Source organism: Salvelinus alpinus, chromosome 38, assembly GCF_045679555.1.
Source record: "Salvelinus alpinus chromosome 38, SLU_Salpinus.1, whole genome shotgun sequence".
In the NCBI taxonomy this organism is placed as follows: Eukaryota; Metazoa; Chordata; class Actinopteri; order Salmoniformes; family Salmonidae; genus Salvelinus; species Salvelinus alpinus.
Window position 1 is genome coordinate 5890124 of NC_092123.1, and position 121896 is coordinate 6012019.

At 43.8% G+C, this 121896-nt stretch overlaps 4 protein-coding genes across 8 annotated transcripts; all 4 read right to left on the reverse strand.

Moving 5' to 3' along the window:
- Positions 1–40949: 40949 nt before the first annotated feature.
- On the reverse strand, positions 40950–48022 carry LOC139566435 (augurin-A-like). 2 transcript variants are annotated; one of them, XM_071387604.1, is made up of 4 exons: positions 47788–48022; positions 44147–44194; positions 42852–42999; positions 40950–41387 (listed from the first exon to the last, which is right to left on the reverse strand). In XM_071387604.1, the coding sequence occupies exons 1-4, from the start codon at positions 48020–48022 to the stop codon at positions 41180–41182; spliced, it is 639 nt and encodes a 212-aa protein (XP_071243705.1). In that variant the 3' UTR covers positions 40950–41179. The 2 variants fall into 2 exon arrangements, with proteins under 2 accessions (XP_071243705.1, XP_071243707.1); XM_071387606.1 differs by having other exon boundaries at positions 42839–42999.
- An 8276-nt stretch (positions 48023–56298) lies between these two features.
- otos2 (otospiralin 2) lies at positions 56299–61114 on the reverse strand. Of its 3 annotated transcripts, none has more exons than XM_071387532.1 (4): positions 60946–61114; positions 60569–60641; positions 58736–58768; positions 56299–57062 (listed from the first exon to the last, which is right to left on the reverse strand). In XM_071387532.1, exons 2-4 carry the CDS (start codon positions 60630–60632, stop codon positions 56869–56871), a joined length of 291 nt encoding a protein of 96 aa, XP_071243633.1. In that variant the 5' UTR covers positions 60633–60641; positions 60946–61114; the 3' UTR covers positions 56299–56868. The 3 variants fall into 3 exon arrangements, with proteins under 3 accessions (XP_071243633.1, XP_071243634.1, XP_071243632.1); XM_071387533.1 differs by having other exon boundaries at positions 56299–57059; positions 60960–61113; XM_071387531.1 differs by having other exon boundaries at positions 60960–61110.
- Positions 61115–62951: 1837 nt separating this feature from the next.
- LOC139566276 (cytoplasmic protein NCK2-like) lies at positions 62952–118277 on the reverse strand. 2 transcript variants are annotated; one of them, XM_071387342.1, is made up of 4 exons: positions 117748–118277; positions 74074–74312; positions 64617–65371; positions 62952–64336 (listed from the first exon to the last, which is right to left on the reverse strand). In XM_071387342.1, the coding sequence occupies exons 2-4, from the start codon at positions 74297–74299 to the stop codon at positions 64142–64144; spliced, it is 1176 nt and encodes a 391-aa protein (XP_071243443.1). In that variant the 5' UTR covers positions 74300–74312; positions 117748–118277; the 3' UTR covers positions 62952–64141. The 2 variants fall into 2 exon arrangements, with proteins under 2 accessions (XP_071243443.1, XP_071243442.1); XM_071387341.1 differs by having other exon boundaries at positions 74074–74315.
- A 1075-nt stretch (positions 118278–119352) lies between these two features.
- On the reverse strand, positions 119353–120326 carry LOC139566383 (diphthamide biosynthesis protein 3-like). Its single transcript, XM_071387508.1, has 3 exons — positions 120028–120326; positions 119869–119943; positions 119353–119672 (listed from the first exon to the last, which is right to left on the reverse strand). Exons 1-3 carry the CDS (start codon positions 120133–120135, stop codon positions 119598–119600), a joined length of 258 nt encoding a protein of 85 aa, XP_071243609.1. The 5' UTR covers positions 120136–120326; the 3' UTR covers positions 119353–119597.
- Positions 120327–121896: the final 1570 nt, after the last annotated feature.

The window sequence follows — 121896 nt, forward strand, 5'->3', positions numbered from 1 at the left end:
AATCCTAAACCAATTTACTAAGGTTCAGGCAGTACATTATTGCATATGTGCGTGTAAATCTAATCCTAAACCAATTTAATAAGGTAAAGACAGTACAGTATCCGACGAGCATCAGAGCCGGTGTAGTAGGATTCAATCTTAGTCCTTTGCCTGTTTGATCCTTCGTCTGAGGGCATAGATTGCTTATAAGCGTCCGGATTAGTGTCCTGCTCCTTGAAAGCGGAAGCTCTAGCGCTTAGCTCGGTGCGGATGTTGCCTGTAATCCATGGCTTCTGGTTGGGAAATGTACGTACGGTCACTGTGAGAACGATGTCGTCAATGCACTTATTGATGAAGCCGGTGACTGAGGTGATATACTCCTCAATGCCATTGGATGAATCATAGAACATATTCCAGTCTTTGCTAGCAAAACAGTCCTATAGCGTAGCATCCGCGTCATCTGACCACTTCTGTATTGAGCGAGTCACTGGGGCTTCCTGCTTTAGTTTTTGCTTGTAAGCAGGAATCAGTAGAATAGAATTATGGTAAGATTTGCCAAATGGAGGGGGAGGGAGAGCCGCAAGAGTTCCGGAACACTGTGGAACACTGTAAAGTAGACGGATCGGAAGCTGTTTGAGGTAACATGAGTATTCCAGCTATCTGACAAGCCCATCCTCAGATAACAGCATGAATCAGCAGAGATACGTCACATTTTGTCTGAGATGAACTATTCAGGGCTGTCTGAACCAGCGTACGCTTGTGGTGCAGATTGCCTATGAAGGGGAAACAGTGATTTGGTTTACGTTGACACATTCTGCATGATCATATCCTGGATCATTTTCTGTCTACATTTCTGAAAACACATTAGTCAAATTAACTGATAACTTGTCGGATGTGGAATGCTATTATATATGCAGATGGAGCATTCTGAGAAAAGAACAACCAATATTGCCAGTTGCCTTGCCCAAGGCTGCATACATTACCTTGTAGTGTTGTATTGGACTTTAATGACCCTTGTGACTATTGCTTTATAGTAAAAACAGAACATGTCCTTAACCTTTCATGACAACGGAAATTACATCTTCTATTTCTCCCCATCCCCTGAGACAAAACCAGTTCAGTCCAGTTCCCAGTCCAGAAAATATCCAAACAAATACAATCAATTTCCCTCAAAGTAGCAGTGGATCTCACATGCCATACAAGCCTATCGAGAGCACCAAATGTTCTATTTCTTAATCACTGCAGTGGCTCTGAGACCTGAGACTGAGACTTTGGACAGCCGGTGGAGATCACAGAGGGAAATTAAGACAAAGACCTTGAATGGATCAAATTCTGCATTCTATGTCATTATACTATTTTGCCCCCAGGTCCCGAAACAGAATTTGTATTATTTCAGTGTGTGCTGTACATACACAATGAGGGTGTGCACTTCATTCCCAATCTATGTTAATGTTGCTGCTGCTGGAAATACATTCGTGTGCCGATATCCAAGTCCACTTTTTAGACCTATTCAGTCTATACTCCAATATCCTCCAGTCTACTGGACAAGGCCAAACAGGTCTGCGAATACAGGCTTCTTTAATGATCTCATATCAGTGCCTCTTCTATGAGGGAAATCATTATATTCAATGGTATTTAGAGTGACTTTGTAGAGTACAAAATTAGCAAGTATTTCATAAATCTTAATATATGCAATTGAACTAGTACACATTCACAGTTTATGCTCAAAGTGCAGGGTTAGGTCTAAAAGGGATTATGGCTGTCAGTCATTTATAATCATGCTCTTCATATCAAATTTATGAACTAAGAAATGACTCATAGGAAAGTGATGAGGCATATTTCCTTTTACTTCTGTTTATTATTTGTACACTTTTCAAGGCTATAACACGGGCTTCGATTTACTTCAAATCGAATCAACAGAGAAGGTAATATTCCTGAAATCCTCACAAGATTGGAGATAGATATGTATGTTGTAAATCTGGAATTCCGGAGGTATTAATCATTGGATTGTTCCTGAAAGCATCTGGTAGAAAGGTGTTAGCATGGTGCTTGTTAAATGGACCCAAAAACATCTGGCACAATGGGAGCACGCTCAATTATTTCCTCGTTATGCAGCCTTAGTGTTTGGCATATGATGTAATTATGATTCAGACAGCCTTCCAACCTCCCAATCGTAATTAGTTTTACTACAAATTAAAATAAAAATATACACTAAACAAAAGTATAAAAGCAAACAAGTAAAGTGTTGGTGCCATGTTTCATGAGCTGAAATAAAAGATCCCAGAAATGTTTCATAGGCACAAAAAGCGTATTTCTCTCAAATTTTGTGCACAACTTTTCAGGTGCTTCTACACCTGCATTGCTTGCTGTTTGGGGTTTTAGGCTGGGTTTCTGTACAGCACTTTGTGACATCAGCTGATGTAAGAAGGGCTTTATAAATACATTTGATTGATTTAAAATTCCTTATATTAAGCAAACCAGACAGCATGATTTTATTTTATTTTTTTATTGACGGATAGCCAGGGGACACTTCAACACTCACATGCTGACTACACAGCTGCGTCGCGTGCGCGAGCGTTGCAAAATAAATTTAGAAATCTATACTATTCAATTATTGCACCCACTCTGCTCACGTGCGCCAACGAGCATCTGCGTTGCCAAGTGCTAAAATAGAAATCAGTTCTATTTCTGACGCAGATCGCGCTGCAAGTCCTGCCTCTCCTGTCTCCTCATTGATTTATAGACGCAGGTGCCCACGTGCCATCTCCTCATTGGTTATACCCACGTGGGTGACTGAAAGATGAACAAGGTCAGTGGCGGTAATGCACCTAATTTATGAAAGTTCCCAATCGCAATATAAAGTCAAGAGAAGAAAAAGCCTGGAAGGAAGAGAGATGACTAGAAACGATTCGGTTGACTGTTTTATGTGTGGATTAATTGGCAGAGTAGAGGACCTTGTGCATTTCAGGTAAAATAACAACTCAATGTTTATATCCCAGGACAAATGATCTAGCAACAGCAAGCTAGCTAAATAGGACAAATTAGCTAGCAAGTGCAAGCTAACTAGCTAAATTGCCATAAATGTTTAATGCTTTTCGACCTGTCCCCAAATTAATATAATTGGTTGAGAGATTGTTTTGATATTTTAACCTGCGTGTCGTGATCGCGTTTGGTGTGGGGGGACAAAAAACATTTATGCACGATGGGTTCCGTGTTAGACATAATTTACAGTACAAACAAAGCATTTGTGTTTAGTGAGTCTGCCAGATCAGAGTCAGTAGGTATGACCAGGGAGGTTCTGTTTAAATGTGTGAATTAGACAATTTTGCTGCTAAGCATTCAAAATGTAAATAGTACTTTTAGGTGTCAGGGAATGTAAGGAGTAAAAAGTACATTATTTTCTTTAGGAATGTAGCGGTCTAAGGCACTGCATCTCAGTGCTAGAGGCGTCATTACAGACCGTGGTTCGATTCCAGGCTGTATCACAACCAGCCGTGATTGGGAGTCCCATAGGGCGGCACACAATTGGCCCAGCGTCGTCCGGGTTAGTGTTTGGCCAGGGTAGGCAGTCATTGTAAATAAGAATTTGTTCTTAACTGACTTGCCTAGTTAAATAAACAAATAAATAGTAAAGTACAGATATCCCCAAAAAACGACTTAAGCTAGCTAATGTTAGTAGTTATACATCAAACTTGCCAGTATATTAACTATAGGCTATCTATCTACCCAACGTTTATTGACTTGATTAATCCCGTCATTCTTAGCTTAGCTAAATGGTATAGTCGTTGTGCTTTCTCAATGGACATTGGGGTGCTTTCGTAAATTCGCTCTGGCTTTCTATAGGCTGGACAATAGAACGAGTCAAAATTCACCCAAGGCTGAAAAACAGCTGGACTGGAGTGATGCTTAGAATTCCATTTCGCCTAAATGGCACAAAACAATTATCCCTTTTTATTTTACTACTACAATCTGTTTGTCGGACGAAACTGGGGAAAAAAACACCTTGTGTAGAAAATAAACATCCGCACTTCGATGGTGTCAACTGTGCTTATGTCTGCGCAATGAGAAAGTAGGGAACAATATTTAGCTTCTGACTATTTCTGGTCTAGCGATTGATGACAGACGAGCTCGCTGCCCAGACTTACATAATTACAAAGAGGAGATTCTCCTGATTTAAAATGGTGCCCGGCTTGAACAAAACATACACTGAGATATTTGGCGAAATAGACCGGCATGCCTCTCCATAGGAAAACAATGGGGGGAGCTCAGCGTTCCAAGGGAGAAAAGTATTTGGGGGCTAGCATTTGATGACAAGCGAGCTAGCTGCCCAGGCTTATAATTAGAAAGAAGAGATTCTCATGATTAAAATGGTGTCCGACTTGAAAAAAATCTAAATATACACATTTGAATATATTTGGCGAAATAGACAGACATGCCTATATTTCCCCATAGGAAACAATGGGAAGACCACAGTTCAATGTAATTTTTGTTGTTGTTTACATTTTAACTATAAAACAACGTGAGCAGGTCTCATTGCCAACAAAAGCGAAGCAGGCATTGTGACGTTGAACAATAAACTGGGAATAGAACGTTCTGAAGGCGAGTTGGTGCCACGGTGCTCAATAGAACTAATAGGAGCTGGCAGGGTGAAAAATGCACTAAAATAAGGCCTGTTTTTTCGTGATTACTTCAGAACGACGGCAAGCAGCTGGGACATATGGGCATATTATGAAACTGGGCTCCATGGCGGATGCAATGAACTAGTTATCAGAAAAGAACGTTGTTAAAAATTTCATGTGTCAAATCAAATCAAAGTTTATTTGTCACGTGCGCCAAATACAACAGGTGTTGTACAGTGAAATGCTTACTTACGTCCAGCCTACTATCTACACGGACTTCAGAGCACTCTCGTCTGAGTGTACCAGAGCGCAGAATAATAATTTTACGAGTGCTCAACACCCGTTGAATATGGCCGGTGTCAGTAAACATCGGAAAAAAGTGTAATTAAATTGTTTCCAGCAGCACATTTACAGTCACCAACGCTCTGGTTAACACAAAAACTGCCTTAACAGCTCTGCTAGGGTGAGTAAAATGGTAAATTTGTGTCTGGAAGTATCTAGCAAGCTAGCCAACGTTAGCTTGGGTGCTTGACTGCCAATGTAAGGCCAGAATGCTCAAATCAACCCTACTCCTCGGCCCAAACGTCCAATGTGCGCTCCGAGAGCGAAACTGTCAGTTTGTAAATTCAGACCATCTGACAACGCTCTGAATTTATGAGCGTCACGTTGTACAGCTCCATATTTTCTGTTCCATCCTGACGGAAACCCAGTTTTTCATGGAATAGAAACACCATAATATTAATCAAATGAATTAAGCAAGTACCAATCAAAAGTTTGGACACAGCTACTCATTCCATGATTTTTCTTTATTTTTACTATTTTCTACATTGTAGAATAATAGTGAAGACATCACAACTATGAAATAACCTTGCATGTGCCCTGCATTCTGTAGTACAGACATGGCCTGCTCTCCCTTAAGGAATTAGTCACTTTCCCATGTTTACTACAGTATGTATTGTAGACTGCACAGTAGCCTAATAAACAAATAAAAACTTTTCGTTAATAAAATAATGATAAAAAAATACTCTTTCAAAATACAGATGTTGATTTAGTTATGGATCCATAATGAATTACTATGGGAATAAATATCACTGATTTTACAGAAATATTGGAACAAAGTTGTCAAATGAAGGCAAACAATTTAGAATCCTCCAATCCTGTAGCCTACTCCCGACCATCACGTTGTACAGCGCCATATTTTCCATTCCATCCTAATGGAAACCCTGAGGGTTTCATTTTTCGTTTTTCTCGGAATAGAAACACCATAATATTAATCTAATTAATTAAGCCAAATTTCTTAAAATCAATCCCATATACTATGTTATTACAAAAAAGGTTTTAAATTCTCTGGTAATGCCAATACGGAATACTATCAAATGCTTCTCAAAGATGCCCTCTGGTGGTCAAACTAGCAATAACTTGCAGTAACAGAAGAAATGGCTGACAAATAGATAACGTGCCACAGAATGCTGCAGCAGCACGCAAGGTGTGCCGCAGTATGACGCAACTTTTAAAGAAGGAACCCCTAAGTACTTTACACCACTGCTCAGTGATGTGTTGTGTTGGATTTGCCCCAAACATAATGGTTTGTATTCACATAAAGTTAATTTCTTTGCCAAATTTTGTGGAGATTTACTTTAGTGCCTTATTGCAATCAGGATGCATGTTTTGGAATTACTTTATTTTGTACAGGCTTCCTTCTTTTCACTCTGAGTTAGGTTAGTATTGTGGAGTAACTACAATGTTGTTGATCCATCCTCAGTTTTGTCCTATCACAGCCATTAAACTCTGTAACTGTTTTAAAGTCACCATTGGCCTCATGGTGAAATCCCTGAGGGGTTTCCTTCATCTCCGGCAACTGAGCAACAACGTGCAATTAATAACTTCACCATGCTCAAAGGGATATTCAATGTCTGCTTTGTTTATTTTCACCATCTACCAATAGGTGCCCTTCTTTGCGAGGTGTTCCAATGCCTCGCTGGTTTTTGTGGTTGAATCTGTGTTTGAAATTCCCTGCTCGACTGAGGGACTTTACAGATAATTGTATGTGTGGGGTACAGAGATTAGGTCATTCCAAAATCATGTTAAACACTATTATTGCACACAGAGTTTGTCCTCGCAGCTGATTATTGTCACGGATCCCCCGGTACTGTCTTGTCTCATTACACATACCTGGTTCCCATTCCCCCTGATTAGTATGTTATACATGTGGCCTCTGTTCCCCATTGTCCTTGTTGGTTATTATTACCATATGGGGTGGTCCTGTGAGTACCTGTGCTGTTGTATCGGCTTCCATGCAAAGTGTTATTATGTACTTGTTTTACGGGTCTCATCCCATGTATTATTTAGAGGTTTACGCCTCGCTCTTTTGTTTGGCTGGAGAAAATAAAACCCCCTATCAGGTATTTCTGCACGTGCCTCCTATCATTTTACAGCGTGACAATTATGTGGCTTGTTAAAGAAATGTTTACTCCCTTCAGAGGGGCGCTGATTCAATGGGCCCTGTCACATAAATAATGCAAATAAAGTGCTTCGTGAGCCACCAATTTACATAATGTCATTTTTGATGTTGGGTGCTCTTGAGATGCTCTTTCTAATGGTCTGGTGAGTGGTACACCTACTAGCTTGCTAATTGCCTTATATTGCCTTATATTATTGAAAGAAAATTGCCTTATATTATTGAAAGAAAACAGTTAATGCACTCAAGCGTGTAAACTCCTTCCCTGCCTATGTAGTTGCCAGACTCTGGCATTATTACGGAGGAAAATTGGATAAGTGGGGCTTTCAATAAGCACTTTAGCTCGGCCTGCTTTTTATTTCAAATGAAGTGTTTTAATTTACCCTGGTCAGTCGTCTGCTCTTCCCTCTCCAGTTGGCTCGATGGAAGATCAGTCAACTTCCAGTGAATCTTTGTTTTGCGGTATTTTTTTTATTTTTTTTATTTCACCTTTATTTAACCAGGTAGGCTAGTTGAGAACAAGTTCTCATTTGCAACTGCGACCTGGCCAAGATAAAGCATAGCAGTGTGAACAGACAACACAGAGTTACACATGGAGTAAACAATAAACAAGTCAATAACATGGTAGAAAAAAAGAGAATCTATATATATACAATGTGTGCAAAAGGCATGAGGTAGGCAATAAATCGAATAATTACAATTTAGCAGATTAACACTGGAGTGATAAATCATCAGATGATCATGTGCAAGAAGAGATACTGGTGTGCAAAAGAGCAGAAAAGTAAATAAATAAAAGCAGTATGGGGGGTGAGGTAGGTAAATTGGGTGGGTAGTTTACAGATGGACTATGTACAGCTGCAGCGATCGGTTAGCTGCTCGGATAGCAGATTTTTAAAGTTGTTGAGGGAGATAAAAGTCTCCAACTTCAGAGATTTTTGCAATTCGTTCCAGTCGCAGGCAGCAGAGAACTGGAAGGAAAGGCGTCCAAATGAGGTTTTAGCTTTAGGGATGATCAGTGAGATACACCTGCTGGAGCGCGTGCTGCGGGTGGGTGTAGCCATCGTGACCAGTGAACTGAGATAAGGCGGCACTTTACCTAGCATAGCCTTGTAGATGACCTGGAGCCAGTGGGTCTGACGACGAACATGTAGCGAGGGCCAGCCGACTAGGGCATACAGGTCGCAGTGGTGGGTCGTATAAGGTGCTTTAGTAACAAAACGAATGGCACTGTGATAAACTGCATCCAGTTTGCTGAGTAGAGTGTTGGAAGCTATTTTGTAGATGACATCGCCGAAGTCGAGGATCGGTAGGATAGTCAGTTTTACTAGGGTAAGTTTGGCGGCGTGAGTGAAGGAGGCTTTGTTGCGGAATAGAAAGCCGATTCTTGATTTGATTTTGGATTGGAGATGTTTGATATGAGTCTGGAAGGAGAGTTTGCAGTCTAGCCAGACACCTAGGTACTTATAGATGTCCACATATTCTAGGTCGGAACCGTCCAGGGTGGTGATGCTAGTCGGGCGTGCGGGTGCAGGCAGCGAACGGTTGAAAAGCATGCATTTGGTTTTACTAGCGTTTAAGAGCAGTTGGAGGCCACGGAAGGAGTGTTGTATGGCATTGAAGCTCGTTTGGAGGTTAGATAGCACAGTGTCCAAGGAAGGGCCGGAAGTATATAGAATGGTGTCGTCTGCGTAGAGGTGGATCAGGGAATCGCCCGCAGCAAGAGCAACATCATTGATGTATACAGAGAAAAGAGTCGGCCCGAGAATTGAACCCTGTGGTACCCCCATAGAGACTGCCAGAGGACCGGACAACATGCCCTCCGATTTGACACACTGAACTCTGTCTGCAAAGTAGTTGGTGAACCAGGCAAGGCAGTCATTAGAAAAACCGAGGCTACTGAGTCTGCCGATAAGAATATGGTGATTGACAGAGTCGAAAGCCTTGGCCAGGTCGATGAAGACGGCTGCACAGTAATGTCTTTTATCGATGGCGGTTATGATGTCGTTTAGTACCTTGAGCGTGGCTGAGGTGCACCCGTGACCGGCTCGGAAACCGGATTGCACAGCGGAGAAGGTACGGTGGGATTCGAGATGGTCAGTGATCTGTTTGTTGACTTGGCTTTCGAAGACCTTAGATAGGCAGGGCAGGATGGATATAGGTCTGTAACAGTTTGGGTCCAGGGTGTCTCCCCCTTTGAAGAGGGGGATGACCGCGGCAGCTTTCCAATCCTTGGGGATCTCAGATGATACGAAGGAGAGGTTGAACAGGCTGGTAATAGGGGGTGCGACAATGGCGGCGGACAGTTTCAGAAATAGGGGGTCCAGATTGTCAAGCCCAGCTGATTTGTATGGGTCCAGGTTTTCCAGCTCTTTCAGAACATCTGCTATCTGGATTTGGGTAAAGGAGAAGCTGGGGAGGCTTGGGCGAGTAGCAGCGGGGGGGGGCGGGGCTGTTGGCCAAGGTTGGAGTCGCCAGGAGGAAGGCATGGCCAGCCATTGAGAAATGCTTGTTGAAGTCTTCGATTATCACGGATTTATCGGTGGTGACCGTGTTACCTAGCCTCAGTGCAGTGGGCAGCTGGGAGGAGGTGCTCTTGTTCTCCATGGACTTTACAGTATCCCAGAACTTTTTGGAGTTAGAGCTACAGGATGCGAATTTCTGCTTGAAAAAGCTGGCCTTTGCTTTCCTGACTGACTGCGTGTATTGGTTCCTGACTTCCCTGAACAGTTGCATATCGCGGGGGCTCTTCGATGCTATTGCAGTTCGCCACAGGATGTTTTTGTGCTGGTCGAGGGCAGTCAGGTCTGGAGTGAACCAAGGGCTATATCTGTTCTTGGTTCTGCATTTTTTGAACGGAGCATGCTTGTCTAATATGGTGAGGAAGTAACATTTAAAGAATGACCAGGCATCCTCAACTGACGGGATGAGGTCAATATCCTTCCAGGGTACCCGGGCCAGGTCGATTAGAAAGGCCTGCTCGCAGAAGTGTTTTAGGGAGCGTTTGACAGTGATGAGGGGTGGTTGTTTGACCGCGGACCCGTGGCGGATACAGGCAATGAGGCAGTGATCGCTGAGATCTTGATTGAAGACAGCAGAGGTGTATTTGGAGGGCAGGTTGGTCAGGATAATGTCTATTAGGGTGCCCATGTTTACGGATTTAGGGTTGTACCTGGTGTGTTCCTTGATGATTTGTGTGAGATTGAGGGCATCAAGCTTGGATTGTAGGACTGCCGGGGTGTTAAGCATATCCCAGTTTAGGTCACCTAACAGAACAAACTCTGAAGCTAGATGGGGAGCGATCAATTCACAGATGGTGTCCAGGGCACAGCTGGGAGCTGAGGGGGGTCGGTAGCAGGCGGCAACAGTGAGAGACTTATTTCTGGAGAGATTAATTTTTAAAATTAGAAGTTCGAACTGTTTGGGCATAGACCTGGAAAGTATGACAGAACTTTGCAGGCTATCTCTGCAGTAGATTGCAACTCCTCCCCCTTTGGCAGTTCTATCTTGACGGAAAGTGTTATAGTTGGGTATGGAAATCTCAGAATTTTTGGTGGCCTTCCTAAGCCAGGATTCGGACACGGCAAGGACATCAGGATTTGCAGAGTGTGCTAAAGCGGTGAGTAAGGCAAACTTAGGGAGGAGGCTTCTGATGTTGACATGCATGAGGCCAAGGCTTTTTCGATCGCAGAAGTCAACAAATGAGGGTGACTGGGGACATGCAGGGCCTGGGTTTACCTCCACATCACCCGAGGAACAGAGGAGTAGTAGGATGAGGGTGCGGCTAAAGGCTATCAAAACTGGTCGCCTAGAGCGTTGGGGACAAAGAATAAAAGGAGCAGATTTATGGGCGTGGTAGAATAGATTCTGGGCATAATGTGCAGACAGGGGTATGGAGGGGCGCGGGTACAGCGGAGGCAAGCCCAGGCACTGGGTGATGATAAGAGAGGTTGTATCTCTGGACATGCTGGTCTCAATGGGTGAGGTCACCGCATGTGTGGGGGGTGGGACAAAGGGGGTATCAGAGGTACGGAGAGTGGAACTACAGGGTCCATTGCAAACCAAAACAATGATAATGAAAACTAGCCTGAACAACAGTATGCAAGGCATATTGATATTTGAGAGAGACATACAATAAGGCATAAAGTGATTGCAGGTCTTGATTGGGAGAGCTAGCTAAAACAACAGGTAAGATAACAGCAGCAATAACAGGGTGCTAGTCTAACACAGCAACAACAGGTAAAAATGGCGACGACTAGGCAGAGAGGGTCGGATTAACTACACACAGATCCTGAGTTAAAGCACAGAGCCGACAGATAAAACACAAATAAACAGAATGGAGTACCGTGAATTAATGGACAGTCAAGCATGCATCAGCTATGTAGCCAAGTGATCATAGTGTCCAGGGGGCAGCCGTAGATGGAGCAGGGAGGCCTCCACTAAGCTAGCACGCGGCGTTTAAAGTTAGTAGCCCGGGGGGTGGTCTGCTCAGACGGAGGGGGTCTGCTCAGACGTGGTCGTGTCGACAGAGAATCCAAGCCAGATGGCGATGGCGAAAGAGAGGTTGTGAATTGTAGAATTGTGTTTGCTAACTGGTGCTAGCTTCGTGGCAGTGGCGCTAGCTGCGCTAGCCGCAAGCTAGCTGTGAGGATCAGAAGCAGTGGCTCAGGGATTACGGCAGGAATCCGGCGTTGTTGTCGAGAGACAGTCCGATGCTGGTAAATTGGTGAGTAATATCCAGGCTAATAACAGGGCTGGTGTCTGTGCAGAAGGTAAAAGCTACTAGCAGCGGCAAAAAAAATGGCTAAATTAGCTTGTAGCTGGTATTGTAGCCCAAGAATTCGCTGGTAGACCTCTTTAGCTAGCCGGCAGATGGGCCTAGCTCGAGGCTAGCTCAAGGCTAACTGGTGCTTGCTTCGGGACAGAGGTGTTAGCCAGTAGTAGCCACTCGGTTGCAGCTAGCTAGCTGTGATGATACGGTGTAATTGTCCAGAGCTTGCGTCAGGAATCCGGTGATGTGGTAGAGAAAAAGCAGTCCTATATGCTCTGGGTTGATATCGCGCTTGCAGACTGGCAGGTATTGGCCCGGTATTGAAGCTGGCTGTGTCCGAGTTGAGGGTGAAGACCGCAGCAGTGGCTAACTGACTACTAGCTAGTTATCTGGCTAGCTTCTGATTGGGGTTACGGTTCTAAAGTATAAAAAAAATAGCAGGTCCGTACCACATTGGGTGAGGCGGAATGTAGGAATGTATATTCAGTTCCTAGATGGAAAGTGAAATTAAAATATATACGAAATGTATACGAAAAATACGAAGACTATTTACTATTTACTATTTACACGCGACAGGACAATACAAACACACGTCCGACTGCTACGCCATCTTGGGCCATCTGTATGCTAGATGCCTTGAGATTGCTGTAAAAAAAATAGATATCCTTTCTTGCTGCAGCTTTCTGCTCCCCTGAGTGTCACTCATGGTGTGATTGAAACAACGTACAAAAACTGAAGACCCTTTGCTCTCCTGGTCTGGAATACCTCACCATCAAATGCCGACTCGACTACCTCCCAAGAGAATTCACATCGGTTATTGTCATGGCCGTTAATCCTTTAGGATTAATAACATTGGATGCTTCATTTAGTGTGCCAGGACAGTAGGGAAATCGAGCTTAAAATATCACCTATTCAACACGGTCTTTCTCCATCTGATTGCAGCGTAAAAAACATTTTGTAAGCTACTGACTGAGTAGTAGTTGTACATAACTACAGTCTTGACTGTGTTAAGAGAACAAGTAAAACCTGTAGAATTACAGAAAGGATCAATATTAGTAGCTCGGTATCAGTGAAGCTACAATTCTCTTTGACTGAAAACAGTGTTGCTGTCCTCTGTTACGCTTCTGCTGCTACACACAGAGTTGCTGCAATCCCACACATACAACATCCTCATGGGAAGACATAAAGAATCAGGTAGAAGGAATTACAAGTAGTGAAAATCAGTGGTCTCAAAATGGTATGTCATCTTTAATTGTAGTTAAGAGACTGGCAACACACATTCCTTTTCTTTACGTCCTCCATGCACAAATCTGTTTAGCATAGACTCTTTTCAATATAGCCCATTATACACTGCCAAGTTGTTGAGCCAATATTGCCATGCAATTTTGCAGGCTACAGGGTAGGAGACACTGGCACAATGCTGGGCAACAGGCAACATGGAGACACAATGTAGTAAGAAGCAAAGGCTCAGATCTCATTCTACCAAGACGGCAACGGTATGTTTCATGCGCTTCTATTTGTTTGTTATTGTTTTTTGTTAGAATCATTCCAAATACTCTGTAATGGTAATGTATGTGTGTCTACGTCTATATTGTGTTTATGGTGTGTATGTCTGTTATATGTCTAATATCTGCTGTCTTGTTTGGACCAGGTCTCTCTTGAAAAATAGATTTCTGCTCAATAAAACTAACCTGGATAAATAAATGTTAAATAAAAATATAAATTAAAAAAACTTGCACATGTATTCATCTCATATAGATTATTATCTGTTGACTGCCACATCTGTACTGAAATTGACCATCTAAAAATAGGACTCTGTTATGTTCTGCAAGTACACAAACTTCTGGCAGGCTAACCAACAACGGCAATGCAGACACAACAGCACAACTGGCTTAATTCTATAGCAGTGGAGGCTATCGAATGCCATTACCACGAGCCCATCCTCCCCAATTAAGGTGCCACCAACCTCCTGTGTTCTATAGCTAGAGGACTCCTGATATCTCCAGGAGTGATAAGTATATATATTTTTTTTCATCTGTTTTCTAGTACTGTCTTTTTGCTAGCTAGGGCCTTCTACTTTAAGTGCTGCCTGTGTTCCCAGTAGCTTACCTGGTGTGTGAACTGCTGACTGCTCATAACTTGCAGAAGGTTGTTAACACATCAACCAGGACTAAGGGGCAGGGCAATTTGTGACTGTTGTTTTTGTAATCAGTGGAGGGGGAGTGGTTTCTCCTCTCCCAGGCAATCAGCAATTACTTTCCCGGGAGGTAGGCTCTTCAACTCTGCAAGGCAATTAGTATTAGTTCTTCAGTCTCCCCTGTTTTCTCAGTGGTGTCTGTGTCAGCAGCGGTCTTGTCGGACAGTTCTGTTGAGTTGTTCTGCCGAGTTAATAGAGTAAGGAAAGAGAGGAAGGCCCCACACCACTCTCTCACTTCAGTATCTTACCTAGTTATTTTCAGATCGATTTATCTCTTTTGTAGCTTTGGCAACTATGTATGTGTGTTTTCTATAAATATTTTCTCCATCTCTGTAGGCCTCAGAGACACTCCCACCCCTTGGATGCAGCAACCCTTCTAATTTAGTATACCCTGCGCGCACAACCCATATGGAATTGCTGGTTTCTGGCAGCCTATGCTGCCCTTCAGTCCCTTCAGTCTGGTCGTCGCAGTGGTGACACAGGGCTACTCATTTCTTCTAAGTGGAGATTTTATATTTTCTCCCTCATTCGCCTGTCCATCGCCATCTCCTCATTTGAATTCCAAGCTGTCACTGTCATTTTTCCACTCAAGCGTAACATTGTTGTCATCTATCACCCACCAGGTTCCCTTAGAGTTCCTCAATGAGCTTGACACCTTGATAAGATCATTTCCTGACGATGGCTCACTCCTCTTCATACTTCGACTTAAACTTCCCGACGTCTGTCTTTGATTAATTTCTTTCCAACTATTTTTTTTCACTCCCTCCTTGCCTCTTTTGACCTCACCCTTTCCCAATCCTCTTCCACTCACAAGGAAGGCAATACGCTTGACCTCATCTTTACTAGAGGCTGTTCGTCTACTAATCAAACTGTAACCCCCCCTCCCTCCAGGTCTCTGATCACTATTTTCTTTATTTTTCTGTCTTCCTCTCCTCCAACCCTCGCTACTCCTCCTCCAACCCTAGCTAAACCCTTCTCCAACCACCTGATTCTGCCTCGTCGACCCTACTCTCCTCTACCTTCCTCTGTATCCGCTGCTAAAGCCACTTTCTATCACTATCAAGATTTCAAGTTTCTGACCCTAGTAAACAATTTCCTCCCTCTCTGTGGACAACTTTGTTAACCACTTAGAAAAGAAGGTTGACGACATCAGCTCCTCATTCACTCAGCCTATTGAGTCCACTGGTCCCACTCACACAGAACTAGCCTACATTTGACCTCTTTCTCCCCTCTCCTCCAGATTAAATCCTGAAACTAGTGAGGTCCGGCTGCCCGATAACCTGTCCACTCGACCCAATCCCCTCCTCCCTTCTCCAGACCATCTCTGTGGATCTTCTCCCATTCCTCACTTCCCTCATTGTAGTGCCTGACCACTGGCTGTGTTCCCTCTTACTTCAAAATGGCCCGTGTCACTCCCCTCCTCAAGAAACCAACACTAGACTCCTCTGCCATCAAACTACCTACCAGTATCCCTTCTTTCGTTTCTTTCCAAAACACTTGAGCATGCTGTCTCTGACCAACTCTCTGGCTATCTCTCTGAGAGCAATCTTATTGACCTTAAATAGTCAGGCTTCAAGCCGGGTCACTCAACCGAGACTGCTTTTCTTATGGAGGCCCTCCACACTGCCAAAGCTGACTCAATCTCTCTCTCCTCTCCACCTAGCCTTCAACACCGTGAACCATCAGATCCTCCTCTTCACCCTCTCAGGGCTGGGTGTCTCAGGCTCTGCACATTCTTGTAATGCATCCTAGCTGGCAGGCTGGTCCTACAGTACCAGGTGACGTGGAGAGGATAGGTCTCTGCCCACTCCACTACCTTTCCATCACGGTTGACAACTCCACGGTGTCCCCCTCCCACTTGTTGTTGGCTGGGCTCCCCGCTTGTGCCATCAAACCCCTGCAACTTATCCAGAATGCTGCAGCCCGCCTGGTGTTCAACATTCCCAAGTTCTCCCATGTCATGCAGCTACACTGGCTTCCAGTCGAAGCTCGCATCCACTACAAGACCATGGTACTTGCCTACGGAGCAGCAAGAGGAACAGGCTATGCTCAAACCCTACACCTCTGGTCTCTTGGCCCTCCCACCCCGCTCAGCCCTGTCCAAGCTCTTCTCTGTACTGGCACCCCAATGGTGGAACCAGCTTCCCCCTGGAGCTACCCCCAAAAAAAGTATTTGTGAACTAACACTCACACTTAACTTTTTTCCCCTGTACTAGGTCTGACTTTGCACATAACTACTTTATTGAGGAAAAATGTACTTACTGATATGTGGTTGTTCCACATAGCTATCTTAAGAATGTAAATGTAATCTACATTTAGCAAACTTTCAACTTATTACCTGGTACTTACAGTGCATTCAGAAAGTATTCAGACCCCTTGACTTTTTCCACATTTTGTTACGTTACAGCCATATTCTAAAATTGATTAAATTAATGTTTTTCCTCATCAATCTACACACAATACCCCATAATGAATGAGCGAAAACAGGTTTTTGGATGTTGCCAAATGTATTAAAAACAGAAATACCTTAATTAATTCAGACCTTTTGCTATGAGACTCTAAATTGAGCTCAGGTGCATCTTGTTTCTATTGATCATCCTTGAGATGTTTCTGCAACTTGATTGGAGTCCACCTGTGGTAAATTCAATTGATTGGACATGATTTGGAAAGGCACACACCTGGAATAGACAAAAGGTGGAAATTATAGGCAAGCTATAATTAGCTACCACTAGAGTGAAAGCACCGCCAGCATTCAAAAGTGACCAAAACATCAGCCAGGAAGCATAGGAACTGAGAAGTGGTCTGTGGTCACCACCTGCAGAACCACTCCTTTATTGGGGGTGTCTTGCTAATTACCTATAATTTCCACCTTTTGTCTATTCCATTTGCACAACAGCATGTAAAATGTATTGTCAATCAGTGTTGCTTCCTAAGTGGACAGTTTGATTTCACAGAAATGTGATTGACTTGGAGTTACATTGTGTTGTTTAAGTGTTCCCTTTATTTTTTTGAGCAGTGTATATACAGTATATGCGTTTAATGCAGAGTGAAATAATTCATAATTCTGTTAATTGGTGGATGAAGAGTATGGATGGACGGACACATCAAGGTTAAAGGTGATTCATCTTTATTTTTAAAAGTGAATCCAACAGCATTTTAGCAACATGAAATCTTATTAAAATCTGTTCATATACAACCCCAGGGAGAATATGACACCTACATTTTCTGACAAGCGAGCACTTAAGATATGGTTGTTTTCATCAATTCATAGAATGTTTGAGAATGACATATAGTAAGGCATTTGTTAAAATTCTATAGCAATATAGAGTGGGTAGGCGCCCGTGCATTTGGACAATTAATAGACACTGCAGTAAATAAAACCTAAAAAAAACATATTGTCCAGGACCGGAGTCTAGTCAATCAGAGCTACAGTAGGCCAATATATGCAAATAAGCCATTTGCCACATGGGCCTGCCATCATTCAGTTTGAACTGGACTGTGTGTTTACAGGCAGTAGCAACAGCACGACTTTAGATCACCTAAATGTATTTGCAAAGAGCCACAAAATACACCTGAATGGATTTCTGCAAATATGCAAATACCACTGGAGTCCTCTTACATTTGAGAACTTTACTGATCAAACAACCATGAAACGGTAGGCTCTCTCTCACTCAGGTGTTTATGCACATCAACAACAAGATCAACAACTAATGCTAGCCAGAGCAAGATCAGCTAAAATCTAACAAGGGAACGTTAGATACACCCTCTCAAACTTTTTCAGCTAGTAGGCCTTCTGCAGCTTGTCTCCCAATACATGCTTGTCCCAACCCGCATTTTTCAACTGAATGGAAACTTGCCAGCCTCCCCGCCCATTTGATCAATGACAAATACATTTGATTGTCAACTAAGAGATATGTTAATTGTGGATAACAGTCATTCAAGTTCAGCATAGCTAGCTGGCCAGCAAAGTGATTCACATTTCTTGCTAGCTAACCAAATGACACCTGCACCTCCAGCTGTAGCCACCGAAAAATGATGAGGGTAAAAAGTCAGTCACTCGCCCACTCCTCCAATGACATGACAGGCTCCAAGTGTTTAGCTTGCTAAACAAATAGCAAGCTACATAAATAGATACGCTAGTTCAGGAGTGTCAAACTCAATCAGTGCACGGGCCATATTGAAAAAACTATGAATTCGCGGGCCAGACATAGCCTATTTGATTTTACAAAAAAAAACTTGCAACTGCGACCCAAACTGGCCATTGTTTTATTTGAAAATGTCCCTTTATAATGTCTACTTCTGTACACAGGTTGCTGTATATAGCATTTTGACATATTGAAACAAAAGAAGAGATAAATAATGTGTTCAGCTTTTGCTGCTTGCAGATGGACATAATATGCTGCGACCCTAAACAAAAAGTATTTAATAACTCTAAATTACAAAAAAGTTGCTATTGGTTGCTGTAGCATTTATACATGTTTACATTTTTTTTGCAGGATCACTGGTGCGGTTGAATGCAGCATCGCTGTATGGTGCACTCAAAATGTATTGTAGTTGAGTAGCCAGCCTAGGCTACTGCTCAAATGTTGCTGTAACAGGCCTACATGTTTCTCCTTTGCATGATGGTTTGTTGCAGGTTTTGTTTTTTGGTTATTGATGTCAAGCTTTAAAAGCCCAAGCCAGACTGCAACATTTTAGTAGCCTAGCTAGGACGGTGGCATGTGTCTGTCTGTATACACTCTATCCGCCGCACGCTGTAAACGGGACACACAAAAGCAGCGCAATTGAAGTTAAATTAATTGATGCGAGTGCGTCAGGCTGTACTTTCATGAAGTAGATGACCCATCTGTTGACTTATTTGTACTCGCTTGTGTGTCCTATTTGGATCGATGGCCTTGTTTAACACATGTGCGCTAGCCTATTAGCCACGTTATGACTGACTTGTGATCATTGCCCTTGCTAGTTTGAGTGTATAGGCATTCCTAGCCTTAGTTGTATGTACCAGTGTACCAGGCCAGCTGTGACTTACAACCCGATATACATTTTTTGGGGGACTATCAAGAAATGCATTGATGAATTATATTACTCATGCATTCATCTATTCTGCCAACAATGCCTTACTGTATGTCATTGAATTTTGAATCAAATATAACCTTTTTTTAAAACCTCTTATAAAGTGTGTTTTAAATCAAACTGTGAATTTGATATTTTTGACTGATATTATGATTGACTGTTTGTTTCATATCTGCAAAGTAGTTAAAATGCTGTCATTTCCACTTTAATGACTTGTGTGGTGTCCACATTACATTATTCATCTCAGCACCCACAATTAAATCTCGGTCACAAAAGACTGGGGGATATGTCCCAAATGGCACCCTATACCCTTATATTGCACTACTTTCCCATAGGGCTCTGGTCAAAAGTAGTGCACTACATACAGTGGGGAGAACAAGTATTTGATACACTGCCGATTTTGAAGGTTTTCCTACTTACAAAGCATGTAGAGGTCTGTAATTTTTATCATAGGTACACTTCAACTGTGAGAGACGGAATCTAAAACAAAAATCCAGAAAATCACATTGTATGATTTTTAAGTAATTAATTTGCATTTTATTGCATGACATAAGTATTTGATCACCTACCAACCAGTAAGAATTCCGGCTCTCACAGACCTGTTAGTTTTTCTTTAAGAAGCCCTCCTGTTCTCCACTCATTACCTGTATTAACTGCACCTGTTTGAACTCGTTACCTGTATAAAAGACACCTGTCCACACACTCAATCAAACAGACTCCAACCTCTCCACAATGGCCAAGACCAGAGAGCTGTATAAGGACATCAGGGATAAAATTGTAGACATGCAAAAGGCTGGGATGGGCTACAGGACAATAGGCAAGCAGCTTGGTGAGAAGGCAACAACTGTTGGCGCAATTATTAGAAAATGGAAGAAGTTCAAGATGACAGTCAATCACCCTCGGTCTGGGGCTCCATGCAAGATCTCACCTCGTGGGGCATCAATGATCATGAGGAAGGTGAGGGATCAGCCCAGAACTACACGGCAGGACCTGGTCAATGACCTGAAGAGAGCTGGGACCACAGTCTCAAAGAAAACCATTAGTAACACACTACGCCGTCATGGATTAAAATCCTGCAGCGCACGCAAGGTCCCCCTGCTCAAGCCAGCGCATGTCCAGGCCCGTCTGAAGTTTGCCAATGACCATCTGGATGATCCAGAGGAGGAATGGGAGAAGGTCATGTGGTCTGATGAAACAAAAATAGAGCTTTTTGGTCTAAACTCCACTCGCCGTGTTTGGAGGAAGAAGAAGGATGAGTACAACCCCAAGAACACCATCCCAACCGTGAAGCATGGAGGTGGAAACATCATTCTTTGGGGATGCTTTTCTGCAAAGGGGACAGGATGACTGCACCGTATTGAGGGGAGGATGGATGGGGCCATGTATCGCGAGATCTTGGCCAACAACCTCCTTCCCTCAGTAAGAGCATTGAAGATGGGTCGTGGCTGGATCTTCCAGCATGACAACGACCTGAAACACACAGCCAGGGCAACTAAGGAGTGGCGCCGTAAGAAGCATCTCAAGGTCCTGGAGTGGCCTAGCCAGTCTCCAGACCTGAACCCAATAGAAAATCTTTGGAGGGAGCTGAAAATCCGTATTGCCCAGCGACAGCCCCGAAACCTGAAGGATCTGGAGAAGATCTGTATGGAGGAGTGGGCCAAAATCCCTGCTGCAGTGTGTGCAAACCTGGTCAAGAACTACAGGAAACGTATGATCTCTGTAATTGCAAACAAAGGTTTCTGTACCAAATATTAAGATCTGCTTTTCTGATGTATCAAATACTTATGTCATGCAATAAAATGCAATTTAATTACTTAAAAATCATACAATGTGATTTTCTGGATTTTTGTTTTAGATTCCGTCTCTCACAGTTGAAGTGTACCTATGATAAAAATTACAGACCTCTACATGCTTTGTAAGTAGGAAAACCTTCAAAATCGGCAGTGTATCAAATACTTGTTCTCCCCACTGTATATAGAGAGAATAGTGTGCAATTTTGGACTTTGCCGATAACATTATACATTGTGGGAAAATGTGATTAAACGCTCCTGCTAAACGCAGTCTTTTAGTTTCATCTCAAAAAGTCCTAATTCATATCCACATGGTAAATGCTAACTAAAAGTGTTGACTGTAGTTTCTCACCACGTCACTGTGCCAATTTCACGGTGAGAAAAGATAGAACTAAAGCTGTGTTTCTATCCATTCAGACAAAGGGATGGAAGTAGAAAGCACAGTAGGAAAGAGAGGGAGACTGTTCATCATCTTCAGAAGAAGATTGAGAACATCAGATCTCCGATACATACAGAAGGTAGCTGAAGGAGATGCTGTGCTTTTGGGAATCAATCTGTTTTCATATTTTTGATGTTTTCATATAATCATTTTCAATTCAACCACTTTTATTTTGCTTTAGGTATTCTACAAATAGATGCAGTATTTTGTATTCGTTCTTCTCCCCAGAATGACTGGAGTTATATTTCAAATGAATATTTCTCACACTCTTAATACAAATAAAAATAAAGCCAGAAATCATTTATTATAATCTATTTATTCCAATATAATGAGGTCAGGGCTCACTAGATTTCACAAACAGAGATACAGTATCAATCTCAAAGTGTCTTCCCTCTCTAAATAAACTATAAAAGCAATAAATAAACGAAGGGAAGGATGGCAACACACCGTTGGGAGAATAACTGAATGGCCACTGGTTCGAATCACTGAGCCGACTAGGTGAAACATCTTCCGATGTGCCATTGAGCAAGGCACTTAACCCTAATTGCTCCTGTAAACCACTCTGGATAAGAGCATCTGCTAAATAAATGACAAATGTAAATGTGAATGAATCACTGGACTCTGTTAAGGATGCATGACAGGAGGAAAAGATAACTGTTAATTATTGTTTAATCTTTCAGCAAACAATTCAGAGATAATGAACATAATACTGTTTTTGGTGCAAGGGGGAGGAAATATTTCTGAATTTGTCATTTCTGTCCATTCTGTGTCAACTTCATTGATTTTGATTGTTGACAACTGTCTGGTAACCACTACAATTGCATTCAAGCCTTCCCAATACGCCTTCCCAATAAGCTGAATGTTTTCTCAGAAGTGGGATCCTGTTGAATATCAGTTGGCATATCAAGATAAAATAATGTGTATTCAACACAAGGGTAACACTGATTTCCGTGGGAACGACCACTCAGAGCCTTATATGACACCTGATTGCAGGGGTTCACATTTAAAGGTAATTTCCGATTGAGCCGACATATGCAGCGTTTACCGTGAATGCAGTCTCTGCGACCCCAGGAACATTGCCTTTAATTGTCAGTCGCACTATAAAGTGGATTAAACTGAGTCTGAGGTCAATCGGACTTTCACTGTCATGAGACGTCTTGTAATCCGGCATCAATAATACCTGAAAATGAGATCAATTCATCATGCCCTCTCAACTAGCTCTACAAAACCTTGAGTCCCCTCTGAAAAGCTCCTTCTGAGTTCTACACATTTAGTCACACTGTTGCTGTAGGGCAAGGCAGATGCGGTTACTCCCCTCTCTCCACTTCTTCCAAATCCCCCTCATATCGCTATGTGACTATAGGTGCATATTCTCACAGCAGAAGAGGGGATAGTTTAGAGATTCAGATTGTAAGTGGATTGGCTGTTAGTCAATTTAACAAGCCACTGTTCTTCCAGCAATAACACGTTGTCCAAATTGTGTTTCTAACTGTTGTTGGCTTGGCTATGTCATTTGTTTTTTTTCCATGGGTTTGTGCTGCATAGAGTTTATGACGTTGTTATGTTACCTTAGCCTCTTTGTTTTCGCTTATAATTGTGAGTGTAACGAATGTGCTGAGTCGGGAAGCAAGTACAGGGAGAGAGTGTTTAATAAATTAACGGAACAGAAAACAAGGAACACGAACAAGACACTGACATAGAACTGAGTCAATAACACCTGAGGAAAGAACCAAGGGGAGTGACAGATATAGGAAAGGTAATCAAGGAGGTGATAGAGTCCAGGTGAGAGTCATGAAGCGCTGGTGCGCGTGATGGTGACAGGTGTGCGAAATGATCAGCAGCCTGGTGACCTAGAGGCCGGAGAGGGATTATACATGACAGCACCCCCTCCCTGATGCGCGGCTCCAGCCACAGGACGCTGACAAAAGAGATGATCCCGGGGATCAGGAGCAGACCGGTCACCTCTGCTGAAGCGCGGGAACCTGTCAAGCCGGCTGGGGCGCAGGAGCATGGCGACCTAGAGTGCCGAAGGACCAGACGAAACAGTACCCCCACTCCGACGTGCAACTCCAGCCGCAGGACGCCGACCAAAGAGACGATCCCGAGGATCAGGAGCAGACCAGTCGCCTCCACCGAGGTACAGGAACCTGACGAGCAGCCTGGAAAGCCGGAGCCTGTTGAGCCAGCTGTGGCATGGAAGCCTACCGAGCCCACCGAATCTTGAGAAACTGACGAGCTAGCTAAGGCATGAAAGCCTGACAAGCTAACTGAGGCATCCTCAGTAACAGACGCTTGACCCGCCAACCGAGTCTTGACACCCCGAGGTACTGGCTGAGGCATGAAAGCCTGATGAGTCGGCTGAGGAATCCTCGGTTGCTCCGGCAGCAGAACCCAGACCCGACGTCACCTCCAACACAAGAACAAAAATCCCTCCCTGATGCTTCCCTTTGGTGAGGTGTTGATCTGTAACGAATGCGCTGAGTCGGGATGCAAGTACAGGTAGTGAGTGTTTAATAAATAAACAGACCAGAAAACAAGCAACACGAACAACACACTGACATGAAAACAGAGTCAATAACACCTGAGGAAAGAACCAAGGGGAGTGACAGATATAGGGAAGGTAATCAAGGAGGTGATGGAGTGCAGGTGAGAGTCATGAAGTGTTGGCGGACATGACGATGGTGACAGGTGTGCGAAATAATCAGCAGCCTGGTGACCTAGAGGCCGGAGAGGGAGTATACGTGACAGTGAGACTCTCCCATCATCTCTGTCTGCTATTTCCTGTATTCCTTTGGTAATCCCCTCACATTTTGTAACACTGCCGACATCATGGAATTCCTATTTGATTTTTTTTATATATCGAGGCATTGTTGAGAATGTAAGGGTTATTAGTGAAGGGCCATGACCTTTTCATGCTGTACCAGTGGAGATAAACCCCTGGTGGGTACATGTGGAGCATTGGGGAATCGTGTAACATAATACAACATACGGTATACCTGTACACCTCATTTGTCATGGAAAGAAAATGCCACGTCATGCCATAAGTTCAACATTCTAAATATGTCTGAACAGCACATAAGTTTGAGCTGGTACACCTGGTGTTTGACTGAGAGCGTTCCTCTCTTTATTTCCTATAGGGACAGCTTTTTTCCTATAGACACAGCTCTGCTCGAACACATTCTATCTCATGTTGCTCTACACCTCTCCACAGATTGGTTATTACCCCTCACACACACACACACACACACACACACACACACACACACACACACACACACACACACACACACACACACACACACACACACACACACACACACACACACACACACACACACACACACACACACACACACACACACACACACACACACACACACACACACTGTGGAACCCTATCATGACTATCTCCATGGAACATCATGAGAGTGCTGGGCGTAACCTTGACTGACACGTAGGCAGAGCTTCAGGGCACGCATTATCACATGAACACGTGGAGACCTGGTGAAGAGTAAGAAGACACAGATTGCCAAGCTATGAACGCATACACATCCTTGCCGCTGCAGCGATGCTAACCTAACCTCTCCAGAGCTGATTATATGAGAGCAAATCAAATCAAAGTTGATTTGTCACGCGCGCCGAATTCACCTTACAGTGAAATGCTTACTTACAGGCTCTAACCAATAGTGCGAAAAAAGGTGTGTGTGTGTGTGTGTGTGTGTGTGTGTGTGTGTGTGTGTGTGTGTGTGTGTGTGTGTGTGTGTGTGTGTGTGTGTGTGTGTGTGTGTGTGTGTGTGTGTGTGTGTGTGTGTGTGTGTGTGTGTGTGTGTGTGTGTGTGTGTGTAAAGTAAAGCGATAAAACAACAGTAAAAATACATTTGAAAATAAGAGTAGCAAGGCTATATACAGACACTGGTTAGTCAGGCTTATTGAGGTAGTATCTACATGTAGGTCTCGTTAAAGTGACTATGCATATATGATGAACAGAGAGTAGCAGTAGCGTAAAAGGAGGGGTTGGCGGGAGGTGGGACACAATGCAGATAGCCCGGTTAGCCAATGTGCGGGAGCACTGGTTGGTCGTGCCAATTGAGGTAGTATGTACATGGATGTATGGTTAAAGTGACTCTGCATATAAGATAAACAGAGAGTAGCAGCAGCGTAAAAGAGAGGTTGGGGGGGGGACCTGAAACATTAATCTCTGATTTCTTCTGGGTTTTGGAACAGCTTTAGAGGCCAAGCGGTATTAGCAGCATGTGGTTGAACACATGAAGACTGACAGTCTCGCATTAAGACTCGTTGGTCCAGCAGCAGGGAAAGAGGAACAAAGGCTGAGGAGTTGTGTGGGTCTTATTACCATCAGAGGGAAAGCTAGTCCATGTCTTGTCTGCCAATTATCTGTAATAAAGCTGAAGGAGCCTTGTCCAATGTGCGGTGGTGCCACTGAGGAGAGAGGAAGAAGAGGGTCAGTCTCATAACACAGGTCATTCGGAAAGTATTCAGACCCCTTCACATTTTCTACGTTTTGTTACGTTACAGCCATATTCTAAAATGGAGCAAATTAATGTTTTCCTCATCAATCTAAACACAATACACCATAATGACAAAGCGAAAACAGGTTTGTAGAAATGTTGGCAAATACCTTATTTACACAAATATTCAGACCCTTTGCTGTGAGACTCGAAATTGAGCTCAGGCACATCCTGTTTTCATTGATCATCCATGAGATGTTTCTCAAATCAAATCAACAACTTTTATTGGTCACATGCACATATTTAGCAGATGTTATTGTGGGTGTAGCGAAATGCTTGTGTTCCTAGCTCCAACAGTGCAGTAGTATCTAACAATTCACAGCAATACACACAAATCTAAAAGTAAAATAATGGAATTAAGAAATATATAAATACTAGGACGAGCAATGTCGGAGTGGCATTGACTAAAATACAGTAGAATAGAATGCAGTATATACATATGAGATAAGTAAAGCAGTATGTAAAAACTATTAAAGTGACTAGTGTTCCATTTTTTAAGTGGCAAGTGATTACATGTCTATGTATATAGAGCAGCAGCTTCTAAGGTGCAGGGTTGAGTAACCGGGAGTGAACAGGCCATGGCTCGGGTGGTTGATGTCCTTGATGATCTTTTTGATGATCTTTTTGGCCTTCCTGTGACATCAGGTGCTGTAGGTATCCTGGAGGGCAGGCAGTGTGCCCCTGGTGATGCGTTGGGCAGACCCCACCACCCTCTGGTGACACCTGCAGTTGCAGACAGTGCAGTTGCAGGTGGTGTACAGCCCAACAGGATGCTCTCAATTGTGCATCATTAAAAGTTTGTGAGGGTCTTAGGGGCCAAGCCGAATTTCTTCAGCCTCCTGAGGTTGAAGAGGTGCTGTTGCTCCTTCTTCACCACACTGTCTGTGTGGGTGGACCATTTCAGATTGTCAGTGAGGAGCTTGAAGATTTTTCACCTTCTCTACTGTGGTCCTGTCGATGTGGATAGGGGCGTGCTCCCTCTGCTTTCCTGAAGTCCACAATCAGCTCCATCGTTTTGTTGACATGGAGGGAGAGGTTATTTTCCTGGCACCACTCCGCCAGGGCTCTCACCTCCTCCCTGTAGGCTGTCTCGTCATTGTTGGTAATCAGGCCTACTACTGTTGTGTCGTCTGCAGAATTGATGAATGAGTTGGAGGCGTGCGTGGCCACACAGTCATGGGTGAACAGGGAGTACATGGGGGGGGGCTGAGCACGCACCCTTGTGGGGCCCCATGTGTTGAGGATCAGTGAAGTGGAGGTGTTGTTTCCTACCTTCACCACTTGGGGGCGGACCATCAGGAAGCCCAGGACCCAGTTGCACAAGGCGGGGTTCAGACACAAGGCCCTGAGCTTAATGATGAGCTTGGAGGGTACTATGGTGTTTAAGGCTAAGCTACAGTATAGTCAATGTACAGCATTCTTAAATAGGTATTTCTCTTGTCCAGATGGGAGAGGGCAGTGTGCAGTGTGATGGCGATTGCATCTACTTGGTCTAATGGTGGCAGGTAAGGTAGAGGTGATATGATCCTTAACTAGCCTCTCAAAGCACTTCATGATGACAGAAGTGAGTGCTACGGGGCGATAGTCATTTAGTTCAGTTACCTTTGCTTTCTTGGATACAGGAACAATGGTGGACATCTTGAAGCAAGTGGGGACAGCAGACTGAGATAGGGAGAGATTGAATATATCCGTAAACACCCCAGCCAGCTGGTCTGCGCATGCTCTGAGGACGCAGCTAGGGATGTCGTCTGTGCCGGCAGCCTTGCGAGGGTTAACACGCTTAAATGTCTTACTCACGTCGGCCACGGAGAACGAGAGCCCACAGTCCTTGGGAGCGGACCGTATCGGTGGCACTGTGTTATCCTCAAAGCAAGCAAAGAAGGTGTTTAGCTTGTCCGGGAGCAAGACGTCGGTGTCTGATGTGGTTGGTTTTCCCTTTGTAACCTGTGATTGCAAACTGGATAGGTTTTAATAGTCACAGTGGGAACAATATCCCCTATACACTTCCTGATGAACTCAGTCACGTGTCCGTGTATACATCAATGCTATTCTCAGAGGCTACCCAGAACTTATCCCAGTCCACGTGATCAAAACAATCTTGAAGAATCGATTCCGATTGGTCAGACCAGCGTTGAATAGACCTTAGCACAGGTACTTCATGTTTGAGTATCTGCCTATAGGAAGGGAAGAGCAAAATGGAGTCGTGATCTGATTTGCCGAACGGGTAGCGGGGGAGGGCCTTGTGGGCATCCCGGAAAGGAGAGTAGCAGTATTCAAGTGTTTTACCAGAGCGAGTACTACAGTCAATGTGTTGATAGAACTTTGGTAGCGTTTTCCTCAAATATGCTTTGTTAAAATCCCCAGCTACAATAAATGCGGCCTCAGGTTATGTGGTTTCCAGTTTACATAAAGTCCAGTGTAGTTCCTTGAGGGCCGTAGTGGTATTGGCTTGAGGGGGAACATACACGGCTGTGACTATAACCGAAGAGAATTCTCTTGGGAGATAATATGGTCGGCATTTGATTGTGAGGTATTCTAAGTCGGGTGAACAAAAGGACATGCGTTTCTGTATGTTATCACAATCACACCATGGGTAGTTAATCATGAAAGATACAACACCGCCTTTCTTCTTCCCGGAGAGTTCTTTATTCCTGTCTGCGCGATGTACTGAGATCCCAGCTAGCTGTATGGATGGGGACAGTATATCCACAGAGAGCCATGATTCTGTGAAACAGAGTATGTTACAGTCCCTGATGTCTCTCTGGAAGGAGATCCTTGCCCTGAGCTTGTCTACTTTATTGTCCAGAGACTGAACATTAGCGGGTAATATGCTCAGAAGCAGTGGATGGTGTGCATGTACTTCAGTGGATGGTGTGCATGTACTTCTCCTGAGTCGGACTAGAAGTCCACTCCGAATGTTTCTTCTCCGCTGGCGGTGTCTTGGAGCAGCCTCTGGGATGGGAACAATTGCTCTGGTGGGTACAAACAAAGGATCCAGTTTGGGAAAGTTGTATTCCTGGTCGTAATGCAGGGAGTTAAAGCCTCTCTAGTATCCAAAAGTTATTTCCGGCTGTATGTAATAACAAAAAAAACGTTCTGAGCTAATAATGTACATAACACACAAAAGAACGAAATACTGCAAAGTTGCTTAGGAGCTAGAAGTAGAGCTGCCATGTCTGTCGGTGCCAACTTGCCATCTTCTGTAGATCAATGGAAACAGGATGCACCTGAGCTCAATTTCGAGTCTCACAGCAAAGGGTCTGAATACTTATGTAAGTAAGGTAATTCTGTTTTAATTTTTAATACATTTGCAAAAAATTCTAAAAACCTGTTTTCACTTTGTCACTATGGGGTATTGTGTGTAGATTGATTCTATATTTTTTATCCATTTTAGAACAAGGCTGTAACGTAACAAAATGTGGGAAAAAATCATGGGGTCTGAATACTTTCCGAATGCACCGTATACACTGTCAGGTCCAAAATGATTGGCACCCTTCATAAAGATGAGAAAACATGTATTGGCACCCTTGTTTTGAATGCTCCAGCACCCTCCCCAAGTGAGAATAATGACACTGATTATTTTTCTAAAACGTTTTTTGAGATTGGAGAACATATTGGGAGGGATCTTAGACCTCCATATAGATCCTTGATATCCTTCATCTGGTCTTATGGACCACAGGTTTTCAACAGTGTTCAAGTCCAGAAACTGAGATGGTCAATAGAAATTCCTTTGTGGATTTGATGTGTGCTTGGTGTTATTGTCTTGCTGGAAGATCGACTTGTGGCCAAGTTTCAGCCTCCTAGCAGAGGCAACCAGCTTTTGGGCTAAAATGTCTTGGTACTTGATCAAGTTCATGACACCATTGACCTTAATTAACAAGGGCCCAAGGACCAGCGGAAGCAAAATAGCTCCATAACATCAAAGATCCATCACCATATTTGACAGTATTTTACACCAGTGGTAGGTTTGGCGTGGGAAGAAAAATGCAGAAAATATCCAATAGTGTTACTGTAATATTTGTTTTACCATAAAACAACAGTACAGTGCATAATTGTAATCTTATTTTGGTAATTGTAACGAATGGATGAATTAAACTCATTAAGGGCAGATGAGGTTTGTATTTTACCGTAATTGCGTGGGATTCGTGTGAGTATGTTGGCTGCTAGGTAATGTGTTTACATATTACAGAATATCAATGAATGCCAGTTTGGAAGCCTTTGCTAAGGCCTCTGAAAGTGCAAGTGCTATAAAAGACCACCTTTTGGTATTCCAAACTGGAGGTGACTACAGGGCAAAGGACATGGCAAATACTGTACTCAACCATTAAAGGTTTGAGACTTGCTGCCACTTCAATCTGTCCCCAATACCCATTTAAATGTTGTGGCACTACTACCACATATCAGTTAAATTGGTACAGCACTCTCACTAATGGGTAGCACAAATGTAGCTTCTTTCTGGCTCATTAAAATAGGTTAATGAGCCATAAACAACAATACCATGCAACCACGAAATAACTTCCTACAGCCACAAAATAACTTATCTTAAACCAATTTCTTTGTAATTAACGGTAACATACTGTAAAAAAATAAATAAAAAATACAGTAATTTACAGGTAACTGGCTGCCAATAAGTTACCGTAAAAACAAGTTACAGTTTTTACAGTGTGGTCAAATGGTTTTTGGTGCTCCAAAAATATAGTACAGTACTGTATTCTGTGGGGTGGAATTACAGTACCCTTTTGAAATACAGCAATTATTTCCCTGCCCTCAACATTTTCCCACAATGCACCATAATTTACAGTATGCTGGAGTGTAGTGCTTCACATTATTTACTGTTGATAAATGTAAAAATGTACCATGTAGATCACAGTTTTCCATTACAGTGTAATATTCAGACATCTTTCAATCCTATCACTCAGAACTGTTTGAAAAGTTGCCAGTTGCCAATCCAACAATGCTGTGCAGTTACAGTAATGTACTGTTAAGCCAAAGTTTCTTTGGAATTTACGATATCATTTACTGTTTATGCCTAAAATCACCCAGAGTGCATTGTCATTTATGGCAATTTACTGAAATAATGAATATGATACTTTACTGTTAGTTTTATTGTATAATACTGTCAAAAAAACTAGACAGTTTTACAGTGTAGTGGAGAGAGAGGTGGTGCGGGAGGGTGTTAGAAGGGTTGGGGGAAGTGTTGCACTTTGCATGTAAATGGTTGTAAAGACTGCTGCAGGGACCTGTATAGAGACTGAAAGAGAACAACGATGACGACATTGGAAAGAGAGTTGAGGACACAGAGGTAATCAAGGGCAACCATTTGGACGCACTGTGACCTGGAATGACGTATGATCCGATCTATGACGTGTCAGACAAAGAAGAAAAGGGTTTATTTCTGCTGGGAGGTGATGAGAGCACTTTGTACACCTCACCAAGACCTAAAGTGAGAGGATTATTTAACCCTGTCAGTCCCGAGACCCCAGAAAAAACACATTTATGTCCAGCCCTTATATTTAAACTCACAATGAAGTGTTTTACCATGTTCTTTTCAGGACAACCAGGGCTACAAGTAGAACACACAACTATTTGACATAAACACTTGCAATCATGAGTTTAATTGACAAATGTTGACAAATGTCAATAAAAAACCCTGATAAAAAGCAGTTGATGAATGCTGTAAGTACAGAAATGGAAATGAATATCCAACTAGTCAGTGACAACTGTATTGAGTTTGGAGTTTGTGACAGCAACAATGTAAGCTTATTACAGTATTAAAGATACTATGTCCTGGGATTTACAATGATCTTCTGTATAGAAGTGTCATAGAGCAAACATCTCAGTGTTCGTCTCAGCCTTTAATAGTTTTTAGCTCAAATCATTCAGACACTATATACTATATAAAAAGACCTGGCCCTGGGCCCCTTCAGGCATCCTCCCTGGTCTCACAAACACAGCTCTAGCTCAGCCCCTGTTAAATCACACAGACTAATGCTACCAACAGGTGCGGAAGAAACAGACAAATGAAGTGTTACAACCCAGAAGTCTGCTCAAACGCACAATGTTTAAAAGGAGTTAGAAGTCGAAAAAAGTGCTGGGACTCATTGGGTTAAGGACACTTTAATGATTTATTTAACCTTTATTTAACTAGGCAAGTCAGTTAAGAACAAATTCTTATTTACAATGACGGTCTACCCCAGCCAAACCCTAACCCAGACGACGCCGGGCCAATTGTGCACCGCCCTATGGGACTCCCAATCACGGCCGGATGTGATACAGCCTGGAATAGAACCAGGGTCTGTAGCGACGCCTCTAGCGCTGAGATGCAGTGCCTTAGACTGTTGCGCCACTCAGGATCTCAAATGTTTGAACATTTCTTGTAATTTGAGGTTTGCTAGTGCATTAAAAAGGTATTTGGTGAAGCAGAAAAAAAGTTCCTAAACAGAAGGTGCTATCAAAAGGTTTCGAGACAAATCTGTCTGCTGTTTAATAGTTGGTTTTAAATTGTCATCATTTGGATACAAAAGAGTGACAGACTCTAATGTCTCATCAAGATGACTCAATCGATTTTGTGCCACATTCATGAGATTACCTTTCTGAAGCAAAAAAACCATCAGGACTTCAAATCTGTTCGGTTTTCCTGAAATTCAAAACATCAATCCCTTTTCTGTGAAATGAGTCTGATGCCTCATTTTAAAAGGTCACCATTGTAATTGTCTTCGTGATCGACTGAACAAGATTATAACATAAGATATCACAAATCATGCAAAAGACAACTTTGTTAGGACAAACTTCATAATGCTTCTGACAGACGATATTATATATTGTTGGGACAAACTTCATATTGCTTCTGATAAATTATATTTTATTTTGTATTTTTTTAAGAGAGATACTATGAATACAATATTTTATTTAAATAATAAATGACGAAAGAAAAACTTTCATATGTCACTTCAATAGATTTATGCTTCATATTCCAGTTACCTCTGTTTGGTTTCCATGTCTGTATTCCGCCCGGAGCATCTAAGTGAAATATGTTCACAGCATATGCCATGTCCAGAGAAGGCATCAGGAGGCCGGGGAGTCAGAATAAGTTAATTAAACGCCGATGTGGTAACTAGGCATGGCATTGGGCTGCCCTTCGGCTATTAGACAAGGTCACTCACACTACAACACTCACCCACGCTCTGGTGAGAAAACAAACCTCAACCCGGACAAGTAGAGGCCAAAGAGCACCCATGTGACCATTATTTTTTATGATTTGGTTTTAGATTACATTAGAACACTTTATTATCCTCTATTATTTCACTCTATGGGTTGAAATGTCACATTTTGTCGTTGTCAAATAATTCTGAAGTGTCATTAAAAATTCCCTGTGAGTCAATGTCCTCCTCCGTCCCTGTCAGTAATTTAGTGGCCGGTCTTCAGTGCATACTGCATAAAAGCCAGACATGACCAGTATCTCTCTTTGGGGTTGGAACATGGTTTGCCAATCACACATAGAGACTTCGGTGTGAGCCCAGGGGAATACTGGATGAATACTGGATGTGAAAAGAGAGAGGACTTTAAATCTCTTCTGTTTCCTCTTTGGCTTCTAACCAGCCCGGCCTGGATTCTGTCTTAAGGTCCTAGAGGGCAGAGGGTGATTTAGTTAGAGTAGACCTTTCATGCAGACATACTATGTCTGATAGTAGGCTATGTCTGATGTTTTGAGTCTATGAAGTTTATGATGAAAGTGATTGTTTTCGATAGACGTTTGTGCCATTTAGGATGAAAGCTTGTGACAGAGGCCTAGGGATCGCTGTAGAAATAGTTCTTTCTGATGAGACATGACAGAAACATCATATCCACTTTCCCGTTACCTCATCTCACATGTCAATAAGCAACACAGATCTTTGCTGATTATTCTCCAGTGTCATGTGACCACGTCGCCTGCGGCTTCAGGGAGGTGCTTTCGTCAAGTTCTGCCTGTCCTGTGTGGATTATGAGGATGCATAGGAACCATCTATCTGGACCATCATAAACTCCACACTTCTTCAATTTGAGCTATTGTCATTTTTCTAAGTGGAAGACACTAGAGGAGCTGGGATCATATGGAAAGATCTGTTTTTATATCTGCAGGCATCCTCATCCGTGGAGGGGTTCGAGAGAAAATGACTCACATCCCAGTGACACTCGCAGTTATATTGTCTTTAATTAGTGCATCATAAAAATGTGTACGTGTGTGTCTCGGTGTGTGTCTCTTTGTGTGTCTCGGTGTGTGTCTCTTTGTCAGTTCCATCAACTTAGTTAAAGTAAAGATTCACCCATTTTGAATGTTATATCGTATTTGTGCATCGTTGAGCTATTCCCCATGCAAGCAGGTAGAAATACAGCCAGTATGATGCGTCATACCGGCTGTATTTCTGCCTGCTTGAACGAAGCACTCAGATACACATGAAAATATGAAAAGACCCCGGGAATCGATAGAACACAAATACGATATAACATTCCTTTAACCGCCACATTTCTACTGTATTGGCCCACCGTTTCTCCAATCTCATCACACAAATCTATAATATTATGGACTGTTTGAAAATAAAGATAGATCCTATATTCCAATGGATTGTATCAAAATTAATATAGAATGACTTGTTAGACCCTATATTCTACACAGTAATTAAACACTCCCGTCTCCAAGTGCCTTGCTAGTATTTATCTACCACACCTGCCTCTTAGACCTCTTCTCTACCATGCCTCAGGACTACCTGGCATGATGACTCCTTGCTGTCCCCAGTCCACCTGGCCGTGCTGCTGCTCCAGTTTCAACTGTTCTGCCTGCGGCTATGGAACCCTGACCTGTTCACCGGACGTGCTACCTGTCCCAGACCTGCTGTTTTCAACTCTCTAGAGACAGCAGGAGCGGTAGAGATACTCTTAATGATCGGCTATGAAAAGCCAACTGGCATTTACTCCTGAGGTGCTGACTTGTTGCACCCTCTACAACTACTGTGATTATTATTATTTGACCATGCTGGTCATTTATGAACATCTTGGCCATGTTCTGTTATAATCTCCACCCGGCACAGCCAGAAGAGGACTGGCCACCCCTCATAGCCTGGTTCCTCTCTAGGTTTCTTTCTAGGTTTTGGCCTTTCTATGGAGTTTTTCCTAGCCACTGTACTTCTACACCTACATTGCTTGCTGTTTGGGGTTTTAGGCTGGGTTTCTGTACAGCACTTTGAGATATCAGCTGATGTAAGAAGGGCTATATAAATACATTTGATTTGATTTGATTCTCATGTGAGATGGACAGCTCTTGAGTCCTCTGGCTCGGCCCTTGTTTAGCTCTGTAGCGTATGGCCATGCAATACACATCCTCCACTAAGCAGAGCGCTGATAAACAAACACAGATCAATGAAATTAATCCATGACCCCCCCTGAGATCTACGGCTCTGAAAGAGCATGTGTCTAATGAACTGAAACTGTCATGTAGAAGCTATGTTGTGCTGATGGGCTGAGCTGTTTGCTGGGGTGTATAGTATCCCAGAGGCATGCATCCAAGGCCGTTGATTAAATGATAGTCAACATGCCTTTTTTAAAACCTATAATCCTTAGTTGCTACATCAACATTTTTTTGTAATAAATTAATGATATGTACCCATTGATTGTCAAAGAATAGAACTTATAAATACCTCATGACCTTAGTTCAACTGTCATACTCCATCAGAACACAAATTATAAGCTTTTTTTACACCAATGTTTGCAAACAATATAAACACGGTATAGCATCAAAATATGGTTCAAACTAAAACGTTAATACCATGGATAGTCAGTCTTTGCATCCACAGCTCTCTCCATGAATTTGAGAGTGGTTATGTTTCTCCAGGCCCATCCCTCAGCTTTTTACCAAAACAGAGTCAGGGTAATGCTTTGTTATTGTTTCAATTAAGGATTCTAGCTTTAAGGCAATATATTCTCCCTGATGTCTCTCATTCTTTTATAGCAGGTTTCCAGTTGGATTCTTTCCCATTCTGGTGTCACGTCTACTCCCGATTCCCCCCTCCAGTACCCGACGTTGTGGTCTACTAACCACCGGTCCTGGCAACCAGAATTGCACACACCTGCTCCCCATCGTTACGCACACCTGGACTTCATCACCACCCTGATTACTCTCCCTTCATATAGCCCTCAGTAAGTCTCAGTCATCAGGCAGTATTGGTTTTGGGTTCCTGCTTAGTATTAACTTCATGATTACTATTAAACACACCTTCTGTGCCTTTCCCTGCATATATGTACCCACAAATGCTGATGCTCTAGATACTCAACAAGTCTAAAGAAGGCCAGTTTTATTGCTTCTTTTTATTTATTTATTTTATTTTATTTATTTAACCTTTATTTAACCAGGTAGGCAAATTGAGAACACGTTCTCATTTACAATTGCGACCTGGCCAAGATAAAGCAAAGTAGTTCGACACATACAACAACACATAGTTACACATGGAGTAAAACAAACATATAGTCAATAATACAGTGAAAAAAATGAGTCTATATACAATGTGAGCAAGTGAGGTGAGATAAGGGAGGTGAAGGCAAACAAATATATGTATAAATAAATAAAAATATAAAAGGCCATGGAGGCGAAGTGAGTACAACACAGCAAGTAAAATAAAAACTAAAAAAACACTGGAATAGTTGGTTTGCAGTGGAAGAAAGTGCAAAGTAGAGACAGAAATAATGGGGTGCAAAGGAGCAAAATAAATGAATAAATAAATACAGTAGGTAAAGAGGTAGTTGTTTGGGCTAAATTGTAGATGGGTTATGTACAGGTGCAGTAATCTATGAGCTGCTCTGACAGCTGGTGCTTAAAGCTAGTGAGGGAGATAGGTGTTTCCAGTTTCAGAGATTTTTGTAGTTCGTTCCAGTCATTGGCAGCAGAGAACTGGAAGGAGAGGCGTCCAAAGGAAGAATTGGTTTTGGGGGTGACTAGAGAGATATACCTGCTGGAGCGCGTGCTACAGGTAGGTGCTGCTATGGTGACCAGCGAGCTGAGATAAGGGGGGACTTTACCTAGCAGGGTCTTGTAGATGACCTGGAACCAGTGGGTTTGGCGACGAGTATGAAGCGAGGGCCAGCCAACGAGAGTGTACAGGTCGCAGTGGTGGGTAGTATATGGGGCTTTGGTGACAAAACGGATGGCACTGTGATAGACTGCATCCAATTTATTGAGTAGGGTTTTGGAGGCTATTTTGTAAATGACATCACCGAAGTCGAGGATTGGTAGGATGGTCAGTTTTACAAGGGTATGTTTGGCAGCATGAGTAAAGGATGCTTTGTTGCGGAATAGGAAGCCAATTCTAGATTTGACTTTGGATTGGAGATGTTTGATGTGAGTCTGGAAGGAGAGTTTACAGTCTAACCAGACACCTAGGTATTTGTAGTTGTCCACATATTCTAAGTCAGAGCCGTCCAAAGTAGTGATGTTGGACAGGCGGGCAGGAGCAGGCAGCGATCGGTTGAAGAGCATGCATTTGGTTTTACTTGTATTTAAGAGCAGTTGGAGGCCACGGAAGGAGAGTTGTATGGCATTGAAGCTCGCCTGGAGGGTTGTTAACACAGTGTCAAAAGAAGGGCCAGAAGTATACAGAATAGTGTCGTCTGCGTAGAGGTGGATCAGAGAATCACCAGCAGCAAGAGCGACATCATTGATGTAAACAGAGAAGAGAGTCGGTCCAAGAATTGAACCCTGTGGCACCCCCATAGAGACTGCCAGAGGCCCGGACAACAGACCCTCCGATTTGACACACTGAACTCGATCAGAGAAGTAGTTGGTGAACCAGGCGAGGCAATCATTAGAGAAACCAAGGCTGTCGAGTCTGCCAATGAGGATGTGGTGATTGACAGAGTCAAAAGCCTTGGCCAGGTCAATGAATACGGCTGCACAGTATTGTTTCCTATCGATGGCGGTTACGATATCGTTTATGACCTTGAGCGTGGCTGAGGTGCACCCATGACCAGCTCTGAAACCAGATTGCATAGCGGAGAAGGTGTGGTGGGATTCGAAATGGTCGGTAATCTGTTTGTTGACTTGGCTTTCGAAGACCTTAGAAAGGCAGGGTAGGATAGATATAGGTCTGTAGCAGTTAGGGTCAAGGGTGTCCCCCCCTTTGAAGAGGGGGATAACCGCAGCTGCTTTCCAATCTTTGGGGATCTCAGACGACACGAAAGAGAGGTTGAAGAGGCTAGTAATAGGGGTGGCAACAATTTCAGCAGATAGTTTTAGAAAGAAAGGGTCCAGATTATCTAGCCCGGCTGATTTGTAAGGGTCCAGATTTTGCAGCTCATTTAGAACATCAGCTGACTGTATTTGGGAGAAAGAGAAATGGGGAAGGCTTGGGCGAGTAGCAGAGGGGAGGGCAGTGCTGTTGTCCGGGGTAGGGGTAGCCAGGTGGAAAGCATGACCAGCCGTAGAAAAATGCTTATTGAAATTCTCAATTATAGTGGATTTGTCGGTGGTGACAGTGTTTCCTATCTTCAGAGCGGTTGGAAGCTGGGAGGAGGTGTTCTTATTCTCCATGGACTTTACGGTGTCCCAGAACTTTTTTGAATTTGTGTTGCAGGAAGCAAATTTCTGCTTGAAAAAGCTAGCCTTGGCTGTTCTAACTGCCTGTGTATATTGGTTTCTGGCTTCCCTGAAAAGTTGCATATCACGGGGGCTGTTCGATGCTAATGCAGAACGCCATAGGATGTTTTTCTGTTGGTTAAGGGCAGTCAGGTCAGGAGAGAACCAAGGGCTATATCTGTTCCTGGTTCTAAATTTCTTGAATGGGGCATGCTTATTCAAGATGGTGAGGAAGGCATTTTTAAAAAATGACCAGGCATCCTCTACTGACGGGATGAGATCAATATCCTTCCAGGATACCCCGGCCAGGTCGATTAGAAAGGCCTGCTCGCTGAAGTGTTTCAGGGAGCGTTTGACAGTGATGAGTGGAGGTCGTTTGACCGCTGACCCATTACGGATGCAGGCAATGAGGCAGTGATCGCTGAGATCTTGGTTGAAAGCAGCAGAGGTGTATTTGGAGGGCAAGTTTGTTAGGATGATATCTATGAGGGTACCCGTGTTTACGGAATTGGGGTGGTACCTGGTAGGTTCATTGATAATTTGTGTGAGATTGAGGGCATCAAGCTTAGATTGTAGGGTGGCTGGGGTGTTGAGCATGTTCAAATTTAGGTCGCCTAGCAGCACGAGCTCTGAAGATAGATGGGGGGCAATCAGTTCACATATAGTGTCCAGAGCACAGCTGGGGGCAGAGGGTGGTCTATAGCAGGCGGCAACGGTGAGAGACTTGTTTTTAGAGAGGTGGATTTTTAAAAGTAGAAGTTCAAATTGTTTGGGAACAGACCTGGATAGTATAACAGAACTCTGCAGGCAGTCTTTGCAGTAGATTGCAACACCGCCCCCTTTGGCCGTTCTATCTTGTCTGAAAATCTTGTAATTGGGGATGAAAATGTCTGAATTTTTGGTCAGGACAACAGTTTTCAGCTGTGCTAACATCATTGCAAAAGGGTTTTCTAATGATCGATTAGCCTTTTAAAATGATAAACTTGGATTAACTAACACAACGTGCCATTGGAACACAGGAGTGATGGTTGCTGATAATGGGCCTCTGTACGCCTATGTAGATATTCCATAAAAAATCTGCCGTTTCCAGCTACAATAGTAATTTTTCACCATTAATGTTTACGCTGTATTTCTGATCAATTTGATGTTATTTTAATGGACCAAAAATGTGCTTTTCTTTCAAAAACAAGGACATTTCTAAGTAACCCCAAACTTTTGAACGGTAGTGTACATTATTATTCAAATCTATGACAGATCAACTTGTTTGTGTTATAAATTAGAGGCAGGAAATCTAACTGGCTGCGATAAGGCTGATTTGTGTGAAATAGAAAGATGGAAACAGTGATGTGTGAATGTAGCTATTCTCAGAGGAAATATTCTGACTTCTGTCCCTGCGGTGAGGCGGACAGAGCAGGGAGCAACCTCCCTGGTGTAGTGTTGACAGAGAAGTAGTTTTGACAAGATGGTACACAGCTTATTTCAGAAATGACTTTCGTAGCAGGTTAGGAGAACTTATGAGACGTACAGTAAGCTAGGGATATGAAAGCAATAACATACCGCTCAGAACTTTACTCCCGGTCCATACTGCTGTTTGTCTACAAAGTCTTGCCCCCACTTCAGATTTGTTTAGTGTGTGTGCGTGCGTGGGTGTACAGCAACTGCAAAATTCAATAGTTAACTACACGACTCTGTCTTATCTGTAAGAGACTATGGACATGAACAAATCACTGACAGATATTCCATTGTGCTTCAGAGTGGAACATTTATCATCCACTGTTGCTAGTTTCTGACTGTTTGACAGTTGTATAAAGCAGCCCTATCACAGAGAATAACTCAAAGAACTCAAACACAACACACTTTAATTACACATTAGTGGCAGAAACCTTCCCAATCGGTCAGTGCTATCTGGGAACCTTGAGACGTCCCTACTCTGACTTGAACACAATGAAGTTGACATTTGAAATGGTTAAGTTAAGGGTTAAGGTTAGGTAAGGGTTAAGGTTAAGGTTAAGGTTTAGGGTAGGGACATCCCAAGGATCCAAAATAGCACTAACTCTTCCCAATCATGCAGAAAATCAATTTAGGTTAGAAGGGATAGCACTCACTACCTAGTTTCTCTCCTCTTTTAACCTCTGTCTTTTTCTTCCATTCAACTGTTGACTGTGATTGGTGCTGCTGTCTCCTCAGCTTGCTGTGTTGCCCCTCCCTTGCCTTTATTTCACCATGATGGTTTGTTTTTCTGCATCAGTTTAGGGATAGATTGGCATCCAATCTACAGGCTGGTTGAGGTACTGCCTGTATCTGTACAGTCTGCTGGTTCACCACACACTGGACACAACATGTACAAGAGTCATGAATTATTAAAGGTTTTGACTGTCTCTATTTAGTTATTCAGACAGATCAACCCAATGCATTGTGGTCCCATCACAGCATGTACACCAGCAGGTCTCAATCTCCCAGACAGCAAAGGATACAATGTAAAGACAGTGAAACCCAATCCATAGTCTGGGACAGGCATGTCTTAGCTCCATTTATTGCACTACAGAGAAGGCTACATTACTGTATGTGTGCAGAATAGCATCAGAGGGATAAGTCGTAGAAGGCAGAAGGAGGAAGCACTCATGTGATTGGGACAGTTCAGCGATTTTACAAAACATATTTGTTTCCTTACTTTGAAGTCGTCTAAGGGAACATGTATCTTACTATGTAAAATCGCAGAACTATCTCTTTCAGCTCATGTGATTGTTATGTTGAGACAGAGAAACTGAGTAAATCACAGCGGGCCAATTAATAGTAGTCATAATTGACATTGGCGCCGTGTCTGTAGGAACCGGGGTCCTGTGGCCCGATGGGGGCGTTCTCGTCATAATGGTGCTGGCGACCTTGGTCTGACGACCGGGCCAGGTCCATCCAGTAGGACAGGTCAGTCTCAAGCCTCTGTGGGATGGATGGACAACAAGAGATAAAACGTTAACGAAATCAAGCTAGGAGACTCGTGAACTTGTTTGAATGAGAGTGAATAGAGACAAGTTGTTAGAAGACACAGTGTGTGTATTTGTGTGACAGATGCAGTTGGAGAGATCCAACTCAAGGACAACTGGAGATACAATGAAATAATATCATAATAGATGCTTTGATCCAAAGTGACTTGCAGTACATATTTGTTGTTGTATATAATGTATGACCCCAGCGGGAAATCAACTTAAAGTAGTGTAAATATGTCTGAATAGGTGAAGTCTTGGAAGGGACGGTGTGCCTGAGTTAGAGTATGACTGGCGTTCGAGGGCAGCCTTACGTTTGTGCTTGTTTGTCTTGAATAATTAACTGACACATTTTCTATTAGGCTTTATGTGACGAGAAGGTTTGGACAGGTCCGCCGCTGTTGTACGATGGACGCAGACGTGCGGGAAATATTACGGCCCTTCATGGACTGATGTTGGAGCTGGGATGAACTGACACACACAGGGGGCAGCTGCTGAGCCCGGTAAGAGACATGTGTCACAGATACCGACATTAATCGAATCACACAGCCTCGCTAGCTTTCATATAAATATCAACACACACCCTATAATAGAGCTGTCTGGACAGTGGAGAGAGGTTACACACACACACACACACACACACACACACACACACACTTTCTTATCGAGCTGTCTAGACGGCGGAGAGTGTTTGCATTGTGTTGCTATGACATTGCTGTAGACGGGAGGTCATGTCTCTGTACAGCCTGTATGAGACTAAAGCAAACATAAAGACTAACCTTTTCATATGTTGACCTATCATTCCTGTAAATGCCACCATGGGACTTATACAAGGATGGAAAAATAGTCAGAGTTTCTATAACCATATTAAAGGAAAATAATTCAGATTAATGGTATAAGGAACATAACTAGGAACATCATAGGAATGTGCTGCTACTGTGCTGTACATTCTTCCCGTAAGTCAGTTATTTGTAATGTTACATGGAATTGTATATTTAAGCAATAACGCATGAGGGGGTGTGGCATATGGCCAATACACCACGGCTAATAGCTGTTCTTGCATTGTGCCTGGATACAGCCCTTAGCCGTGGTATATTGGTCATATACCACAAACAACCGAGGTGCCTTATTGCTATTATAAACTGATTACCATCATAAGTAGAGCAGTAAAAATACATATTTTGTCATACCCGTGGTATACCATCTGATATAACACAGCTGTCAGCCAATCAGCATTCAGGGCTCAAACCACCCACTTTATAATACATGATAGTATATGATGCAGTTGTAGTTTACTAGATCGGATCACTCTAAGGACTGTAGGAATGCGTTACTGACCAATGGGTAAAGCGTCTGTGTGTGCAGAGTGCAGTGCATTGTGAAGGGTACAGTGTGCAGTGCACCTACCGCCTCGTCATACCCCATGTGCATAAACTGCATGATCCATTGCTGCACATCTGGCCTGCTGCGGTCCCAGATGTTCCTCTTGGGCCTCCGTAGGGAGGTCAGGAACTCTTTGGCCTTAGAGGGGGCCACCGCCACCCACACAGGCTTCGTACCTCCGCCCACTAAGGAAATACAGGTAAGGAGAGGTCATGGGTCAAGGTGTGGATGTAAAGAAGTCAATAAGCACACCTGTTTGCCTACAGCAGGGTCGGAGGCAGGGGAAGTGTGTAGGGAGCAGGGGAGCTGTCAGTGACAGAGAGAGAGAGTGGTTCTGACCGGCCAGCAGCAGCCAGGACAGACAGGAGAGGAGCCTAAGGCTGCATCAGCGACACTCTATAAATATCAACGGGTGTTTTTAGATTATTAATAAGACTCATGAAGCCATCATCATCTGAGACGTCACTTATCAATCCAGGCACTCATCCCACAGAGGACTGCGTGTGTTGCGTGCCATGGAGGTCTGTCTGAACTTGACAGGGCTATTCAAAGCTAGACAAGTGTGAAAAGTTTACCGCCTGAGGTGGATTTGTCGATAAAGTTATTTATTTTTATTTAACTAGGCAAGTGAAAGGTGAATTGTTTTCCTGACATTAATGATGCAGACATGTGGATGTAGTTGTAATGAATATGATTGGAGACAGAGTGCTGGTTTAAAGCGCAGGGCGCAGCAGGTGTTTGTTAGCAAAGGACCACAGGAGGAGGCAGGTAGCTGTGTCCAGGGACAGGCAGAAGGTCATACACAGGGAATCCAAAAAGGTAACGGTACAGGCAGGGAAAAGGCTAATAACGTAGTCCAGGAGATCAGGCAAGAGGTTGACGACAGGAAATCTGATAGGTAAAAGTACAGGCAGGGAATAGGCAAAAAGGCATCGTTAGTGAGGATGGACAAAAACTATGATACACAGGAGGACTAATATGGAAATAAACAGAGCTCTGAATAGAATGTGTATCAAAACAAACAATACCTCACAATTATGGGATGCAATGAACTGAACTAAATAGTGTGTGTAAATGACATACAGGTGTGTGAACAGGTGATCAGAATTCAGGTGATTGGGATCTGGAGAGTGAACTGCGTTCAGGGGATCTATTTGTTTGAGGGTGTGAGCTGGAAAGTTGGCTGGAAAGTGAGCTGCGTTCAGGGGATCTATGTGATTGAGAGCGTGAGTTGGAAGCAGACGTTACAGTAGCGTGGCTCAGTGTAGTCAGTGTGTGTGTCGTCTCAGCTGTGAGATGTTTCTCATGAAAAACAGCCATAATCCATATTACCATCTCTTTTCTTCAGTAGTCTGTGGAGCTTGTTCTCCCCTGCGCCATCTGTTGGAGACGCACAGACAAAATAGGTTAAATAAAGACAAATCAGATATATTCTACTTGACCTTGACCTAAACATTACAATCAGAGTGTATCAACTGTTATATCATTACTATGAAAGACGTACTGTGAGTGTACAAAATATTTGTATTAGTTGCACCCCCTTTTGCCCTCAGAACAGCCTCAATTCGCCGGGGCATGGACTCTACAAGGTGCTGGCCCATGTTGACTCCAATGCTTCCCACAGTCGTGTCAAGTTGGCTGGATGTTCTTTGGGTGGTGGACCATTCTTGATACACACGGGAAACGTTGCAGTTCTTGACACACTCGCCTGGCACCTACTACCATACCCTGATCAAAGGCACTTAAATATTTTTCTTGCCCATTCACCCTCTGAATGGCACACATACACAATCCATGTCTCAATTGTCTCAAGGCTTAAAAACCCTTCTTTAACCTGATTTAACACGTGACATCAATAAGGGATTCTAGCTTTCACCTGGATTCACCTGGTCAGTCTACTCTATGTCATGGAAAGAGCAGGTGTTTTGTACACTCAGTGTACAGTGGGGCAAAAAAGTATTTAGTCAGCCACCAATTGTGCAAGTTCTCCCACTTAAAAAGATGAGAGAGGACTGTAATTTTCATCATAGGTACACTTCAACTATGACAGACAAAATGAGAAAAAAAATCCAGAAAATCACATTGTAGGATTTTTTATGAATTTATTTGCAAATTATGGTGGAAAATAAGTATTTGGTCAATAACAAAAGTTTATCTCAATACTTTGTTATATACCCTTTGTTGGCAATGACAGAGGTCAAACGTTTTCTGTAAGTCTTCACAAGGTTTTCACACACTGTTGCTGGTATTTTGGCCCATTCCTCCATGCAGATCTCTTCTAGAGCAGTGATGTTTTGGGGCTGTTGCTGGGCAACATGGACTTTCAACTCCCTCCAAAGATTTTCTATGGGGTTGAGATCTGGACACTGGCTAGGCCACTCTAGGACCTTGAAATGCATCTTACGAAGCCACTCCTTCGTTGCCCGGGCAGTGTGTTTGGGATCATTGTCATGCTGAAAGACCCAGCCACGTTTCATCTTCAATGCCCTTGCTGATGGAAGGAGGTTTTCACTCAAAATCTCACGATACATGGCCCTATTCATTCTGTCCTTTACACGGATCAGTCGTCCTGGTCCCTTTGCAGAAAAACAGCCCCAAAGCATGATGTTTCCACCCCCATGCTTCACAGTAGGTATGGTGTTCTTTGGATGCAACTCAGCATTCTTTGTCCTCCAAACACGACGAGTTGAGTTTTTACCAAAAAGTTATATTTTGGTTTCATCTGACCATATGACATTCTCGCAATCTTCTTCTGGATCATCCAAATGCTCTCTAGCAAACTTCAGACGGGCCTGGACATGTACTGGCTTAAGCAGGGGGACACGTCTGGCACTGCAGGATTTGAGTCCCTGGCGGCGTAGTGTGTTACTGATGGTAGGCTTTGTTACTTTGGTCCCAGCTCTCTGCAGGTCATTCACTAGGTCCCCCCTTGTGGTTCTGGGATTTTTGCTCACCGTTCTTGTGATCATTTTGACCCCACGGGGTGAGATCTTGCGTGGAGCCCCAGATCGAGGGAGATTATCAGTGGTCTTGTATGTCTTCCATTTCCTAATAATTGCTCCCACAGTTGATTTCTTCAAACCAAGCTGCTTACCTATTGCAGATTCAGTCTTCCCAGCCTGGTGCAGGTCTACAATTTTGTTTCTGGTGTCCTTTGACAGCTCTTTGGTCTTGGCCATAGTGGAGTTTGGAGTGTGACTGTTTGAGGTCGTGGACAGGTGTCTTTTATACTGATAACAAGTTCAAACAGGTGCCATTAATACAGGTAACGAGTGGAGGACAGAGGAGCCTCTTAAAGAAGAAGTTACAGGTCTGTGAGAGCCAGAAATCTTGCTGGTTTGTAGGTGACCAAATACTTATTTTCCACCATAATTTGCAAATAAATTCATAAAAAATCCTACAATGTGATTTTCTGGATTTTTTTTCCTAATTTTGTCTGTCATGGTTGAAGTGTACCTATGATGAAAATTACAGGCCTCTCTCATCTTTTTAAGTGGGAGAACTTGCACAATTGGTGGCTGACTAAATACTTTTTTGCCCCACTGTATATCATTGTAATGCCCTATGACAGAGAGAGAGTTCACGAAAGGAGTATCTAAGAAATCTAATTCTGAAACATTTAAGTGTTACAATTCTCCTATTAAGAAGTCAAACCAATGCAGTATACAAAAACCTAGTATATCCCTCCCTTCATACCCGTTCGCCATATCAATACTTGAAAAACACTCCAGTTAATTGAAGTGTTACCAGAGCAGGGATGGCAGGGACCAAGGGGTTGTGTTCCAAACTAAACAACTGCTAGTATGCTTGCTGTAGTTCCTCAATGGCACAGCTAGGACCGCAAAAAAAAAATACATAATTGAAGACTCTTCTTTGAGTCATAAAAGTGCATTGACATTGCTTAGGAACTGTGCACACTTTGGAGAGGTGTGTGACCACATGGAGACACCAGTTAGACCTCTCACTCACCTTCCCCACATTCTCCAGAAATATTATCGTCATGTTACAGAATATATCCAGAGTATTTTCAGATTTTGTTTTCAACAAATGTGGCAAAAAGTACAGTAAAATGCACATAAAATCAACGGTGTAATGTTTGGATTCAGTCTTGTGTCAGGTGTGCCCAACTTTGGTCTAATAATTTTCCCATTATCTCCAAACTGTTCCCTTTCAATTGTTACCATGATTATGCATATGCTTTTCATAGTCATTCTGTAAGAAACATTTCAATGTAGCCCTATCCATGTAGGCCCATTCCCACAAGTGTAAAGGGTAATGAATGTGTTGTATCAATGTAGTTCTTTAAATGTAGTGGGTTCTGGTTTGATATTAGATGGCCGGTTAGAGAGGTAGTGAGACCTTCTTCCTCTAGCTAGCAGACAGTAGACGGTAGGAGGGTGATATTCACGGACAAACAATATGATATGAGGGTGTGAAATCCTCCCTCCAGGAGCTGTGTTTTGGTTTGACCTCCTTTTGTCCTCCACACACAAATACTTAAATCCCTCTCCCTCTCCCCCCCCCTTTTTTAAAACTCTCCCTCCCTCTTGCTATTCTCTTGGTTTACCTCTCCTTTTTTCTCCCTCTCTCTCTCAACCATTATTCTTTCTCCCGGTGAACTTCAAAAATCAAAGCTTCCTACAGAGCATCCAAGATGGTGGCTACAAGGCGGACAGAATAGCCACTGAACTCTTTCAAAATCAGATGTCACACTGTCCTCAAGAAGAAGAAAAAATCTAGTCTCGGCTGATCTCAGCAATTAAAAAAAAAAAGTGAGATGGGAAAATGTATCGAGACAGGCATGCAGGCACCCTTTTCCAAATCTCTATTCTCTGTAACAATTTTGTCACGTGGCAACATACTATGACATTTGAATGCATCAACCTGCAAATTTACAGTATAAATGTGATGGGTCAGTGAGTACACTCAATCACAAATGTACAATACAGATGTGAGTGACGGAAGGGTTTTACCTGAGTGAGCGCAGTAGGAGAGGAAAGCAGTTAGCAGTAGAACCTGCAGACAGAGGTTGTGGAAAGCCATGGTCTCCGTCTCTGTCCCAGACGTCTCTCTGAGTCTCGGGAAGCAGTGGGTAGAGGAAGCGGGAGGAGAATCAGGACCAGTGGAAGCAGGAGTCTCCCCACAGGCCCAGAGAACAAACATTCCTTCATGGAGGAAAACCTGCTTGTGCCGGTTCAGGAATGTCATAAAAGGAAGACCTAGCCAAACAGAAGCACTCGGTCATTCTCTCTCGTTTAATGTGTGGGTGATATGTTTGTTGGATGGGTAACACTTTATTTGGATAGTCCATCTGTAGATGCTCTACAGACAATCTACAAGCTATCAGTAACACTTCAACTAACCATAACCTTATCCTAACCCTAAACTTAACACTTACCCTAACCTTAGCCTTACCCCTAACCCTTATTCTAAACCTAGCCCTAACCATAGCAAGCAGTTGCTTATCAACAGATAGTTTGTTGATAGTATGACAATCTGTAGAGCATGTACAGATGGGCTATTCGGACTATCCAAATAAAGTGTGACCGAGCATTGCTACATCTAGAGTAGTGTCCGGCTAAGATATTGTGCTTTCTCTTACTGAGATATTTTGTTGTTTTTCTGTCAAATGTCTTTATACAGAAAGTGTAAATTGTAACTGTCAAACAACTGTCAAGCCTGACCAATGATGTCATAGAAACACTGAGAACAGAAACATTTCCTCAAAGACAACACAGAAAACCTCCATATCATATTTCCTCCACACAGTCAGCAGTAAATTATCATTTTCCTGCGCTTTTTTCAGACCAAGTAGTAACTTAACAAATAGCATCATGATGCTGCAATCAACAAATCTGGGACCATATTTATGGAACACCGCTCATGGAACTTTCCCCCTGGGGCATGTTTCCATGCAGAAAGAGCTAAATATCTCAAGGGAAGGACAGATGTTTCTGAACATGAAAAAACACATCTCCACAGAGAAAAAAAAACAGTTTGAATTAAATTACATTTCCTTACTCTTCTTTGAAGTTTGTCGGAGCCCCAAGATCATGGAGACTAGTCCTCTCTACACAGGTAGGGAGCAGTAGATTTGATTTTAAATTGTCTCAATTCTGCACCCTTTTCCCAGTACCAGTCAAAAGCTTGAACACACCTACTCATTCAAGGGCTTTTCTTTATTTGTACTATTTTCTACATTGTAGAATCATAGGGAAGACATCAAAACTATGAAATAACACATATGGAAACATGTAGTAACCAATAAAGTGTTAAACAAATGGAAATATTATATATTTGAGATTATTCACAGTAGCCACCCTTTGTCTTGATGACAGCTTTGCACACTCTTGGAATTCTCTCTACCAGCTTCATGAGGTAGTCAATGCGGTTCAATTAACAGGTGTACCTTGTGTCACGGTCGTCGTAAGGAGGAGATGATTGGGAACCAATTCAGGAACCAATTCAGGCCACCATAGACCTACATATACCTAGACATACAAAAACCCTATAGATATACAAAAACCCTAGACAGGTCAAACACCTAGACAATACAAAAACTAAACCAACCACCCTTGTCACACCCTGACCTAACCAAAATAATAAAGAAAACAAAGATAACTAAGGTCAGGGCATGACACCTTGTTTAAAGTTAATTTGTGGAATTACTTTCCTTTTTAATGTGTTTGAGCCAAATCAGATGTGTTGTGACATGGTAGGGGTGGTATACAGAAGATAGCCCTATTTGGTAAAAGACCAAGTCCATATTATGGTAAGAACAGCTCAAATAAGCAATGAGAAATGACAATCCATCATTACTTTAAGGTATGAAGGTTAGTCAATATGGAAAATGTCAAGTACTTTGAAAGTTTCTTCAAGTGCAATCGCAAAAGTGCTATGATGAAACTGGCTGTTATGAGGACCGCCACAGGAAATAAAGACCCAGAACTACCTCTGCTGCAGAGGATCAGTTCATTAGTTACCAGCCTCAGATTGCAGCCCAAATAAATGCTTCACAGTGTTCAAGTAACAGACCAGTGGCGACCCGTCATTCAGGGCCCCACATTTTTAGGCTTGCCCTTTTTGCTTGTTATTTAGACATTAATACGTGTCACATATCAGTTTGCAAACAATATTTTTTTTTAACAATTTCATTTTGTTAATAAAATCATACAAACATGGTCTCTTTTTTGCTTTCTTAAGGCAGCTCCAAAATGCAGGTGTTTCAGCCTAGCTCAGTGCTTTCTGTGGTGGTGGGGCAAGCCAGCAGAAAATACAGAGCGTTGCGCCTGATTGGTTCAGTTTTCTGTCATGATTGGCTCAGTTTTCTGTCACTCATGGGACAGTACGTCACCCCCAAGTCTAAGGTTAGAGCTCGAAAAGGTTTGTTCCTTGGGTTCTGACATAGAGTTCTTTTAGAAGTGCCCATCCAAGAAGGCTTAAGGTCATTGGCCACAGATAGAATTACATCAAATCACGTTATATCTACAGTAGCTTTGATTGGACTGATCATGTCAACATCTTACTTTCAAAGACTTAGCTAGCAGTCATCATCATAAATCAAGTCGACAATCTACTAGCAACTCCTTTTAAATCCTTGTCATGTGAAGAGAAATAATGAAGAGAAAATATAGATAAAGCGTATCGGTGTTCATCTGCCATTGGACATAAAGATTACACAACAAGTTAGAAATCGCAAATTCAACAATGAGTCATTTGGAAGGAATCAGTGGCTAACTGCAAGCAGTGCGAAGCAATCAGTAACAGTAGCCTCCTATTCAATGGAGTGGCTGTGTGTTTTTCTTCTGAGTTCCCACCAGAGAATGCCAGACTTTGATGACAAAACCGCCACGCCACCTTCATGTTTAAGTGAGCACATCAAAAGCCAAGGAGTGAGTCAAAAAATGTATTGCATGCTGCTGCATAAATTATGTAATATGCAAGGGAGATATTTATACTGTAGCTAAGAAAGTAATACTAAGTGTATGTTGTGTAGTAAGCTGTTAGTAGCCAATGTGCCTCACCCTAATAATTTGGTCTATTTTCACCTCTCAATTTCGCCTAACATTACTGTTCTGACTCATGTAGCCTATAACCTGTTTTTGAGTAATGCCATCATCTAATATCGTAAGAGATTTTAATGTCTGCTTATATGCTCTCCTTATCTGACTTGGTGTACAGGGAAAATACTGTAAGAGTGGCCCATGTTCTGTATTCTGTCGCTGTACATTTCAAAAGTGCTATTGCATATTGTTATTGTTATATTGTTATATATTGTTATATTGCCTACGTCCGTCGTCGCTCGCTCATTAACGTCTTAATCGAAATTACAGAATGCCTCTTATCCGCTCATTGTTCCCTTATGCCATAGTTTGTACATCTCAATTGTCAGTAGAAACCACATTTGTTTAAGCAAGTCAGTCATATCAGCTATGTTTTTACAAAGGCAGTAAATGAGGCTGAATGAACTGGTTCGCTAAGGATAAGGATTCACTCCATGGTGCTGGAAGGAAAGGTCTGCTGTTAGGACAGCTTTAACAGTTTGTGGGTACCGCTTGTCGTTTATAAAGTGCAATTCATGTATTGTTTAGAGTTGTATTGTTTAGTGTTGTGTTGTGTCTTTGCTGGCATGCATCAAAAAAAATGTACACGCTAAAATCGCCACTGTAACAGACATCTCAACATCAACTGTTCAGAGGAGACTGTGTGAATCAGGCCTTCATGGTCGAATTGCTGCAAAGAAACCATTACTAAAGGACACCAATAAGAAAAAGAGACTTGCTTGGGCCAAGAAACACAAGCAATGGACATTAGACCGGTGGAAATCTGTCCTTTGGTCTGATGAGTCCAAATTTGAGATTTTTGGTTTCAATCGCCCTGTCTTTGTGAGACGCAGAGTAGGTGAACGGATGATCTCCTCATGTGTGGTTCCCACCGTGAAGCATGGAGGAGGAGTGATGGTGTGGGGGTGCTTTTCTGGTGACACTGTCAGTGATTAATTTAGAATTCAAGTCACACTTAACCAGCATGGCTACCACAGCATTCTGTAGCGATACGCCATCCCATCTGGTTTGGGCTTAGTTTGTTTTTCAACAGGACAATGACCCTAAACACACTTCCAGGTGGTGTAAGGGCTGGGCTATTTGACAAAGAAGGAGATTGATGATGCTGCATCAGATGACCTGGCCTACACAATCACCTGACCTCAACCCAAATGAGATGGTTTAGGATGAGTTGGACCACAGAGTGAAGGAAAAGCAGCCAACAAGTGCTCAGCATATGTGGGAACTCCTTCAAGACTGTTGGAAAAGCATTCCTAATGAAGCTGGTTGAGAGAATGCCCAGAGTTTGCAAAGCTGTCATCAAGGCAAAGGGATGCTACTTTGAAGAATCTAAAATATATTTGTTTAACACTTTTTTGATTACTACATGATTCCATATGTGTTATTTCAAAGTTTGATGTCTTCACTATTATTCTACAATGTAGAAAATAGTAAAAAATAAAGAGAAACCCTTGAATGAGTAGGTGTGTCCAAACTTTTGACTAGTACTGTATATATTTCCCTACTTTTGATTTCTGTCAACCAAGATGCCACCACCATGTATAAGACATACTGCAACCTCGTCCTTGTCCGCTCACTGAAGGTAGGAGAGGTGTTAAAGGCATTATATGTGAAATCAATACTTGGATATTTACCATCAGTTCTCTTTCTCTTCATTGCTGATGGAGACAGGAGGCAAGGCAACAATGTGCCCTCTTTTGTTGTGTTGAATACCTCATTGATCCTCTCTGCAGCTTGCAAATCAAGGACTGCTGTGTTTGTTAGTGTGGCATTGTGAAAAAGTGTTTGTGTCTATTTCAGATTATGGACAAACCATCTTTGTCCTTGTCCTTGTCCTTGTCTATTTCTTATTGTGGTGTACAGACAGTATATCAACAGTAAATAAAAAACACAGGACACAACAAGACTCACCTCTATGTAACAGTTTTAACTTTATGGCGTCCCCTCGCCCCGACCCGGGCGCAAACCAGGGACCCTCTGCACACATCAACACCAGTCACCCATGAAGCATCGTTATCCATCGCTCCACAAAGGCCGCGGCTCTTGCAGAGCAAGGGGAACCACTACTTCAAGGTCTCAAAGCGAGTGACGTAACCGATTGAAACGCTATTAGCGTGCACCACCGCTAACTAGCTAGCCATTTCACATCCGTTACACTCACCCCCCTTTCGACCTCCTCCTTTTCCGCAGCAACCAGTCATCCGGGTCAACAGCATCAATGTAACAGTTTTAACTTTATGGCGTCCCCTCCCCCCGACCCGGGCGCGAACCAGGGACCCTCTCAACCAGTGATCCGGGTCAACAGCATCAATGTAACAGTTTTAACTTTATGGCGTCCCCTCGCCCCGACCCGGGCGCGAACCAGGGACCCTCTGCACACATCAACACCAGTCACCCATGAAGCATCGTTATCCATCGCTCCACAAAGGCCGCGGCTCTTGCAGAGCAAGGGGAACCACTACTTCAAGGTCTCAAAGCGAGTGACGTAACCGATTGAAACGCTATTAGCGCGCACCACCGCTAACTAGCTAGCCATTTCACATTACATCTAGGCCTGTTCTGTCTCAATCCCAATATTTATTTATATACTCAATATATACCATACGTCTGTTATACACACTAAATGGCTACCAGTCTGTTGTCGGTAAATACAGTTGAAGTGGGAAGTTTTCATACACTTAGGTTGGAGTTATTCAAACTCGTTTTTCAACCACTCCACAAATTTCTTGTCAACAAACTATAGTTTTGGCAAGTCGGTTAGGACATCTACTTTGTGTATGACACAAGTAATTTTTCCAACAATTGTTTACAGACAGATTATTTCACTTATAATTCACTGTATCACAATTCTAGTGGGTCAGAAGTTTTCATACACTAAGTTGACTGTGCCTTTAAACAGCTTGGAAAATTCCATAAAATGATGTCATGGCTTTAGAAGCTTCTGAGAGGCTAATTTACATAATTTGAGTCAATTGGAGGTGTACCTGTGTATGTATTTCAAGGCCTACCTTCAAACTCAGTGCCTCTTTGCTTGACATCATGGGAAAATCAAAAGAAATCAGCCAAGACCTCAGAAAAAAAATTGTAGACCTCCACAAGTCTGGTTCATCCTTGGGAGCAATTTCCAAACACCTGAAGATACCACACTCATCTGTACAAACAATAGTACGCAAGTATAAACACCATGGGACCACACAGCCGCAGATATATTGAAGCAACATCTCAAGACATCAGTCAGGAAGTTAAAACTTGGTCGCAAATGAGTCTTCCAAATTGACAATGACCAATTGACAATGTCAATTGGACAATGACCAAGCATACTTCCAAAGTTGTGGCAAAATGGCTTAGAGACAACAAAGTCAAGGTATTGGAGTGGCCATCACAAAGCCCTGACCTCAAACCTATAGAACATTTGTGGGCAGAACTGAAAAGGCGTGTGCGAGCAAGGAGGCCTACAAACCTGACACAGTTACACCAGCTCTGTCAGGAGGAATGGGTCAAAATTCACCCAACTTATTGTGGGAAGCTTGTGGAAGGCTACACGAAACGTTTGACCCAAGTTAAACAATTTAAAGGCAATGCTACCAAATACTAATTGAGTGTATGTAAACTTCTGACCCACTGGGAATGTGATGAAAGAAATAAAAGCTGAAATAAATCATTCTCTCTACTATTATTCTGACATTTCACATTCTTCAAATAAAGTGGTGATCCTAACTGACCTAAGACAGGGAATTTTTACTGGAATTAATTGTCAGGAATTGTGAAAAACTGAGTTTAAATGTATTTGGCTAAGGTGTATGTAAACTTCCGACTTCAACTGTATATATCATTGTCTATGGGATCAAATATTTCTCTTTACCTTGTTAGTAAATATGATCTAATACATTTACCAACGCAAGCATTTGATAACATTCAATTGTTCACTAGGGCAAGATGAAATGAATGAAAGTATTTCTCTGTGTTTCAAAGCAAGCCATCCTTGAGCGGGCGATGTTCAGTTAATGGTCGATTAGGCTTTCAGGGAGCCACTGCTTCACCAACCGACAGAGGACGATATGGCAAACATCTGTCAGCGTGCAAACTGACTCTTCCTCAAGAGTCAAGACACACAGAGAACTCAACTGCTGTGGCTTGCATGGGAGTCACACGACAGACCCCTCTGTCTGTAAGGCACATACACACAGGAGAGATTCCCCTTGTGATAATCTGTGAATAGCATTATAAACTGGGATGGAACACACCTTAACCTTGGGGTTTGAATGGTTTGCCTGGCACGTACCCTGAAAGTGAGAGGCTCAGTCTGCATTCCTGACTGTGCTCCTGTGAGAGGAAGGAACACCTGCACTCAGCTCAGGGCAGGTCTCTAGTGTGAAACAGGGTTCAAAGACAAGTCACAGAGATGGGCAAAAAGCGCTCTTTCACTCTCACACACACACACACACACACACACACACACACACACACACACACACACACACACACACACACACACACACACACACACACACACACACACACACACACACACACACACTGGGGGAATAACTAACACTTAAACTGGGTAGATTCTGAGAAATAGGAGAAAGGTCACGCTTCATGAGATTTGTACACAACACACAGCTTCTCAATGCTCCTTTTGTTCTTGATTTCTTAGAACCGGCAGCCGTAGATAAGTGTTTAGGTGTACTGTGTAGCTATGAGGATGATACACACCATCTTAACCTGACACCATCCCCTTGGGTCTGGGGCCCATCCTTAAAACAACTCTGCATCCACCTATCCCCTCCGTCCATCTGTTACCATGGCAACTGGCGGAGGGCTTCTTCTTCAAAGTGTGTGTTATTAATGGCAAAGTTTCCCCCCGTGTTGCGTGATCACTCCGCACACCACTACACAGCATGCCCTATGCCTTGCCACCACAATCCACTACACAGCATGCCCTATGCCCTGCCACTGCTACACGGGCATGTCATATTCACTGCCTCTCTCTGATCTCTCTCAACATGCAGTTGCTGCCTGCCAGGGGAAAGAACACACATATATGAAGAGGTAAAAAATGAATTCTTGGAGTATTCAAACACGCCCACATCACTGCTCTTTGAATCACTCAATAGTTACAGACATCTCTGGTATGTGGATTTGCATATGGTTGATTACAAGGATTAAGCCTGGTAAGCAAGTTATTTTTAGTCCGAGAATAAACAAAATCTGTGTTCAGGAAACTAGACCCGAGTAGTAGTTTCAAGCGAGCCAGGATTCTGACAGACAAACATGTTGATAGCTGCTGCACGACTGTACTTTTCCATGAATCAAATGTTTAACAACTAACTTCTGCGCCAAGCACATCTTTTTGGGAGGAGAGCTTTGCATGCAGCGGCTGTTCAAGACAAGTTTAAAGAAACAGACTATTCACAAGAGTTACATCTCCAGGCCCTGGGAGTTTAATTGGGTCGTGGAAAAGCAGTTTCACACACAGAACGCATACAGATTTATTGTTCATGGACACAAAACAAGGCAAAGTCAAGTGTATGAGAGGCCTGATCTGGTGTCAACCTGTGTTCTCTGTCTATCCCACGTACAGTACTGAGCGTCACATGACCTCCATGCAGACATTCCATCCCCTCCCTTTCTCCTCTTTGGTGAGTGTCAATACATGTCTATTCCAGGGTCCTCTGAGGACATAGAGTAGGCCTCTATATACAATTTACACTACTTGCATGCAGTAGAGAGATGTTGGTTCTAGTTCTGGTCCCGTAATCATAAAGCGTCTCAGGGAAGGAGTGCTGATCTAGGATCAGTTTCTTTATTTTAGATCACAATTCATTAGATTACATGGACAGGGTGGCCTGATCCTAGATCAGCATTCCTACTCTGATCTAGACAGGTCCCCCCTGTCCATATACTCTTATTCTTTTGGATCTAAAAAGGCAAAACTGATCCTTCACCAGTTTTTATATACGTCGTTGTTGTTGTTGTGGTTGTGGTTCCTCACTCCTCGTCAGGGTCGGACAGCTCATAGCCCAGGCGGCTGGCGGAGGGGAAGTGTGCCCAGAAGGTTCTGGACAAGTCTTCAATCTTCTCATAACCGGCATGCTCGCGCAGAGCCTCCACCCAGCCGAAGAAGTCAGAGGAGGTCAGAGCCCAGTTGGGCATGCTGCGCTTCTCACGCCCCAAATCTGCTGCTGGGAACCAATGAGAGCACGAGAAGAGAAGAGGACGTCAAAAGGGAACCAATCCGAGTGAATGATACTGCACTTCACTAAGACTGGACACATGACACAACTTGACATGGATTGATAGCCGTTTACGACATACATTATTTTCAGTGTAATACACAATCAACACACAATCTGTATTCATTGATTATACATGTGTGTTTGTGACAGTGATAGAACCACTGTACGGAACCTTTGCTAAAGGGAAGTCTGCCTCACCAATGGGAAAATCTACCCTGGCAATTTTCCCACTTCCCAGCCTTCCTCCCTGCTACACCAACCATAGGAGCCTCGTTCATTTCTCCGTGTTCACCTCTCTGTCACCCCTTCACCGCAACCTGAGCTTAAGCCGCATTCCTTTAACCAAAGTCAATATAATACCTTGTAAAAAAAAACGTCTTGTCTTCGAATTGAAACCAAAGCCCCCGTTGAGCATCTCAGGCTTATGGTTGATTAAAGACCAGGGCGAGGGGCGCCGGACATCCCCTAAGCCCAGAGATAGGCCTCTCACTGTGGGGTGGTGGGAGAGAGGGCCAGGTCCACGCTGGGGAAGCAGGCTAGGACAACAACACTCCACAGCTCCCAACTCAAACATAACAACGGTGTGAGTGAGAGACTATAGGAATATGATAAGGAACAACACTACGTAGTGTGGAGGCACCAAGGAAGTCTTCTCTTACATCTGTCCCTCTGACCGACCTCCTTGTCCCTTGCTGTGTGTGTACATACACTGAATGTGCAAAACATTAAGAACACCTTCCTAATATTGAGTTGCACCCCCCCCCCCCCCCCATCCTTTTGCCCTCAGAACAGCCTCAATTCGTCAAGGCATTGACTCTACAAGGTGTTCCACAGGGATGCTGGCCCATGTGCTTCCCACAGTTGTGTCAAGTTGGCTGGATGTCCTTTGAGCGGTGAACCATTCTTAATACACAGGGGAAACTGTTGAGTGTGAAAAACCCAGCAGCGTGGCAGTTCTTGACCAACTAAAACCAGTGCACCTGGCACCTACTACCATACGCCGTTCAAAGTCAAGTGTATGAGAGGCCTGATCTGGTGTCAACCTGTGTTCTCTCTCTATCCCACGTACAGTACTGAGCGTCACATGACCTCCATGCAGACATTCCATCCCCTCCCTTTCTCCTCTTTGGTGAGTGTCAATACATGTCTATTCCAGGGTCCTCTGAGGACATAGAGCAGCCCTCTATATACAATTTACACTACTTGCATGCAGTAGAGAGATGTTGGTTCTAGTTCTGGTCTACCATACCCCCGTTCAAAGCCACTTAAATATTTTGTGTTGCCCATTCACCCTTTGAATGGCACATATACACAATACATCCATGTCTCAATGGTCTCAAAACTTAAAAATCCTTCTTTAACCTGTCTCCTCCACTTCATCAACACTGATTGAAGTGGATTTAACAAGTGACACCAATAAGGGATCATAGCTTTCACCTGGAATCAGCTGGTCAGTCTGTCAGGGAAAGAGTAGGTGTTCTTAATGTTTTGTCCACTCAGTGTATGTCTTCAAGCTATAGTTGCACAACTCAAAATATTGAATCAACATTTCTAGGGCTGGTTTGATTGAATCCAACCCCATCTTGGTAGCCCCCGGTTACCCAGTCTCCCACACTCACCTTTGCCTTCTTCTCCTGCTGTTTCCTCAGCCCCTGAGTTCGAGGGAGAAAAGACAAGAATTATTCAGACCGAAGGCACCATATGGGTCTTCATGGTGACTCACACAGCCCTGTTGATGGGTGACTTGTGACAAAACAGAGATAAAGTGAATTAGTCTAACTGAGGAGTGCTTTAAAAAAAAATCTCTGTCTATCAACTCTTTCTCCCTCCTTGTCTCTATCTCTGACATTGCCCAACACGCTGGGCAGGCAGCAGCAGATTAGCAGACGGGGGTGTTGCGGACAGAGAGAGGGAGACAGAGGCAGTGAGGTGTAAGACAGGGGGTGAAGAGGATATGGAGCGGCTGACTGCTAAGTGCCATGTGCTGCGCCTGGCCCTGGACTGCTCTGACATTCAGACATTCACAGCCTTTATTAAATCTCCTCAGAGGATAGGAAGGTCGCGACAGATCAAAGAAGAAGGTAAAGCCCAGTGGAAAGAAACAGACCTGGGTTCAAACACTATTTGAATACATTTCAACATACTTTATCTGGGCTTGATTGAGCTTGCCTGGCACAATAGAACCAATAGAATAGTCGGGAAAATACAAACCCTGCCCGTCTGGCACTCCAGGCAGACCGAAGCAAACGCTAAACGTATTTGAAAAATCTCGAGTAGTATTTGGACCCAGGTCTGGGAGGATACATAGAGGAGGGGAAAGAGAAACGCTCAGCTTGGTCAACAGAGATTAGAGAGCGCTAAGCAAGGTAGGCACACAGTGTGATACTTCTATCGTCTCAATGAAAATGAAAGAGGGAGAAAGCAAAAGAAGGGAATGAACTACGACTGGTCTATTCTGACCCACAACCAGATGCTTTTCATCAAAACAACGTCATTTCCACTCAATCAAATATCTTGGAGGGATGTTGTGACAAAAGCTCTACGTCTCTGAATAGCCAATATTGCACATGCATTATGTAGGCTAGGCAAGCAGGAAGCTCTGCTCAATTAAATATACAGTATTGTGGTGTGCTGTTGAAGAAATGGTGCCAACTGTCCTTATACCAATACAAAGAACACCGTATATCATGGGAGGGCATCCGTTTCATTTGAAAGAAAAACCTTCAAAACGTTCTCCTCATATTCCACAACAAAATCCAAGTTGACAGAAAAATGTGTGACTATAAACAATGTAATGTTGAGGACTAAACTTCATATTTGATGCATCGAGACAGAACCCAGTAAAAACACAATAATCAATACCGGTCTTTTATTTGTTGCTGTTGACTGTACCGGCTGTTGAAATGTCAGAGTAGTTTGTCAGAAGGTTACATTCCTAGTGAACTAATGGACAACATTCCCTCCAGAGAAACAAATTGACTGACTGTCAGGCTGCATCTCCAAGGTAATTAGTTCCAGTTGACGGTTTCTGAGAGTTGCTCCAGACTGCAGTAAGAGACAACAGCAGGCCAATAACAGTCTCATTCAGATGTAACATTTAACTCACTTTTAACGTCTCAATAGTGGAGGATTCCTCTCTCCATCTCCTCTTATCCATCTACAGCACACAGAGCCGAGAACCCAGTAGAGAGGTAGTGAACTTTGCTCTTTCCTCAGTTCTTTCACATCAGCCCACAGAGATATTGGAGAGATGAATTGAAGAGAGGAGGCCGCCGCCACTTCAGACTTGAGTTTCATCCAAGTACACCTCACAATCCAATACTACCCTTATGCGCAAAATAGGTTAAAATAACGTTGAAGAGATGTCTTTTGGATGCCTTCCAATATCACTGATGAAAATGACACAGGCTCGGAGGCTCTCACCTCTGTGGAGCGCTAACAGGCTGACTCACCTATTAGAGAGAGGAGACCCAGCAGGACGACCCAGAGCAGCATTGAGACACAAAGACGAGGCATGGTTTTACACTGTGGTAGGCCGCACAAAGACAGAAACACAACCACAAACTGTGAGAAATTGTCACAGCTTTTACCCCCCCCCACATGGTTTTGTTTGTTCTCTAACATCTTAAGGTTTCTCTTGGGGAGAGGAGTTGTGTCAGAGAACAGAAGGACACAACAAAGAATGTTTGAATCAAGTAAGAAGACTAAGAGCTACATGTAACATTTGAAGGTACATTTCAGATTTTGCAGCAGGTGCAATGTTGACATTTTCCACCCCAGTAAACAGACAAAACACCCAAAACAAAATCAATAAAGAATATTAATTTACACTGATACAGGTACCTGGTGCTGGATCCGGGCTCTTGGTCCTTTTGCTCTGTGTGTGTGTGTGTATGTCCAGATATACCCAGACTCTAGATGGGAGGACAGATACAGTAAACAGAACTGTCCAGGATATGTTGGTCCTTCACACTTCAGATCCACATGCCATACCTTAACTCCGAACCAACCGCCCTGTCTTTCCTACCCAGTCTCCACTTCTCACACCTGAAGCAGACATGTCAACGGACTGAAAGGCTTCCTTTGTGGACGAAGGGGAGACGGAGGAGAAGAGGGAGCAGGGGAATGTCAACACTCTCTTACCCCTCACCAACTAGGTCCGATGCAGACAGATTGTACCCATCTAGATAACTTACCATTGCTTATGCTCCTGAGCATGGCAATCGTGTACTGTTGCAGAAAATATGATGGCTGTTAAATTTGTACATTCATTTAATAAAACACAATCATCAATCATCCTTTCACGTACAGTAAAACGTTCGATCAATACCTGCACATCTTGATCTTGAAAGTGACAAAAGTTCATAACCTACATTGATTTTGTAACCCCCATTAGAAAATGTATGCAATTTGTGACGGTGGATAAAAGCATCTGCTAAATGGCATTCATTATAATATTCTAAAAGACACACTATACAAACACTACATGGTCTTTCACATATTGTAACTGGGAGCCAAGGATTGTGTTCTCTCTTGGTTCCCCTTTATGTACGTCTCCACTGCCTCAACCACAGACGACCACAACGGGGGCCTCAAATACAGTCCACATTTACCTCCGTTTGTCCCTGAGGAGTTCTACAGGAGCATTACGTCTCGGCAACACCTGTACTGGATCTGGCTAGCTAAACTCAGCAAAAAAAGAAGCGTCCCTTTTTCAAGACCCTGTCTTTCAAAGATAATTTGTAAAAATCAGAATAACTTCACAGATCTTCATTGTAAAGGGTTTAAACACTGTTTCCCATGCTTGTTCAATGAACCATAAACAATTAATGAACATGCACCGGTGGAACGGTCGTTAAGACACTAACAGCTTACAGACGGTAGGCAATTAAGGTCAGAGTTATGAAAACTTAGGACACTAAAGAGGCCTTTCTACTGACTGAAAAACACCAAAAGAAAGATGCCCAGGGTCCCTGCTCATCTGCGTGAACATGCCTTAGTCATGCTGCAAGGAGGCATGAGGAGTGCAGATGTAGCCAGGGCAATAAACTGCCATGTCCGTACTGTGAGACACCTAAGACATAGCTACAGGGAGACAGGACGGACAGCTGATCATCCTCACAGTGGCAGACCACGTGTAACAACACCTGCACAAGATCGGTACATCTGAACATCACACCTGCGGGACAGGTACAGGATGGCAATCCCTCCATCAGTGCTCAGACGGTCCGCAATAAGCTGAGAGAGGCTGGACTGAGGGCTTGTAGGCCTGTTGTAAGGCAGGTCCTCACCAGACATCACCGGCAACAACGTCGCCTGTGGGCACAAACCCACTGTCGCTGAACCACAGGACTGGCAAAAAGTGCTCTTCACTGACGAGTTGCAGTTTTGTCTCACTAGGGGTGATGGTCGGATTCACGTTCATCGTCGAAGGAATGAGCTTTAAACCGAGGCCTGTACTCTGGCCTATTACCTAAATAATCCACTACTTTTGACCAGGGCCCATAGGGTGCCATTTGGGACAAACAATACACCCCCCCCCCCCCCCCCAGATCTCATGCCGTATCAGGATTAAGGAGACACATTCCAAACGATCTGACAAGACGTAAAGGAAGCAAGCACTTTTGTGGTTGCCGAAGCTCTTGCATCAGGATGGGCCTTCAGGTCCTGAAATGATGAAATCCTACCTACAGTAACATTGCCATCTGTTGGTGGAAGATGGTAAATACAGAAATGCAATTTGAATGTATTCGAATTTAAGAAGATTGAACAATCTTTTAAAAAGGCGAACGGGAATAAAATGACACACTGCAGACAAATGTGCAACCAGAAAGCTTATTTTGGAAAAACTTTTAATTGAACAAAAGTATTTCATTCCTCAGTCACCACACCGTCTTGGAGTACAGTACCTTTAAGCTGTATCTAATTTCATATAATATTCACCTTATTCTTCTTTTTAAATATACATACACAGCTGAAAACAAGATTTAAATAACAGTGCTCAGTAACATTAAGACAGTTTTTCTTTTTAAAAAGCAGGAAACAAATGTTGAACAGACTTTCATTGGCAAACAGACAACCCAACAAAACGTTTTCCTATCGCTCTTGAATCCCCGTCCTCGGACAGCGACGTTTTCACTCGGACGTTGAGGAAAGCGGTCGATTCGAAGAGAACGTTCAAGCGAACATTTGAGCAGTGGGTGTGGCACATGGTCGGTTGGTATACATCCACCGACATTCGACGCAGCTTACTGACAGTGTCCATTCCACAATACACCTACAGAGGGCGCCCTTTCCTTATCAGTTAAATACAGTACCATTTGAGGTGCCTTTCTTTCTGGTACAAGTCTTTATGGAAACGTAATACTACTTTCTGCAAACGACGGGTCGCTCGATAACGACAGACGAAGCAACAACACCTACTGGAGACAAGCAAAAAGAGAAGAGCTGTCTCTCCTCCTGTTTGTTTCCCCCCAGAAATTCAAAAGGTCTCCAGTGATAATGTGATGTCAATGTCAACACATTAAATATTCACGTTCATGGTGTTATGTAGCTGTTGTGAAGGAACCTTTGACTGTAAATCCCCATCCGTGCTCACTCCAAAAACCTAGAGGCACCGGCAGGGCTTTACTAGGAGGTGGAGTTGTCAGCCAAGGCGAAGAGCAGATGCTTACAGACGGTCCCTTAGTGAAGGCGTTCTCTGGACACTTCTGGACAGGACTCAATGTCATTATTCTGAAAGGAATCTGAGCTACGATGGCCAATATGTACCATTTGAGTCTCTCTCCGTGCTAACTGTTTACTGTTGAGTTTATGGTGACTGGTAGCTCCTGTATTGAAGGGGCATGGGCAGACCTGTGGATATTGCTGTGCTCAATCAGTCAGTGGAAAGTCTAGTAATAAGGCTTGTTGTTAGGCCAGGCCGAGCACCGGGGTCCGGAGTGTGTGTGTGTGTGTGAGTGTGTGTGTATGCAAATGTATGCGAGCATGTGTGTGTGTCTGTGTGTGTGTGTGGGTGTGTGTGGTCACAGCAACGGTTTGACCAGGTAGAGTTTGTCTCCATGTTCGCTGGTGAAGATCGGGGCTTTCTTGTAGTGCTCCACCAGCTCGTCCATGCTGCTGAAGCGTCTCTGGCCGATACAGTAGACCCCCTCCGCCAGCGCAACCTTGAAGTGCTTGTTCTTTCCCATCGCCTTAAGGGACACGGAGAAATCACTGGGCTGGGAGAGAGAGAGCGAGAGATAAGAAATGGATGATCATTGCCATGGAGTTTCATTCTTAAGCCACTAGAGGGGGCTATAGATCTACTGCAAAGTCCACCCATCCCATTGAATTAATGCAGTTTCCCTCAAGACAGCTTTCCCAATAAAAACAGCTCAAAACACAGTATGATAAGGCTATTGTAAACCATAGAGTACATTATTATATACATAACCAGGAACACAAATCAACTGTTCTCCCCCCATTTCCACCAATCACAATTCTCTCTCGACCACTCACCGATGATTCACTGTCTCTGACCAGGAAGTCTCCCTGACCTCCTCTCTCGTTGAGCGCACACTCTGCCTGATGCCTGGTCACTCCCCCATAGTACCAGTCCTTCCCGGCAAACTTTCCCACGCGGGCCGGCCCTGTGTAGTTGATCTGGGGCGAGTGGGGGCCCGAGCCCATCCCACCCCCGGGGGCCGGATCGTCGCTAAGGATAACCACATAGTTCTTTGGCACCAGGCCCACCTGTCCACGGGCGCTCCGACACCGCCACCACTCAGGGTCGTTCTCCGGTTTCTCCAGCACCTCCATCACCTCGCCCTTTTCAAAGTTCAGCTCCTCGTCTGTCACAGAGCTGAAAGGGTACAGCGTCTGGACAGTGTGGAGCGCCCTGGTGGTCCCGTTGATCACCCCTCCCGACCCTGCCCCCTGTCCTGGGTAACCTCCGCTTAGGTCCCCCGAGGCAGCCTCCTCCTCCCCCTCCTCCAGGACATAGTTAGAGGGGAACCAGCCTACCTGACCTTCAGAACTCCCTCGCCACCAGCCGTCGCTACACTTCTCCATGACAATGACCCTTGACCCCTTCACCAGTGTCAGCTCGTCTTCCCGCTCCGCCGCGTAGGCGAACTTGACCAGGGCTGGGATGCTGAGGTCGTAGATACGCTCGGCGCTGCTACCTCCGCCACCATTGGACGGGTACTCTGCGTCCGTGCTGGGCGTTGGCGAGGCATCGCGGGCACTCGTCTTCCTCTTCGTCTTCCCCAGGCCTTAGAGGGAGAGAGAGAGAGAGAAATAACTTAGTACAATAGACAATAAATATTTATACCACAAATTGAAGATCTCAGCAGTAGCTCCACATCAGAGCAGAATAACATAGCAAAAAGTCCCCCTTCAACATATTAGCTTAAAAGTCCTGAGGCTAGAGTGTAGTACATCTAGAGAAAATGGCTCCAAACAGAAAGCCCTACGTGGTCATTGAGATTGAGCAGGCAGCTACGCTACTCAAAAAACAGCCTGCAAGTGAAGTGCAGCAGCAAGCTGAGTTAATTAGCTCCTAGTACTGATGGTAGAGGACGGTCCGTGGTTAGGAGGTCACCACCTCTCTCTGAGGCAAACACTGAGGCAAACACTTCAGGTAGAGTTAGGGGGGAGTGAGGGGTTCTGGGTAATTAGTGCCGGAAGGAAACTGGAGGTAAGGCCAGAGGAGAGACAAGGGGGGTTCTGGGTATTGACAGGCGATGTTAATTCCTCTCAGGCAGCTACTGACCAGACCACTGTGCAGGAAGGCTGTTTAGGAGACAGGAAACGCAGATCAGATGACACTGAGGTGGTCGGGAGGGTGGACATGGACTGCATCCAAAATGGCACCCTATTCCCTACATAGTGCACTACTTCTGACCAGAGCCCTATGGGGCTCGGTCAAAACACAGGGCTCTGGTCAAAAGTATTGCAATATGTAGGGAATAAGGTGCCATTTGTTCTGTTGGCTCTCTCGCTGGAAAATATTGACCTTTAACCTCTTTCAATAACAACCCCCCAAACCGGTCCCCCACTGTAAACTACTCCCGGAAAAATAGACTACTCCTTTCACTTTAGACTCTCAATCCCTCTAACTCGCTCTCTGAACATTTACACATTTATTTAAGACAATATAGAGAATCACTAATGCAAGCAGAAGGAAGAGGATCATTGCCATTGAAAGCCTAGTGTCAGAGAGAATGAACCTCAACCCTCTCAGCCAGGTAGGGGAGCACTCCGAAAGGTCACAAACAACCCTTTTCCTCCATCTCCCCCATCTCTTCCTCCACCCCCCCCCCCCCCTCTTCATCCTCCACCACTCCCCATCTCATGCATGAAACAAGGCGGCTTTCTGACCTTCTGTGTTCTTGACGCTTAACTGGCCTTCTGCTCTGACGGAGCACGCAGCCAACCAAGGAGGGTCTTTGTTGTGAGTGTACAGCAACGTTCTTAGCAGACTTACAAGAGCACGCAAACCTGGAGATGAGATGGGCTGCACACGGGTTTGTAATAAGCAGGCACGCACACAGAGACATACACTTGTATTCAAATGTGGAACTCATCTCACAATTACAAACACACCTGCTCACGGGAAGCATCACATAGCTTGCACATGCCCAGTTACACGCAACACAGATAACATGATGACACAAAGCCGGTGGGACCAAAAAAACATGATTAAATCATAGACCTGCTCTCGGGTCTCCTGTAATAGTACTGCCCTCGTGAAAAGAGGAGACGATGTATATGACGAGATCTCCTCTCTGCCCAGAAAGTTACCATTCACACGCTCTGCAAGCGCTAGATTGTTAAAATACATGTCACTGACTAAAAACGCCTTGCCTGCAACTATCGTCATTTACTCCCGTTACGCCCGGTATGTACTTCCAAATAAATTACTAAATAAACATTTACAAGGAACCGAAAACATTTCAATGTATTGTTTTGGTCTGGAAGAGGCTCCTTTGTCCTGATACTGGTTCAATCATAGACTAGCCTAGATCCTACAGTACATACTGAGAAACACACACACGCCGGACACGCATATATGGAGACGAACAGCATGACGGACCGACTGAGTCAAATAAGACCCACAACAAACGGAATAATACACCCTCAGAGTTAAAATGACGAGAAGCCCTCGTCTCCATGAATCAGCCTCCATCATGACACAGAAAGGCCAGTGGCAGCGTCACACGGAAAACTGGGGTAAGAAGCTGCTTCTGTTTCAGCCTGGGGGGGGAAAGGGAGCGATTTGGGAAACGGTGACCTTGAGAGGTGGGTGGGGGACGAAGGATGGTGAAATACCATCACTTAGCCCCTGTCACAACTATCCCCCATCAACAGGCCATTCCACCCCTCACACAACAAACTGTGAGGAGGAGGCACGGTCACTATTTATAGCTTTCACAGAAATAAAGGAAAAAGCTAACATTCGCTTTACATACTGGGCTGTTGTTTTACATGGTAGGGCCGATGGCATTTCAAGGGTTGTAGAGCAAGTGGCAGGCAGGGAGATTGGCATTTAAACACACACGCTTGTCTATGAACACACACAACCTTTTCTATGAACACACACACAACAAGAGATGACACACACACATTCCTTCCTTGGCAAACTGACAGCTGATCCATGACTTTCATGCTCATTCCTCTGCAGCATTCCTCTGCAGCATGCAACAACAAACGAGGTACTCTGTGTTGCGCTCACACACCACAACAGTAACGACACGCTAACTCACAGTCGCCCCCACTAAGGTTTGGTGGGTTATGTTTCAGAGGACGCATGACTTGACCTTCGCCTCCTGAGTCAGTTGGAGTTGCAGCGATAAGACAAGATCGAAATTGGGGGTAAAATACAAAAAAATAAAGTCATCCATTCAACTGGGCCCTCACCAAGTCATCCATTCAACTGGGCCCTCACCAAGTCATCCATTCAATTGGGCCCTCACCAAGTCATCCATTCTACTGGGCCCTCACCAAGTCATCCATTCAACTGGGCCCTCACCAAGTCATCCATTCAACTGGGCCCTCACCAAGTCATCCATTCAACTGGGCCCTCACCAAGTCATCCATTCTACTGGGCCCTCACCAAGTCATCCATTCAACTGGGCCCTCACCAAGTCATCCATCCAACTGGGCCCACACGAAGTCATCCATTCAACTGGGCCCACACGAAGTCATCCATCCAACTAGGCCCTCACCAAGTCATCCAACCCACCAGGCCCGAGGCGAGTCACAGTGTGGACCCATAAAGCTGACTCGTCGATGCTTAACGATACGCTCTTAATTTACGCTGATGAAGGAGAACAGGCCAGGCACAACCCCATCCAGCTCGCTGCAGGGAAGCAATGTGGAGGACCTGGGGACAACTGTTCAATGTAGCACAATGGTGATTGCAGAGTAACACTAATCATGTATGGCTACTGCAGTGGTACTGGAGGAGTGAGAATAGAAAGTAATTTGATGAGAAGTGAATGCCAAGCTATTCAGTATCAATCCCAGATATAGGCCCATTTCATGGGCTGACAAATGGAACAGGCCGTGCTTAGTCAGAATGTTCTCTTTGCAATATAAAACTGATGGTCTCCAATAATAGATAATAGCATGGTGGGCGGTGGACCAATTAAGTAGCAGTGTGATCCATAAGAAGAATGTGAGTCCAGGTGGCACTTAGTGTCCATGAAAGCAGCGATGCTCTCTTCCGCTCTCTCCCAGTCTGTCTCGCTCTTTTCACTCGCTCCCTCTTCTCTCTCCTACCTCCTCCTCCAACGATGTCTCGCTCTCCCTCCCTCCTCCCACTCTGTCTCTCTCTCCCCCTCCTTCCTCTCTCTCCCGATGAGACACTTCACTTAAGGTGTGGTATGAGACCAATGAATCACTTGCCAACAACTTTTGCTTTATTCAATTTTCATAAAGCTGATTTTCTTCTCCATGCCTCGGTCTGAAATTGAATTTCCAGCACAAGGAGGATATACTGTAAACGAATACCTAGGCTATTTCTACCTATATCTACCCCACAATCACTGCTGAATAACAGAGTAAGATGATTATCTGATGTTTGACGGGAACTCATTTGATCTAAATGGCGTTTTTTTCTGGATGATAGCTGGGAAAGCTGTGTGGGTGTACTTAGAGGAAGAGAGGGATGGAGGAAGATGGAGAGGAAGATAGTGTGGTAGGATGGAGGGAGTAGAGGAGGCGAGAGTGCTCGTCTCCCAGACAATACTCTAATCGTTTAACTCTACACCCCTCTACAGCTCCCCATCGCTCTCTGTCACTTGTCAAATCGAGCCTTAGTCGTTCTTGTCTGAGCAGCCATTTCTCGGTCTGTTCTACTGTCCTCAGATCGCCCATCACAGACTCAATTCCCTTGACAACTCTCTTCAATCAGATAGGAAGAAACTTCAGCAGTATCAGCACCTGGCTCGGAGTAAGCCGAGCACCACTTTTTGTCAAACGCATTTCACAAGTTCCGGACAAACACAACGTGGTTTGATCTTTATATCAGGACTGCAATACGATCAGCTTGAAAATACACACTTTCAAAACGCTAACATTTAGCACTGACCAGCAACCCTCTGGTTAACTAGAAGACACATCGTCTCCCCTACCTGAGCAGCATACTAAATTGGGCCACTGAAGTTGTAAGCAAAGACAACGTGACCATATACATCGCATGGCAACAAATCAATCCGTAACAACAATGTCCAACTGCCAGCCCTGAGTGGTTGAACAGCGTATTGACAGAGCCAGTGACCTATAGCTTTTACAGTGGCCTGAACACCACCCTCATTACGATGACATTATGAGAGAGAAAACATCAAATCAAATGGAAGTAGCACACCAGAATGAGGTCTGCAGAGTGCCAAGATTCATAAAGAATGTAGTTAATCAAGAGGAAAGGCCTCTTAACCACCTTGTTTACAGAGTCACTGATAAGCAAGAGTAATTTCTTAAAAATATCTTCAACAGACAACTGTACTTGGAGGGTTAATTTAAACACAATTAAATCCACTTGACTGCCTTATGTCAGCCAATTTTAATTAGCCTCATCTTCGACAAACATTATTTATTCGTCATTATGAACTGGGTGGTTCAAGCCCTGGATGCTGATTGGCCGACAGCCGTCGTATATCGGACTCACACCACGGGTATGACAAGACATTTCTTTTTACTGTTCTAATTACGTTGGTAACCAGTTTATAAAAGCAATAAGGCACCTCGACGGGTTGTGGTATATGACCAATATACCACGGCTAAGGGCTGCATCCAGGCACTCTGCGTCATGCTTAAGAACAGCCCTTAGCTGTGGTATATTGGCCATATACCAGACCCCCTCGGGCCTTATTGGTTCATTACCCAACTCATGTTTGTTTAATGTCATGATTATTCAATAGCCCGTAAAGAAACATTAAGATAGATTATAGTTTTAGTTGTTTTGAATGGTTCCTGTTGGCAAGACTGTCTGTGTCCCAAATAGCACCCTATTCACTATATAGTGCACTACTTTTGACCTGAGCTCTGGTTTAAAAAAAGTAGTGCACTATATAGGGAACAGGGTGCCTATTTCTGATGCACCCAATGTGAACTGTTCCATTGAGATGAACTGAGGACATTGAGTTGAGTTTCATCCTAGCTGGGTTGGCACCAGGTCATTCTCTGTGGGAAGGTGAACGGAGCCAACGTTTCCACAGGCAGAGCATTATACTGACTGGCACCCAATGGAGAGCTAAGAACACACTGGAAGCGTATCAGTAGACCCAGCTCCAACACAGAAACGGAGGTCATTTCAATCACTACATAGGGCTGCAGTTGTGTTGGCAATTATAACACCTCAGTGGTTAGAGATGATTATGTACTGGACAAACCTGATTACTTAGGATGGAACGAACACACACACACACACACACACACACACACACACACACACACACACACACACACACACACACACACACACACACACACACACACACACACACACACACACACACACACACACACACAGCTTTATGACTAAATAAACATAGAAAATAAGTAGGCCTACACTAGATAGGATTCAAATCAACTGGTGACTGAAGCAAATATTGTCTCTCAGGTGATTCCAGTGAAAACATCGCATAACACCTGCCTTGGAGAAGGCATTACGTGTCACTGGTTGAAGTAACCCTGGTAATAACCAATCAGAAAACAGATGGAGGTCCAGCCACACACATACAGGGGTTGTCCTTGGAGGAAGCCAAGGTTGTAGCAGGTGGCTGGAGATGATTGGTTTATGGTCTGACATTTCTACTCATCCCCATTGGGAATGCAACCCATTCAATACAACAAGAACATAGCAGTCAGCAAGTTCACGTGTGTGTGTTCAAGGCGTGTGTGCGTTTAAGCGTATGTTTAAGCGTGTGTCCGCATTAGGAATCACGGTGTACAGTACGTAAGCCTGATGGTATTTGAGTGTGAGGAATGCACAAAGCCGTAACACTCGCCTCCCACCTCACAGCACTTCATCTGCCTCCATCTCATAGAGAGAGAACACTCAATAACTATTCCAGCTATGCTCCTGTGATCTCGCTTTGTGTGTGTGTGTGTGTGTGTGTGTGTGTGTGTGTGTGTGTGTGTGTGTGTGTGTGTGTGTGTGTGTGTGTGTGTGTGTGTGTGTGTGTGTGTGTGTGTGTGTGTGTGTGTGTGTGTGTGTGTGTGTGTGTGTGTGTGTGTGTGGCGTGCATGCAAAGCCAAAAAGCTCTTTGTCTCACTACAGGCCTGACAACATTATTTCAGTGCTCTCAGCGCTCTGGGCCCAGAGAACAAAGAGAGCTGTAGTGGATATAGAGTTCCCCCTTTAAACAGTGTCTCCAGGGTTACATTAATTGATCAATAGTTGGATTGATAGGGAAGAGTATGTGTCACTGTTAGCAGCTTAAATCACCCTCAGGTTGCTCACGATTTATACAACGGGAGGCTCTAATCTTGGACGCTGATTGGTTAAAACCGCATTCCAATGCCAATTTACACTGTTCAATCTCACTGCGCAATCTACTGTCTCATCAGCCCAGCCAGACCACTTATAAACTTGATCTCCACTGTAAAAAGCATCTAGACATTATCTCCCATTTCTTTCAGAATAGCAATAGGTTTTCAATAGCGGAGATTTGTATTTGAACTTGCTGTCTGTCTCTCTGACATTTGCAACATTGTTTCAATATTGACATTTGATCTCCAGCTGTCCCGTAGTAATGAACATGTCGGGCTCGGGAGTCAGGACAAGACAGACAGGCAGCTTTTCTCAGCCAGTCGAAATCATGAATCAGCATCATTTTTATAGACATATACAAAGAAATGTCAACAGAGAACAGGTCAAACGAAACGTAGTGCCGCTAGTTTGCAGACTTTCCAGCTTCAGTTTGAAGCGATTGTGTTAGCTGTGTTGTTGGTTAGCTCCTCTGAACTACAGTGTCCTGACGAGAGAGCACATGTTCTATGCCAGGCGAAATTGTGCATCATTAGATCATTGTTATGGATGTACCCAAATAAATGTCACTAGAAAACAGCTTAAACAAACGCAAATGCAGCTACTTCGCTGTTATTCTGGATGCACTGTTTGACGTGACTGTAAGTTAGCCGTAGTTGGCTAGCTAGCAAGGAAGGGATAAGAACATTGTAGCTAGTATGGCAATGGAACATTTAGAACCAAAAACTGGGTCTCTCTCTGTGTGTATGTGTGTGTGTGTGTGTGTGTGTGTGTGTGTGTGTGTGTGTGTGTGTGTGTGTGTGTGTGTGTGTGTGTGTGTGTGTGTGTGTGTGTGTGTGTGTGTGTGTGTGTGTGTGTGTGTGTGTGTGTGTGTGTGTGTGTGTGTGTGTGTGTGCGTGCGCGCGCGCACGCACTGGGAACAGACAAACTGCAGGTTTTTAATTGCATTGACTGTCAAGACCTCTGACAACTAGGCAAAGTAGTGGGAGAAATCCTCTTGGCTAGTTATCCTAATCTTTCAGTTAGACGTCTCATCTATCTTGTGCATTTCTGATGCAAGCGTCTATTCTTCACTGATAACATTGGATGGCAAGGTTCCGTCTCATCACAACGTCAGTTCCTATTGCCTCGTATCACTCTTGAGTGTCGACCATTAAAATAAAATGAAAATAATGAAAATTGCATTATCTTGCCTTTTCGCGCCATTGGAAATCCTCTCCAATTCTCTGTGAGTATGAACATCTTAGTTTCTACCAACGGAGATTAATTCATTAGCCTAATAAGGGTGAGAGTTCTACCCTATTATTCCACAGTGAGAATTACCAGAGATCAGCTAATCCTAGAAAACCCCTGCACTTCATATTGAATTAGTCCTTACCTCCTCTGACCTTGGAAGAAGATGCTTCAATGCCTGAACAAAAGCTGCTTCAATACCGGAATTTCTCCTCATCGATCACACCAGCTTTCCCTTGCCTGATAACGAATAGCCTAAGGGATGCCTTACAAAACAAAAGTCTCCTGTATTAAACATACTGTTTACAAATCACCATCCTTGAGAAATCATTGCTAACCGGAGAGTGTAAGTGCGTGAGGTAGTCAAGCATTTAACAGTGTTTCATCCGCATGAATCACATGAGGTGAGACGCCTCTGTGGAGGCACACCTAGAAAACAGCAGAGAAGAAAACACACGCACACACACACACACACACTACTTAGCCCAATGTAGAGATTGTGTGTGCCACACCGCCTCTGTGCACCCCTAGAAAACACCAGAGAGATGCCCTGTCTTACGCACACGCATACACACACACACGCGCGCACGCACAAACACACATACACCCCCACACCCCCACACGCCCACACCCCCACACCCGTCCACCCCCCCACACCCCCACACGCCCACACGCCCACACCCCCACACCCCCACACCCCCACACACACACACCCGTCCACCCACCTACACACTTAACCCAACTCACCGAGTGTGTCTTTGATGTTTTTCACCAGCGAGGCCTTCTTTAAGCTGTTTTTCCTCTCCACATAGTTAGAGGGTACGTAGCCGGTCCGGTTGGAGGCGTTCCTCACCCTCCACCAGGTCTTACTGTCATCCAGGAGCCACAGCCGCTCGTTTTTCCGGATGTCAAGTTCCTGTTCCTGCTGAGCCGAGTAGTCCCACTTGGCTATAACGATCACCTCCTCCGTCATTTTTCATGGAGTCCTTCTGGAACAGAGAGAGACACAGAGAGAGACATACTGTTAGGCCAGGGTGGGGTTAACAGCAGGGCTGTGACCATGCCCTTATCACGATATTCTTTCCATGGCAAAAATTCTTTAAAAACGATGTATGTAAAATATTGTGAGCTATAGCTAGGACAATAAGTACATGTGACTCTGGATGACGACATGATGATGTTCGTTTACAATATTAGCTCTGTTTTCCTAAAGAAGTCAAATCCACTTTGTGTTTTGTTTCCTTGCCACGATACTAAGGAATCGTCCCTGCCCTAGTTAACAAGGCACTTAACACGCGAAAATGCACACACAGATGAACACCAGCAATACACACGCATTAATAAAATAATGAGGTGAGCCGTTTCCGTGCAACCCTAGAAAAACACGAAAGAGAGAGAGAACATGTTTCTCACACACACACGCACATACACTCTGAAGCCAATCTCAGAGGGATGGTGCCATCCACCACTATGGTCTGTGTGTGTCTCAGACTGACTGTGTGCAGGCCTTGTCTTGGCACTCGCGTGCCTGTTGTTGTAAGACATCTGGCAGAGCGGAGCCTCTCTGCCCTGTAATCCAGGTTGGCTGAGACCTACCTAGTGTGTGTGTGTGTGTGTGTGTGTGTGTGTGTGTGTGTGTGTGTGTGTGTGTGTGTGTGTGTGTGTGTGTGTGTGTGTGTGTGTGCGTAAATGAGTATGTGTGACACTCAGGACTCGAGGTAAGTAATCAAAGGAACCACTAAGCTGGGAGTTCACACTTTACTTCCAAACCACAGAAGAGCCTCTCCCTTTTACCAGCTTCTCTTATTCATCTTAAATGTACTGAATTATTCAGTGACACACTGAGCAGAGGACTGTTCTATGTTAAATGTGTCTATAAAACACGGCTTATGGAAAGAGGGAGGGAGGGAGGGAGGGAGTAGAGAAAGAGGAGGGAGTAGAGAAAGAGAAGGGAGTAGAGAAAGAGAGAGAGAGAGGGAGGGAGGTAAGGCAGCCAGCACCTGCAGGCCTAATAAGGAATAAATCAAACAGATCCAGGAGATAACTAGTGCTGCTGCACACTGGGGGTAAACAACACAAGGACTGGTGTCTATTCATGGAGAGGGAGGGAGGGAGGGAGGGAGGGAGGGAGGGAGGGAGGGAGGGGAGGGGAGGGAGGGGAGGGAGGGAGGGAGGGAGGGAGGGAGGGAGGGAGGGAGGGAGGGAGGGAGGGAGGGAGGGAGGGAGAAAAAAAACAAGAGTGAGATACCAAGATAGAGACATTAGGGACATGGGGGGGAGTAAAAGAGATGAGAAGTAGAAAAGAAGACAGTGAGAGAAAGAGAGAGAGTGAGAAAGAGAGAGAATGAGAAAGAGAGAGAGTGAGTGAGAAAGAGAGAGAGAAAGAGAGAGAGAAAGAGAGAGAGAGAGAGAGAAAAGAGAGAAAGAGAGAAAGAGAGAAAGAGAGAAAGAGAGAGAGAGAGAGAGAGAGAGAGAGAGAGAGAGAGAGAGAGAGAGAGAGAGAGACAGAGAGAGAGAGAGAGAGAGACAGAGAGAGAGAATATGGAGTGATCTCTTACTGGATGGTGTCTCCAGCAAGACTGTGTGGTGTCCGAGAGATATTGCAGTGACAGGCCGTTTTTCCTTCCAGGGCCAGTCAGAGGTGCGCTCCCACATCGTCCTGACACCCTCCACGGGGATGAGGCTGTGAGCCAGCCGGCACCGGAGTCCCCAGCCCTCTCACCCATCACCCTTCAGCGGGACGGCCTTGACAAGTCAGGGAGGGAGGGCTGGGGGGTTCCAGGCGCCAAGCAAAAATGATAATGCACACACCTCAGAGCTGCCACACTAACCACTGGCCACTTCTCCGCCTGACTGAGACCGCCTTATTCACAGTTCATACGGTCTTTCTTTTCAACTCGGAAGGACAGTTTCGCAGACCCAGATCAAACTCTTCGAATAAAAAGCACGCGTGCCTCGATTGAAAGTGCTCTTTAGTCTAAGAATAGGTTTAACCAGGGTCCAGGAAACAAGTATGTGGGCCTGCAAGAGTTGTGTCTTTACTGATTCGCTGTTATTTCTACAGCCCATTGAGTTCGATATGACTCAGTAAGGCTACAGTAAAGAACCTCAGTGACCCAGCAAGAGAAAGCCACTATTGTCTGAGAGTGATGATGTCACACTGCTGGAATTCTTTCCTCTCTCATCCATGACCGTAGGGCAGGAAGAGCCTGATAAAGGCTGTCAGTCTTCTCTCATCAACTGGCAGGGTTAAAGACACAAACAAGTGCATTATTTTCAAGCAGAAGTTGCTTTTGGGCCTAATGCTGAAAACAGATATGCAAATTGCAAAGCCGTAAAACATATTAACCTCAACGCATATTAAACCATCTTTATTGACTTTACAGTTTTAGTTCGTCAACTAGACTTCTGTCTGATTGTACCCTAAGCTCCTTTTCTTTAAAAGACCTTGTAGGTTTTATCCCAAGCATTGGATGATTCCGTGGGAAAGTCAACCTAAGCATATACAAATAAAGTTAGGCATTTCCAAACTAAATTACATTCACAATTATGCTTAAGGTCTATACGTTGCAGTTCACCATTTTTTTTTATACCAGTTTAAAGAGGAAATTGCATGAATTTTGACCATTACAGAGTAGGAGGCCAAGTCTCAAAAAACGTTTTTTACACTTTCGTATTTCATGGCTTTTAGAAAGGACTCACAGAGCTTGTTCTTCCACTCACAGCTGTCAACCAGTGTTAGTTATGGATATGAGGTGTTCATGAAGCAATACAGAACAAATGTAAGTGTCTTGAGTTTTGTTTGCGTGTTCTACTGTCTTGTAAATATATGACATTATCGCGATACTTAGGTGCCTATATGATTGTATTGCAAATTTCACAAATTCTATATGTATTGCGAGTCAATACTGTGATTTTATTGCGATTCCACGGTCCAAACATATTGTTCACCATATGTCTGCTGCAGACGGACAAGAGACAGGTAATGTAACGGTCATGAGAAAACAAGTTTGGCCCTCTATTTAAAAAAGAAGATGGAGAACAAGCTATGAAGGAAAAACATTTGGTTCAGATACAGTCAACTAGCGCAAAAGGAATATTGCGATAGTCAAAACGATACAATATATTGTCAAAAATATTCTCGATATGTAAGTGCATCAATTTTCCCCCATCGCTACTGATGTGATATCTTAGCTTCAGAAGCTTTTGCATTCACCAGATTTAGTGTGCTGGTTCTGAGAAGTATTCTTCAGACTTTTCCTGAAGCAATTGTTGATATCTTGAATAAATGTATGTGTTCTAGCTAAGATTCTCTTGCCAAATATATGCTGAAGTGAATTTCTCATACATGGCAGTACTGTTTTTTAGACAGAAAGATGAGAAGAGTATTTATCAACAATCTGTTAAAAGCCCTGGAGTGACTTTTCAACTGAAAGCACCCCAAAATATAAAGACTTCATTCAGTGTCCAGAAAAGTGGATTGGCAGTATCTTGGATACAAATCATATTGATAAAGAGAAAAAAAGATGATGTATTAGGTTCTGGTGCCTGGCCTTGTACACTATATTCAGACTGCCTGTAATTATACAATCATGATGTACCATGTACTAAACCTCAAAATGACAAACGCGTTAAGATAGATTTTGAGCCAAGAAATCTTTAAGATTTGAATGTCTCTATAAGACATCCATAACGGAGGGCGTAACATCCATAACGGAGGGCGTAACATCCATAACGGAGGGCGTAACATCCATAACGGAGGGCGTAACATCCATAACGGAGGGCGTAACATCCATAACGGAGGGCGTAACATCCGTAGCGGTCGTTTTCCCTCTCTAAAGTAATCATGTAAATGACAATCTTTTCAAAATGATCGTTATGGATAGCAATGGCTATCCGTGTTTTGACCTGAGACGTACAAACTCAGCTAGGTTGTCGTCTTGTTCCATCACCACTCCGCTCTGTTTGCTCACACCCTGTTCAGCTCGGTGTGCATTGGAACGCCAGCATGGTGCCGTGGTAAGTTCTTCAGGAGATATATCATATTTCATAAAAGGGAAATAGAACATTGCGCACACCTTAAATCAGTCAAAACAGTTATGGTAGAGTATAGGAATCTGACAACACGGAGAAATAACTATAATGCATTTTCTTCTCAGAAGATGGAGACAAGCTGTCCGAGGCTTATTCAGGAGGGTTTGGAAGATCGTGACCTGCTCTGGCATCTCAGAAGAGAACTGAGACAGAAGGTCAAGATCTCAGCCTCATCTAAACACACACACACACACACACACAGTGGTCTACAAAAATCACTATTTCTCATTGTGCATCTTATGTATATTGTGCATTTCCACAAATATAATACTGAACTGAGAGGAAGGTTAAGAAGGTATTATTTAAAGTTATTATTAAAGTCTTTAATAGATCATTAGGGCACAAAGCATGTATAAAAAAAGCATTATTATACCCAATAGCAGAGAGTGCTTATGGAGGTCAGGAGAGCAGAGATTACCCTAGAGGGGATAGGATCAGGAGGCTGAGGAGGACGTGGACCAGTTTTCAGTGTATTTGCATAAATGTGCAGCAGGGTCGGAGCTGCCTGTAGAGAGAGATTCCTAACGAGTTTAACCAGGCCCAATTTAGCCAATTCCTTCATCTCCATCTCACCTAGCTCTGTAATCCAATTTGAGGATCCTTTTCATTCGTCTGAGAACCAGGAGAGAAGGGGAGGAGAGGGGGAGACTAAGAGAAACATGGGGGGGTGAGAGAGAAGGTTGGGGTGAGTAATACAAATGGAGAGGGATAGAGAGGGGGCAGAAAGACAGAGAGGGAGAAAGAAAGAGTGATGTATTTCATTAGAGAAAGGAGGACAAGAGGACCAATGATGATCAATGTGAAGACCAGGAGAGCGACTGGAAGAGAGGCTCGTCACCATGCCACTGTATGACTCAGTATGAGAGCAGCAGAGTGCTATAAAGACAACCACCTCAAACGGGAAACCTGTATGACTCAGTATGAGAGCAGCAGAGTGCTATAAAGAAAACCACCTCAAACGGGAAACCTGTATGACTCAGTATGAGAGCAGCAGAGTGCTATAAAGACAACCACCTCAAACGGGAAACCTGTATGACTCAGTATGAGAGCAGCAGAGTGCTATAAAGACAACCACCTCAAACAGGAAACCTGTATGACTCAGTATGAGAGCAGCAGAGTGCTATAAAGACACCCACCTCAAACAGGAAACCTGTATGACTCAGTATGAGAGCAGCAGAGTGCTATAAAGACAACCACCTCAAACGGGAAACCTGTATGACTCAGTATGAGAGCAGCAGAGTGCTATAAAGACAACCACCTCAAACAGGAAACCTGTATGACTCAGTATGAGAGCAGCAGAGTGCTATAAAGACAACCACCTCAAACAGGAAACCTGTATGACTCAGTATGAGAGCAGCAGAGTGCTATAAAGACACCCACCTCAAACAGGAAACCTGTAGATCCAGACGGGGATGCAGTGCAGAGCTTCCAGTACGGACTGGATTAGAGGCTATAGGAGCAGGCAGTGCAGAGCTTCCAGTCACGACTGGATTAGAGGCTATAGGAGCAGGCAGTGCAGTTTCCAGTCCCGACTGAATTATAGGTTATAAAAGCAGGCAGAGCACACAGAGGCCCAGTAAGGCACAGAGGCTCAGCACAGTTCCCAGTGCCAGCTGTGCTCTCTGCTCCCCCTTCAACCCCCCCTGCTGGCTGGGTGGCATGTCTCAGCTCACCTAGGCCTAACCAGCCCTGACAGCAGGGACCACTGCCAGGGTACCATGTCATGCCATGCCAAGGGGAGGGCATGTGAGAAGTGTGGAACTAATAGACTAATTTTGTGTGTGTGTGTGTGTCAGGGTTTCTGTAAACCTGTAATAGCAAAAACAAAATACAAAAGCTGAAAAACAAAATTGGCACCAGCCAATTGTCCAGGAGAAGAAAAAATCCCATTGTGAAAGAATGGTTTTTATCCTATTGATTGATGTAAATACTAGTCGATGTAAATACATTTGACTGGTCATGCGTATTGGTCTATAGGTTCATTAGCATAATTTAGTGGTATTAAATTGGTGCGCGTGTACAGTATATTCGTTACGTATCTCATTTATTTCACGCGTACAGCATACAGAGTCTTTGAGCGGGAAATCTGTCAGACAGCGCGAGAGCTGCTGCTACAGCGTCTCAAAACAGCAAACGCACAGACAACGGAAGGCAGGCTTCTTCAGCACGTCACACACCACTTTGCAATGAACTGGAGGGAGTATGCATTTTGAAAACATATACTTAATTGTTTGAAACCTGAACGTTTTCCTACATATTATGAGGCATGCCTTACCTTGCTTTAAAGTAGCCTAGCCAAAATGTTGACCATATCCGTGGAGGCAATTATTTTATATAACTTTATTTAATTATCCAGTAGGCAAAGGCACAATCCTAGTCATTTTAGCAACCCATGCCAGTTGTTGCATGTTAGATCTCCCCTCTTCGAACGGATATTTTCATCTCTGTCACTTGAAACTGCTTGCACCTGTGGTGCGCTATTGACTGGTGTTTTCCCGCTATTTGCATTATGCTTTGTCACATTGCTGCGTTTATAATGTATAGAAATAATGGTTTATCAACATTTTAAGCTAAACGTTCTGATCTGTTGCATTTATGTCGCCTAGGCCTACTGGTTGTATGACTTTGGAATCTATCATCCCACAACTGTTCCTCCTTCTGAAAAGTACATGTGGACAATTACTCTAAAATCTTCAAAGTGCGCATCAGAATTTGGTGAGGACCGCACATTGTTGAATCCTGTCGAATCCTATAGACTTGCATGTTCTGTTAATGTGAATTACAATAATCTTAACGTGATTATGAGCACCGTGGGTGGACGCACCCAATGCATATGAGTCCGGTAAATTAAAACGCTGCAGGCCACATTTTCCTAACTGAAAACCCTGTTGTGTGTGACAGGAGACAGGTAGTCCCTAGGCTCCACTCTTTCACAACCACTACATGAACTACTCTGTCATTCTCTGATCTCTAATAGGTATCCTACAGCAACCAAGTCTGATGGGACACCTGAGGTGAAGTAGAGTCTTCAAGCACACCACTCCTCCCCATACAGTTATACAGACATTTTTAACCTATTTGAAACATCTGCTATTGAGCCACCCATCAACCCCTGCAGATAGCCTAGAAGCCAGCTAAGCTTCTCTGGGCCTCTCTCAACACAAGGATGAATAACTCATGTCCTTGAGGGCCAGAGTCTGCTACCTTTCCTTATTGCCTTTGAATGAGTGCTACATTTACACTTTGCCTGGGAGCAACAAAAAACAGGATTGTGGTCCTGGAGGACTGGAGTCTATTGCTGTGCCTCTGTCTGAACACCTGTTCTAACACTGCGCCTACAGCTAGAGTCTACACAGACCAGAAGGATGAGACATGCAGAGCCAGAGCTGAACACGGCAGTAGCCCGAAAGGCGGCTTCCATTTTTATTACAGCAACATAATGCTCAGAGCGTGGTGTACAGCAGCCAAAAACACTGCACTGGGGGGCAAAGAGAGGGATCATTCTACATCTGGAAAAGCGAGGGGGGGGGGGGGGGGATGATAGAAAGATGAAGAGAAAAATAGAGAAAAATATCCTCCATCCATAAATGTCCATTGAGCATGAGGGAAATGACATTTAGACAGGCTGAGTGTGCTGATGCCCAGACAGACAGAGTAATCCCCATCGTCATCATCGTAATAATAAATGCCCTTGGATATGTCAGCCTGGGATGTGATGAATTCATTTCTGCTCTGCTGTCCAGACTCTTCCACAATCCCGTTGAGGGATTGTGGACAATCCCGTTGAAGACGCAGATGGTTAAGCTAGCAGAATGTGTGTAGATTACAAAATCAACACATCTGACACAACAGTTAAAGTCAGAAGTTTACACACACCTTAGCCAAATACATTTAAACTCAGTTTTTCACAATTCCTGACATTTAATCCTAGTAAAAATTCCCTGTTTTAGGTCAGTTAGGATCACCACTTTATTTTAAGAATGTGAAATGTCAGAATAATAGTAGAGAGAATGATTTATTTCAGCTTTTATTTATTTCATCACATTCCCAGTTGGTCAGAAGTTTACATACACTCAATTAGTATTTGGTAGCATTGCCTTTAAAATTGTTTAACTTGGGTCAAACGTTTTGGGTAGCCTTCCACAAGCTTAAGTTGGGTGAATTTTGGCCCATTCCTCCTGACAGAGCTGGTGTAACTTAGTCAGGTTTGTAGGCCTCCTTGCTCACACACGCTTTTTCAGTTCTGCCCACAAATTGTCTATAGGATTGAGGTCAGGGCTTTGTGATGGCCACTCCAATACCTTGATTTTGTTGTCGTTAAGCTATTTTGCCACAACTTTGGAAGTATGCTTGGGGTCACTGTCCATTTGGAAGACCCATTTGCGACCAAGCTTTAACTTCCTGACTGATGTCTTGAGATGTTGCTTCAATATATCCACATAATTTTCCTGCCTCATGATGCCATCTATTTTGTGAAGTGCACCAGTCCCTCCTGCAGCAAAGCACCCCCACAACATGATGCTGTCACCCCCGTGCTTCACGGTTGGGATGGTGTTCTTCAGCTTGCAAGCCTCCCCCTTTTTCCTCCAAACCTAATTTTATTTTTTTGATTTCACCTTTATTTAACCAGGTAGGCTAGTTGAGAACAAGTTCTCATTTACAACTGCGACCTGGCCAAGATAAAGCATAGCAGTGTGAACAGACAACAACACAGAGTTACACATGGAGTAAACAATAAACAAGTCAATAACACAGTAGGGGGGAAAAATGAGTCTATATACATTGTGTGCAAAAGGCATGAGGAGGTAGGCAATAAATACGCCATAGGAGCGAATAATTACAATTTAGCAGATTAACACTGGAGTGATAAATCATCAGATGATCATGTGCAAGTAGAGATACTGGTGTGCAAAACAGCAGAAAAGTAAATAAATAAAAACAGTAAAGGGATGAGGTAGGTAAATTGGGTGGGCTGTTTACAGATGGACTATGTACAGCTGCAGCGATCGGTTAGCTGCTCAGATAGTTGATGTTTAAAGTTGGTGAGGGAAATAAAAGTCTCCAACTTCAGCGATTTTTGCAATTCGTTCCAGTCACAGGCAGCAGAGAACTGGAAGGAAAGGCAGCCAAATGAGGTGTTGGCTTTTGGGATGATCAGTGAGATATACCTGCTGGAGCGCGTGCTACGGGTGGGTGTTGTTATCGTGACCAGTGAACTGAGATAAGGCGGAGCTTTACCTAGCATGGACTTATAGATGATACCATTATGATGGTGATTATGGCCAAACAGTTCTATTTTTGTTTCATCAGACCAGAGAACATTTCTCCAAAATGTACGATTTTGTCCCCATGTGCAGTTGCAAACCGTAGTCTGGCTTTTTTATAGCGGTTTGGGAGCAGTGGCTTCTTCCTTGCTGAGCGGCCTTTCAGGTTATGTCAATATAGGACTCGTTTTACTGTGGATATAGATACTTTTGTACCCATTTTCTCCAGCATCTTCAGGAGGTCCTTTGCTGTTGTTCTGGGATTGATTTGCACTTTTCGCACCAAAGTACGTTCATCTCGAGGGGGCAGAACGCGTCTCCTTCCTGAGCGGTATGACATCTGCGTGGTCCCATGGTGTTTATACGTGTGTACTATTGTTTGTACAGAAGAAGGTGGTACCTTCAGGCGTTTGGAAAATGCTCCCAAGGATGAACCGGACTTCTGACTTCTGAGGTCTTGGCTGATGTCTTTTGATTTTCAAGCAAAGAGTAACTGAGTTTGAAGGTAGGCCTTGAAATACATCCACAGGTACACCTCCAATTGACTCAGATGATGTCAATTAGCCTATCAGAAGCTTCTAAAGCCATCAATTTCTGGAATTTTCCAAACTGTTTAAAAGCACAGGCACAAACTGTACCATTTACACAAACAGGACTTTATCCAAAACTGTCTTGATAAAAGGTTTGATGATTTGGCTTAAGTCTGCATATTGTTGCTGTGCAGGCCACAGTAGTAGAATGGTGTGCACTAGCTTGTGGCTTCCCAGTCTAGGAGAGCTACAGAGAGCCGGGTTTAGCCATGCTCTGGTTCACAGAGGAGCAGACAGACAGGTCCACTCCGGTGTGCTGCACGCTGCAGGCTTAAGTGTAGGTACGAGGGGTAAGTGTGTGCAGACTGTGATGTTCAGCACATTAATACGGTTGTTGGCATGAGTGTCAACAGACAAAATAAATACTCTGGGAAGGGCCATAGTCAGACCTACATCAGCACTCATGTAGGCTAGTCCACTAAAAACTTTTCCTCACATCCCAAAGTACCGTACTCTAGGGACATACCTGCTACAGTAGGGAAGGCTAGTCTTGGACATGCACATGGACACACACACATAGATCCAGGCACTGGTGGAGGTGTTGAGTGGTTCATTACTTTGTGCAGATGAATCTGCTGCTCTCTGAGCTAGAGACTACTCCACCACTGAGAGACTCAGTGAAGCATTAGACCGGGTCTTATTGGATGGTAAAACGCATTCTCCATTGTTCTCACATGGTTGAGGTTGAAACTCTATAGGCTCTTATGGATTGATGTCATACTACAGATTTAAAAATGGTTGTTTTATATTCGACATTCATGTGAATAAAATTTAAGTGCAGGCTATTTCTGTGCTGGCTTACAGTGACTGAACTGGGAACTGTCCCTATACTCACTGCTGCACCATGAGCACCGCTCCCAAACTGCACTTCCCTAAGAGAGGCAGTTGTGTTCAGACTCAGAGCAGTTTTGACCTACTAAAATCACTACATTTCCCCTTGCAGTTGAGACCCGGAGACCAGCCAGTTTTAGAGAATGAAGAATAAGTAATGTGATGATCCAACAGTATTCAGCCCACAGTACCATGCTGAATGGCTTTTATAAAAGGTCAACGTTTTTAATACAGCTCCTCTCTTTCTCTCTCTCTCCCTCCCTCTCCTCACCGCGCAGCAATTTCTTAATTGAAGTGAGGTTCGGTTTGGCTTTTATAACCCATAAATGTCTCTGAGCGCTCCCATTTGCCTTTCTCAGTTGTAGTCTATTAAAGATATGGATCTCACTACCAGCTGTAATATGAAGGTCTTATCTGTTCTCGGTTCTCGCCGATTCTCTTTGCATTTCTAAAGCCTGTCCTTGAATAAGAGGAAGGCCAAAGACTGCAAATTAACAAATGATGTTATTTTTTTATTAATTATTTTCCTTTAGGGGCTACATTGTGGTGTTTTGTAATATTAGTTTGTCGAGGCTGTCTGATCAGACACAGCCAACATATCAACACTAGGCTGGTTCAAGACGATTTTATTTTCTGTTTAACTAGGCAATCGAACCAGGGTCTGTAGTGACACCTGTAGCACTGAGTTGCAGTGCCTTAGATCGCTGCGCCACTCGCAGACTGACAACTGTTTTTGTTGCCGTTTAGTGACCCTGTCTATCTGTCGGTGCCTGCCTGGTTAGCACTGGTCTGTAGAGGCTGTTTGTGTTATGACAGCTCCCATGGTGCTCTCTGGACCTGGGGTCACCGAGGTCATGTTTCTGACTTCCTGTGTGCAGAGGTCCGCTTGTATTGCTGCCACGGTCACTTCCGGTCTCCCCAGGGTCGTCTCCTCCCCTCCTCCGATGAGTCCCTACTTCCCTCCAGGGTCAAGTCTTTCCCAGCAGCTGGTCCACAGCAGACCGGAGTCACATGGTTGACCCTGGGCCAAGAGAGCACAGTGCAAACTGACACCACGGCACTGTTTACACAGGCAGCCAAACTTGGATATTTTTTCCACTAATTGGTCTTTTGACCAATCACATCATATCTTCACATATCAGATCTTTTAAGAGCTCATCTGATTGGTGAAATGACCAAATCAGTAAAAAAAATAAAAATAATAATAATTAAAAAAGGATCAGAATTGGGCTGCCTGTCTAAACGCAGCCCACTAGTATCAGAAGACAGACCAGAAGAGGCTGGCTGACACACATTGGCTGCTATAAGGCCAGGCCTATCCCATATTGGCACAGCTGTGGTTTAAAACACAAGCATACACACTTTCATTAGACCTCTATCGTAATATTGAAGAGGCACAGAAATGAAAAGAGCCGAGATGACACATATTTCTACATCTAGTATCTCAGCAGAAACAGAAGTATACTAAGGGATTTATAATAACTTTGCTTTGCTTGACACATAAACACACATTTTGATCTCAGTGTAAGTGTTGAGGAATGTTCTCGGCTTCGCTGCCTCACTTGCCTGCTTCCTTAATGACAAAGATTAAGGAAGCAGGCAAGGAAGCTTTAGTAGGAGTGAAAGCATTGCTGCCAAGAGGCAAATCAATTCTAAAGCTGGGGACATTTGTTTGCATGCCAGCCAGCCGCCAGCTCCTCTGTGATCAATCTCACTGTGCCTTGTGTTGATTTTACAACCCAGCCGATGCCATTCCCCTCAACCTCAATAGAACGGACAGAGTTCCAGCTCGTTTGAGGAACAGAATGTCTATCATTGTACAGTGCTGTTACAACCGCTGCCAAACCCAAATAAGTTGACCTTGGACTCTGTCTTATATAGTGCTCTAGGGTAGTGGAGGGGAAGGCGGATTCTCTCCATCTCTGTCTCCCACTCAGAGTCACAGCATTCCCATGATTTCTTTACACTGGGGACCAAAAACCAAGACCAATAGTTTGTCATGACCATGTGGCCTGACCAGTTATAGTCACTAAAATATGGCTATTCCGGCTATACTTTGAGGGTGAACGCAGCAGTATCCCCTTAAAAGGAGGTAATCCAGTGACGTCCAGGGAGTTTACTGTTATTGCACTGTGAGGCTGAACAAGTATAAGCCATTCAAATTGCCACTGTGACTGTGGAGAAATGATTATACACAGAACAAAAAATGTAAACAACGTGTCAAGTGTTGTGTCCCGTGTTTCATGAGCTGAAATAAAAGATCCCAGAAATGTTCCATGCACACAAAAAGCTTATTTTTCATCCCTGTTTGTCAGCATTTCTCCATTGTCAAGATAATCCATCCACCCGACAGGTGTGGCATATCAAGAAGCTGATTAAACAGCATGATCATTACACAAGATTTCCAACTTCCGGCGCCGAAAAGAGATGGCCGCCTCGCTTCGCGTTCCTTGGAAAATATGCAGTATTTTGTTTTTTTATGTGTTATTTCTTACATCGGTACCCCAGGTAATCTTAGGTTTCATTACATACAGTCGGGAGGAACTACTGAATATACGATTAACGTCAACTCATCATCGTTCCTACCAGGAATATGACTTTCCCGAAACGGATCCAGTGTTTTGCCTTCCACCCAATACAATGGATCTGATCCCAGCCGGCGACCCTGTGCGACGCCGAAAAAGGGGAAAACGAGGCGGTCTCGTGGTCAGGCTTCGGAGACGGGCACATCGCGCTCCACTCCCTAGCATACTACTCGCCAATGTCCAGTCTCTTGACAATAAGGTTGATGAAATCCGAGCACGGGTAGCATTCCAGAGAGACATCAGGGATTGCAACGTGCTCTGCTTCACGGAAACATGGCTAACTCAAGGGACGCTAACGGAGTCGGTGCAGCCAGCTGGTTTCTTCATGCATCGCGCCGACAGAAACAAACATCTTTCCGGTAAGAAGAGGGGCGGGGGGGTATGCCTTATGATTAACGAGAAGTGGTGTGATCATCATAACAACACACAGGAACTCAAGTCATTCTGTTCACCTGATCTAGAACTCCTCACAATCAAATGTCGACCGCATTATCTACCAAGGGAATTCTCTTCAATCATAATCACAGCCGTATATATTCCCCCCCAAGCAGACACATCGATGGCCCTGAACGAACTTTATCTGACTCTTTGTAAACTGGAAACCACACACCCTGAGGCTGCATTCATCGTAGCTGGGGATTTTAACAAGGCTAATCTAAAAACAAAACTCCCTAAATTCTATCAGCATATCGATTGTGCTACCAGGGCTGGGAAAACCCTAGATCATTGTTATACTAATTTCCGCGACGCATATAAGGCCCTCCCCCGCCCCCCTTTCGGAAAAGCTGACCACGACTCCATTTTGTTGATTCCAGCCTACAAACAGAAACTCAAACAACAAGCTCCCGCGCTCAGGTCTGTTCAACGCTGGTCCGACCAATCTGAATCCACGCTTCAAGACTGCTTCGATCACGCGGATTGGAATATGTTCCGCATCGCGTCCAACAACAATATTGACGAATATGCTGATTCGGTGAGCGAGTTCATTAGGAAGTGCATTGACGATGTCGTACCCACAGCAACGATTAAAACATTCCCAAACCAGAAACCGTGGATTGACGGCAGCATTCGCGTGAAACTGAAAGCGCGAACCACTGCTTTTAACCAGGGCAAGGTGACCGGAAGCATGACCGAATACAAACAGTGTAGCTATTCTCTCCGCAAGGCAATCAAACAGGCTAAGTCCCAGTACAGAGACAAAATCGAGTCGCAATTCAACAGCTCAGACACAAGAGGTATGTGGCAGGGTCTACAGTCAATCACGGATTACAAAAAGAAAACCAGCCCCGTCGCGGACCAGGATGTCTTGCTCCCAGACAGGCTAAACAACTTTTTTGCCCGCTTTGAGGACAATACAGTGCCACTGACACGGCCCCCTACCAAAACCTGCGGGCTCTCCTTCACTGCAGCCGAGGTGAGTAAAACATTTAAACGTGTTAACCCTCGCAAGGCTGCAGGCCCAGACGGCATTCCCAGCCGCGTCCTCAGAGCATGCGCAGACCAGCTGGCTGGTGTGTTTACGGACATATTCAATCAATCCTTATCCCAGTCTGCTGTTCCCACATGCTTCAAGAGGGCCACCATTGTTCCTGTTCCCAAGAAAGCTAAGGTAACTGAGCTAAACGACTACCGCCCCGTAGCACTCACTTCCGTCATCATGAAGTGCTTTGAGAGACTAGTCAAGGACCATATCACCTCCACCCTACCGGACACCCTAGACCCACTCCAATTTGCTTACCGACCCAATAGGTCCACAGACGACGCAATCGCAACCACACTGCACACTGCCCTAACCCATCTGGACAAGAGGAATACCCATGTGAGAATGCTGTTCATCGATTACAGCTCAGCATTTAACACCATAGTACCCTCCAAACTCGTCATCAAGCTCGAGACCCTGGGTCTCGACCCCGCCCTGTGCAACTGGGTCCTGGACTTCCTGACGGGCCGCCCCCAGGTGGTGAGGGTAGGTAACAACATCTCCACCCCGCTGATCCTCAACACTGGGGCCCCACAAGGGTGCGTTCTGAGCCCTCTCCTGTACTCCCTGTTCACCCACGACTGCGTGGCCATGCACGCCTCCAACTCAATCATCAAGTTTGCGGATGACACTACAGTGGTAGGCTTGATTACCAACAACGACGAGACGGCCTACAGGGAGGAGGTGAGGGCCCTCGGAGTGTGGTGTCAGGAAAATAACCTCACACTCAACGTCAACAAAACAAAGGAGATGATTGTGGACTTCAGGAAACAGCAGAGGGAGCACCCCCCTATCCACATCGACGGGTCAGTAGTGGAGAAGGTGGAAAGTTTTAAGTTCCTCGGTGTACACATCACGGACAAACTGAATTGGTCCACCCACACAGACAGCGTTGTGAAGAAGGCGCAGCAGCGCCTCTTCAACCTCAGGAGGCTGAAGAAATTTGGCTTGTCACATAAAGCACTCACAAACTTCTACAGATGCACAATCGAGAGCATCCTGTCGGGCTGTATCACCGCCTGGTACGGCAACTGCTCCGCCCACAACCGTAAGGCTCTCCAGAGGGTAGTGAGGTCTGCAGAACGCATCACCAGGGGCAAACTACCTGCCCTCCAGGACACCTACACCACCCGATGTCACAGGAAGGCCATAAAGATCATCAAGGACAACAACCACCCAAGCCACTGCCTGTTCACCCCGCTATCATCCAGAAGGCGAGGTCAGTACAGGTGCATCAAAGCAGGGACCGAGAGACTGAAAAACAGCTTCTATCTCAAGGCCATCAGACTGTTAAACAGCCACCACTAACATTTAGCGGCCGCTGCCAACATACTGACTCAACTCCAGCCACTTTAAAAATGGGAATTGATGGAAATTATGTAAAAATGTACCACTAGCCACTTTAAACAATGCCACTTAATATAATGTTTACATACCCTACATTACCCATCTCATATGTATATACTGTACTCTATATCATCTACTGCATCTTGCCATCTTTATGTAATACATGTACCACTAGCCACTTTAAACTATGCCACTTTATGTTTACATACCCTACAGTACTCATCTCATATGTATATACCGTACTCTATACCATCTACTGCATCTGCCATGCCGTTCTGTACCACCACTCATTCATATATCTTTATGTACATATTCTTTATCCCTTTACACTTGTGTGTGTGTGTAAGGTAGTAGTTGTGAAATTGTTAGGTTAGATTACTTGTTGGTTATTACTGCATTGTCGGAACTAGAAGCACAAGCATTTCGCTACACTCGCATTAACATCTGCTAACCATGTGTATGTGACTAATAAAATTTGATTTGATTTGATTTGATTTGACAAGTGCACTTTATGGTGGGGACTTTAAAAGGCCACTAAAAAGGCCACTAAAATGTGCAAATTGTCACACAACATAATGCCACAGATGTCTCAAGTTGAGAGAGCATGTAATTGGCATGCCGACTGCAGGAATGTCCACCAGAACTGTTACCAGAGAATTGAATGTTAATTTCTCTACCATAAGCCACCTACAACTTTGATTTAGAGAATTTGGCAGTACGTCCAACCGGCCTCACATGCCCTCGCCCTCCACATCTTCACCTGCCGGATCGTCTGAGACCAGCCACATGGATAGCTGATTAAACTGTGGGTTTGTACAACCAAAGAATTTCTGCACAAACTGTCAGAAACCATCTCAGGAAAGCTCATCCGCGTGCTCGTTGTCCCCACCAGCGACTTGACCTGACTGCAGTTTGGCGTCGTAACCGACTTCAGTGGGCAAAAACTCACCTTCAATAGCCACTGGCAAGCTGGAGAAGTGTGCTCTTCACGGAATAATCCTGGTTTCAACTGTACCGGGCAGATGGCAGACAGTGTGTATGGCGTGTGGACGAACAGTTTGCTGATGTCAACGTTGTGAACAGAGTGCTCCATGGTGGGGTTATGGTATGGGCAAGAATAAGCTATGGACAACGAACACAATTGCATTTTATCTATGGCAATTTGAATGCACAGAGATACCGTGACGTGATTCTGAGGCCCACTGTCGTGCCATTCATCCACTGATATCACCTCATGTTTCAGCATGATAATGCACTGCCTCATGTCGCAAGGATCTGTACACAACTCCTGGAAGCTGAAAATGTCCCAGTTCTTCCATGGCCTGCATACTCACCTGACATGTTACCCATTGAGCACGTTTGGGATGCTCTGGATCGATGTGTACGACAGTGTGTTCCAGTTGTCGCCAATATCCAGCATCTTCGCATAGCCATTGAAGAGGAGTGGGACAACATTCTACAGGCCACAGTAAACAGCTTGATCAACTCTATGTGAAGAAGATGTGTCACGCTGCATGAGGCAAATGGTGGTCCACAACCCTACCTTTTTTTAAGGTATCTGTGAATAACAGATGCATATCTGTATTCCCAGTCATGTGAAATCCATAGATTGGGGCCTAATGAATTTATTTCAATTGACTGATTTCCTTATATGAACTGTAACTCAGTCAAATCTTTGAAATTGTTGCATGTTGCGTTTTGTATTTTTGTTCAGTGTGAATTGGCACACTGAGCAGTTGTCACACATCTGAAGGCAGAATGCCTGCAGATAGGAATGGATTATTGCAGGTATGTGTGCGCGTGTGTGTGTGTGTCTGCGTATGTGCCGTGTGTGTCCCCGTGTGTGTGTGACAGGATTGAGCTGGGCTTGCGTCATCCCTCCACACAGAGAGAGAGAGTGTTTATGGGAGCGAGGCGCTACGGGAGAAACATCCTGTGTAGCCTGGGATGATGGTGCGTTGACAGTACGGCAGCACAGTGGAGATCAAGGTAGTTTCAAATCACCGTCTGTCCGCTTCCACACAGCCAGGCATCCATCCAGCTAACAAGGCTTCCAGCAAACAGGGACAAGCCTATCTTATCTCCCGAAAAATTATTCTACCTCCCAAAGTTTTCTTCAAGCTCGACTAGGGTTGCACATCTTGGGGAATATTCAGGAGGAAGACATTTTCTGTGGGAATTAATGGGAATATATGCAAATGGTTATTAACACCATTTAAAATGTGGATGTTTTTTTGCATTGGATATATTTACCATATGGAGACAGAAACAGAAACCTTTTACCTTATCATAAGTAGACATAATTGCAAATTATTAAATCCTTCCAATTGAAATAAGAAACACAATTTAGTTACGAATTGAACTTTAATTAAATGAGTTGCCTCCTCACATGGGATGATTTCACTCAACAACAAAAGAAAGGGAATATTGAATGATCCCCAATGATCCATCGCATCTCCCAAAAACGTTTTCAACAAACATCTGTAAAACGATAGTCTAGAAACTAAAGATTTGGTTGTCTTCCTCAGAGGGCATCCATGTCTCCTCCCTGGACCTCCTCTTGAACATCAGACTCTGAGGCCTCATCTTCACTGTCACTTTCCAACCTTGTCAGGCTCAAAAAGCCTCAAATTTGCCTGGATGGCCACCAATTTTCTAACCCTTGTATTGGTCAGCCTGTTGCGCGCTTTGGTGTGTGTGTTCCCCAACAAGGACCAGTTGCGCTCTGGGGTGGCTGATGTTGGTGGGATTTGGAGGATGATGGAGGCAACAGGGGAAAGAGCCTCAGATCCACAAAGTCCCTTCCACCAGGTGGCTGATGAGATATGTTGGCACGACTGCAATATTGCATCTCCATCCAAAAGCCCTTGCTTGGAAGTGTACTTCGCCAGACGGCCAAGAACCTTGCCCTCATCCAGGCCAAGGTGGCGAGACACGGTAGTGATGACACCATAGGCCTTGTTGATCTCTGCACCAGATAGGATGCTCTTGCCAGCATACTTGGGGTCCAACATGTACGCTGTGGGCTTCAGGCAGAAGTCTTCACACTTTTTGATGTATTTCAGAACTGCAGTTTCCTCTGCTTGGAGCAACAGTGAAGTGGGGCAGGGCAGTACGGATTTATTTTCTTACATCTGCAAGCAGAGTCTGAACATCAGACAGGATGGCATTGTCTCCCTCAGTCCGTGCAATGGCTACTGCTATAGGTTTCAGGAGTTTCAGGCTGCTTACCACTCTCTCTCAAAATACATCATCCAGGAGGATCCTCCTGATGGACCTGTCCAAATCGACAGACGGTGATATGGCCATTTCTTGGAGAGACTCCCCCCCCCCCAGGAGACTGTCAATCATGATGACAACACCACCCCAAAGGGTGTTGCCGGGCAGCTTCAATGTGGTCCTCAAATTCTTCTCACTTTGCTTGGTGAGGTAGATTGCTCCTATAACTTGATGATCCTTCACATACATAACCATTTCCTTGGCTCTCTTGTAGAGTGTATCTATTGTTTTCAATGCCATGATGTCCTTGAGGAGCAGATTCAATGCATGAGCAGCACAGCCAATGGGTGTGATGTGAGGGTAGGACTCCTCCACTTTAGACCAAGCACCCTTCATGTTCGCAGCATTGTCTGTCACCAGTGCAAATACCTTCTGTGGTCCAAGGTCATTGATGACTGCCTTCAGCTCATCTGCAATGTAGAGACCGGTGTGTCTGTTGTCCCTTGTGTCTGTGCTCTTGTAGAATACTGGTTGAGGGGTGGAGATGATGTAGTTTATAATTCCTTGGCCACGAACATTCGACCACCCATCAGAGATGATTGCAACAGTCTGCTTTCTCTATGATTTGCTTGACCTTCACTTGAACTCTGTTGAACTCTGCATCCAGCAAATTAGTACATAAAGCATGTCTGGTTGGAGGAGTGTATGCTGGGCGAAGAACATTCAGAAATCTCTTCCGATACACATTGCCTGTGAGCATCAGAGGTGAACCAGTTGCATACACTGCTCGAGCAAGACATTCATCAGCATTTCTCTGACTACGTTACTCCGTCGAGTCAAAATAACCTCTGATTCCAGGAGGACCATGAGCTGTTGCTATCGATAAGGTGTCTGATTCATCATTTTCACCTTGAATAGAAGTAGAGGGACTTTTGTCAGAGGTTGCTTGTTGTGACCGCTGAGGGAACTTTATGCACTTGACATATGATTTGGCACAGTATTTGCAAATGTACACAGCTTTTCCTTCTACATTAACTGCAGTGAAATGTCTCCACGCATCAGATAGTGCCCGTGGCATTTTCCTGTAAAGATTAGAAAAAAGTAAGTAAAAAACAAAACAAATACAATTCCATGAACTAACACTCCTCACTTAGCAGGCTCAAGCAAGCTAAAACCCACATGGTAGCAAAAACTAACTAGATATAAATGGTTAACAAATTAGAAATTATTTAAACACACTTTGCTGTAGGCTACTATTTACTAGTTAACAAAAAAATTATGTATGTCATATAACATATATTCACCCCACCCAGTATTGTAATCAAATCTTACCAGAAAGCATGTAGTCCTTGGCTCAGACAGTGTAGTAGTGTGGGCTCAATAGCATCTCATTAGTGTGCAAGATCTTGAGAATCAGCTGTACATGTGATGGAAGAATGCACTGTGCATGCAGAGGGTTGCAATTCCATTGAATTGGGGATAGTTTAACCAAAATATGCCACAAGACCTAGAATTGTCTTATGTGTATCCCACAAAAAAGGTCCACTGTTATAAGCTAACTTTTTTGATGAATTTAAGCCAAATTCCCCAAATTCCAGGGCTTAACTTCAAATGAAACATTTCCGGAAGAATTCCGGGAAATTTACCAGAGAGTTTCTGACCTTTTGCAACCCTAAGCTTGACCCACTTAACTATAGCCTGGTTCCAAATCTGTTGTGCGTTTGGCTTTACAATGACCATATGTGAGTTGGCAAGACAACACAAACAGATCTGGGACCATCAGGCTATCATTACACATGGTAAGTAGGACTGCACTACAATTGTGATTTTTTTAACCATATATATTGTGATTTTACCAGCGATTTATATTAAAACACTTGGATGAACTGTTGTAATCATATACATAAAATGTGTATTCTGATTCTATGGTTGGTGTTGTTTGGCATGATAACTAATGACAAAGCCAGGTACAGTAGAAGTTGTTGTGACAGGGTAGGAACCAAAGTGTTTGGTCAGTTTCCCAGGGGACCCTTACTACATTTGAATGTTACATTCATGGCATTTTTTTTAAATGCAGCCCCGTGCGATATGGATATTGCACATGTCAATATTGCAATTTAAATTAAATGTGCTGCCCTAATGATAAGCATCACTTAATTTCACTATTAGCCTACAAATCATTCATTTATGTAAGAGATTGAGTACATAGGAGCCTATCAGACCCCAATGATGTTGACCTGTCCCACATTTCAGATTTCACCCAAGCCATTTGAGGACATGTGAAAACCTTGGTGGCTCTGAGAAAACAGCCATTTAATCCCAAACAGATCTCTGAGGCAGCTGTGGGAAGATTAGCATTGACCAACCACAGTGTGTGTAGCCTGTTGGGATGAGAGCAACAGTTAGGAGGATTGTTGGGTAAAAATAGAATGGGAGTGAAGGGGCCTAGGGGTTAGAGGTCATAGTGTTGAGGAGAGACAGGAGAGTCCCAGTGGCTGTCAGAACTAGGGCTGGGTGATATTGGGATATGAGATTTTGGCCATATAGGTCATTTCATATCCCGATAACAATACATATCACGATATAGCACATTTTCTGTAAATTCAATGAATAAATAGGCCTTTACATGTGGTAATTTTATATAAACTATTTCTTATTACAAAGGTACTTACTCATGTTTTATTATTTCTCCTTTTATTTAGAACCTTTGTGCAAATTTTCAATTAAGCATGTAACAAAATATTAATGTATAAAATCTAAAAAAAGGTAAATAGAAAACAATTAAACTATAATTGCAAACAAAATAAATATAGGCCTAAAATGTGTATATATTTTTGGGGGCTTGCCTGTTTTGCATGTTATTTTGGCATTAATACGTGTCATATATCAATTTGCATTTGGTACCTTGGCTCGAGTGTTAGCACCAACTCATGAAACCCCCGTTTCTCGACCGTGGAAATTGGGGCCATGTCTTTGCAGATATAAGTTGTAACGGCAGCTGTTATCTCCTATCTTCATGATTCTTTGCCATATGGTGTACCGCGGGGGGAAAAAAGTACTTTTTCAGGTCTCATCCGTAGACTCTCTCCGTACTGTTTCACATGATTCTTACGTAGGTGTTTAAAGAGGTTAGTGGTGTTTGAGCCTGTTGTCGGGACCGGCCTGCGGCATATTTGGCAGAGGACGGTTTTCTGGTCCATGTCAGACTTTTCATACCCAAACCACGTCCATGCGACCGAAGTAGCCCCTCATTTAGCTACGAGCTCAGTGTCTCCGTGCACTGTGCTCCATGTTTGTTTGTGATGCAAAGCGTCGTCCAATTGACAAAAAATATTGCCTTAAAGTGTGATTTGCGACACAGCGAAATAAACGATAGAGCATAATATGAAACGATAGACGTTTTTCTATAGTCACACGATATATATCGTCATATCGCCCAGCCCTAGACAGAACCATGTAGGCTAGTCAACAAAAAACACCCTAGTAAACCTTTTGGATGCTTTAAAGGTTTTTTTCAAGACAAAAAAAACTAAACGGAGAACAAACATGTCCACGCTGACCCTGTTTGAGAAGAGAAATCATCCAAGTTTTACTGCCAGGGCTCCAAGTACAAAGAAGGATGTAAAAACAGTTACAGTCAGTGGGTGCTTGGCCAAAAATCCCCCCCCCCCATCTCTTTCCTCCCCTCCTCCCCTTCTCGCTTTCCCTGAATGCCCCTGAGTGTTAGTCTTTGATCTGGAGGAGCTGCCCGCAACTTGTGACGCACAGAGCATTATTGGCTCTGTAGTACCTCATGCTCCCTATAACTGTCCTTCCTCAGTCTAATTCTCCTCTCCAACACGGACGCAGGCAGAACTCATAAACACAGTACTCATAAACACACACAGTACTTATAAACACACACAGTACTCATAAACACACACAGTACTCATAAACACAGTGTCCGGAGGTTGAGGATGTTGGAAACCGAAAGCAAGATGGCACAGCAGAGGTGTGGAGTGATGAGGATCATCGAGAGGACTAACGCTATTCTTGAATTCTTATTGAAATGTGGTGTGCTTTCTGGTGCCAGCTGACTGCCGTAGCTTCACCCAAGTGGGTGCTTCATTTTGGTAATAGTGAAGGAGCAGCTAGCCTAGACCTACTCCGGAGTGCATGAACTGCAGTGGCTGAGCTCAAACTTCATCCGAGTCACACAGAGGGGAGGGACAGCGAGACACCTTGATGACACAGACGTGCTTTGCTCGCTCCTCCCCCTTATGACCACTTTCCTGACCCTCTCATGACCTTCCACCTCATGAATGATGTTGTTTTTCTAAATTGATTGTCTTTTGTTGTTGCTTTAAAGCACTTTGAGATTATTTTAATGAATAGCACTTTAAAAAGTTAAATAAATAATGTATTATTATTATAATAAACAGAGCCTTGCACAATCAATGATATTCACCCTCAGTGGCAGAGCTCTCTCTGTCTCTCTCTCTCCCTCCACACTGTGTGACTCTGACCCCAGTACCACCAGAATGTAATTAAAACATAAATGATTGATCACATCATATTGATGTGGTTCTGGAGACGTTCAACTTTTCTCCAGGCATTGTAAATATTCTATGCAGATTGCAGACCTGTGTTTCTGGAACACTCCTGACTTCACCTGGCCCGTGGTCTGAGTTGCATTGGTACTAGAAGCAGCTAGAAGATGCTATACAAGGTATAAATACATGTTGGGCCATGAAAAGTGAACTAACCAGTTAGAATTATTAATGCATCGTACTTGAGAGAAAAAAACGAATTCAAACAAAATCCTTCAAACCTTTTCTTGAAAGCAGACGTTTTACCTCCGTGCTTATCATCCAAAGCCCCTTAAGTCGTCTTCTGCTCCGTTTAACAGGGACCGTACAGGGATTCATGGATCTGCTACCTCTACCCTTCATGATGATAAAGCCCAACCATTACTACTCTCGGTTATGCAGATGACTGCAGTATTCCACCACATTAAAAATCAGGCTCCTGCAATATAGTGGAGGGCAATAGGTGTGCTCCTTCCACACAAAATAGGAACGCACACATACCATGAACATGTGCACACGTTGATTAAAAAGTGTCTCCTTAATTCGTCAACACTGAACACAAAGTGTGTGCACGGTCTCTCTCGACCTCTCTATCTCTCTCTCAGCAGCATGTGCTTCCAGTGCTCTCTCTTCCCCGGAACCTCTAGGCCGACGTCTGGTTTCAGTTAGCGCTCACAAAAATGACCCGCTACGGTAGCAGCTAGCTGAGCACCTGTCAAAATAACTGGGCCCTCCTCCTCCTGATGGCCTTGACAACAGGCTCTCATTCATTCTCTACTGTACAGTTGAGCAATTCACTCACCTGGGACACGGGCCTAGTTCCAATTCTAAGCCACAGACCTTGAATGGCCCACTCCTCTGGAAAAAGGAGAACTTGTACGCACCCTTTGGCCCCTGCTTTAAAAGGGATATGTATCCTGTCCTTGCATGTACACCGATAAGCTAGTGGTTAGTACTCCTTTTAATATCAGCGTATTTCCCTACGACTCAATGCATCTGCATGTTTAATCCACACTGACACCATTAAAAGTAGATCAGACCCCGGCCAGATCATTAATGTACCTACAGACAGTTGAGATTGCAGATCATGACTATCAGGGAGACGCATGGCCGCGGGCAGCAGGGACACAATGAAACACTCCATAGAGCGTTCACTTGTTGTGAACATACATCCATTTACAAGCAAGGACCGGGGGAGCCGGGGCCCGTCGGCAGGCAATCATTAGCCTGAGAGAGACTGGCACGGATACAGCAGTATTCTTTTCAGGCCCATCACAATAAATCCCTAGCCCTGAGCGAAAAGAGAAGAGACGGGCTGTTGTGCAAGAAAACAAGCATCTCCCGTGAGATTATATGGCAGGCATGTGTGTGCGCTGTGAGCAGATCCAGAGCTTCACACAACATCTTTTAAAATGCAGCTGTTCTCCCAAAACATGACAGAACACCCAAGTGGCAGAAGCTAGGCCAATTCTAACTGTTCCCAGAAGCTAGGCCAATTCTAACTGTTCCCAGAAGCTAGGCCAATTCTAACTGTTCCCAGAAGCTAGGCCAATCGTAACTGTTCCCAGAAGCTAGGCCAATTCTAACTGTTCCCAGAAGCTGGGCCAATCGTAACTGTTCCCAGAAGCTTGGCCAATCGTAACTGTTCCCAGAAGCTAGGCCAATCGTAACTGTTCCCAGAAGCTAGGCCAATTCTAACTGTTCCCAGAAGCTAGGCCAATTCTAACTGTTCCCAGAAGCTAGGCCAATTCTAACTGTTCCCAGAAGCTAGGCCAATTCTAACTGTTCCCAGAAGCTAGGCCAATCGTAACTGTTCCCAGAAGCTAGGCCAATTCTAACTGTTCCCAGAAGCTAGGCCAATCGTAACTGTTCCCAGAAGCTGGGCCAATCGTAACTGTTCCCAGAAGCTGGGCCAATCGTAACTGTTTTTATTTATTTATTTTTATTTATTTTACCGTTATTTTACCAGGTAAGTTGACTGAGAACACGTTCTCATTTGCAGCAACGACCTGGGGAATAGTTACAGGGGAGAGGAGGGGGATGAATGAGCCAATTGTAAACTGGGGATTATTAGGTGACCGTGATGGTTGAGGGCCAGATTGGGAATTTAGCCAGGACACCGGGGTTAACACCCCTACTCTTACGATAAGTGCCATGGGATCTTTAATGACCTCAGAGAGTCAGGACACCCGTTTAACGTCCCATCCGAAAGACGGCACCCTACACAGAGCAGTGTCCCCAATCACTGCCCTGGGGCATTGGGATCTTTGTTTAGACCAGAGGAAAGAGTGCCTCCTACTGGCCCTCCAACACCACTTCCAGCAGCACCTGGTCTCCCATCCAGGGACTGACCAGGACCAACCCTGCTTAGCTTCAGAAGCAAGCCAGCAGTGGTATGCAGGGTGGAATCGTAACTGTTCCCAGAAGCTAGGCCAATTCTAACTGTTCCCAGAAGCTAGGCCAATTCTAACTGTTCCCAGAAGCTAGGCCAATTCTAACTGTTCCCAGAAGCTAGGCCAATTCTAACTGTTCCCAGAAGCTAGGCCAATTCTAACTGTTCCCAGAAGCTAGGCCAATCGTAACTGTTCCCAGAAGCTAGGCCAATCGTAACTGTTCCCAGAAGCTAGGCCAATTCTAACTGTTCCCAGAAGCTAGGCCAATTCTAACTGTTCCCAGAAGCTAGGCCAATTCTAACTGTTCCCAGAAGCTAGGCCAATCGTAACTGTTCCCAGAAGCTAGGCCAATCGTAACTGTTCCCAGAAGCTAGGCCAATTCTAACTGTTCCCAGAAGCTAGGCCAATTCTAACTGTTCCCAGAAGCTAGGCCAATTCTAACTGTTCCCAGAAGCTAGGCCAATCGTAACTGTTCCCAGAAGCTGGCCAATCCTAACTGTTCCCAGAAGCTAGGCCAATCCTAACTGTTCCCAGAAGCTAGGCCAATTCTAACTGTTCCCAGAAGCTAGGCCAATTCTAACTGTTCCCAGAAGCTAGGCCAATTCTAACTGTTCTCTCCTTATCTTGTGATTCTGCAACAGATCTGAATCTCATTAGAATGCTATTATGCTATTAGCTCCATTTGAGAAATTGCTGATTGTTAATTGGTATTCATTGGTTTAATCTTGCAATCCAAATACTATGCAGAAACAGACAGACAGAGAAGACACACATAGTCTTTCTACACCCGTAGAATGGGGCTCCCGAGTGGCGCAGAGGTCTAAGGCACTGCATCTCAGTGCAAGAGGTGTCACTACAGGTTCGAATCCAGGCTGAATCACATCCGACCGGGATTGGGAGTCCCATAAGGCGGCGCACAATTGGCCCAGCATTGTTCGGTTTGAGCCGGGGTAGGCCGTCATTGTAAATAAGAATTTGTTCTTAACTGACCTACCTAGTTAAATAAGGGTTATATAAAAAAATCTAAGAGAATATTCCAGCATTACTCTTCTCATTACTTAATATAGAAAGAGAGAGGTTTTTCTGAACTACCAGGTTCATTCCCCAATCTCATTAAAGGATACAACTCAAAATATAGGCCTCTGCTCTGCCCCCTCTCAGATTCATCATTACCTCCTCCTTCCTTTTCAATTACTGCAGATTCTGCCCCAGAGAGTGAGCCATGTTTATCCTGGCTAAGGATGTCATTTTGGATTTCTTTTAAATGACACGTTTTTTGTCATTTTTCCCTCTCTGTCTTTCTTCTCTCGGCCTCATTCTAACACTCTCCCACACACAATGTCTGTTCTGGAAGAGGTTGTGTCGTCCAAGTGAATACGAGCCCATTTGTTGCCTGCAACTTGGAATAGCCAGATTCTTGACAAAAAGTAGCCTGTGTGAGATATCACTTTAATCCAAGAAAATAGGCTACACAAGGCTAAACACTACAAACTTGTGACTCGGTTTCTGTCTGTCAGTTTGCTCTGTGTTCCTAATATGACTAGTGTCCCACTGTTGCCCCAGAGCCACATAGGGAGGTTATGGGGAGATGAAGAGAAGAGGTAGTCTTACTCTGTGTTGTTAGCAAGACAAGTCACAGCTGTAACATTCTGTTCTGTAAGAATTTACAATGATGTTTGTCCCCTTAAGCTAACATCTCACTGCTCAATATCACACGTCACAACCCTGCACAACATCACACATCATCACACAACCCCGCACAATATAAATGTATTTCCCAAGGTTTCTCCTCACTAGTTGAACAATAGGTCCAGGTTGATGTGGAATGTTCCAAAAACAGAGAGAGAGAATAGAGAGAGAGTACAGATAATTGGAGGCAGAAGAGGCAGCCTGACAAAGGGAGCAGAATTAAGTGATATACAAGCCGGAGGACACACAACTAACACGCGTTGCTACTTATTACAGAGAGGAACGTAAACAGTGATAATTAAATTAGCCTACTGGCTGACAGGGCCAGGGGAATTCTCAACAGTTAAACAGTTGCTCTCAGCTTATAAAAGTAAATTAAACTCAAGATAATCCATTCCAATTACTTTTATTTTAATCTTTCTATTTTCATTTTTGATATTTTAAGCATAGCCTAATACATTCAGGAGTTTTGTAGTATCCAATCTTAAGCGAAATAAGGAGTTTTCATTAAAGAGATCACACGGTCATTGATTGTTAGTCAAAGAGGACAATATTAGCATTAGCATAGTGCTAGTGATTTAGGCTCCTTCAGTAGTCAGTATGGACCAGGGAGCTACTGCTACTGTTGCTGCGTGGGAGTCAGTGCTAGGAGTATATACACATCGTGGCCCTCACTGTACCAACACAGTGACGGTCTGGTTTGTACATCTGTATTAAAGGGTAAACTAGAGTGCAGGAAGAGTCACGGCACAGAGAGAGAGGGGAGGGGAGCTGGTCCAGCTACATCTGTTGATCTGGCCTTGGCCCACAGTGGGTGAGGGACGAGTGTGTGTGTCTGTGTGACTGCCAACTTACCATCTAGGTCTAATCATCTTACTAGGCTCTCTGACAACACAGCACGGTCACAGGTGGGAGACGGACTATTCCCCTGAATTCTGAAAAAGACGGCGGAGCTCAATGCCACACTTAACGGTGGACTGACTCGCACGCGCACCCTCCTACGCGCACGCGCACCCTCCTACGCGCACACGGTGTGAGCAAGGAATGTCGTCATCTTCGGCCATCCTTTTGCCGGCCCGCTTGGATATTTTGGCGCAGGCATATATCCCTGCTATGCACAACTTGCTCCAGACATAGGCCCTAGATCAGATGAAGCATATCGTGACTTAACTGCTGACTGATCGTCAAGCCTCGCTACAGCAGTAAGACAACCACAACCACAGGCATCCACTGGGCCTTTCAGTGTTGCCAGTTACACAGTCAAGGGTGACAGGTTCCCTAACTAAAAGACATGAAACAATGAATCCTTGGTAATTCTGTTGGACGTGCAACAACATGGATGAATGACAGATGGGTGAGAGAGAGACGAAAGGAGAGAGGGAGAGAGCGCAAGAGAAAAAAGACAAGAGCGAGGGAAAGAGAGAAAGCTTTTAAAAGCCTTATCAGAGCGAGGATGCACACGGTAATTGCGTTCCACTTGATTTGCTCAGAGGGGCCTGATGACACCCACACCTCAGAGTGAACCCATCCCGTGGACTAGCTAGCTGCCTGCTGCGTTAAAGAGAGAATAAAACCAGTCTTTATGCTAATCTCCGTTATCGGTCTCTGCCAAGCAGGCTGGAGAGCTGAGGGTTTCAAATGAGACCACATTCAATCAACACATAGTCCATATTTAGACTGGGTCTCTCTCTCTCTCATGTGATCTCCAGCTTCCTCAACTGGTCTAGCAGAGAGCGATGATAAGATCGCGAAGCCACCAGAAATGGAAAGTTGTGGGATCCATCATGTTCACAGAACGGCTCCTTCCGACAGACAAGAACTGACGACGTCGGCTACCGCTCAAACATGGAGATGAAATATGCATGATAGCATGACTGAACAGGCCTATCACATCAGATCAGCTGTCTGGAGGGAATGGGAGGGAAGAGATCCATGACCTAAACAGGAAGGAGGTGGGGTCAAAGGTTACCACAACAGCTGGAGACTGTGCCTTAGGGAGCCTCAGGGGCCAAGAAATGTCCCTCTATCTCCCATATTATAGTCACGATACAGGAAGTACAGGCTCCCTAGGCCTCTCTCTTGAGACTGTCACTGGCTATTGGAGCAGCAAAGACACCTGGAAGTGCATATTAATATCATATCAACATGCTAACTAAACCATACGGTTAACGGAAGAGGCCTGGGAACCTGTACTTCCTGTGTCATGACTGGGTCCATACATGTTAAAAAGAAGAGATAGAACGAGGATCGGAACCGGAAGGAAGAGCTCCACCGTCTCTCTTTGCAAGTCTATTGGCCAAATGTCCCCTCCCCTTTCAGAATTCGCCTTCGAAATCGTGATTTGTCCAAAGCACCGGAAGTAATGCTGCTCGTAACCTCACACATCCGGTTGTATCGTGACAGATCTACGGTACCATTTATGTTCACGTAGTCTGTCCACAAGAGATTATGAGAGCAATTAAGGCAGGTGCATGTCAAAATGTCTGACTACCCCCTCTGTCTCAGCAAGGGTTGCAAAGGGGTCGGAAATTTCCTGAATTCTTCCGGAAGTTTTCCATGGGAAATTAAGCCCGTGAACTTTGGGAATTTTGCTTAAATTCATCAAAAAAAGTTAGCTTATAACAGTGGACCTTATTTGTTTGATACACATAAGACAATTCTAGGTCTTGTGGCATATTTTGGTTAAACTATCCCCAATTCAATGGAATTGCAACCCTCTACATGCACAGTGCATTCTTCCATCACATGTACAGCTGATTCTCAAGATCTTGCACACTAATGAGATGCTATTGAGCCCACACTACTACTAGCTAAGGACGACATGCTATCTGGTAAATTTTGATTACAATACTGGGTTGGGTGAATATATTTTATATGACATATTTGATTTTTTTATTAACTAGTAAATAGTAACCTATGGCAAAGTGTGTTTATATCATTTCTAACTTGTTTAACCATTTCTGCTAGTTAGTTTTTGCTACAATGTGGGTTTTAGCTTCCTTGAGCCTGCTAACTGAGGATTGTTAATTTACCTGTTTCCATACAGGTTTCATTTTAAAACATTTATCTTACAAAGGAGATGTTTAATCTAACTGCTTAACTATTTATCTGTACATGGAATTGGATTTCAAAAAAAATTTAACTTCTTTTTTTCCTAATCTTTACAGGAAAATGCCACGGGCACTATCTGATGTGTGGAGACATTTCACTGCAGCTAATGTAGAAGGAAAAGATGTGTACATTTGCAAATAGTGTGCCAAATCATATGTGAAGAATGCAACAAAGATGCAGAATCATCTGGCCAAGTGCATAAAGTTCCCTCAGCGCTCACAACAAGCAACCTCTGACAAAAGTCCCTCTACTTCTATTCGAGGTGAAAATGATGAATCAGACACCTTATCGATAGCAACAGCTCATGGTCCTCCTGGAATCAGAAGTTTTTTTTGACTCAATGGAGGAACGTAGTCAGAGAAATGCTGATGAATGTCTTGCTCGAGCAGTGTATGCAACTGGTTCACCTCTGATGCTCACAGGCAATGTGTATTGGAAGAGATTTCTGAATGTTCTTCGCCCAGCATACACTCCTCCAACCAGACATGCTTTATCTACTCATTTGCTGGATGCAGAGTTCAACAGAGTTCAAGTGAAGGTCAAGCAAATCATAGAGAAAGCAGACTGTATTGCAATCATCTCTGATGGGTGGTCGAATATTTGTGGGCAAGGAATAATTAACTACATCATCTCCACCCCTCAACCAGTATTCTACAAGAGCACAGACACACCGGTCTCTACATTGCAGATGAGCTGAAGGCAGTCATCAATGACCTTGAACCACAGAAGGTATTTGCACTGGTGACAGACAATGCTGCGAACATAAAGACTGCTTGGTTTAAAGAGGAGGAGTCCTACCCTCACATCACACACATTAGCTATGCTGCTCATGCATTGCTTCTGCTCCCCAAGGACATCATGGCACTGAAAACAATGGATACAATCTACAAGAGAGCCAATGAAATAGTTAGGTATGTGAAGGGTGAAGTTATAGCAGCAATCTACCTCACCAAGCAAAGTGAGAAGAATAAGAGCACCACATTGAAGCTGCCTGGCAACACCCTTTGGGGTGGTGTTGTCATCATGTTTGATAGTCTCCTGGGGGGAAGGAGTCTCCAAGAAATGGCCATATCACAGTCTGCAGTCTGGTGAAGTACACTTCCAAGCAAGGGCTTTGGGATGGAGATGCAATATGGCAGTCGTGCCAACATATCTCATCAGCCACCTGGTGGAAGAGTCTTTGTGGATCTGAGGCTCTTTCCCCTGTTGCCTCCATCATCTTCCAAATCCCACCAACATCCGCCGCCTCAGAGCGCAACCAGTCCTTTTTTGGGAACACACACACCAAAGCACGCAACAGGCTGACCAATTAAAGGGTTGAAAAATTGGTGGCCATCCAGGCAAATTTGAGGCTTTTTGAGCCTGACAACGAGCCATCCTCTACAAGGTTGAAAAATGACAGTGAAGATGAGTCCTCAGAGTCTGATGTTCAAGAGGTGGACATTGAGGAGGTCCAGGGAGAAGACATGGAAGCCTGAGAGGAAGACAACCAAATCTTTAGTTTCTAGACTATCGTTTTACTTTTAAATGGTATTAATATTAATTTGCATATATTTCAGTTAATTCCCATATATTCCCACGGAAAGTTTCCACCACTGAATATTCCCCAAAATGTGCAACCCTAGTCTCAGCTACACCCTCCACTTCACCTCGTCATCCTAAATGCCCTAAACTGCCCCTTCAGTCTCCACTTTCCTCAAATTGGATTTCCACTGAAGTCTCTGGCTCCAGACCGTGGTCTGCATACTGAGAGCTTTAGAAGGACCTTTAGGCAGTGTGACAACGTTCACGTCTACTGTTGGAGCACATACTTTTAGTCTTATTGGATGTATAACACGTCTTATTTCCCCAGTGAGGAGAGAGAGAGACAGAACACTGCAACAGTCTGGTTCACCCCAAGGCTCTCATTCAGTAGCGAGGAGAGAGTCTGGGCCTGATATTCAGAAACAATGTTTCTTTGCACTCACTGTCTGGTGGAGGAAAGGGTTTGCAGGAAGCAGATACAAAGAGCCGAGAAAGTAGCCTCATTCAAAGAAAACCCATCTTTATTCTATGAAAAGAAGAACATGGAGACGGAACAGCAAAGCGGACAAAACAACTCAAGGCCTGCCCAGAAAGTGCAAGGGAGCAAGATCCTGCCCTTCTGAATTGAAGAGCCTGCCCTTCTTAGAAACCAGTGGGAAAAGACATATTGACCTGTCAACAACAGCAAGCTCTCTTACATAAACCAATCCTTTCCAATATTTTTTTTTTTTTTTTTTTTACATAACCAACCTTTCGGAACCACTTCCCAGCTCAAATGTGGTCTCGACTCCTGTTCAGCCTGTCCACGGCTGGTGCCGTATCCCTCCCTGCTAGCTGGTAAAAATAGCACTGTAACATGCATCTGTTGGGAAAGAGCTGCTCGGAATGGAGGTTTGAGTGGAGAGAGTGGATAGATAGAGTGGAGAGTGAGAGAGAGACAGGGAAAGAGGGTAAGAGGAGAGAGAGGGAAAGGGAGAGAGAGAGAGAGACAGCTCTAGAACGTTCTAGAGGGAATAATCCCTCCACAGTTAGACTCAGAGGCAGGCTCTGCCTCACCCTACCCTGCTGCCTCTGTTGACAGTGAGGCATGGTGGCACACAAACAGAAACATAACTAAGTATTTAGTTATAGCCTCCAACAGTAGACCAAAATGTAATCTTGATGTCTGTCTGATTTAGCTTCTTCCATGGCCAAAATAACACAGTTGTATTGTATTGTTCTATCACACTGTTACACGGAACCCAAACCGGCTGCACGCGTGCGCCATCTGGCGCTATCGTGCATAAATGTATTTTGTCCCCCTACACCAAACGCGATCACGACACGCAGGTTAAAATATCAAAACAAACTCTGAGCCAATGACATTCACTTGGGGACAGGTCGAAAAGCATTAAACATGTATGGCAATTTAGCTAGTTAGCTTGCACTTGCTAGCTAATTTGTTCTATTTAGCTAGCTTGCTGTTGCTAGCTAATTTGTCCTGGGATATAAACATTGAGTTGTTATTTTACCTGAAATGCACAAGGTCCTCTACTCTGACAATTAATCCACACATAAAACGGCCAACCGAATCGTTTCTAGTCATCTCTCCTCCTTCCAGGCTTTTTCATCTTTGAACTTATATGGTGATTGCCATCTACACTTTCATAGTGTTCCCACAACAACCGGCAAAACATTTCATCTTTCAATCACCCACGTGGGTATAACCAATGAGGAGATGGCACGTGGGTACCTGCTTCTATAACCCAATGAGGAGATGGGAGAGGCAGAACCTTCAGCGTGATCTGCGTCAGAAATAGGAATGACTTCTATTTAGGCCCTTGGCAACGGAGACGCTCGTTGGCGCGCGCAAGCATTGTGGGTGCAATCTTTGAATAACATAGATTCCTAAATTTATTTTGCAACGCTCGCGTCACGTGTAGTCAGAGTATTAGTGTCATGAGCACAGTAGGCTATTAGAGCCATCAGGTAACATACCTACAGAACAATGTCCCCAGTTTAATTTTCACAGCAAGCATCCCATCTGCTCAACACTGGATGACCAGTTCCATGAGGCATTCTGACATTCCGGTAAAGGTCAGACTCATGACTCATCATGATTGAATGGATAGTTCATGAGGTCAGGCGCAGGTCACGACGTAGGCCTATTCTAATCTATGACAAGCCTGCTGCAAAGTATTTTTCTTTGTCCATAGTCACAAAACAATCATCTAAAAGTAGTGTGTGCTGTCAGGTGCTGCATCTGAAAAGTGAATTTGCCATCCCCTTGGTTCAAACATTAGAAGAGCATTGAGCCAGTAATCGAAAGATTGCTGGTTTGAATCCCCCCCCAAAAGTTCAATATGCCCTTGAGCAAGGCACTTAACCCTAATTGCTTCTGTAAATCGTCTGCTAGATTATTAAAATGTCAAATGTAAGGGTGGTCCTATTCTACTTGTTGGGGCCGCGGTCAATGACTGCAAAATCTCTGAATAACTTTGAGCAAAAGGGCTTTTAAGTGGCGATAAAAGTAATTACGATGTGTGCTATTAGTGTATTAGCCTCAACTTGAATTGCCGGCTGCTATGAGGGGTAGCTAGCAAGATTATGCTTTTCAGATCCTTTAAGCTCATTCAAAATGACACAGCAGTGGAATGTAACATCCCATCTCCACAGCAGTTAGCCTAAAACAAGCTCCAAAAGGGCTTGTTCTAAAAGACATTATGAAAGTCCACATGAATCTGTGCAATTCACCATCATAGCAGGAAGCTGTGGATGCCTCGGCTGGACAGAGGTTGTTTTGGTGATGACCAGGACCTGCCTGACGTTTCCTGGAAGAAGAGGAATCCCTCATTTGACTGTACACAGCGGTCAGTTTGGAGTTAAAGCCCCTGTGCTCTCTAGTCTTCATCAAATGAACCTGAGCTGAAAGAACTGGAGCTCGAAGCATCTCTGTTATCAGTATACTGGGTTAGCAGAGACTGTGGCCGTCTGACTCTGACAGGCATCTTCAGCTTCTCATTGATCTCTCCCGTGATTGAAATGTGCATGTTTCAAACCCTGACTTCCGTGAGGTAACAAAATAGATGTTGGGGAATTTGTCTTGGCCCCAATTTCTGAAAAACTCTAGTCACTCTTCCAGGTACGAACTAAGATGTTGAGATTTGAAGTGAAGTGATTGTTGTGGAAATCTGGCATCCACGGCACATCCTGAGACTGTTGTGATAGCAACCACCTCCAAAATGGTGTTAAAATCTGTCATTCTGAGCTGAAGTGCTTAGAAAACAGAGACAGTGAGAAACTGTGAAATCTATATTCCAGAGGAAAAGTGGGACAAAGCAGGTAAAAAGACATACTCATGAAATATTCAAATATCTCACATTGGTGGAGTCGGAAGAGCCATTACTATTCGCCTAGAGACAGAACAGAAACAGATGCCGTACGTCTCAGAGAATCACAGATGGGAAAATCATCCATTTCACAAACATACCGGTGGAAGATAGAACAGATGGAGAATTTTCAAATTACTTCTTATTAAAACACAACTGACATTTCCACCACCACATGAAAGTAGAGGAAACAGTGCAAACTAGCAACAAGGTTCCCAGAGACATTGTAACCTACCCATGAGCCATCTTCCGGTGAAAATATTTTATTAGCTCAGACCAATTAAGGAATAATGCTTCTGAGGTCAGCACATCTTAATGAGATCAATTGCCAGACGTGCCAAATTTTGGGTAACTGTCAGATTTTGTTAGACAAGACATATCTACAGGGGCTGTTTCTCCTTCTCTCCCTTCGCCTTTCTCCCTCTCAATCTCTCTCTCTCCCCCTCCCTCCCTCCCTCCCTCCCGGTTTCACTTTGTCCCATTTAGCATCGACAGCCAGAGTCACAAGAGACAAAGGTGTTCTGTGACAATGATTATGATCTGGTGACACCAGGCTCTGCTTCACTGATAGAATTGCTCTTTGACCTCGGAGTGTAAAATTCCTACTCTGACAGAACCACTCTGACATGCACACTCAACACAACAGAAAAATGTCTCTGCATTATACTGTGCTCCTGTTGCAGTTCACATTACCACGGTAGAGTAATCTCACTGTCATCCAGCCTGTTGTGAGGCCTGCTCTAGTCTAGGTCAACACAAAGAAGCGTACAAACTGGAAACTGCATGGGGTGTGTATATATTATCTGCATACGGCTTACTTACTTAGTCATACACACTAGTCTACGCTGTTAGGCTACATAACATCCTCTTTCACTTTGACTCTGATTCACTGGAGAGTCAATGTTGTAGATTCCCCTTTTCTCTTGGAATCTGCTCCCCTTGAAAAAGGAACAACCATTTCTTGTATGTTGAACGGTTCCCTCTCCTGTTCTGTTTTTCCTCTCTGGATGAGTCTCCGTCTTGGCAAAACTGAACACGCAACGGTGTGGCCCTGTGGGACGCGGGAACGGCATCATTATGTAGCCGGCGCATGAGGTACCGTGATGTGTCAGAGTTCGGTAATGACTACCAATCTCAGAGCTCTGGGGTGAAGGAACACTGTCTGTCTTCAGGCTTAACAGGGCTGAAGACAGATGCAGATGAAAACGCTACACACACACACACACACACACACACACACACACACACACACACTGCAATTAGGCTATCATATTTAAGCTACAGACGCCTTCACAATCCAAAAATTGGCCTCCCCCTGACAGCCCTTTGGTCTGCCTACGCACTACAGCCCGTGGATTTCCTGGCTGGCTTTGACCAGAAGCCAAGTAAATCCAACGTCTGCCTTTTTGTTACCTGTCTACAAGCAGAAACTCCCCGATAGGACCCTTTCCCACGATAAGAAACAGCAGCAGTGGTGAGGATTTCTTCCCCAACACAATGTTCTCTTCCGCCAAGCAGCCCTCAAGATCACAAGCATCCCAAGGCTTTAGGCCTGTGTTTCAAACCCAGTTGTATTCACGTACACCACCACATGCACTGTCTATGCTTGCCCGCTTCAACTCCAAAATGGAGAATGCTCAAATAGCACCTTCACTCGAGAGGCGAGACTCCAACTCTAGCCCCGATACTGGAAATATTCCTGGCTACTGGAACTGGGTTAAAAACTCACTCGGTAAAGTATCCTCATAACAAATTAGCAACACTGCTCCTCGCCAAATAGGGTCATGTTTTACAGCTACCCTAAAAGTTAGCGCACTACCAAGTTCCCACAGACAGAATCAAAGACTGGTTAATATGGTGTTCTGAAAGATAGTAGAGAGATACAGGAAGTTGAACTCCTTCCTCTAGTAAGAAGTGCTAGAGAATATTGTTGTAGGGCAGCCCCCGCAGTGACTCTCTTATTAACATTCTCTGCAAAAGCTATTATCATCTTCTCAGGAATTCAGCCTCCTCTGTGTTGATCTCACCAACTCCCATTGTCACACCTCTGAGAAGCTGAGGTTCTGTTGGTATTACATCGTGTAGGTCTGATATCTGATTGGGGATTAACTTTACAGTAATGCTATTTGTCAACAACTCAGATTTTGAATCCAACCAACACAGATGTTATAAAAGGTCTTGGATTCATTGTCTCGTTCTCTTTTTTGTTCCTGACCTGCTGTGGTGAGATTCTCCCTCTGATCATGCCTAAAAAAAGTGCCTTGTAATGCTTTGTAACTTAAGCTTCATGCCCTGTATAATGTATTGTTCATTTTTACAAAGTAATGAAATACACTTAGAAAAGCATAATACTTGCACATGGTCTACATAGCACCTTGCATATTGCTAAATAATCTTTACGGAGTCAGATATACGTTTTAATAGATTAATTGCATGTGAGGTATATACACAATATAGCCTATGCACACATATCAAATATTACCACACTACATTCTCCAAGGTGAAGGACAAGTGGAGAGAGGAAGGAAATACAATATAAAGACCAGGCGAAGTGACATAAGGTCCGGTAACTAGTGTTATACTGCAAGCCACGTAAATGAACCCCTTTGCGATGGAGAAAAGATAGAGCAAGTGGGGCCACACAGAAGTATCCTACTACTGCCAGGGGCACTAGCAGTTCTGCATCCAAATCGGCTAGACATATGCTCCCAACGTGAGGGTCCGGGAAGTGCGTCAGCCCTCACTACCAAACAGAGCGGATCTTTGTGCCTCCCCTGCCCATGCCTCCTCATGTTCAGAGGTTACAGCATGCTATTGGGATAATCTTTCATGTGACGAAAGAAACCATGTTTGAGTGCACTAGGGTAATCAAATGCCCTGAACATAATCTAGACTACCATTGGGTTAGTTCTGGGTCATACTGACCAGGATGTGGCTCAGCCCGAGGTTTTCTTGGATTCACTGGCTGCATCCCAAAAGGCACCCTATTCCCTATATAGTGCAGACCCAGAGCATTAAGGTTATGTTACAGCTCTGTCTCAGTAACCGCTGGCACAGGAGTTTGCTTTATGTGCTGGATAACATTTACCTCATGTAAAAGGAAAGTCAAAGTTTCCTCCAATACTTTCAAGTACCATTACCCAAACTCATCCTTGTTCATGGCATCGATGATTCACTGCACAGCGATTAAATATTAAAAGGCTACTTTTTCCACGTCGACCTCTAATAATAAAAAAAAGACTTATTCCAGACATCCATCAACATCCCTCTCCTTCTGCTTCACCCAACTGTTGGGGAAATAAAGCAGAGTAGAGGGAGACCTTCTTATCGATAATGGCCTGCCTGATTGTGCTGTGAGCTGGCTTGGATTGGTCATGGACTTGGCACTACACAAAATGTGCAAGCCAGTTGAGTGTAATTGCTTTGCTACAACTATGTAGCTAATGAAGTTCTAACAATATTGCTCTTGGGAGTTGGAACCAGTCCATTTTGTGAAACATGTGCTGTCTGCTGTAGCCTGTTAAGTTGACACATTGTGAACTAGCTGAACACTTAACTAGACTGTGTGCTAATATCACAGTCAAGAGGCAGTTAACGTCATTCGAGAGGAGGCGTTTTACAGGCAATTAAATGCTCTGCAGATAGACATTTCAAACCTGGAGCTTGGATATTATTTTTGGCCATGCAGGTTCACTTTGGGATACAGTAGAAACACATGACTCTACAGTACTACAAAGGTTAAATTCATTCCCAGATTTCCTTTTCACAGTTTAAAGGGATAATTCGGGATTTTAGCAATCTACTTCCCCAGAGTCCGATGAACTCGTTGATATAATTTATATGTCTCTGTGTCCAGTATGAAGGAAGTTAGACGTAGTGTCGCGAGCTATTGCTAACTAGCATTAGCACAATGACTGGAAGTCTATGGGTATTTTCCACTAGTTAGCAATTGTGCTACAATAGTTAGCAATGGTGCTAGCAATAGTTAGCAAGTGTACTAGCACTAGTTAGCAAGTGTGCTAGCACTAGTTAGCAAGTGTGCTAGCACTAGTTAGCAAGTGTGCTAGCACTAGCTAGCAAATTCCTTCAAACCACACACAAAGACAAAAATGATTGACTCTGGGGAAGTACATAAAGGGCCCCATTTCCAAAATTCCAAAGTATCCATCTAAGAGTCATATCATTATTTATGTTTAAAAATACTATGACCAAGTTTAACCATAATAATTTCACCATTCCTCTAGCCTACATTCATAGGTCTGGATGCCAATGCATGTCATTCAACAACTAGTCAGTCTACATCCAAAGACTCATTCCCTCTATTTATAGTTTAGACTGCTATTTTGATTTGCTTTTAATAGCAGTGTGAGAACTGAAGCAGAACCGTTGGAATGCATATGAGAGTCAAATGATGTTACCAGCGACATTTTGCACCACCCTATGTGGTACATAACTAATTCATGACTTATTGGATTTCAATTATCCATTGTAGCAGACAGATGAAAATAGTATGTCTGTGAAGGATATTACTATTCTCTAAGTTAGTCCTGCGCAGGTAGAGGAAATAATGTGCAGTGAGAAGAACTGAGAGAGTGAATTTCTGGTATCTCTAGCACAGGTGCAGAAGATTGCTTGGCTGCGTTTACACAGGGAGCCCTATTCTGATATGTTTTTCCACTTAGCCTTTTAACCAATCAGATCAGCTCTGAAAAATATATTATGTGACTGGTCAAAAGACCAATTAGAAAAAGGGTAAGAAGAAAATATCAGAACTGGGCAGCTTGTACAAATGCAGCCATAGTGGTGCAAATTAAGTCTCCTATACAGAGCTAGTTAAGATCAAGACTGACTGAACAGACAACGAGTTTAGTATAGGTTAGTGCTTCCTAAATGCGGGTCAGGAGGACAAACTGTGTGTTTGTCACTCCTTTGTGGTGACATGGTTGTGCCCCCCAAAAATTGTTATGTTTAGGTCAGCGGTGGAGCACACAGTTTGAAAGAAAGATTTGAGGTGACAGTGACACATGGACAGACAGTGACACATTCAACACTGCCTTGCACACTCTTGCCTGCATCTAGCTGATCTAGGGTGTAATCATTAGTCCAACAGTTGCAAACAAGAGTTTCTATTGGACAAATTCAGGTATGTTTATCCCCGTTTCATTCCATTTAAGAAACGTTTTTTCAACAGAATCGTCAGAATGAATACACCCCTGATCACACGTAAACACAGTTCACTTTCATAGCAGCCACGTTATATTCCTTCTCATCTATGGGCTCTCCTCCTCTCACCTTTTCCCTTCGCTTGTGGACTTCAATGCAGAACACATCAGCTGTATGTGACCAGACGAAAAAACCTTTACAAGCCAAACCATATCATAACCGCTACACACAGCCTACATCGTTGTCACCATATTAGCTAAAGTAACATCATAGTCAAGATACATAATATAAATAACATGTTAGCAAACCCGCTACAACCATGAAGTAACGTTACAGTGTACAGTCAGTAAGCAGTTCAGTAATACATTTGTAAAACCAAAAGCTTACCGTGACTTGGCAATGATTATCTGTTGGATAGTCATAGCCAGCTAGCTAACATAGTATCCATCTGTTTTAGCTGGGTGTTTGAGTAGGCCAGGGGTGGGCAATTCCAGTCCTCGAGGGCCTGATTGTTGTCAGTTTTGCCCCAGCTAACACACCGTACTCCAATAATCACCTAATCATGATCTTCATTTTAGAACGCAATTTGATTAATCAGCTGTGTTTGCTAGGGATAGAGAAAAAGTTTGACACCAATCAGGCTCACAAGGACTGGAGTTGCCTAAATTAGCTAGCTAGTTGCATTTTTTAGCTAAGTAAGTGAAAGTGAGAAAAAAAATACAAAATATAGCTTTCCTTCATTTTTGAACAAATTACTTTGTTCAAAACTGTTCACATTTTATGCACTGAAGTGCTAGATAGCTGTAGCTTATGCGTTCATTCTCTGATCCTTTGATTGGGTGGACAACATGATAGGTTGGAGGACATCCTCCGTAAGTTGTCATAATTATCGTGTAAGTCTATGGAAGCGGGTGAGAATGAGCCGCCTAGGTTTTGTATTGAAGTCAATGTACCCAGAGGAGGACGAAAGCTAGCTGTCCTCCAGCTACACCATGGTGCTATCCTACAGAGTTGTTTTAAAAATATATATATTTCACTAGGCAAGTCAGTTAAGAACAAATTCTTATTTTCAATGATGGCCTAGAAACAGTGGGTTTGTTCAGGGGCAGAATGACAGATTTTTACCTTGTCAGCACAGGGATTCAATCTTGCAACCTTCCGGTTACTAGTCCACCACTAGGCCACCTGCCGCCCCAGAGGCTACTGTAGACATTCATTGCAAAACAGTGTGTTTAATCAATTATTTGGTGACGTGACTATATTTATAGTTTTATCTAAAAAGGATAACTTTCAAAATGTTACTATTTTAATGAAATTCACTGGAGGATGATGGTCCTCCCCTTGCTCCTCTGAGGAGCCTCCAGTGGTTTAGGTGTGGCCAAAGAAAATGTAGGCCTAAGATCTGAAGGTGTTCATTGCACGAAAAGGTTTGAGTCCCATCTTGCGTACACCTTTTGGGCTAGCAAGCCAACACCCTCTGACATAGAGAGAATAATGGCTGTATCTTCTTCATCGCCACAGTTTTTCAGGTTGTTACAGTTGAGCAAAAACAGGTACACCACACCTTATCATAGCCATCAAAAACTATCACCTCACAATGAGAAAACAACAGAAACAGATCGGCAGAATGTATTATATTTTATATATTGGGTTTGTAGTTCAACAACTACACAGGGCATGTATGAGCACGTTTTACAGCGAATTTAAAAAAAACAACGCTTATTGCAAATAGGCCTACATGTTGCTCACCAAGACTGTAACTACAGTATGTAAACAAATGTACCACGAATGAAAATCGAAGCGGAGTGATTATTCAAGAGATATAATGTTAAAGTTTGAAACATAACTAATACAATGTTGCAAAGAATATTTGCAAAAGCGCAAACACCCATCTCTGTCGTAGCCTACCAAGCGGCACTGGGCTATTGTATTGTACTGCCATTGACAAAGCCACGGAGGAGATAGAAAACCGCATGGACAAACACAACAATACTATTCTACTTTCTCGGCGCCGAATCCACGAGCCTTATTCTGACTGTTGTATTTTATCATCTAAAAAAGAACAATCTGAATCCGCTCGTAATGGTGTCATTAACCAAAATCCACAAATGCCAGTTATTACCAACCGCACCTCCCGTCAATGCAAGCAACCATAACTTTGCGCTCAGTTCGTCAGCGTTTCGTTGTGTTCTTACCTTGGTGGTTTCTCCAGTTGAATCTGATTATCAGGTCAGGAATTTGCAAAGGTAGTCTTTGATATTCACTTTCGAGGTCTAAAAGTTGACGTTTAAAAACCAATACGCTTGGTTATCTTTTTTTCATTTTTTTCTCAACTCGCTGGGTTGCTCGTCTCCTCCTCTACCTCCAGCTCAACCAACTGCCTTGAAATGTGACGTCACGCCTGCCAAAAGCAGGGGGTAGGGAGCACAGAGCACAACACAATTATTGTACATACATTACATCACATTTGCATTGTCTTGTATAATGTTTATCCCTCTCAACAGAGCAATTCATGACTCTTTGTGACTGATTATCACACTTCACACAAACGATTATCATCACATGAATAATGACTATTTTCCTCCAGATGTGAGGGAGTAACTGTACATAATGCCATCCACACACCACACAAACATCCCCACATCATGAATGCTATTGCTCAGTGCTCTAACTCTCTCTCTCTCTCCCTCAGCAGTGACCTGCTCTGTGAGGTTCCTTTGACTGAGTGCTGGCGTGTTTGTCAATGCCTGTCTGCCGCTGCTGTGGCCCCCCTGATGGGAGATGCAGTTAGACGTATTGACTCGTGCTCAGCTTCCTCCCTCGACACAGGGCCTTCAATATCATGTGAAGGACACCATCATGTTCTCTCCCTGGATTTGTTCCAAATGGCACTCTATTCCCTAAACAGAGCACTACTTTTGACTAGAGCCTATAGGGCTCTGGTCAAAGGTAGTGCACTATATAGGGAATAGGGTGCCATTTGGAACACACCTCTCCTCTCTCTGACAGGTCAGGCCCTGCTGCAAAGGAGCCAATAAGGAGAGCTGGTTGTGTGAAACAGTAGCTACTTGACACAGTATCAGTCAATATTGTAATATATGGTTATGTGGGTCTTTGGAATGAGTCATTTTATTGTATTGGCTGAGGGACTATTCTGTACTCTTCCTGGATTTAAAGGAATGGACTGGTGTAAGAGAAGTATGGTGAGAACTTGCATGCTAGACCCAGCTTACGCCGATCCAATGCATTTTTTTTATCCATGAGGGGGAGAGAAGGGTAGGTAAATAGGGAATTGTAATTCAGCAACTTGTCCATCCATAACATACACATCATAATGAACAGTCAATATGAATAATTAATGTTTCTCATATGACTCATAGATTAAAATGTAAAGGTCAAGAAGATCACTGGCTCGCATATAACCACCGAAACCAAATCCCTTTGTTTTAAAACATGGCATTACTAATGGCAGAGCACTACACTGTTGAAATATGTTCAAGTAAAGGGTATGTAAGGCTATGTAAGATTGGCCTAAGCATGGGATAAAGAGTTTCCACCGTATGTCAGCTCATTCCTTTTAAATTTAAACAATCTCAGAAATCCCAAGGATAGATTCTGTAGGTTAGAATAGAGAGAAGTCTGTATTTTTCCTTGAACATCTGCCTCCCCTGCTGTTCAAACAGAAAAACTACAAGCAGTTAACAAGAAGAGAAAAAAAAGCAGTATTCACTTCATCCAGATTTAATCTTGAGTAATCAACAAAAATGCATAACATGTTTATAAAAAAGGGAGTGAAAGACTTAAAAGAATAAAGGATTTATTTAAATACATTGTGCAAATGGTAGTAGTTTGGGTCCTTTATGTAACTCTGCAAAATCAATGCCAGGAACATGTGAATGAATGCTGAGAATTCTCCATCCCAGACCTCACCAGTGAAGCATATCGTTCATAATGTGTCTTTGTGTTGTGTGGGAGCACATACAAATGCAACAGGGTCCACTTTTACTGATGGGAGATGAGAAACTGAAGAGGTGTGTCATCTCTGTCAGGACGACTGAGCAAGTTCCAATCTGCTCTCTGTAGTTGGTGCTTCGATTATCTCCCCAGACATAAATTCCTCCTGGTTAATAGAGAAATAGATTAGGCATCATGAACACAATAGTTACAATATCAGAGAAAGAGCAAAAATATATTAAATGACAAGTAGCTAGTAGGGTGGGGCCATCAATACACTAGTCTCGCGAGGCCTCGTAATTCTCGTTTAGTCTCGTTGACTCGATCAGAACATGAGACACCAAGGCTATCTAAACACCAACCTTGTCGTAGATTACTTTAACAATGAGCGAGCAGCTCGGACACGTCGCTATTTCTTCACCATTTTCCAAATCCTCCTGCAAGTAGAGAGATTAAATACAACCGTCACAGGCTAGTTGGCACGACGTGGCTTGCAGGGGATCTTCTCACGCTGTACTTACTTTGGTTATGGCAAATCTGTCGCCACATGGGCAGGGAAAATAGTATGTATCTTCATCCTCGTCATATTCAAAGTCCTCGATCTCAACTTCGTCGTGATAGACCGACATTATTAGAGTAAAATTATTTAATTCGTACCCAGCTAGCTAACTAGTTGACGACATTACTCTGTTAAGCGAAAGTGTGACGAACGACCTCTGCGCAGTCGCACATCAAGTCGTCATTAAAAGCCAAATATGACCATCAGGGGGTACGATAGAGTCGTGAATCCTCAACTGAGGACAGTATTGTTGGCATGGTCATTTACACCTTCGCAATTACAGATGGTTATACAATTACAGTGTGTTCGGAAAGTATTCAGACCCCTTGACTTTTTCACATTTTGTTACGTTACAGCCTTACTCTAAAATGGATCAAATTAAATGTTTTCCTCATCAATCCACACACTACCCCATACTGACAAAGTGAAAACATTTTTAGAAATGTTTGCAACTATATTTGAAAATAAAAAACAGAAATGCCTTATTTACTTATTTCAGACGCTTTGCTATGAGACTCGAAATTGAGCTCAGGTGCATCCTGTTTCCATTGATCATCCTTGAGATGTTTCTACAATTTGATTGGAGTCCTCCTGTGGTAAATTCAATTGATTGGACATGATTTGGAAAAGCACACACCTGTCTATATAAGGTCCCACAGTTGACAGTACATGTCAGAGCAAAAACCAAGCCATGAGGTCAAAGGAATTGTCCGTAGAGCTCTGAGACAGGATTGTGTCGAGGCACAGATCTGGAGAAGGGAACCAAAACAATGCAACATTGAAGGTCCTGAAGAACACAGTGGCCTCCATCATTCTTAAATGGAAGAAGTTTGGAACCACCTAGATTCTTCCAAGAGCTGGCCACCCGGCCAAACTGAGTAATCGGGGGAGAAGGGCCTTGGTCAGGGAGGTGACCAAGAACCCGATGGTCATTCTGACAGAGCTCCAGAGTTCCTCTGTGGAGATGGGAGAAACTTCCAGAAGGGCAACCATCTCTGCAGTACTCCACCAATCAGGACTTTATGGTAGAGTGGCCAGACAGAAGCCAGTCCTAAGTAAAAGACACATGACAGCCCACTTGTAGTTTGCCAAAAGGCACCTAAAGACTCTAAGTCCATGAGAAACAAGATTCTCTGGTCTGATGAAACCAAGATTGAACTCTTTGGTCTGAATGCCAAGTGTCATGTCTGGAGGAAACCTGGCACCATCCCTACGGTGATTATGGTGGTGGCAGTATCATGCTGTGGGGATGTTTTTCAGCGGCAGGGACTGGGGGACTAGTCAGGATCGAGGGAAAGATGAACAGAGACAATTACAGAGCGATCCTTAATGAAAACCTGCTCCAGAGCGCTCAGGACCTCAGACTGGGGCGAAGGTTCACCTTCCAACAGGAAAACAACCCTAAGCACACAGCCAAGACAACGCAGGAGTGGCTTCGGGACAAGTATCTGAATGTCCTTGAGTGGCCCAACCAGAGCCCGGACTTGAACTCGATCGAACATCTCTGGAGAGACCTGAAAATAGCTGTGCAGTGACGCTCCCCATCCAACCTGACAGAGCTTGAGAGGATCTGAAGAGATGAATGGGAGAAACTCCCCAAATACAGGTGTGCCAAGCTTGTAGCGTCATACCCAAGAAGACTCTAGGCTGTAATCGCTGCCAAAGGTTCTTCAACAAAGTACTGAGTGAAGGGTCTGAATACTTATGTAAATGTGATATATCGTTTTTCAATGAAAACATTTGCAAACATTTCTACACCTGTTTTTGCTTTGTCATTATGGGGTATTGTATGGTTTTTTGTTGGGGTTTTTTCACCTTTATTTAACCAGGT

Bases quoted from the DNA above. Each gene is read 5' to 3' on its own strand.
- LOC139566276 (XM_071387342.1), bottom strand. From the start codon at position 74,299: ATGACGGAGGAGGTGATCGTTATAGCCAAGTGGGACTACTCGGCTCAG. The intron at 65,372-74,073 runs GTGAGTTGGGTT...TCTCCCTCTAAG, and splicing joins AAACATCAAAGACACACTCG to GCCTGGGGAAGACGAAGAGG. The intron at 64,337-64,616 runs GTGAGTGGTCGA...TCTCTCTCCCAG, and splicing joins TCAGAGACAGTGAATCATCG to CCCAGTGATTTCTCCGTGTC.
- LOC139566435 (XM_071387604.1), bottom strand. From the start codon at position 48,022: ATGACATTCCTGAACCGGCACAAGCAGGTTTTCCTCCATGAAGGAATG. The intron at 43,000-44,146 runs GTAATATGGATT...GTATTTCCTTAG, and splicing joins ACTACTGAAGAAAAGAGATG to TGGGCGGAGGTACGAAGCCT. The intron at 41,388-42,851 runs GTATGACGAGGC...TCCATCCCACAG, and splicing joins ATGCAGTTTATGCACATGGG to AGGCTTGAGACTGACCTGTC.
- otos2 (XM_071387532.1), bottom strand. From the start codon at position 60,632: ATGCCTCGTCTTTGTGTCTCAATGCTGCTCTGGGTCGTCCTGCTGGGT. The intron at 58,769-60,568 runs GTGAGTCAGCCT...CCTCGAACTCAG, and splicing joins GGGTCTCCTCTCTCTAATAG to GGGCTGAGGAAACAGCAGGA. The intron at 57,063-58,735 runs GTGAGTGTGGGA...ATTGGTTCCCAG, and splicing joins AGCAGGAGAAGAAGGCAAAG to CAGCAGATTTGGGGCGTGAG.
- LOC139566383 (XM_071387508.1), bottom strand. From the start codon at position 120,135: ATGTCGGTCTATCACGACGAAGTTGAGATCGAGGACTTTGAATATGAC. The intron at 119,944-120,027 runs GTAAGTACAGCG...CTCTACTTGCAG, and splicing joins ACAGATTTGCCATAACCAAA to GAGGATTTGGAAAATGGTGA. The intron at 119,673-119,868 runs GTTGGTGTTTAG...TCTATTAACCAG, and splicing joins TTAAAGTAATCTACGACAAG to GAGGAATTTATGTCTGGGGA.